We start from the raw sequence: 122385 nt of genomic DNA, 5'->3' as shown, positions 1-122385 counted from the left end.
AAGCCGCTAATAGCGCTAATCCGCTAAGCCGCTAATAGGGATGCTTCGCAAGACGAAAAAACCGCTAGACGAAGAGACTCACGGAACGGATTATTTTCGTCTTGCGAGGCACCACTGTAATTCTCTCCTATCCTGTTGACTCCTTAGTGAACTAGTATGAGCCTAGGTTGCCATTGTGAGGTGGAGATATTGTAACGTCACTGTCAGTAACAAACCAGTACCAGGAAATATTGTCGCACATCAATCATAGGCTTCCTGTTTTGATGACTAAAGCTTTTGCGTATGCTATGCTCTCACTGTCGTTGATCACAAATGGGTCAAAGTGTTGCATCCAATTATAACTGAGGAAACCCATTTACACTGATGGACTTCCCATATCCAAAACTTCTACATTACTGCAAGTCCTAGTCCTCAGATAACTGCATTTTAGTGACATTTGTTAGGAATTTTTCTGTTACTGGTATAGACATGTATTTCCTGGCCACGTCACTAGATGGCAGAATAGCACTTGAATACAGTAGTGTCAAAAAGCCAGCAATTGTGTGCCCTCTGCTAAATCAGGGGTGACTATCCTGGGGCCTTTTAGATTTTGTTGGGCTCAAACTCCCAGCAGCCCCATCCAGCACTGCCAGGGATGATGGGAGCTGGAGCAAAACCATTTCTAGAAGTCCACAGGTTAGCCATCCATGCACTAAAATAGCATGTTGTGCTATTAAAACTGAGAGGAGTTAATGAGGAAGCAAGGCCTCATGCGAAACAACACATTTACAGAATGAGGCTAAGCGTGGTTATTTATTAAACGTTATAGTCACTTGCTTTTTAAAAGGCTTTCAAATGACCTACATGGGAAGATACTGGACCGCCTCTCCTGGTATGCCCCACAGAGGAACTTACGGTCTTCAAATAAAAACATCTTGAAGGTCCCAGGCCACAGAGAGGTTAGGCTGGCCTCAACTAGAGCCAGGGCTTTTTTGGCTGCGGCTCCAACCTGGTGGAACGCTCTGTCACAAGTGACAAGGGCCCTGCAGGACTTGACATCTTTCCGCAGGGCCTGCAAGACAGAGCTGTTCCACCAGGCCTTTGGTCAGGGCGCAGCCTGACTCCCTCCTTGGCAATCTTTACAAAAATTTAGTTTATGGTTGCCATCAATTTTGATTTTAATTAATATTTATAATGTTGCACTGTTTTAGTGTTGTTAGCCGCCCTCAGTCCGGCTTCGGCCGGGGAGGGCAGGATATAAATAAAATTTATTATTATTATTATTATTATTATTATTATTATTATTATTTACACATAAATACATTATATCATAGGGGAGAATTGATACTAAACAGACATCTCATATGGCATGTTAAAAACCACACAACCCCCTATAATTGTGATAGAAAACTTTGGCAATGTACTAAAAGTGAAACAAAAATCATACTTCCACCCCTAACCAGCAGATGAAACAAAACAAAACCTCAAATACCAACACACCCTAACCCAGAAGTCAGCTATGTCAACCCTGTGATTTGTTTGGTTTTATATTTGATCTCCCCACCCCAGCTAGAAGCCTGGTGTCCAGGCCAGCTATTGCAAATCAGTGGGGTGGGAACCTGTCCTCCATGATCCAGTGGCTGCCCACTTCCTTGCAGAGAGAGCAGCACCAAACACAAATCAGGGAGAGATGGCAAAAGTTTACCTACTCTGCTGCGGCTCCCCTGCAGCTGCTGCTGCTGCTCCTGCTGATACCAGTAAGCTTCGTGGGGATTTCTAGGTACAGAACATGTACATGGGGGTGTTACCATTCCCTGCCACCCAACCTTGCCCTTAACTCTGGCCTGTAGCAAAGCAGGAATTTGAGTGAGAGAATGAGGGTGGGTGGTTTGCAGAACTTTTATCAGCCTTCTCTCAATTAAGAAAATCACTGGTACCAGTGTGTTTCCTGAATCAATTTAAGGGGTTGGTACTAATCTTTCTCAAGCCCTAATTCAGGGTTGGGTAACCTGCATCCCTCTCTAAAGTCTTGTGTCCCCTCAATCCCAGCAGCCCAATGACAGCTGAAAATTCACAGATCACTTAAACGATTTGGGGTCTCGTTTTCCCAAGGACTGCGTTTGTTAAAACTTGGATGGTTTTGAATACTGGAAGCAGCCCAGCCCACCCTTTGGCAGTGGCATCAAGACTCTCTCCCAGGCGAAATTTGTCCAGCGCCCTCTCCACCCCACCTCCTTTTAAGCGTGCTTTGAAAATGTCCCATAATGCTTGTTCTCTTTTAAGCCAATCTTATGTTCAAACACTAAATCACTTATTGCTTTCTTTCTTTCTACATACTTCTACACCCTCCCCCAGAAGAACCCAGGTAGCAAACTCTTTCCCCATCCAATTCCTATTTTAGCCACGGCGAGAGGGAGAGCGAGTGTCCCCAAGCACCATCCCGTGGGCTTCAAACGAGTAGGCATTTGAACCTGGGTCTCAGCTCTGAAATCACGCTGTTTTCTCCCCCTTGAGAGAACAGCTTATGCCACCGACGCCTCTATTTGAGCTGCTGGGCCGTCCAGCATTACGCATTTTCCTTCTCCATACGCGAAGTTGCAAAACACCCATTCTATGTTTATGCAGAGCCTTCCAAAGCAACGACTCCTAGCCGCCACCCCACTTTTCCCCCACCCCCACATAATGTTTTCCTACAAGAGGGCGGTGTAGGAAATGACACCCGGTCCCTAAACTTAGGAACCCGCCTTCCCTCTCTAACGATTGGCTAAGGACGCGGCTCGCCCTGCGGGGTGAGACTGGGGCGCAGGCGCGCGCGCTCACTGTGACCGGGCTCGGGTGCCAGCTTGTGGGTACCTCCCAGGGAAGGCTTTGATCTCCCTCCCTCCCTGCAAGATGGTGAGTGAAGGGCGGTGGGCGGTCTGCTTCTGCCGAATTCTCCCCGTCGCAGAAAAGAGGAGACTTCCTGGGTGGGTTTCGGGTGACCAGTGGAGACTTCCTGGGCAGCTCTTTGGAAAAGTCAGAGCAGACTCCGCTGCCGCCTTGTGATGTGCCACACCCGGCCAGCTCCTGCGCGCCCCGGGGTCCGGGATCAAAGGATGTGGCTGAAGGGCCCATTACATTCACCAGCTCTTTTCTTTTGCTGTTCAGCTTCTCTCTGATCGCGTGCATCTCCATGGCCTTCGGGGTTTCGGGGCCTCTCACAGCATCATCCCCATCTCCGTGATGTGACCATCTTTCTGGTCCCATATAAGAACCGGCGCACTGCTCATGATGCGCAACGCTCTCACCTGCATGCATTCCTGCTTGATACATTTTGTACTCCCAGGAGCTCATTTTCCCCCAACATCACAGTGGGGCAGGGTCTGCTGACAGAGTGGCTTTCTGTTGCATTGTATTTGTTGGCAGAGTGGGGTCTGCGTTTGTGGCTCCTAGTGTCCAAACCCACGACTTTTGCCCCTGCACAACATTTGGCCCTTCAGTGTACTTTGTATAGAATTTTGCAAAATGTCTAGATTCGGGACTGCTGCATGTATATATTATTTTATTAAAATCACTTTAGCTCTCCTTTGCGTCAAAAGGTCTCTCCAAAGCATGCTGTTGGCACCCAAAACTATTTGTAAGATGATGCATGTGAGTTGCTTCCTAAGTCCTGTGTACAGTACAACTAAACTTAAAAGACCCTATCTATGGCCCACTAGCAACAGCAGGTATGTTCTTCCTGTACTGTCAGAGGCAGTGTGCCTCTGAATTCCAGTTCCTGGGAATCACAAGTGTGGAGAGTGGTGAGTGCTCAGGTTTATTTGCAGGCTTCCTGTTGAGACATCTCATTGACCACTGTGAGAACAGGATGCTGAACTAAATAGGTCATTGGTTCCTGATCCAGTAGAGCTCGTCATATATTCTTGAATTGATTGATTGATTGATTGATTGATTATATTTCTGTGCCACTTTTCATTCAGATGAATCCCAAAGCGGCTTACAAACGACAATAATGTGACAGAACATAATAGAGCATCATAAATACAGCATAAATCATATGCAGTGCATGGGTGTTCCATGGTGCATATATATTTGCATTTATAGTCCACCTTTTCTCCATCATGGAACCCAAGACTGTCAACATGTTCTTCCCAAGCAGTCAGCCATCCAGGCAGCCACTGGTCAAACCTTTACAGTTCCAGCATGGTGGTGGCCTCATGTACCATATTTACTCGAGTCTAATGCACCATCAAATCTAATGCACACTCAATATTCAGAACTTTGAAACAGAAATAAAAAATTGCTGGCAAATGTAACTATGCCATCAAATCTAATGCACACCTTAATTTCCACAACATAATTTCGCCAAAAAAGGTGAGCATTAGATTCGAGTAAATACGGCATTTCAAGTGTGGGCACACCATACATTTTAAGTATGATATTGAACCTTGTGTTCCCCTATAAGAGCGGTAGTCTCGTAATCTGGGGAACCGGGTTGGCGTCTCCGCTCCTCCACATGCAGCTGCTGGGTGACCTTGGGCCAGTCACACTTCTCTGAAGTCTCTCAGCCCCACTCACCTCACAGAGTGTTTGTTGTGGGGGAGGAAGGGAAAGGAGAATGTTAGCCACTTTGAGACTCCTTAAAGGGAGTGAAAGGCGGGATATCAAATCCAAACTCTTCTTCTTCTTCTTCTTCTTCTATCACTTCCACTATAATAGCAAACTCATGAGCTGAATGCTGCTAGCATTGTAGCCAAAACTGACAATGAAGAGGGGAAGCATCAGCCTCTGCAGGGAACCCTTTCCCCCTTCCCTGCCAGGTTTGTAGAAGTTTGAAAAATATATAACCTAATTTTATGGTTGAGCAAAGGGCCTGTTAGCACATATTCAGATTGCATATAGAACTAAACATTTTTTACTTGATCATGGTCAGGACTTGTCTAGTTTGGATTTTCTGCTGTGGATTTTGATTGCTCCAGGCCACTTTACTTGTTTCCTTAATCACTGGTGCCTCTCCATGTGGTTGTGGTCATGGCCCTCCTGGCTGCAGAGATAAAGTAGTCTCCCTAATAACAGGTCTGGCCTTGTCTAGGCAAAATTATCTGCAGGCAGAAACCTCTGGTGGGTACCTTTGACATAGTTTTGTCAAAATAACAAAAGTGTATCATGGCACCTGAAAGACCTAACTAATTTATTATAGTATAAGTCCACATTATCAGATGCATTGCATTATTCTGAGTTGCAGGTGTGTGTGTGTGTGTGTGTGTGTGTGTGTGTGTATATATATATATATATATATATATATATATATATATATATATGTGGTGTGTGTGTGTGTGTGTGTGTGTGTGTGTGTTTAACATGATTACTATAACTAAGTAATTCAGACAATACAATAAAACATGCATATTTTAAAAAAGCAAAATCAAATGTTAAAATCAAGAAGACAGAAGACTTATTAAAATTTGGGCAAATTCAGCACTTTTATGTATAATAAAAATCCTTATCTAGGTAGACATGCCTAAACAAAACAAAAAAATAACATTTAAATATATATGTGGGGGATGTGTGTTTGTATGACCAGGGCCTGGGAAATCAGAGTTCAGTTCCCCACTTAGTTACGAAGTTCACTGGGTGACCTTGAGCCAGTCTGTTTCTGACCCTAACCTACCTCTTAGAATTGTCTACATGCCATTGCTGCTGAACCATGAAAACTTTTAAATGACACATCTTGGCTTGCCATAGCAGCATTTAAATATTTTCACTGTGCTTCCCAGGTTGCATTCTGCAAGATATTTTCCAGCATAAAGATGATTTCCATATAGGAAGTGATGTGTGAAGAGGCCTTTGTCGTAACATGAGAGGGGGAGACTTCTGTGCAAGATGCGGCAGGATTTCACCCCTATCATCGCACTGCCTTGTGTAATGTCTGAGCCTGATAAGCAAAGCCACTGAAACGGATAAGCGGAACCAGTTTCTGGCTTCCCAGGACTTCTTGCCAGATGATGGGAGGCAAATTGTGGCCTTAAGAAAAGCTTAAGCAGACTTTGATGATATGGTGGTGCGGGAGAGAGCTGTGCTTTTGTGCTTGGAGCACAAGACGTATCTCTCCGAATCCTCTTACCCCTCCAGTCTTTCCAGATGTCTTATTACACAGCATTATTGGAAAACAAATTGCATCTTTCAAGATACACTTGCGTATTTTCTTTTTCTTCCAGGCTGAGGTAGAAGAAACCCTTAAGCGAATTCAGAGTCAAAAGGGGGTCCAAGGAATCATCATTGTTAATTCAGAAGGTATTGTGTAATTATGGTTGTTGTTGGCGAAAGCCACTCTTTTAGGCCCTGATGCTCTATTGCCATACTAAATTTATCCTGATTGTGCAATAAATTTAATAATAAATGTTCTTGTGTGGGAGGGGGTTATTAGTTTGTTTTTGTATTATTAAGTATATGTGAACCGTCACATGCTGTGATGAATGGGGCCAGAGGGAAAAGTGGGTGGAGCAATGAATGTAGATTTTACCTTTGCACAGTATACTGGTTTCTTTAGCCTTCATCCAGGCAAGGAAGATGCATTATCAGAACTCAGGGATACATCCTCGCCAGGCAGAAATATTCCAGGTGTGGAATGGAGCCAGTGAGGGGTGTGGCTTGGAAAAGGGTTGTACAATCTGGGGAGAATTCCAGGAGCCAGACAGAGTTTTCCATGGGCTACATAACACACTTGGGTTAGAGAAACCCACTTGCATGTTAAAGATGTCTGCTGTGATGCTAAGGCTACTATCCTATGCATGTTTATATGGGAGTAAGACCCAGTGAAATCAAAAGGAATGGTATATATCTTTAAGAATGTGCTGTACCTTTGATGAATTTAGCAGTGCTTGTGGCCAATTAATTTTGCGTCTTCCTCTACAAATTGGGATGGTGTAATACTGTTGAATGTCCGCCTGTGTGCCTGTTTCTAAAATGTTACTTGTGATCCACAAGACCCTATTAACAGTGGTGGAGAACTTCACCATAATTACCTGCCCTTTACTGTAAGATCCCAGAACAGGTTACAACGATGAAAACACAACATTAAAAACAACTTACAATCTCAAAAAAATAAGGTGGGTCCTGAAAATATACATCTCAGGTGTCAAAAGGCCAGGGTAAATAGGTGTGTAGTCAGATTTCTGAAGCACAGTTCCCCCAACCCTTACTTCCATGAAAAACTCCAAAAGGATACTGTGATCAACAGTATTGAAAGTGGCCAAGAGATGGAGGAGACTGCCCTCTTCTTTCTCCCACCAAACATCAGCAACTGGGGCGACCAAGGCAGTTTCAGTGCCATGACCAGGCCTGAAGCCTGACTGGAATGGTTCCAAGTAATCAGCTTCCTCCAAGCATTCCTGAAGCTGGACCACTGCCACCTTCTCAAGAACTTTGTCCCAAAAGGGGATATCTGCCACTGGGTGATAGTTGTTTAACACTTATTGGCCAAGGGGAGGACTTCTCAAGGAGGTGACACACCACACCACCACCTTCTTCAAGGCAGATGGTACTTGCCCTTTCTCCAGTGAAACATCAATCGCTTCCTGTATCCACCAAGTCAACTCCCTGTGGCTAGCTCTAAGAAACCAGTATGGGCAAGCATCAAGCAGGCAGGTGATCAGCTGCACTTCTTCAAGCAGCTTCAGGCTGCAATAATCTAAACTGATTCAGTTTAGATGGAAGATGCAGTGTTCTAGGCACTTGCATTGGACTTGGGGGTAAGTGTGCTATCCAATTTTGTTTGAGTATGAGTGATTCCCCCCCCCCCACAAGTGAATTGCAAAGGAGGGTGTCAGAGCAATTCTGTCTTGGCCAGATGACAAAAGCCCATTCGCCACTCAGAAAAGCTTTGCCATACGGCTACTTGCGGGTGCAGTGGTGGCAAAGAAGTAAGCTTTCTTTACTGCTGTCACATGGTAGGCACAAGCGGAAGTCCTTGTACAGGCCTTCTGCAGACAGGGCTGGTTAGGCCCTTAAGTTTCTCATATCAAACCGTGTCTTAGCCTAATGTAACCACAGAATCATTTTGCACCCCGCAGGCATTCCCATCAAAAGCACCATGGATAACCCCACCACAGTGCAGTATGCAGGCTTAATGCATAACTTAATAATGAAGGCAAGGGGGACCGTGCGAGATATTGATCCCCAGAATGACCTCACGTTCTTGCGGATTCGCTCCAAGAAAAATGAAATCATGGTTGCACCAGGTAAAATAAACAGGGAAAGCTCTTCTTGGTACATTCGGATGCCAAAGTGGAATTTCATTATCTCTAAATCTAAACTTTTATATGGGATACACTCTTTTATCTTGTACACCTGTATAGGAAATACAGAAAAGTGTGGGTTCTAAATAGTGGTGAAGGAGTTTTAGATGGGGTTCCTATCCAGATTCAAATAACATTGAAGAACTTTATCACTGATGGGGGTTTTACATATCCTTCACAATCTTGCAACTTGGTCCTATTTATATTTTACTTCAAAGTCTTCTGAACAGCTCTTGAACTTCTTCTACTTCTTGTGCTTTGTATATAAGATAGTCTAGGTACTAGGTACTACTGGCCAGTTGTGAAAGGCATGGTCTAGAAGTGAGACTTCCACTCTGTAACTGAGCCTAGAATGCATGTGATTACTGTAAATTAGCACTAACAATAATTTTTTTTTTAAAAAAAATAAATCCTCTATTATTTCCTTGCAGATAAGGATTATTTCCTGATTGTCGTTCAGAATCCAACGGAGTGAAATCCTCTCAAAATGACCTTCAGTTCCTTATACTTAAATGTATTTTTATTTAACGTCCCAAAAAGCTGTTAGAAATTGTTTGTGCCACATTAATAATGTCTGTGATTCTGTTTTTAACTGTTAAATGTAGATTCAAGGAGTATCTTCATATAACTAAAATGTAACTAGATGAAGAAGAAAAGCAATGAAATCAGGCTAACTTAAGTGTCAAAGATTTTTTCCAGAAAATGTAATTGTACAGGACTGTTGTCTGAAACCTTTCTAATCATATATTAGTTTTTCTTTTGCATCCTTTTTATTTTGACACTTATTCAAATTTGGAAGTTGCTGTTCCTTCTGAAACTGATTAAAAGAATGGAAGAATTCTGGACTGTGATCTTTCATTTTAAAAGATTTCAGTAGCCTTGAGTTTTTAATACAGAAATTGGAAGTCTTGCGTATCTTGAAATCACCCACGCTGTCACGGTATTCCCGGGGGACTGAATTTGGAAAATTATGTACGGTTCTGGTTGCCTCACCTCAGAAAGGATATTGGGAGAGTTGGAGAAGATTCAGAAAAGGGCAACCAAAATGATAAGTGGATGGAGCGACTCTCAGAAGGGTTGCAGCATTTGGGGCTTTTTAGTTTAGAGACCTCATTGAGGTCTGCATATCAGACCTCAGATATGCAGATGACACAACCTTGATGGCAGAAAGTGAGGAGGAATTAAAGAACCTTTTATTGAGGGTGAAAGAGGAGAGCGCAAAATATGGTCTGAAGCTCAACATCAAAAAAACGAAGATCATGGCCACTGGTCCCATCACCTCCTGGCAAATAGAAGGAGAAGAAATGGAGGCAGTGAGAGATTTTACTTTCTTGGGCTCCATGATCACTGCAGATGGTGAAAGCAGCCACGAAATTAAGAGACGCCTGCTTCTTGGGAGGAAAGCAATGACAAACCTAGACAGCATCTTAAAAAGTAGAGACATCACCTTGCCAACAAAGGTCCGTATAGTAAAAGCTATGGTTTCCCCAGTAGTGATGTATGGAAGTGAGAGCTGGACCATAAAGAAGGCTGATCGCCGAAGAATTGATGCTTTTGAATTATGGTGCTGGAGGAGACTCTTGAGAGTCCCATGGACTGCAAGAAAATCAAACCTATCCATTCTTAAGGAAATCAGCCCCGGGTGCTCACTGGAAGGACAGATTGTGATGCTGAGGCTCCAATACTTTGGCCACCTCATGAGAAGAGAAGACTCCCTGGAAAAGACCCTGATGTTGGGAAAGATGGAGGGCACAAGGAGAAGGGGACGACAGAGGACGAAATGGTTGGATAGTGTCTTCGAAGCTACAAACATGAGTCTGACCAAACTGCGGGAGGCAGTGGAAGACAGGAGTGCCTGGCGTGCTCTGGCCCATGGGGTCACGAAGAGTCAGACACGACTAAATGACTAAACAACAACAACAAAGTTTAGAGAAAAGGCAAGGAAGACATGATAGAAGTTTGTAAAATTACGCATGACCTGGAGAAAGCAGATAGAAAGAAAAGTTTCCTCCCTTTCTCATAATGCTAAATACATACAGTAATACTATAACTTATGAAGCTTAATGTTGGAAGATTCAGGACAGATAAAAGAAATTACTTCTTTACACAGCACATAAACCACGGAACTCACTTCCACAGGAGGCACGGATGGCCACTGGGTGCAATGCATGTAAATTTTATAATTGCACAGTAGGCTGGCTTCTTCATGCACTCGGCTCTTTTCTATATCCCGGCATTATCAGAGTTCAAGGATGCATTTCAACCAGGTAAAAACCACTCAAAGAGGGTGTGAAGCAGGTTGTGGCCTAGGGAGACTCCTGAGGTCCAAATAGATTTGGTGCTAGGGACTTAAGGTCCCAACCCCTGCTGCAGTAGAACTGGCCCTTATAATTAAAAGAGAGAGAGAGAAGCAGGAGACTAGTTGCGTTTAGAGACGTGAAGAGGCCTATAGGTTTTTGCAATGGGAGCTGGTGCTGCTGGAAATTCCACAAGGAGCCATGCTGGATTTCTTAGCCATGAAGCTCATTGAGTGACCTTGGCCAAGTAGTCATGATCTCTCCGGACTGTCTAACCTACATCACAGAGTTGTAGGGAGGATAAAATGGTGGGATGAGGGTAGAACACCACCTTTGGGTAAAGGTAAAGGTACCCCTGACCATTAGGTCCAGTCGTAGACGCCTCTGGGGTTGCGTGCTCATCTCACTCTATAGGCCGAGGGGGCTGGCGTTTGTCCACAGACAGCTTCCGGGTCATGTGGCTAGCATGACTAAGCCGCTTCTGGCGAACCAGAGCAGCGCACGGAAACGCTGTTTACCTTCCCGCCAGAGTGGTACCTATTTATCTACTTGCACTTTGACGTGCTTTCAAACTGCTAGGTGGGCAGGAGCTGGGACTGAACAACAGGAGCTCACCCCGTTGTGGGGATTTGAACCGCCAACCTCCCAATCGGCAAGTCCTAGGCTCTGTGGTTTAAACCATAGTGCCACCCTCGTCCCTCACCTTTGGATACCTGCTCATAAAAATATAAATAAGCATATGAGACCCTGCTCAACCTCAAAGCTCCTTCTGACCCAGAATTCCTGTTCACATAATTAGGTTATTCTCCTTGGACTATTCAGTAGGAAGAGGGCACTCTGTACATGTTCAGAGGCATTTTACTGGGTTCATGGCATCACTATGGCTATATCATCAAGAGAAGGGGAAAGGCTTTATGGATTGCTCTGAAGGCGATTTGAGGCTTTCTGCTTTGATTTATTCTTGTGGTTTATCAGAGCCTGTAAGGAAGGATTGGCGGGGAGGGGGAATCCGAGGTTAAGTCTTCGATGAACGGGCCTCTTCTTAGTTTAAAAGAGAGACCCGAGGCTCCCTCCGTAGCGAGGCCTGCGCCACCTAAAAACATGAGCCCGAGGAAGGAGCACTCTGTGCATGCTCCTCGCCCTTCCCCGAGCCTGCATTGTTCCCTTCCCCGCGAAGCCCAGCCTCCACGCTAGGGCGTCTGGAGCGGAAAGAGCGCCGAGGGCTGCCGGCTCCGGCCGCTGTGCGTCCCTGGCAAGGAGGCCGCACTGCAGAAGGGGCGGGGCCGCGCACCTCCCCTTTAAGGAGGCTGCTGGTGAAGTCACCGCTGCTTTGCCAGCTCCGGGAACCGCCGAGGATCGCCCAGCCGGCGGCAGCGACGACGAAGCAGCAGCAGCAGCAGCGGCGACAGTCGGCTGGTTCTTGCCGCCCGCGAGGCACCTGCTGCCCTTCGAGGACTTAAATAGGCGGCGTCCTCCGGCAGCCACAGGCGGCTGTGGGGAGCTCGGCCGCGTCCCTCTCCAGCCGCGGGGTCTTTGGAGCCCGGGCAAGATCCCGCTGTCCCTGCTGAGTCGCGGCGCTCTTGGCTCACACCCCTTCCATCCCCGGCCGAGATGCCTTCGGACCGGCCTTTCAAGCAGCGGCGGAGCTTCTGTAAGTTCCTACGTCGGTAAAACGCTCGGCTCCCAGGCCCAGCAGGTTGGGACAACGGGGGTTTTTGGGTGGGGGGACAGGGAGATTATCGACGCCGTCCCTCCTACCCTGACGTTTTGGGGAGCACAGGCGGGGGGGGGCGGAGGTTTGGAGGGCGCAAATGTTGGGGGGGGGCTGGCCACCAAAGGAGCCCTTTTTGCTGCTCTGCATTAACGCTGCCGCGGAATTAAGCGGAGGAGCTTAATGTCCTTGTTTTCTTCGCTCTTGTTTTTTCCACCCAGGGTGCTTCCCTTTTCTCCGCCTCCAGGGTTCCTTATGCTGTTGGAGAGGGCGCAGTGGGCTCAGAGCTGGCCGTGCTCACACCCCCTTGGGGTGCCTCCTCCCCAAGATTATTTAGATTTCGGCTCCCTCCAGCTCACCGGCGTCTCTCAATCTAGGGCAAGACTTTTAACTCGTACCTGTTTGGGGTGTGCGAATGAGAAGTGCCTGAAAACCCAAGGGCAGGTGATCACCTCCTCTCCATCCAAACCTAAGGCATTTTCATAAAGATTCCCCCCTCCCACGTTAAGGAAACTTTGGTGGGCTGTGCTGGGTGACTCAACACCCTTTACTGGGACAGACTGCTTTGCTTCTGGCATCTTCCCACTTTCCCCACCCGTTTTGTGGGGCTCTTTTTCATGGTTTGGGGTGGGTGAGTGAAAGAACTGAGCAGTCCTCCTAATGACAGGGGCAGCTCCTCCTGCCTTGTCCCCCCCCCAACCCCACCTTGTAAAAGAAACTTGAAACTCGGTGCCCAAATTGCTGCAGGTTCCGCCCCTTGGAAAAAAAATAATCCCTCCTTGTCTTGGTGTGTGTTCAACCCAGACCTGGAGATAAATGCGCTTTGGGCGACTCTGGGAGCTGTAGGCAGCCAGGTGACTCTCTTTGTTTTGCTTGATCGTTCAAGTTTCCTGCTGCTGAGCCAGGCAGGGCAAGGAGGCAGGAAGGAAGCCCGAGGTAATTAGCAGCTGCTGCAGCCCAGCCGAACCCTAGCGGTGATGTAATGCCTACAAATAAGAAAACGGGGGTGGGGGGGACGTTGATGTGGTCCAGCCTCTGCAATGATGGGGGCTTGGAACGCGGAGCTGGAAAGCCAAGTCCCTGTGCCAGAGAAACCCCCAGCCCTCGAAAGAGCCAAATGTGCGCTTGAAAGAAGAGCTCCGCTGGAAGAGAGCCATTTCACTCCCACTCGGGTGGAAATATTTGCTGCCTCCAATGGGATCCAAGGCATTCAGCGGGGTCCTGCCCCCGAGATTCGAAGCGCTTGTTATGCCCACAGTATTCCCACTTGTCATTCTTCTGTTTTGATTAATAGAGCAGAGAGTGTGGCTTTGGGTAATCTGCTGTGTCGGTAGATTTCTAGGGTCTCCAGATTGTTATCCCCTTTTGCTGAAAATATCTAAGAATACACACACAAACATAAAAAACCCACTGTAGAAGCTGAAAGGAGGGACAAAAGTCTATGACTCCCTCCCCCCCCCATGGTTAGAAATTGGCAGCTGCCTTTGGTGAGCGATGGTTTGGAATAGGCACAATGTATATTTCGTTGGTCTTCCATTTGAAACCAGCATCTTGTTCTGATCAAGGGCAGCTAAAGGGCTCCTGAGAAATATTAAGCTCTCCTGTTTTTCACACATCCACTGCCCTAAAAGTACCGTAGTTCCAGAAAATGTAAAATACATTCCAGAATCTGTGTTCAAATAACTACCTTCTCACTTGTTAAATTGTCTTCAGACTGATAGTCATTAATCCTTAATTAAGGATTAGATTTAGATCTGTATGTTGTTGATGTTTATACTTCTCCAACAGTTGGACTTTGTTGTTAGTTGTTGCATTCTGCCACTGTCTTTCATAGAGGATAAATAAGTACAGCGCTGGACACTTATTCCTCTCTTGGGCATAATAGTTCATTAAAAAAATAAGGAAAGTTTCTAGTCCTTATCAATTGTGCAAGATAAAGCAATTCAGAAACATGGAAGGATGAGCTGGATCTGTAGTCATCAGGGGATGAGTGTGATGCACAGGATCTCATTTCTCCTCAAAATTCCCATCCCTAATCTCTGTGATTCATCTATTTTCATTCTGTTTCTCTGCCTCTTCCAGTACATTCCAATTTGGCCACTGGGTGGTAGGAAAACAAAATATTTTATGTAAAACAAGAACACATGCATAACTTACAAAACTAGTTCAGAGCACTGAAGTGAGTCCACAGGGAAGTTCTCTAGCACATCCCTATTGTGATGAATTGCAGTTGTGCAAGAGCACTGCTCTTCATCTATGGCAGCCTGGACATTAAAATGACAGCTTGCTGAATGAAGATCAGTTGAATGCTTTTGGAGTTTTTCACCATAAGCAGGTTCTGCTGCTTCAGAATGATCCTTTTTAAGAATGTTTACCAGACAGGTTTGTGTTTCCTCCAAGAAAATGCCAGTGACTCATCAATAGTTTTCTCCTATCATAAATATTGACCCTGTTCATTTTCCATTATTCATTTTTGACTCAAAGCAGCTGTCAAGGCTCTTGTGACCCCTTAATGGCTATGTCTGCAAGTGAATAGATGCTTATCAGATTATCAAGTATTTTCTAGTCATCCACCTCCTCCCTATTTTGGCATTCAGTTAGACTTATATGTATCTAGGATTGCTTTGTTAAGTTTGCTGAAATACTATTGCATTATTTTCTTTTATTTTAAAGGATTACACCTTAGTTAAAAACATTTTTGTCATATAAACAAGATCTCTTATTTCAGATGCCAGCTTGGAGAGTGTTGTTAGCTAGAAAGAATGACTGTTTTCAAATGTAGATTTATTCTTTTTAGAAGAAGCATTGTTATGTATCAATTCAACTCCTAAAATAATGTGTTCCCTTAAACTGTTTTGTTATATATATAGAGAGAGAGAGAGCGCGCGCGCGCTGGGAAAGACTATTGATGGCAACAGTGGTTAATCATTATTCTCTTGGTGATCCAGAATGCCTTTTTAGTGCACACCCACAAAATAACATGGGAAGAGTCCAGATGGATCAGAGCAAAGTTATATCTAGTCCAGAATCTTATTTTCTGCAGTGGCTAGCTTGAAGAAAACAGTCTTTCCCTTTGTCTCAAGCATCCAGAGAGAGATACAACCTTTTTTGTACATGGAGGTTTCAATTAGCTGTCATAATTAGCACACACTGAAGCTCCTCCATGAATTTACCGTATCTAATCCTTAAAAGACATTCAAAACGGCAGGGAATTCCATAAGTTAAATTTGCATTGTGTGAAGTACTCCTTTTTATCTGTCCTGAATCTCTACCACTTTTCAGTGTTGTTGGGTGAATTCTAATGATGTTAAGGGGGATATCTGTAATAACAATAACAATAATAATTGTAATAAGCATAACAATAATTGTACAACACCCAATGCACTAGGTTGTCCTGGCCACTCTGGGCAGCTATCTATTTGTTTCACGTTGTGCACAATCTTATAAACTACTGCTCTGACCTTTGGTCCATCTCTGGACCCAGCATGAAGTGCTGGTTTTATATTTCAAGCCCGTTAATGGCTTGCAACCAGGATATCTGAAATATCACACACATATATACCTGAACTTTGATCCTATTTGTAAGCCCTGCCCTGAGTCACTGTGCCCAGTGCAGTGAGGAAAGTGACTACAAGCAAGATGGCCTGCTCATTGGTGGCACCCCAATGCCCTTCTCAGAGAGACTTGCCTGGTGCCTTCTTTAAGGTTGTGCAGGCACTAGGTGAAGACCTTTTATTTTCAGAAGAACATAAGAAGAGCCGACTGGATTAGGCCATTACTCCATCTAGTCCAGCATCTTCTTCTCACAGCGGCCAACCAGAGGAATGTGGGTTGTCCAAACATAGAACCAGGGTGCAACATCTCTCTACCCACTTGTGATTCCCCAAAACTAGGCCATGTTTCCCAGACTTTTCAGGGGAGGGGTAGTTTCCTCTGGTTTTATTCCTATCTGTGCTGGTAATGTTTAGACTGTGTATTTAATGACCCTTGTACCATACTTGTCTTTAACTTTAATTTATGTTTGAGCCACCTAGAGAACAATATTATTGGTTAATCCTATTTAAAAACAGTTGATGACAATGATGATGATGATCAATAATAAAGCTCTATTGTGCACCTCACTTTTTATTTTCCCACCTCAGTACTTCGCTATGTTAACCATTTTCCTAAATTTAGAAAAACTTCCCTGTCTGATTCCCTTGGGGGTAGTTCTTATCAGAAAGAACCAGGCAATTGACCTTGTACAAGCCTACTTTACCATTTTTTTCAGCTCCACATCCATTATGTGTGTGAGTTCTCTGTCACCCCTATTTTATTGGTGAAGAATTTGAGGGTGAGAGGAATGACTTGACTAAGGGCATCCAGGGAGCTGATGACTGGGGTTGGATAGGTTTTCTAAGCACCTCATGCAATGTAACCAGAAACTGAGTAAAGAAAAAGCACCTAGGAATGCAAGTACCTTAGTATTCTGTTATCTGAGTACTGTTTATCCAAAGACTGAAACAGATGTGATACTGCAGATCTGTGATCGGATCCCCTGAATATTTTGTTTTGGGTTTTTGTTTTTTGTTTAAAACAGCTGGGGTGGTGTTTCAGTTTTGTGCAGAGCAGCAACTCTGGTGGAGGCTGTAGAAATAACAAACCTGTCCTTGGCCATACTGTCCCTCCCCAAAGCTGCTATTTAACTTTGGGCTTTTTTGGAAGGTGGGGGGAAGCCACAGCATGGGTATCTGTACTTTCCCCTAGTGAGGCAAACAGGGATTTTGTATAGCTAAAGGCAAGCCCCCAGACGAAACATTTGCAGTGGAGAATGGGGTGCTGGAATGAATATTACATTGGGCATGTCATTGTAAAGATGTGGCTTCTTTTTCTTTTTAAATTAATTGGGAAATCTGATCACAGATTCTTCTACATGGCACTCTGCATTGCAGATCCTGTCCTGAGCAAGGGGTTGGACTGGATGACCTCTAGAGGTACCTTCTAACTCTTATGGTTATGTGATCTTCTGTGCCGCATCTGTTTTGGTCCGATAGATGTGTCTTGTGTAGGCTCCCTTCTTCTGTCATTGAAGCCTTGCTGAACTGGCATTCCTGAAGGTTTTGTATGCCCTTCTGGAAGCAAATGTTTTCTCCAAAATGTTCTCTTTTGTTGTGTGTGTATTATTTTGCACCAAATTCAGATTCCACCCAACAGGCCACACCACAGATCAGCCTTCGATATCTTGTTTATCTCCAGATGTATTGGAGTGTAACTCCCATCTGCCCTAGCCATTACACGTTACGTTTGTTGGGCTGATGGGAGTTGTAGTCTGAAACATCTGGAAGGCGAAACAGGTTAGCGAAGGAAGCCATAGAGAATGTCTCTTGCTTGATGCTTGAAATCTACCACATTCTGGGGTTATTATGTGGTATGTTGGTGAGAGCTGTGGAAAGTTTGAATTACTCTTGGAACCCTTGTCCAGTAATTTCTAAGAAAGCTCACGGAATGGTTTTCAAGTGTTGTCATGCTGTGACAACGCTGCCTTGTCAGTGAGCAACTCTTAAGTATTGTGCAAGCACATTTGAGGTCACACCCCTGCTTTGAACCTGTGCAGCAGCTTGGCCTGGGCTAAAATATTAACTTAGCAACAAATTGAAGAGTCCTTAAGCAAGTAGGGACTGCGGGGACACTACTTGTCCTGGGATGCAACCTTTTCCCCTGAACAGGTTCTTGTGTTTTTAACAGATTATAATGGGCAGGCAACACACTGTTTTGTTGAGGAAAGCTTTATCCCATCAAATTTCTGCTTGCTGCAGCTCTTAAAGGTACAGGAGCCCTGTCAGGAAAAGGTGGAGGGTTTAACCCTGGACCAAAGTTGCAAAGGCACATAATTATAATGAAGAGAAATGAGAGGAATTACAAAGAGCACTTGACGCCTTAAAAGCCACTATGGAAATGACACCATCACGTGTTGCACTGCTGTGTTTTTCATAACACTGTAGCTGACTCTCCCACATGCCGGAGACTTGAATACCTCTTGAGCTGCTTGTTGTCCTCACAAACCGCTTACTCACCCGCCCTTTGCCCAACCTCCCGCCCCAGTCGAGAAGGGAGTAACAAAAACAAAAATATCACGAGGCTTTTCTGACTACCAGGTATTTGACTGCTGCAATGTATATGCCATCACCTATCTAGAGCTGCTGACATCTTGGCTGGTGAAGGGCAATGGCTGAAGTTTGCTTTCTCCCTCCCAACCGCCTGCTGTGAGCTTGGGGGGGGGGGGGAGAACAGCTGCTTTAGATGCCAGGTGGTGGGCCAAGTAGGAGGAGAGCAGCGAGCTTGGCTTCTTTCCAGATGCCCTCTTCTCTCCTTCCTTCCCACCCCCCTCTCCCAATCCCAGCCATCCCATTTGAAAGCAAACAGGATTAAAATAGCCTAGGAGGCACAGGGGGCTGGAATGGCGAGGTCAGGCAAGGCAGCTGCGACTGACTGTTACGTGTTCCTTTCAGCTTATTTTCCACATGCCCTTTTGGCTCTCTCAGCTGACTGGTTTGCTAAATACTTTCTGGGAAGAAAGGGTAGAGGGGGGATGTTGTCGGCCAGCCAGCCATCTGCATTGAGCCAAAGATGTTGTTGCTTCTATGGAGAAAGTAAAAAAAAAAAAAAAGTAGTCATGTTTTCCTTCTCTACCTCCTCCAGGATGGGATTAAGAAGCACAGCAGAGAGTGTGTTAAGGAAAATGCCTCAGGGTCAAGTGCTCTTCTGGCTTCTCTGCCCTTTCAGGCCCTGCAAAGTTTACAGTCGTGGGCTGGGCCTGCAAGGCAAACAGTCGTCACAAGAACATCTGTTTACAAAGTGTTTGAAGCTGCTGCCCTTTTCCTGTCCCACGGAGGAGTTCCTAGGGAGAATCTCCAGAAATTTTACAAGACCTCCTTGTATCCTGTACACTGTTTTCGTAGGCCCCACCTGTACTATTTAAAGCAGCCATGGCTTCCCTCTAAGAATCCTGGGAAATGTAGTTTGTTAAGGGTGCTGAGAGTTGTTAGGAGACACCCAGTCCCCTCACCAAGCTAAAACTTCCAGAGTAGTTTAACAATGACTCTTCTTTTCCCTGGGAATTATGGAAGTTGTAGCTCTGTGAGGGGCCAGAGTCTTTCCCTTTTGAAAAACTTCAGGTGCTCCTGTTTAGATGTATTTTTCCACTTTTTTCCCCTTTTCTTTTACGGCTGATTTTTGGATGTAGTTCTAGGTTTTCTTTGTTTTCATGCTTTGAAAAGCCTTGATCGTGTTTATTTGTCTTTGCCTTCTGGGATAAGAGTCTCCAAGGTTGTTGAGCGAGTTGTTCCCTTGTAGTGACAACCTGATGGGGAAAAGCTGAACCAAACTTGATGGAAACTTAAAAGGATGAGTAGTTACATGTAGATGAGGCAGAAGCAAGCAGTAAAACATGTCATCATCATCATCATCATCAGTTAATTTATTCATCTCCTTGTAAAATACTGTCTCAAGGCAAAAGTTAATTAAAAACAGTTAAAAATGCAAAAACAATACTAAAACTCTGGGTGCATCACGTCCAAAATGAAAACAAATTGCTGTGTTCGCCCCACAACTATTTTAAGAAAGGCATCTGTTTTCAGTCCAAACACTTTTGTAGAGGGAAGTAGGAAGCCATTGTTTAGCCCCACTCCCCCAATTAAAATATCCATCTCTCATTGCACTATAATGAAAGGCTGCAAACCTGTATACACTGGGAGTGTCATTGAATTTGATGGGGATTTACTTATGAGTAGACACATACAAGATTGTTCTGTAAGTTTGTATAAATGGGTTTACTCACATTCAGGCCATGCTACTCTTTTCAACTGTCCACTGCTTGTTCACGGCAAACCTGCTCTTTGATCCCAGGAGCATTCCTGCAAATTTTAGTTCAGCCGTTTTTAAGAGGTCCAAATGCATAGTGGAAGAACAAAGAACTTTCCCAAATATATAGAAGAAGCATGTTGTCATATAATGTATAAATAACAATTCAATTCAAGGCATGAGCCAACTCTTAAAATACAACCCACATGTTGCAAGTTGAAATTGGGCTATTGTTACAGGAATATGAGGCCTGAGTTGGAATGTTGACCATGCCAGTCCTAGATTTGCCTCCTTTAATTGTCCACTCCTGCCTTGCTGCATTCTAACTTTATTTCTTAGGTGTGGCCATGGCACAATGACGCCTTTCATATAGCTATATACAGTATATTTCTGACAACAATTCCTCCCCAGGATACACAATTCCATGATGCTGTATGTGCTTATCAAAGTAATACTAAACAAGGTTTATTATTTATGTAGTGCATTTCCCAAACAAAATACTTTATTTTACATGTTGTAAGCCACCTTTTTATATTTTAAGAAAGGGCAAATTATAAATTTGCAGATAAATCTCACTGGGCAGTGCAGGCTTACACGTTTCTCCTCATAATTAAGTTCCATTGAGTCAAATGGCGCTTACTCCCTGATAAATGGGTATAGAATTACAGGCCGAGGTGGCTAGATTATGACTTGCTTAAGACCATCCAGTGAATTCATAGCTAGGTTAAAGTTCTGAACTGGGACCTTTAAATAGTAATGTTTGTAGCCTGTTGTTGAATAAGAGTTTCAGTAGGTTTAACGATAATTTTTAACGACCAAAATAAATTATCCTCATAATCCTTGTAGAAGCTTGACTGTATATTTTTCTTTCTCTTGAGTTCCTTTCTTTCAGTATAAGATTGTGATCTGGCACATAACCACTGGCATGCAATCTGGTTGCAATAGGACTTCTGCACACACAGCTGTGCTGAGCATTGTAGGTTAAGTAAATATTTTTCTAAAAGAAAACATTCAGTGAAATTTGTGGCGCTCTGAAACACTTTCAAAACTTAAGTTCTAGCAGAGTTGCTGGATAATGGAGGGCAGTTGTTGCTTTATACGAAAGTGGCACTCGTCTACAAAATATTTGGCCAGAAATCTAGGTCTCTCTGTCTCTCTCTCTTGTTAAAAACAATTTCTTCTTAAACTCATTTGATCCTAACATACAGTAAAAGTTCTTGGCCAGGGTGGACAGCCTTTTTTTTCTGTCTAGGCCTGCATTTCCTCAGAGGTGATAGATCTATCAGGAATTGCAGATCTACAATGGTAGTGGTGAAACCAAAGGTGCATGGGATCTCATTCCTGTTCCATTACTTTCTTTTCCCTCACTCTTCCACCCCATTTTCTCAATTTCACCTTCCTTGCTACCCACCTGATATTAACTTTAAGGGCCACCTGAAAGGGGTGTGAAGGCCACTGTTTGCTCACTTGTCTTCTAGAATTTCTGGTTACCTGAAGAGGAACTTGACTGGAGCAGACCCAGGGTCCGTCCAGTCCAGCACCTTATTTCTCACTCACAATGGCCAACCAGATGACTTTGGGGAAAACAATAGCAGGGTGTGGCAGCGATATCCCTTCTGAGTTGTTTATCTACTACTCTTTGCTATTCAGAGCTATAGCTATTCTAAATGTATTTAATGTACTTTGTTAATACTGTGAGATGCTTTGAGTTGAAAACAGGGATGAGAATCCAATAATTAAGTCCAAGTATTATATAATACACCACAACACAACACTCTTTTTGTCCAACCTGCCTGGGCCCATACTTTACTAGCTATCCCTAAGATTCCAAAGAAGCAAGTATAAACGGGGTTTTCTGCTTCCTGACCCTCAGGCTGCCAACTTACACAGTATGTTGTTTTAAACTGTTTTTAACATTGAGTTTTAATGTGACTGTCCCTAAGGGTGAAAGGCCGTTTAAAATGATGATAAAAGAAAGTAAACAAGAAGTTAGGAACTGGATTCAGTTCCCCAGAGAGACAGAACGCCAGATTTAAATGATGTAGATTTCGTTTTAAAAACTAAAAGAAAAGAGAGCAGCATTAACAAGTAGCATTTGAGATAATCAAAAGGCCCATAAAAGTTATAGTTCCAGACTCCGATTGGAAAGAGTGGTTGGGAATTACGAACCAGAATATAATGACAAAAGTTAACTGATCCCAACTCTATGCATCCCATTGAGCGTTGATCTTAAAGGCTGTAACAGGTGACAGAAAACAGAAGGCAGAGGAAAATGCAAAGGTATAAAAACCTCAGGGGAACCCCGTGAGCCAACCAGAAGTCTTAAAAGCTAGAATCTTCTAGCACTTTGGTGTACGTGTTTTCTCATAGCTGAAACTAGTTCCCAGATAGCATACCCTCTGGCCTTAAAACATAATATGTCCAGATAACACAGGTGTCTCAACTTGCTGAGATCATTCCAGTTGTTAGGAAGTAGCTTCTCTTCCAGAGACCAGTTTTTACCCCAAGGCGCAAGTGATGGCACCATTTTCTTGACAGGGTTCAACAGCCCAGTGCATGGAATTAACCTACCAAAGCATTCCTGGCCGCCACCCCATCCCCACCGTGAGGACCCTTCACCCTGCCCCTTCCTTTGCTGAAATTAGGGTTGACAAAAGCCATCTGTTGTAGCCAATAGGCTAGTTGCTGTGTGTTGGAAATTTTGGAGTCACCACTGGGGAAGGGTTAATGCTTTCTTTCTTGCAGCAATCCCACCCATCCCACCAAAAAGAGCCACCCCCACCCCCCGTGGCAAATGCAGTTAGGCTCAAAAGAAGTCTTTTGGCTCCAAGAGAAGGCTTTTTTCTAACCCTGTTGCTCTTTTGGAGACTTCAGTAAGCAAGGGTTGGTTGCCCCCTCCCTGTAGGCTGTGCTGTCCAAGAATATCACCAACTCCCCTCTTTAGGTTTGGGAAAAGCTAAAACTCTTCCTTGCATTGAGGGGTGCGTGCGGTGGGTGAGGGCCCACAATTGTTTCTTTGGTTTCTGAATGTGCCCACGGGCCCTGTTCTAACTGCATACTTAATAATGCTTCGAATAACTCTAATAGGGTGAGTCATGCCAAACTTCCCTTTGCAAAAGCCAAGCTTATTCTTCCTTTGCAGGACCTATTCTTCCATACATTAAAGAGCTTTAACAATGCTACGGCCCCGATCAGAAGGTCCTCATTCAACAAAACTGTTGTTCTCCCTTAAACAGATTGCATGTATGTATGAAAGCGGATCGAGACACCTCCCCCCTCTTAATGCCGCATTCAAAAGTGTGTGTTAAACTTTAGGACTGGAGCAAGAGAGGTTATTTTTGAAAAATGACAACCTAAAGGCTCTGATCTGGCATAAGTATCCTCTTCATTCTTCTCTAACATTGGGACACTTGATCTTCAAGAAGAGAACTTTTTAAAAACAGCAGTAACAACGGATAATAATTTTATGCTGCAGAGAGATTTTGTTTGAAGACTTTTATGAGTGGGCAGGTGATAAACCCTTCTCTAAAACTATCTACCTGTAATATTTCCACTCTGAAAAGGAGGGAAATAAACATGTAGTGGTAAGAGAGGATTCAGCTGGTTACTAGATAGTTTTAGAGTTACAGTCATTCAGTGGTGTCACTGGAACATTGCTTGCTTATTCTCTCGCCAAGCTTCGTATTGCCATGGCTATAAGCTGTTGATACCCCTCCCCCCATTTCTTGAGTTGCATCCATGCCATATATTTAAAGCACATAGCTTCTCCCAAAGAATCCTGGGAAGCGTAGTATGCTAAGAATGCTGAGAATTATAGTTCTGCAATGGGTAAATTATTGCTCCTATTATTATTTGGGGGAAGTCATGGGCTCTAAACATGGTGTGGAAGTGACCCCAAGTCACAAGCTGCAAGGGAAATACAGTGGTACCTCGGGTTACAAAAACCTTGGGTTACAAACACTTCGGGTTACAGACTCCGTTAACCCGGAAGTAGTACCTCAGGTTAAGAACTTTGCCTCAGGATGAGACAGAAATCGTGCAGCGGGGCAGCGGGAGGCCTCATTAGCTAAAGTGTTACCTCAGGTTAAGAACGGTTTCAGGTTAAGAATGGACCTCTGGAATGAATTAAGTTTGTAACCAGAGGTACCACTGTATGTCATTGGTGGCTTTGCCAGAATTACTTGGTCTTCTCTTTCCTATAGCAGTAAGGTACTCAAAGCGCAAATGCCTTTCATTAACATCCAAGAAAACAGCTACTTTATTTGTTTCTTTGGCAAAAAAAATTATATCCTACTTACTGTTCTCAAAATGTGTTAACAAGCAAAGAAGAATATAGTTGTGTGCTTAGCCCAGTCCTCCAAGCTATGAGGTTTCAGGGGAGCAGCACTAGGAATGAGGTCTTAGGAGTTTTGTAGTATTTGTATTTATTTAACAAGCTGAGTACAGGTGGATCACAGCTTAGCACTCCCAACAGATCCCCTCCCCCCCAAAAAATCTCAGACCTCTAGATTTGCTTTCTGATTCTCTGTTCCAAAGTACAAGCTGTGTGCCTTGTCCTTTCTATTCGCAGACAACTGCATGAACACATTCCATAGTTTTGAGGAGGGAAGGGGAATCCCGATGTGTCATCTTTCCAGATCCCTCCAGACCAATAATAGTTTTGTTAAACCTGCATCATGACCAGGCAAAGGCCCAAACATGGCCCAACTGGTTTCCTATATACTCTCTGCACTTTTTAATCCTGAGTCGTTTCCAAAATCTTCTCACTGGGACCCCTGGGATGTCACTTTAGCTCCAAACCCCATCCCATAAAATGTCTTCATAAAAATTAGCAGCCATCACAATAAAACATTGTTAATACAAATTAAATCAGAGGGGTGGCATTAAAGCAACATCTTCCTTTTAAGAGCTTTGCCTAAAGAGAGTGGTCTTGGCGGTTCATGTAAAAGGACCGGTTTCCCCAGATCTGCCACTGAATTTGGTAACTGGTTCTAGCCAACCACCCCTGAAAGAACGTTATGGAGTGGCCACCAGCCTGTTGGATGGTGGGAAAGCCAAGAGGTTTCTCCCCACCAGATGTCACAGAGTGTGAGGTAAACACTCATTACAGTTATCCTTCCTCAAAATCAACCCCCACTCCCCCAGTTTTGTTTATCATTTTCCCAGGATGATGAGGAACCGTTAATGAGCAGGTGTCTCCCAAGGCACTCTTCACAAGTTCAGTTGTTTACACTATCGAATATCTGCACAGGACTCCTTGTGGATTTTGTTTTCTTGTAGATTGCCACTCTCCCTCTTCTTCATCTCTTGGCTTTAGGACTTAAGCAATCAGGTTTCAGAGATTATCGATGGGAACTTGTGCTTCTAAGATGTCCTAGACGCATCCCCTTATTATCTTGGGTTTATTCACAGGTCACTGTGTTCTCACTGGAACTGTTAACATCTGATATAAACAGCCTCCTGCTATTTCCATTATTATTTATCTTGGAAAGAAAGAAAGACTCTGAGTTTGACTGTGTTGTTGACACTCCAGCTTCTCTTCTCCCCTGAACATGTGACCAGGGGTTGGTTGTCCCTCCATCAGTGACCATGAAATCAAGGTCTTTAAACTGTCCTTGATCAGGGCTACTTCCCAGAAAGCGCGTAGGACAGAACTGCAAGTACTTAATCAGCTAGGCCTGATTGGCTTTTGTTTGTAGCTTCTGGTACAATTATAATACAGTACATGACTCTCCAGGATTGTGACATAAATCTCTTTGTAGCATGTGTAACTAACAGCCTCTGTGCAAAAATATTCATCTGTCAGGCTTGTGTTTTAATATTTATCCGTTTCCCCTTTTGGAAACCTTATTGGGACCAAACCTCTCTCTGTCATCTACCGTTACTTGGGGCTACAATGAAGCTGAAGCTGCCTAACTTATGGCTGACCTGTTTTGAGAAAACGCCAGCCACTTATGAAATGTCCTGACTTGCTTGATTGCAATGTGACGTGCAATGTATTAACAGAAGCAGGGAGGTGCTGGCTGGCGATGGAACTGGCAGGTTTGGTGTCCTCTAACTCAGAGGTAATTTGGCTTGGTGCATTGGCACCCATTTAAAAGATTAGCATGTAGTGGGTGTAACTATCCAACAATAACAACTCAGACTTGCGGCACCTCTATCAAGACTAACAAATTTATTATGGCATAAGCTTTCATGGGCTAAGCCCTGTCTACTTAATCAGGTGTGTATGCCATCTGCTACCACAATAAACGTGTTAACCCTGACTGTGCCACAAGAGTCGTCTTTGTCTTTTGTTGCAACGATAAAGCACAGGGCAAACGAAATGATAGCCCCAAGGAGCAGATTTCTTGCCAGTGTTTGCAGTCAATGATTCGCAAATCCCTTTCCGAGCAAATCCCTTTCCGAGCTCTACAAACTTAGCAAGTTGCAATAATGAATTTATGTGGACCAACTTACAATTGAAAGTTTGGGTGGCAGTTTTCAAGCCACAAAAGACTCTTAGATTGGGTGCTGGTGGGTGGGTGGGAGGATGAATAGATGTTGCTGGGCCTGGTGTTTTCCATTTGTGTTATGTCTCCAAATATTTTGTCCCAGTTCTGCCTCTTGGGCCGACAAGATGCTTCAGTTTAGAAGTATTTTTCTGTTCCCCTTTTTTGTGCATATGTGCCTGCATATGAAAACCAAAACTGGATCCACAGGGACAAATTCTGATGGTTAGCCAAGCAGTGCTTGGTGCTTTTGTCTGCAGCAAAGCAGTGCTCCATGGGTTTCACTTAGTGGAAGGGTCTGTTTTGCTTCACATTCTAAAGTCTTGCTTACCATTTTCTCTTGGTGTTCGGATAGCATTTTTCTTCCAGGATGCATCAACCACTCCAGGAGGGTGTTTTGATCTTGCGTGACTTGGTTTTCTTGTAGCTCTCTAGGTTCATCATTACTCTCTGATTGCGGCATGCTGGACCTCTATTCATTCACATAAGGAGACTGGGGTGTAGAATTTTACTCTGTAGCAGCAGCATAGAACTAATGACCCTATGCAGCTTACCAACCCACTCATTTCTGTGACACTGCCTTGCTGTGATAATTTAGCAGTGAGCCATTGCTAAAAGTGAGAGTTGGGTGGGGAAAGACCAGCAGCTGCTCCCTGCTTCTCTGCTATCCAAAATGGGGTTGGAAAGGGAGAGGTTCAGGCATACCACTGGATTGCACTCACAAGAATACAGCAAGGGACACCAACAAAGAATACTTCCTGTTTCTGGTATGTTGTGGAAGAAGGGAGCCAAGTGGGAAAGGAAAAATTGTTTGTGATAGTTAGGGGAGAATCCTCCTTATATAGGTTTCTGGGAGGTTGGTGGCTAGAGAGTAATCCTTACAGTAACCTTGCAAACAAGTGTTTGTGGCCCTCCATATGTTGCTGGATTATATAACTATTGGTTATATAGGAAATTGAAGTTCAACAATATCTGGATGGTCCTACTCTTGTAAACCCACAGAAGTGACGAGCCTGCAGAAACATAAATAAACCTAGCCTACTAAAAGGCTTTGTGTGCCCCCTTTGTGTGCCCCCTTGTTAAGGTTACCCATTTGAGGACATTGTTGATTAATTAGATTCTTTGCGAGTTTAGAAAACATTTGCAAGACCCCCTCAATAACATTGCATTGGTTTGTTGATTGCAGTGAGGCAACCTTGTGCCCTGTTTCCCCAAGAACTTGCTGTTCCTGCTTGACAGCAAGTGGAATGATAACAGATATTGCATAGAGTTAGTGTTCTTATCTACCTTGCTGCTAATAATGAAATCCCCTTGCAAACAAAGCTCCGACCTCTCTGCTTACTGTCAGCTTTGCTGGGGCTGGAGGTTACCTGAGATAGTTTACATGTGATCATTTGATTTTAGTATTGTTCTTTCTTTTGGATTTATCTTTGTGCAACCATCAAGTCCAGCATCCCATTTTCAACAGTGACTGATGGGGTATTATACTAGTGGCAGGCTTCGTTTACTCCTGACGGATTCCTGTTTACCAATACAAAATCACCTCCAGCTACTTTTGTAACTAAGTGGAAGTATTTTTTTTATTTTATTTCTACTGTTTTGTCAGGTGTAACATCCCTCACTTCCCAGTTGAGGCAGATGTTACTGTAAGGCAGTGCAGCTTATAAACATAATGTTGCTGGTGTAGCATTTTTCATTCTGGGGAGGTCACCTTCTTCCACCAAGTGCACAGCTTCTGTAGGGATGTGCATGGAGCAAAGAGAGAGGAGGAGGAGACCCTGCTTATCCAGCCATAACAGCCCTGCTGATCATGCACTGGAGCCAGGAGTGCCACCCACATTCACTTCCTCCTCTTGATTGTTCTTTCCACTGAAATTAATTGCAAGCGTTCAACATAACTAAAACTAGGACCATACATGCCTCACACACATCTTCTCATTTGACCTAAACTCCCTTCTGCTGCTACCAATAAATAGAGTAGCTGTCTTTTGATAGAGCATCTATTGGTACCACTTGAATCCCAGTCTTCCTCCAAGGAGCTGAGAGGAGTATTTTAGCTTTGGAATGTTCCTTAAGAGAGAGGCTATACAGTATTAGTTATCCATGTTGACTCCTGGTCCATTCCAAGCAGAGATGTAGAATGTTGGTCTCAAATGTTCAAGAAAGGACTCCTACTCCTTTTCTCCCAGTCCTTCTGTCCTGGCTATCACTTCCTTTCTTATTTAATGAAGCTGCTCTGGATGTTTGAAGACTATGGCTTCTAACACTTTGGTAAAGAGGGAGTATCCATATTGCTGTGCAAGCATGAATACTTGCACTGATGGGATTCTTACTTAGTGCCGCATTAGATACAAGCCATACTCAACTTCCCATAGTACCCTTGATGGCTCCAGGGCATTGTGGGAAACATAAATAGCCACCTGCAGCTTCCACAGCCAGGAAAACCCACCAATATAGGAAATGGACCAATCTACCAAGGATCCCCTCAAATCTGGAGCCAGCCCTGGATGCAGCTCCCTTGGGTGGGAGAATGAGGCTATTCATGTATTGTGCTTTCTCTTAGTGGTATAGTGGTTAAGAGCGGTAGTCTCGTAATCTGGTGAACCGGGTTCGCATCTCCACTCCTCCACATGCAGCTGCTGGGTGACCTTGGGCCAGTCACACTTCTCGGAAGTCTCTTAGCCCCACTCACCTCACAGAGTGGTTTTTGTTGGGGGAGGAAGGGAAAGGAGAATGTTAGCCGCTTTGAGACTCCTTCGGGTAGTGATAAAGCGGGATATCAAATCCAAACGACTACGACTACGACTCTTCTTCTTCTTCTTCTTCTTCTTCTTCTTCTTCTTCTTCTTCTTCTTCTTCTTCTTAGTTTCCCATAGTCCTTTGCCTTTCAGTTTCTTCCTACATAAAAAAATATGTGTTCTGAAGATGGCAATAGATTTAATGCCTCTCTGTACTAAATTCCTCCCTTTTATTCCTCATTCCAGTTTAAACTTGCTTGATCTGTAGGATAATGGCTTGCAGATTGCTTTCCTCCCCCTCCTCCCAGTGATCTGGGTGCTTGTTGGCAATTTCAGCTTGGCTGACTTTTCCACAGTGGATCTGACACAGAACAGTCAACTCTCATCTTCACTTCTATCAGATGCTGGGTAGCCATTAGCTGTGATGGAACCATGAGGGTGAATGCAGAAAAATGGTCTGCTTATTTTGGGGGGGGGGGATATGGTGAAACTAGAAATATTTGCACATTTCTACAATCCCTGTAATCTCAGTGGATCCAAAAGTGCTTTTGGGCTTTACTGGCTCTATTCTTTCTATCCTCACTTCAATGCTTTTATATAAAAAAGATTCATGCATATAAATTACTGGTGTGTGCGTGTGGTTCACCCGTGACATACTGTGAGCAGCTGACAGCATATGCATTTGTAGTGCACAAATGGGTGACATATAAATTATACTAAATTTGAATGGTCTTTGATGGTGCAGTAGTGCTGAGCTGTACACTTGGGCTGGCTCATTACTCACAAATACATTGGACGGACCCTTCCAGTTCTATCGCATTTAAATTCTTGTGTCACCGCAGAATAACATGTCATGCTGAGTTTGCATGAAAAAGGCTGGCTTAACTATATCCTAAGTCCCAAGCCTGAAGGAGACAACTTCTCTTAGATACTGGAAATTCACCATGAGCAAGAGGGTTGCAGCTAATGTGCAGAACTATAGGTGTATGTGAGCTACTGTGGTAGTTAAGGGTACCAGTTGGATGCCGGAAGTCCCTAGTTTAGGTTATGTTGGGTCATCTTGGACTTGTCTCTGTTCTCTGCCTCCCATCTGTTATACAAGGATGATGATGATAATAATAATACTGGCCTTAATTTTATATACTTGTTTCATGAACCATTGGAAGCACTTCAAACACTTGTTAAAATAATTATTATTTCCTTTTTAAAATATAGTTTTTATTAAATCTTCTGTTTTACAATTTAAAATACTCACTTTACATCTTTAAGATATCAGTGACTTCCCTTTTCCATGGTTCATTTTACATATCATAAATCACTGCATATTTTACAAAAACTATACCAATCAGTATTTCATTATTTACACTGTTGAATTTATCTTAATGTTGCTAGCATTTTCAGCTGTACACAATTAACGTTTTCCAATCTTCTTTAAACATACGTTCTTCTTGTTCTCTTATTCTATATGTTAAGTTTGCAAGTTGTGCATATTCTATCTACTTAAGTCGCCATTCTTCTTTGGTTGGGCCCTCACTCATTTTTCATTTTGGGGCTAACAAAATATGGGCCGCAGTAGTAGCATACATAAATAACCTTTTTTGACACCTGGGAATTTCAGTCCCCAACAGAAAGGACTTTGGTTTTTTGGGGAAAGTACTTTTAAACATTTCCCCCCAATTCATTATGGATCATTTCCCAATACTCTTTTACCCTTTTACAAGTCCACCACATATGAAAGAACGTTTCCACCACCTCTTTGCATCTCCAGCACTTATATGATTCAGTCTTATACGTCTTAGCAAGCCAACTTGGAGTTAAATACCATTTGTGGATCTTTTTCAGGTAGTTCTCCTTCAAAGAATAATGTGTTGTAAACTTCAAGTCACTTTCCCCAGACTTTTCCCCAGAGGTTCAAATTTATATTTTGTCCTATATCTATTGCTCATTGTGAATAATAATAATTTTTTCAACCCTCTGAAATACACATTGTGCCCTTTCAGGCTAGGTTTAAACTAGTGTACTCCTTTCTTTTTGTACTCAACTTTCCACCCTTTCTCTAATCTGCAGACCACTGAGATTCAAGGATGGGGAACCTGTGCCGTCCCCCCAAGTTATGTTGGACTACACCTCCCATAATCTCTTGGACAATATGACTGTGGCTGATGGTCATTCTCATCCCAACAGCATCTGTAGGGCCACAGGTTTTCCACCCCTATTCTATTGGGGTGAAGCAGCAGCTGGGCTTGAGGCAGGGTGGGAGTGGAATTTATTCCCTCTTATGTCTCCTCCTATGTCTCCAATCACTACCATTTCAGTTTATCAGAAATATATCTGGCATCAGGAGACACGAGCAGTGAAATCTCTGTAACAATGTGGAAACCATGCCTGAACAGAACTAAGAAGACTTTTCTTTCCCTCCTAATGAGTGTGCATAGAGCAGGCATCCCCAAACTCGACCCTCCAGCTGTTTTGGGACTACAACTCCCATCATCCCTAGCTAACAGGACCAGTGGCCAGGGATGATGGGAATTGTAGTCCCAAAAAAGCTGGAGGGCCGAGTTTGGGGATGCCTGACATAGTGTTTCATTCTGCATTTTTTTTTTTTTTTTGTCTACTAATTTATGTGGGCTGTTTCACGTGTTCTGTAGGGACAAACTTGGATTTGCCGCAGTGTGTACTCAGCAGAGAGCTATAGCTATTCGTGATGCCCTGGTGAGGGCAGGTGTATGACCTGCTTGTTTTCAAATGCATGTCCCATCCACATGTTTTTAGATGTATATCTGAGACTTCATGGATATACCTTAAAAAAGAATGTATAAAGTAGTCTTCCTGATTCTCCTAGTTATAAGGAGATGGAACATGTGTTTTGTAAGCTGCTTTGAGGGCGCTGAGTGACGAAGAAGTAGCATAGACATCCTGTAAATAATACAGTGGTACCTCGTGTTACAGACGCTTCAGGTTACAGACGCTTCAGGTTACAGACTCCACCAACCCAGAAATAGTACCTCGGGTTAAGAACTTTGCTTCAGGATGAGAACAGAAATTGGTCGGCGGCAGCAGCAGGAGGCCCCATTAGCTAAAGTGGTACCTCAGGTTAAGAACGGTTTCAGGTTAAGAACGGACCTCCTTAACCCAAGGTACCACTGTAATCTGCATAGGCTAAGGCATCCTTTTACTTCAGAAGTTTGGCTTCCTTCCTGAGTGCTTTCCTGATGAGCTGGCATAAGCCTTTCACAATGTGGATAATGTCCAGCTTAGTTACATGTAGGTCAGTGTAAATTACCATCTCATTGCTGTAGCAGCTCTGTACTTTGGTGTTTCCAGACAAGGACTTAATGTTGCAAGCCAGTCATTGGCAGCAGGTTTTCTGATTTTCCATGGGAAGGGGGAAATTGGGATTAAATGGGGCAGGGATGGAAGATTCAGGGTGACATTTTGATGCCAGTGGCCTCATGTGGATGTGGCAAATAAACAACAGCATTGTGTGCATAAACAGCACCGATTTCATAATAAGCACTTGTCTGGAAGCATCCTTTGTGTTATCTAGCTAGCTAATCTGCATGGTACCCGACTTTGGGTGTGGGTGGACATCAGGTGATATACAAGACTTCCCATAGATGGGGGGGGGTTGCTATATAAATAGCAAATATTCTTATTTATTGCTGTAACTGCTACATTCTGACCACTGTCCCAGTTTGGTATGAGTTGTATAATCCTGCTTGCAAACATTTGCAAGGTCCCCCCCCCCCAATTTTTAATTGAAAAAAATAGCCAGGAAAAGTCTTCCAAATTGCTAAATCTGCTATTTTTCCCCTTTTGCAGCGGATCGTTGTAAAGAAGTACAGCAGATCCGAGAACAGCATCCAAACAAAATTCCAGTGAGTATAGAACGGATGGTTGTGTGGTGTGTGTGCGCTTTTGTTTGAACTTCTGTGTTCCTGTGTTCCATGCTTCGGTTTTGGCTCTCAGTGCCAGCCTGTTAAAGTTGCTCATTTTCCTCTTACATGGGCCGAGATGAAATCGCTGTATTGTTAAGACTCAACACCTTGAAAGCAGAAAATAATAAAATGGGGCCTGGCCCCTTATAATAATTATAGCCAATATTTGAGGGCAAGGATATGCACTCTGCAGGTTGAAGGTGGAGATGGAGGTTGAGGGAGAAAGCCGTTTACAAGGCATGCCAATAAGTACAAAGAAGGCAAAAACCAACAATTTAGCAAACATGCAATAAATTCAGTGTTGCAAAAGAAGCAATCTTAAATGAAATACGTAAGTACAAAGCAAAAAGAAATTTGACAATAAACTTCAAACTGCTGGTACAAGGTCTTATTTACTCCAGGGAGCCTCAGCTGCCTGGTTTAGGCTTTATCTGCACAATACATTTAAAGCAGTATTATACCACATCAATCTGTCCTGTTCAGGGAAGTTTTTAATCTGTGATATTTCAGTGTATTTTTTGTTTCTATGGAAGCCGCCCAGAGTGGCTGGGGAAACCCAGCCAGATGGGCAGGGTACAAATAATAAATTATTATTATTATTATTTATCTGTCATGGCTTTCCTCCAAAGAATCACACAAATTGCAGTTTAAGGGTGCTGAGAGTTCTTAGAAAATCCTTCTTCCCCTCACAGAGCTACAATTGCCAGAGTGGTTTAATAGTCAGTCCCTCTTCCCAGGGATCTCTGGGAAATATAACTAGGCCCTTGTAAGTGACCAGCTCTGCCAGCTGCTGGCAACATTTATTATTTCCTAACCAAAGGGAGCAGCAAAAAGAAACAGCAGTCCTTTTAATTACAAGGGCCGAGCACGCTCTGTTTACTTCCTACATAGTTTGTGGCTCTCTTTTGCTCACCACCCCATCCTATTTCAAACTTTCCTTCCCAAACACTTCTTTGGGCTTGGGATTACAACATTATCAAACATTTATCTTCTCGATTGATTCTATCCATGATTCTATCCTCCTGGCTTTAACCTTGAAGTAATCAAGTGAATGCCAAAGAGAAATTCAAGTTTCTCTGGGGAGGTAGTTGCCTCATGGCACTAACATTACTGCAATCTCTTTCACTTGTGCCAAAGCAAAAGCGTACCTGGTACTCCAGCCTTATCAAAGGACGAACTGGAACTAGAAAGCAGTAATTTTTGCATGGCAGAGACTTTCCAGGAAATTATCCTCTGAACTTTTTTTTTTTTGTCCCCAACTGAAAGAATAATGTAAATTTAATAATAATAATAATAATAATAATAATAATAATAATAATAATTTATTATTTATACCCGCCCATCTGGCTGGGTTTCCCCAGCCAACTGGGAGGCTTCCAACAAAATATTAAAAATACAATAAAACAACAGAAAACTTCCCTAAGCAGGGCTGCCTTCAGATGTCTTCTAAAAGTCAGATAGTTGTTTATTTCCTTGATATCTGATGGGAGGGCGTTCCACAGGGCAGGTGCCACTACTGAGAAGGTCCTCTGCCTGGTTCCCTATAACCTCACTTCTTGCAGTGAGGGAACCGCCAGAAGGCCCTCAGAGCTGGACCTCAGTGTCCAGGCTGAACTGTCATCTGGATATCTATGAGTGCTTCTGGATGGGTGCGCAAGCTTCCTTTTCTTTTTTTGCATCTGCACAAAGATGTTGCCATCAAGATGTTAGCCTATGTTTCCTCTACCTCCCCACCCCACATTTACTCCCCACCCCACATTAATCTGAAGTTCATCTTTGAATTTGAGAAATCAAAGAAACCTGTTGCAATTAACTCATTTGTAGTGTTGGCCCGTGGAAGAGCAGGGTCTCTGGGAAGGGGTACTTGACCTCCTTAGAATCTCCCTATTCCCTGGATTGCAGCCCTTTCTTCCTTGCTCCATTCACTTGCATGGAGCAGAGGAGAAGAGGAGGGGGCTGGAGCTGAGCATCCCCTTAAAGGTTGAATGCAGCACTTCTCTTGCTCTTGGATGAACATGAGGAGAGAGGGAGAGTGCCCAAATCGTATTTTTTTGCCTGAAGTGGCAGAAGAATTTAAGAGATCTTGCCTGTGTGGAGCTATTCTCATTGTTAAATCAGATTTCCGTGAATGTTTCTAATAATTGTGGGCTACTAATGTCCTTTGCCACTGCTCATAGATTTCCATCATGTTGGACATGGGTTTGTTTGAGGCAACAACTCGAGGAAGAATGTGCCAAGAGCAACAGAATAAATTCTGATAGAAGTTCTAAAATTTAGTCAACAGGGATACCCAAATTGTCTACTGAAACTTGCCAAACCTTGGGTTGGAACAGGGCAACAGTTCAGATGGGCAATAGGCATGCCTAGCAGGTAGGGAAAGAACAGAGGGAGTCTGCCAGAATGGCTGGTTGGTGAATTACTAGATTGTGAGTTACGGTATATACTGGCATGAGAGTCACTGCTCTCAAAAGAACTATATATCCTTTTTATGAGCATTCAGGGCCTCCGCTTTGCTGCTTGGTTCTGTTGACAGCTCCAGTAATGTCAGATTCCTTCTGCCGTGGCTCAGAGAAATGTATACTAGCTCTTTTGTTATGAGCATATTGTTCCATTGAAATATGAGTTCTTGAAAAATAACACTGTTGGCTCTAGACTTGCGCTGTTCTCTCATCCAGTCTCCAAATACTGCGAAACTTAACTTCCTTCATAAATACTTAGCCATTGTCGCTGGGTAGCAATTGCACAAAGGTCAATGGAACCATTGCTGCCTGTCTATGAAAATGGCGCAAGAGCTGGCAAAACTAATCTATGCATTATGGGGAGAAAGGAGACAGCCGATCACAATTTTGCCATTTTTAGCAGCTGCCCCAGCACAATTTTGTATGTCTAAGTTACATTCTCTTAAGTGCCAGGTGTCATGCTTGAGGAAATGTGGCCAAAATCAGAAGCTGAATCCAATCAACTTGTCGCTTAATCTGGGCAAGATGTGAATGGTGGATGACTAGACAAAAGAAAGGGGTGGGAAATATTTTCTGCTTATAGTTTAGGGATCATGCAGACAAACTGTGCTGCGAGTGAAAATAAAAATAAAACCATAGCATTCTAGAATCCAAAGGGGTTGTGACACATCAGGGGGGTATTACTAGCAGACCCCATTTTTATATGTCCTTCTCCCCATCCAGAAAATTAGGCTACCACCAGGCAGAATGAAACTCTTGCCAATCCCTAGTCTGACTAGCTGCTTGTGGAGTTTCTGAGCCCCAGTCCCTTCAGTCCACCTCTGGAAAGGAAATGAACAAGAGGAACTTTACTTTGCCAGAGTCCACAGGACACTGAACTTAATGAAACGTTGTGAAATATCATTATAGTACAATGGATAGTGTTATAACACAAGGGGCAGTCATGGGGAAAAATTTTGTGAGAATTTCACGTTTAAGCCGAAGAAGCCAAATGCCCAGCTGTAAAAGGAAATTTATTTGGAGAAGGGTGGGTGGGAATAGGGAAATCGTTAACGCTTCTCCAGACTTCACCAGACATACTTCCAGGATCATTCCTGCAGTAAATTATGAGGACTAGGAATTCAGTGAGGAGAACAGTGTTGTGTTGCACTCAAGTGTATTTTTCAGGCTTCCCATAGGCTGGCTACTGTGAGAACAGGATGCTGGGCTACTAGACTGACCTTTGACCTGACCCTATGTCCTTATGGATTCCATGATGGAAGAAAAGTGAGATATATATGTAAGAATTTAAAATATAATAAAAACAAAGGGTGATTTTGTCTCAAGCACCTAGCTTCAGATGGATGCTCTGCCCCAGTGCAAAGCTGGAAAATGTTTATTCAGGAGCAATCCTTTAAATCCCTAGCTATAGAAGAAACACTGTCCCTGGACGCTGTCATTGTTACTTCTTCTGGGCACTAGGCCAAGTCTGTCTTGTTTGCCTGAGGTTTTTAAATGGTATTTCAGATCTTTGTTGTAATACCTTTATTTTCTTTTTTCATATTGTAAGATGGCCTTGAAGTCTTCTTCCTTCTTTCCTTTTTAAATGGAGAGATGAGATATGACAATCCTGTCTTGTTTTGCTCCTGCAATGACTGGGTAGAATCGTTCTGCTCTCCCCAGCTGTCTCCTTGTCCATCTTTCTTCTCCACCTGTCCCTCACTAGCCTCTCCTGCTTGAGAGTCCATGCTGGGTCAGCGCTAATCTTGTGACCACACAGTGGTTGCCTGTTTATAATCTCTGCTGTCAGCTGCTTGATTTGAGAAGGAACGGGGACAGGTTCTCCTGGCTAGAGGGAGCCAAGCTCTTTTTAAAGTAAGAAGAACCCTGCTGGATCAAGTCAAAGGCAAATCGAGAAAATTGTTTTCTGCTGCTCCAGAGAAACGGACTCGGAGCAATGGTTCCAAACTACAAGAAAAAAGATTCCACCTAAACATTAGGAGGAACTTCCTGACAGTGAGAGCTGTTCGACAGTGGAATTTGCTGCCAAGGAGTGTGGTGGAGTCTCCTTCTTTGGAGGTCTTTAAGCAGAGGCTTGACAACCCTATGTCAGGAGTGCTCTGATGGCGTTTCCTGCTTGGCAGGGGGTTGGACTCAATGGCCCTTGTGGTCTCTTCCAACTCTATGATTCTATGATTCTATGAGTCCAGCAGCATCCTGTTCTCACTGTGGCCAACCAGATGCCTGTGGAAAGTCTGCAAGCAGTACATGAGCAAAAACAGCACTCTTCCCTCCTGCAGTTTCTGGCAACCGGTGTTCAGAGGCCAACTGCTACTGACAGTGGAGGTGGAATATAGGCATCATGGCGAGTAGCCGCTAATAGACTTGTCCTTCATGAACTTGTCGAAACCTCTTTTAAAGCCAACCAACTTGGTGGCCATCACTGCGTCCTGCAGGAATGAGTTCCATAGCCTATTTGCTGCTACTGAGTTGCATTCTGCTATCTAAGCAAATAACCCAGTCTGCATTGTATTTTCTTACAAGGGAGACCAGCAGCAAAACATTGCAGCATGTGGATTGCTCCTTTTGGGTTCAAGGTAGCCAACCATGCGCTCTCTCAGGATACTCTATTCCCTTCGTCTCTAGTTTTGTAAAAAATACATATGTTCTACATCTTCTCAACTATCAGCATGTTCACTCCTCATTGGGGTATTTTGGACTCCTTTAGATTTTCTCCCCTTAACATTTTATATTTGTAGCTCTATAAATCTTGATCATCCAGGGATCCTGGTAATGCTTCCTTCTGCATGTGTGGTGCTGTTTAGGCTACATAAGGATCGCCACTTGGAAAATGAGTTGGTTCGTGATATTTTGCATAATTCCATTGCTGCTGGTCAGTGAGGAAACTGAAGGGAGGCTATGCAGGATTTTGAAATCCAATCAGCAGTGCTGACAAGTAGGCTTCTTATTCAGCATCCCCTCTAGTTCCTTGGATTTCACTAGGTATTGACTACATATCTGCAAAATAGAAAGGCATTCCTACAACGCTAAGATTCTGAACTTTGTGGTTGGTACCAAATCCTGTAACTTGCATAGTGTTCATGCAGTATTGCAAAGTACACAGCTCCCTAGCCAACAGCTCTTTAGCTATTGGACTCTAAAATGCCACAAGCATGATATCTGGTGTGCTTGTATGTACACCCATCTGTTCTCTGCTACTGATACTTGAATAACTGTTTGGTTTGGTTTACATAGCTACATGGGAAGCTGTTTAGCTCAGTCCGTTGGTACATCTAGCTGAGTATTGTCAGTGCCTGACTGGCAGTAGCTCTCTAGAGATTCAGAACCCGATGCTTCAAAGGCCTGCCTGGAGATGCTGGAAACATAAGAGGAGCCTGCTGAATCAGGCCAGTGGCTCATCCAGTCCAGCACCCTGTTCTCATCGTGGCCAACCAGGTGCTTGTGCGAAACTCACAAGCAGGACTTGAGCATAAGTACACTCTTCCAACAGTTGGTATTCAGAAGCATTGCTGCCTCCAAGCATGGAGGGAGAGCATAGCCATCAGGGCTAGTAGCCTTTGATAGGCTCATCCTCCATGAAATTGTCGAATCCTCTTTGAAAGCCATCCAAGTTGGTGGCCATTACAGCCTCTTGAGGAAGCAAGTTCCATAGTTTAACTATGCGCATCATGAGGATGCTCTGCCACTGAGCTGTGGCTCTTTCCCAGCAGCACCACACAAGAGCAGCTCATGATGTTACTAGCTGTGGTTAGAGTGATGGTTCTATCTCCAGTGCCAGCAGTGCTATCGTCTCTGCATTCCTCCTCATGGTCCTGGATGCCATCAGTGTCGTGGCTGCTATCTGCCACATTCTCTCCAAATGCCCTATGGGAAGTTACAACACAAGGCAGCCTTTGACAACAGATTGCAATGACCGCAGCAGCACCAACCAACAAATAACTGTGGCTCAAAGTCATTGTGTACAGTATTTTTGGAGCTTTGTAGGTGTACAGCCTTCAGTCCCTCCCCCTTTAGATGGAATATGGGCAAGTGGAAATAATTTAGAAAAATGATGTTGCAAGATGTGAAGAATGCCTATTACTGCAGAATGTGTTGTTTGTTAATATGGATTAAAAAAAAAAGGAAAAGAGCGCCCTTTGCAAATCAGTGTTTTAGCTGAGCGGTTTTGCAGACTTTCGATCTTGAGGGATCTATTTCTAGAGTTTTTCAAGGATCTCATGCACACTGCAAAGGATTTGGGTATGTGTTCTAGGGCGCACACTCATCTGATGCATGGTGCTAGCAAGGCATGTTGGGTCTTTCCATCGCCCTTGCCAGAACTACAAATGCAGCCAAGAACATGTGCAGCATTCTTCTGTAGCTGCACATTGCAGAAGAAAAATCAGTGGTGGGCAAGCTGCCTTTCAAGAAGATGTATCTGCCATTACTGATATTTTCCTTGAGGAACCCCCTGTTACTTTCCAGGGAACCCCAGGGATCCAAGCAACATAGTTTGAAGAAAAAACACCAACACTGTTCTGGTCACTGTCAAGATCTCCATCTACTTTGCAAACACGGGGAAGCACAAAAAGAAAGAGATTTAAGTGCCGCTTGAGAAAAAAACATTAATTTCCTTCAACCACAAATTTTTATGCAGATGACTCCCAGACTTACCTTTCTGCTCCTGACATTTCCCCCACCTCAATACAGTATCTCTAGCTGGCTCTGAAATTTCATCCTAGCCATCTCAGTCATGCCATACTCTTAACCTGAATGTGTTTGAAAGCAGAACGCATAATCCTTATCTATTGCCCATTGCCTGCCACTCCACACTTCTGTGTCATTGTTCAGTTCTGCCTGCCCCCCCCCTCTCTCTCTCACCTTCAGCTTCTTTGTTTCTGCACTTATTCCTAAAGTTGCTTTCAACTGACAACTTGCCATAGGTGCACACTCAGTCTGTGTGTGCATGTCATCAGTGCTGCTCTGTTGCTGCACTGTGATGTTATCACATTTCAAGTGCTCATGCGTGCAGAGACTCTAAACTATTTTTTCCTGAAGCTTTTGCATAAGGTTCACATTTTTTCTTGTCCGACTCTGTACCTCATTTACTGTCTCCCTTTCCCCCACTCCCGTCTTAATCCATGCTCTTCCTTAAGAATGCAGACAACTGCCTTCTCTATATACAGTGGTACCTCGGGTTAAGAACTTAATTGGTTCTGGAGGTCCGTTCTTAACCTGAAACTGTTCTTAACCTGAGGTACCACTTTAGCTAATGGGGCCTCCCGCTGCTGCTGTGACGCCGCCATGCGATTTCTGTACTCACCCTGAAGCAAAGTTCTTAACCCAAGGTACTATTTCTGGGATAGCGGAGTCTGTAACCTGAAGCGTCTGTAACCCGAGGTACCACTGTATATAAAAAACTCCCTTTCCTACCTTAATATCATGCTGCCCTCAGCATAATAGTCTGTCTTGATTCTCCCTCTACTCAGTTTCATTGGATGACCCTGGGCTCTAGAATTTTGAGATAGAAAGCAACACCTCCTTCTTCTCTGTTCCCCCACCAAAGTCCTCTCCATCCTTCATTTTTTGTCCTGCCTGCACTGCTTAGATTGTAGATAAATAAGCCTGGAGTTGTGTCACCTCTGTATCCCTTAGGGCACCCAGGATGCTGTTAGAGCTAAGCGAGTAGCAAATTTGCTGTAGTAAGCAGTCTCCCATTCACTTCTCCTGGGTGCCTCTCAGCCCACGGGTGCAGAAACAGAGTATTGTCATAAATCTCTGAATGTCATCAGCTGTCACTGTAATCTCCAAGCTGTAGACAGCAGCAGCAGAAACAGCAAGGGCTCCTACTCTGCCTACTCTCATTGCAGCAGGAATGATTTCCTCCTATGAGGGTGGTGGGTGGGATTGGTAATTAAAAGGATGCCTCTTATCTCCTACTGTTGCCATTAGACACCGGTAAGGACTTTAACAGAGAGAAAGATGAATGGTGAGGATCCAGAGAGGAAGCTATTGAAGCCAGCAACGCTTATGCTGTGCTCTTGTCATCTTCCATTTGTCTAATAGTAGAACATAAGGATTTCCTAAACTCAGAAGGTTGACAGTAGCTAGGCACTTGAACATCATCTGTGCAGGCAGATGTGTGCCACCCCTTCAGTCACTCTCACTCTATCCTTCACTACCCTTTTTAAGTCTGGGGACACACATGCAGGTGTTTCTGTATCTCTCTGTGTACATGCACACCTTTAAAATGAAAAATCCTAAGTAGTGCACCCAAGTGCAAAAGCAAATGTTACTAGCCTTAGTTATCACGTTTCACAAAACAGTGGCATCTTGGTTCCCGAACGGCTTACAAATTGACTCCCAAATGCCGCAAACCCGGAAGTAAGCGTTCCAGTTTGCAAACTTTTTTTGGAAGCCAAATGTTCGACATGGGGTCCACTTGAGTTCAGAAAGCTTTTGCAGCCAATTGGAAGCTGTGCCTTGGTTTCCGAACCATTTTGGGAGTCGAACGGACTCCCAGAATGGATTAAGTTTGAGAACCGATAGTTTCCCGGTTGAGGTTTGTGCAAGAGTGATGAAGAGACCTTGTGCAAAGGCACTATTATCTACCTACCTACCTACCTATCATCTATCTATCTATCTATCTATCTATCTATCTATCTATCTATCTATCTATCTATCTAAAAGCCTGGTTTATATACCACAATTACAGTCCCCAAAATTATCCACCACATGTTGAGATCTTGAGAGAATGGGTCATTGAAATTCAAACATGCTCTCATTATGCAACAGTTGATGGAATTAGGCATTCTAGTATCTTTTGGGCTGCTGGAAATAAAATGGCTGGGTTGTACTGACTCAGGAAGCAAATGTAAGTAGGGCTGTGGCAGTAGAGGCCACCTATCAACACTGGCAACACATACACACACCCCAAATTAGCTACATATATATAGGGGGGAGAGAGAGAGACACACACACACAGAAGGAAACAATGAGCTTCCGTACTGCAGATATATAATGGGTAGTTTTTACTTAATAGATTTTCTGCAGTGAAGGAAAATCTGGATTAAATACTTTAAAAGTATGGGTTGGCATTTTGACAGTGGTATCATTGTGTGGATGCTGAGGAAATTTTTTTTTTTTGCAGGCATGAGCCACACCAAATCTACAATAAGCTCCCATCTGGAAGGACCCTTGGCAAGGGGCAACATCCATTATATCCTAAAAGGCTCTGATTGAAGGCAATTCACTATGCTTTTTAATAACTGCATGGCAAGGAGACATTGAACAGACGTGATTCAATGCCCTGAACATGTATTTGAATGCCTTGCTTCTTGGCTCTTCCCAAAGGCAGCTGGTTGGCAGTGGTTCAGATGGACGTCTGGGCCAGATGGACCTTGGCCTGATCTTTTAAGGCCAATTCTTACACTAGGGCACCCCCCCCCTTTTTTGCAAACAATCATGCATTTGCACAATAACTGCATTTATTATCTGTAAAAAAGGCTTCAGACATTTTTCTGTTGAAGTAGCACTTCTGTTCCTAGAAGGAGAGATAAAAATAAAATCTGGACTGAAAGTGGGTGGTGAATGAGGGTCGATCAGCATTCAGCTGGAACTCAGCCCCAGAACCTGTTTTCAGTTTTGGGGCCCAGCCCTTGAGCATATATAGAATCGTAGAGTTGGAAGGCACCCTGAGGATCATCTAGTGAAGCAGCAGAACTACTGAGGATGTGCAGAGTTCCTTTTCCTAACTAGAGAGCAAACCAAACCATTCCCACACTCCAGTAATTGGGGATCAGGGCCTTCCCCATTACGTACCTATATAGCTTCTCAGGTCTGTAAATGAAATGATGTTAAGAAGCTGGAGCAGACCAGAGGCCCATCCAATCTAGCATTCTTCTCTAATATTAACCAGCCAGATTTTTATTTATTTATATGAGAATTTGTAAGCTGCCAACGCCTGAGAAAAATACCGTGGAAGTGTACTATACAAGCATCAAAACATCATAAAATACAGAACATATGGCCAACACTGAATCAAATTAATTCCCCAAAAGGGGTTGATGAAACAAAAACCAGATGCCTCTGGGAAGCCCACGTGAATGCAGCAACACCCGCCCTGTGTCATTTCTGTCCCCCAGTAACTGGTATTCATTCAGATGCATTCTGCGTTGTATTTAGCACAAGGACTGCTGCCTGCACAGTGGTACTTTCTCTCCACATGAACCCCTTCCAAATCTGCTCCAGAGGATTGTCAGAAACCTCAGAAGACATTTCTTTTTTTGGGGGGGGGGCATACTCATGGTTAAACAGCAGGTTCTGCTCAGCTCAGTTTGTAAATAGATAAATGCAGGGTTGGCACATTAGATTTCAGTGATCACAAGAATATGCAAGTAAGGACTGTGAGAATAACAAGATTAGCAAGAAGCTTACTTGGTTATGAGAGGCAGGAGGATACACACATATGTATCTCACATACATACAAATGCACATATATGTATGATGGATGCATAATCTTCTTCTTTGGCGATCACTCGTAGCCGAGTAAGATTGTCTTCCATGAACACGATCTTAACAGTTGAGTCTGTAAGTGACTGTGGAGGCCAATTCTGGATCCACACGTCCTTCCACAATGGGGACATAGGTTTCCGGGCAGGAGTTGATCACAGTGAGGGTTTGCCAAACATGCCTTCCTCTTAGCACATTTCTCCCTTTCATCCTGAGTCCGAGCGTCTTCAAAGTCCATGACACCTTTGGTAAAGGCTGTTCTGCGACTGGAGTGCTCCAGTTTTAAGATTTGCCTTGAGAGAGTCTCTAAACCTCTTTTGTTGACCACCAGCATTATGCTTTCCATTTTTAAGTTCGGAATAGAGTAGATGTTTTGGAAGACGATAATCAGGGATCTGCACAACATGACCAGTCAATTGAAGTTGATGTTGAAGAATCGTTGCTTTGACACTTGTGATCTTTGCTTCTTCCAGTACACTGGCATATACCATACATGTAGGTGAAAAACAAAATCCACTTACTGCTTAGAGTTGAACTATGCCTTCAGTTTGGATAAAAGCTTTTTAGGTGTGTGTGTGTGTATGTGTGTATATATATATATATATAGGGTATATAATGATTGGGTACTCTTCTGCATGGGAAAAGCTAGTATATCCAAGGAACAGTTAGGCTTAACCCCTTTCCTCTGATACTCTAGCTGTCAATTGGAGGCCCGAGCTTTTTCTTAGAACATGTTGACTCCACAACCCCACCATCATTCTGACATGGTTATCATCCTTTGTTTCACATTCTACTCCTTTTCACGTGTTATTCACATGGAGGACTCTCACACATACACAGGAGTAGGAGCAGGGCGATGCCACAGGGCCTGCCCAGACACCACTCTTGCCCTGATGTCCACGAGTTGAGTGCAGATGCCACACTTTTCTACTTCTGGGGCAAGTCTGCAGCCATGTGCCTTCTTAGATAAGCAGACTGAAACTGGTACCTTCAGTGAGTAGATGCCTCTGGGTCAGAAGCTGCTTCATATAGAGTCAGACCACTGACCCATTTAGCATTGTCACTGTTGCCCACTCTGACTGCCAGTGGGTTTCGTCTTTCCCTGTCTTGCCTGGAAATTGCCATGGAACCTGGCACGATCTGCATGCAGTGCATATGCTCTACAACTGATTCAGTAGGAAGCCAATATTACAACCACTACTGCATGTCTGCTAAAGCCTCTGTTGGTGACTACCACTCTGTGCTGGGTACAGTGCACACTGCCTGCTTGCATTTACTCTTTGGCCTATTCTCTGGCTGCTTCCTATCTAATAAGAGACACACTTTATGTACGGGCACAGTGGTTGAATAATTCATATCCCAAGATACGCAGAGCAGATGTGATTCCCACATTGCCTGGCAGTTGTTCCCTTTCTCTGGCCCACAATTGCTTTTGTCTAGAGCTGACTAGACGAAAATGTCACTCCGGACACTAAAACCGGTCTCCTGGTCTAGAATTATCCAGCAAAACTGATTGGCAGCAGGTTCAGGGCAGATAAAAGAAAACTTTTCTTTTCAAAATTGCATGCAATTAACAAGGTTGCGCAGCTCCAAGGTGTTGTGGTGGCTGTTCTTACAGATGGCTTTACCCTGCAAAGGAGCAAATTAGATTGATTCACAGAGAGAAGTCTTTCAGGCAGTCTACCGCTATTGCCAGTAGCTAGAAATGGCCCTTGAAAGATGGGTACTCAGGCCTGCCTTTGTTATGAGCATGCCAAGGTTACCTAAGTGTCCACTGTTAACTTCATCTTGCCCAGCTATCTGGTTTTTCCCTCCAAGGGGAATCCAAACCCCATTGCGCTGGGGTGGTGATGGAGTGAGTGGCATCCGTCCCTCACCTGCAGAGTGAGCAGAAGGGCAGCTGGTGGGATCCATGCCAGTGGCAGCCAGCAAAACCCTCCAAATCAGGGCTTTCCAGAGAAAGGGCAGGATCTGTTAGTTCTGAAGCCAGCCCCACTGCTGCTGTTTAATGGTATTGAGCCCAATCTTTGTCCAGTTGCTGTGCCAGCTCCAGGCCGGCATTGTGGTCTGCTTGCCCCTCCACCTTTTGCTTTGGCTTTCATGCATGGCAGATCTGTGGATGAAGCAGCCCTGCCCCTCTGGAAAGCCCCATCAGGGATACCTTTTATTTCATAGTACTGTAAACAAAAATGGCAGCTGTGTGTCTTTGAGTTTGTGACACTAGTGAATATGGATGCTTAAAAGGATTGCTTCTGTCCAGGGGTTGAACCAGTGGTCGCATTTCAAAATTTGAGATAGTGGGAGGGGAAAAGATGGAGACTCATCAGATCTGAGGTGGCTGCTTACTGCCAGCGCCTTCACATTTGCCTTTTAAATATCAACTTGGTGGTCTTTCCGAGTCATCATCAAAAGCTTTAGGGAAGCTTTTAATATCTGAAGGACTATTGTATTTTAATATTTTGTTGGAAGCCGCCCAGAGTGGCTTGGGAAACCCAGACAGATGGGTGGGGGAATGAATGAATGAATACATACATACATACATACATACATACATACATACATACATACCACCACCATCATCATCATCATGCCACAGAGCTGTGCCATCTCTGTGTTTCACTACCGAGTGGCTGTTGCACCATCATGTTGCCTTTATTGATTCAGAAGATTCTCCTTTTTGTGAGCAGTGCCATACATTTTGTGTTGTACACAACACCAAAGGGGACGTGGGCCTACTGAATTCTCACTGATGCTAAGGCTGTGGACAGGCACATATAATTTGATCAGTGAATGAGCCAATTAAACACTTTAAAAAATAAATGCTGGCTTTCGTCCAGGATCATGGAAATCATTTTCTTTTTAACTTTTCATTTGTCTGCTTTTACAAATAAGATGGAACAAACATGCTAATGACTGGATGTACAGGCTATCATTTAAAATAAGTTTTAGGAAGCTGGGCGCAAGCAATCTGAGGGAGAGAGGAGCAAGACCGAATGTGGAGTCAGCATTCAATTTGTTGATTGCAGTACAGCTTTCAAAAGGGGTTCTTGTAAAACCAGACAGAAGCCACTCCTGACTTCAAGGTGCCAATTGGGAAAAGCTTTGATGTGGTTTGGTTCTTGATTTTTAATTATCTTCACATCCTTGGGTTTGTTTGCTGTTTGAAAGGCTGTCTCCTTAAGGGATGCCATGATAGATCTGGATAAGAAGAAACCTGACTGCGCCCATTTCTCTCTCATCAGGTCATTATTGAAAGATACAAGGGGGAGAAGCAGCTGCCTGTGCTGGATAAGACCAAATTCCTAGTCCCTGACCATGTCAACATGAGTGAATTGGTAAAAATAATCCGGTAAGTCAAAGGCCTCAAAGCAGCCAGCTGTGATCTGCAATCAAGGGTTATTTTTTTGGCATGGGAACAGCTTGCCCTTCCTTGTCCTTCTAACTAGCTTCCTAAAGTAGGACATGGGGATAGGGCAGTCCTCTTCTATGAATTAGAAGGGTGATGAGGCTGCTGCAAAGGGTGCAGCATGGCTTCTCATCATTCACTGACTTAATGAGCTGAAGGAACAGCAGGTAGTGCTGCTGCTTGGGGGAAGCAGAAAGGATATTTCCCTGAATCTATACCATCATCAGATCTGTAGGCACTCCAGATGCCGACCAGGTTTGCCACCAAAAGATGCCATCTCTCTCTTTTGAGCTATTTGTGGCATCTTTGGGTCTGAACAAATAAGTGAATTGGATTCCACTGTGCAGGTCCGCCTGCTAGCTCTGCAGAAGTAACTGCTTCTAGGTTAGATTACTGCAGCGTATTATAAGTGGGGCTGCCACTGAAGATGGTTCGGAAAGTTTAGCCAGTACAGAATTCAGAAGCTGAGTTGCTCACTGGGGGAAGAGAGTTTGAGCATTTAATGCCAATCCTGGCCCAATTGCACTGGCATCCAATTTAGTTTCCGGGCCCAATTCAAATTGCTAGTTTTGACCTATAAAGCTTAAATGGCTCAGGACTGCAATACCTCAAGGACCTCTCACATGAACTGACCTGGACCCTGCGATCATCATCGGAGGCCCTTTTTCATGTGCCCTCTTTACGTGGGGCACAGAGGGCAGCAACACAAGAGCAGGCCTTTTCTGCAGTGGCCCCGCACTTGTGGAATGCTCTCCCCAGGGAGGCCCACCAGATGCCTTCATTACATATCCTTGGGTACCAGGCCAAAACATTCCTTTTCTCCCAAGCCTTGGGCTAATTAAACAACCTATGGCCCTTTAAACTGTGTTTGTTGTGCTCAGGTATGTTATTATTTTGGTTTGTGTGTTTTTATGTTGTTCCACTGTAAACTGCCCTGTGATCCTCGGGCGAAGGGCGGCACAGAAATGGAATAAATTGATTAATACTGAACTTCCTTCTCCCCCTCTCCACCAGTCGCCGGCTGCAGCTGAATCCCACCCAGGCCTTCTTCCTGTTGGTGAACCAGCACAGCATGGTGAGTGTTTCCACCCCTATCTCTGAGATCTATGAGCAAGAGAAGGACGAAGACGGCTTCCTCTACATGGTCTACGCCTCGCAGGAGACCTTTGGCTACTGAGCGCCTGTCTGCACCAGAGGACTGACTCCACAAACTGTTGCGTTGACATCCCTGCCTCCCCAACACTCCCCCCGCCCCCGCCCCCTTGGCACACCAGTGCAGACAAGAGGCCTGTGGCTCGGGAGCAGCACAAAAAGCAACTGGTGTGCCTTCACCTTTGCAGTGCAACAGACCAAGCTAGTTCTGTGTGTGTATGATTGCGTGACCCACAAGTCTCTACTTCCTTGCCCTTGACCCCCTGTGTGGAACACTTGTTGCGTCCCCCTTCCTTCCCCGCTGCGTGCGCTTTCTCTGTCTCCTTTTCTGTCTCTGTTGTCATCATGTCCTTTTTTCTTAGTCCAATGCCAAATTGATGGAGCTTGTGGCAGGCGGAGGAAGAAAAAACGCCACCGCTACAGCAAGGGGAGGGGCTTATCCGCTGAACTTTTATTAAAGGGCCAGAAATCTGAAGGCAAACAAACAAAAACAAATAACTACCACTGCTCTTGCGTTTTTAATTACTTGCATATCAATTCTTGGTGCTACAGAGTAGATGTAGGCGTCTTCTACAGGACTGTGTATAATGTATATCTCTTAGATTTATTTTATTTTGTAAGCACGACGGGGGAATATAATTTGCTATTATGTATTATGTAGATTTTGAAAAACAAACAAACCAAGCCCAAGCTTCTTTGCACTTTAAAACGTAGTAGAGGTGAGCGTGGAATTAGCTTAATTTTCACAGATCTGCCGTACCCTGTGCTGTGTCTCTGTCGATATTTATACTTGCCTTTTTAGGATTGTTTTTGTTTCGTTTTTTTAAAGCCAGCCCCTCTCCTTTCTTGCATGCACGAGTTTCTTTTCCTTTTTTTTTCTAATTTTCTTTGTCCCATTGTGGCAAGCAGACCATTCACTCAAGGAATGTACTGATTTATATTGCTTTTTTCCTCTTTTTTAAAATTTATGATACCAAAAACGTGTGTGTATGACAGGAAAAACTCCCCACCCAGTTGAATCTATACAAATAACTATATAAATAAAGATAAGTTAAAATTGTGTCTTGTTGTCAGAGCAATAGATTTCACTTGCCCCAATCTCAGACGTCCCATACAGTCAGACTGAAAGGGGTGACGAGGACTCGTGACAGCATGCCTGTTCTCTGCTTGTGTCCTTGTGCCACAAACTTCCACGGAAACGCTGAACCTAGTTCTGCAGTGTAAATGGAGCTGTAAATGGAACATGTGCACAAACCTCTGTGCATTGGTGGAGCCCTGGAGCAGAGCTTTCCAAACTTTTCATGTCAGTGACACAATGTTTAGATGTGCATCATATCGTGACACAGTAATTCAGTTTTACTAGCAAGTGGCATGTTAAACTAACCCCTTTCCAGCCCCGGAAAGAGAATTACACATCTTCACACTGCAGCCCTAGAGAATGTATTTGGCTAACGGAGCCACTGGTGGTTTGTTTTTTTTAGTAAACCAGAAGATGGCTTCTGGGCCTATTAGGCCTGGTTCCCTTGTTACTGTCTAGGGGATTGGGAACCTCTGTGACTATAACTCCCAACGTCCCTTGCCCTTAGACCTGCTGGTTGAGATTCATAGGTGCCTGAAGGACTTCCTCACTACCCCAAGGAACCAAGCTGTAATGTAGTTCTTGTTCATGAGCTCTACCGCAGTGATGGGGAGGCATGAGGCTCACTGGCTACTGTAAGCCTCTTCGACTATTAGCCCTTTCAGGTGCACACAAAAAATGAAATCGAGCCATTTGGTGCCACTAGTAATTTCATTCCCTTTGCCACATGAGCAAAGCAGAAAGTGGGAAGAACCGTGCCATTCTGCACAGGTACCAGTAAGACCACACAGAAGAGGCAAAGAGGAAAAGCTGAACTTTAGGTCTCTTAAAGGAAGAGAAATGCAGCAACAGGCTTGGTCATGCTAAGTTAGGCATTGCTCCTGTAAATATAGAAAGCTCCCAAAGGAGATCTTCTCATGAGAGCAGTGTGATACATGAAACCTATGAGGTCTTGTGTCACATGTGCTTCCTGTATCTTTGAAACTTGCCTTCAAGTTCACAGTTGCTGCTACTGGGAGATCTATTAGAAGCCAGGCTACATGCTCTTAACTCATGTTGACAGCGTAACTGTACATTCTCCATAGGCTTAAAGGTCTCAACACCATGAGGGCCTTCTCAGTAGTGGCGCCCACCTTGTGGAACACCCTCCCATCAGATGTCAAGGAAATAAACAACTACCTGACTTTTAGAAAACATCTGAAGGCAGCCCTGTTTAGGGAAGTTTTAAATGCCTGTTGTTTTATTGTATATTTAATATTTTGTTGGAAGCCACCCAGATGGGCGGGGTATAAATAATAAATTATTAGTATAAGTGATGCAAATTGTCAATTTGCACCATTTTTTCTACTTTTGCTTCTCATAGGACCAGTGAGTAATGCAGAGAGCCCCCCCCCCCACCCCGGGACTCCTGGCTTTTTAGAATTCACCCGCAATTGCAAATACCCTTTAAAGCCTATGTTGGCAGCAATAAGGGTTAGAAATATGCTTACAAAAGTTAAGACTGAATTCGCTGCCAAATGCCAACTTCTTTCCTTGAGCAGATTCACAAAATATCATCACGCCCACAAGAAAAACTGCTGAGAGCAGCATGTCGACCAGCAACAGGCTTACAATTAAAATCTTGGAACAGAATTGGATAGTACCAGTCGTACAGGGAAGCAATGTAGTTCCTATCTGGATGGGAGCCTCTGAACACACCAGCTCTCTCCCCCCCCCCCCCCCCGCTTTGTGCAACCATGCCTTCTGTTCTGTGAGAAAATAGCTCAGCAACACTTTCATCCTCCTCGGTGCAGGCAGAAGCCACTTCCCCATGGCTGCTGGCACCAATTTATTCATGCCGTATAGCGTTTATTGCCTGCCAGCTTGACAGCCTGCTGTACAGATCCTTCCATGTGTAGGAAAGCAATCTCATTATTAGAACAAACCCTTCCCTGTTAAAAGTCATCCCAATTCAGTACATTGCTACTCCTCATAGCCCTTGCCCCGCTTTGGAAGCCTGAGTTTGACCTGTCCTGAGCTTATGGACCCAAACTAATTTGGGATGGCGTGCTAGTACAGTCATTAGGAATCCAGGTCCAGATTCAACTCCTGCCATTCACAAACTGCGCTGTGAGAAACCCTAGGGTTTTTTGGAAGCTCATCAAAGATCCCTCCATGAGATCAGCAATAGTAAGATGCTCTAAAAGGAAGATTGTCAGCTGCTTGCCATCCATCTTTCATTGCATGTGAGCGTTGGCTATGATCCACGCTGGTAAGCAACAGGTCCAACGATGTAGGTTGGGTCTAAACTAAAACTTGCTCTATAATTCTGTACCAAATCCATACCAAACGTTCTCCTGTTTCTTGACTTGCCTCTTCCTCTCGTTCTAACACACCCATTTCTCTTTCTCTTTTCCTCTCCCCCTAAACAACCTCTTTTTTCACTTCTTGTGGGGTACATGTGCAGCCTTTGCTTTTTTATTTCCCTGTCACAGCCTAGCAAGTTATTGACCCTCTGCAAAAATGGCCCCCTGCATTGGAGAAGGACAAGTGCAAGCCTCAAATTATTCTACGCGGTTCACATGGGAAACAAAATGGCTGATGCCATGGCAACCGCTCAGTGCCAAGATGCTGCAGCTCCAGGGCTTCTGCATGCCATCCCAGATTAGGATTTAAGAGGATGAAAATGAGGGGGATGGGGAGAGAAACTCTAGAATCAGGACACCGCCAAGCTAAAGCAGGGGGAAATATTATGTTACATTAATTACATTTAGCTAAAAGGTTTTAATAGCCCTTGGGTAAGGACGGACTAGAGACGCTCTCGACTAACCATTACACGTGCACACTTCCAATGTCAGCTTCCAATTATCTCTTAATGTCCTGCAAATAATATAAATACCATTAGACCATCATTCCACTCTCAGTCTTAAATAGAATAATGCACCTGAGGCAGTGGTCATTCTCCAGTTTACAAAGAGCATGAATCCTTGAAACGACCATAAGTGAAAGTGGCAGACCAGCTGAGAGGGAAATGAACTGTATTGCTGACCACGGTAATCTTTCTGTCAATTGATCAGTTTTCCCGTTTGCAACCAAGGGCTCAAGTCTTCTGACAAGGTAGCCATTTTGAAAGCCAAAAGCTATCAGGTAATGCTGACACATGGCTCAGACTGCTCTGCCAGCTTATGCTTTCCCCTAAATATGTGATACATTTGGACCATGTCTCAAATGAAGGACATCCATTTTGTTCGGTGGACTGCGACATTCTGAAGCATGAGTGACAATCGGGGATGTTCAACAGCTGGGCAGAACCAGATGTTTTAAACAAACGACAGTTTTTAACCACAGCTCTATAATAGTATTTATGCTTCGCTTTTACGTTGGTTAAAGCATGTCACATATCCTAGCAACCTTTATGCCAAACCCTGTAAGATGGGCCATCTTTATCCCTATCCCTATATTTTATTATTTTTTACCTTTGGTTCAAAAAGTAGACTAGGCACACAGTGTCATTGGTTCTTGCAATTCCCATATTACTCCCAAAAGGGTGACGGTAACGCTGAGGCAGAATGGCTTACACAGGCATGGCCAAACTTGGCCCTCCAGCTGTTTTGGGACTACAACTCCCATCATCCCTAGCTAACAGGAAGAGTGGTTAGGGATGATGGGAATTGTAGTCCCAAAACAGCTGGAGGGTCAAGTTTAGTCATGCTTGGCTTACGACAACCCTGTAATGTAGTCCACTGTTCTTGCAGACACGTGATCATGCCTTGAGAAGAGCACTACGGCGAGCCAAGCCTGAGACTACAAAACCAGAGACTATGATAAATGCATGGTTTGAATGTGGCCTCTCAGCCTCTCTGTTATACACACACACACACGCACGCACGCACATCAAACAGATGCAGCAGTATTTCATAAACACATGCAACACTCATAGAGACTCCCTCCCCCTGTCTATTGTCTTCTACTGCTGTTGAGCGCTGAAAACTGATATATTTCTTTTGGGAAACAGGCTCAACCAGGGAGGCATCAATCCACCCAAGAGTGTTGTGTTGCAAAACATGCCCTCAGTAAATGGCTGATTAAAATAGGAATCTGAAATCCCCCAATTTTATCCAAACCAGAAAAAGCTACATCCTTGCAATACCCTTGAATTTTTTCACACGAGCAGCCAATAGCATACATTTATAAAATGCTTTGGTAAGACACAAAAACGGTTGCAAATATAAGATGCCTGCCTCACAATGCATGGTGCTTAAAGCGCTATGACTGCCGTTTTTCGTCAGAATTTTCTGAACCTTGGTCAGGTTGCATACCCCTGGCAGGTTCTTCAATGGCGACAAGAGTGTTGGGGAAAGCTAGACATCCTACCTGCAACAGAACTGAACCAAATGCTCATGGAGTGGAGATGCATGCAAGAAAGTGGTGGACGAGCTTGATCCCAGTACAGGATCCAGCCCCCCAACCTGGGTGCGTGCACGGAGTCTATACACATGCAGTTAGCACGAACATAAGGATGGTGGTGGTGGTGGGGCCCTGAAACAGCCCACCTTCAATTCATCACCTTGTTTACTGGTAGCATATTGGGAGGTGGTCATTTAGGAGGCGCAAGGACAGTGGTGGGGTGAGGGAGCTTCTGACCGCTTTCAACTTTTAGAAGTGCTCATCATACACGCTTGCATCAAATGCGGATCTTGGGGGCTCAAATTTCAGCGGCAGCCTGTGCGATGCCAAAATTTGGCGCCCCTTCACCTCTCACACTCCGTTGTCAATCATAGTTGCGGTGCCCCTGGTGGCAATCTGCACCCAGTGTGACTGCACCAGTCATGGTCCCCTAAATCCACCTCTGCTTGTATTTTTTCAAGAAGGAAGGTCAGAGCTCTCTTGTCATCCTGTCCAAGCTGCTAAGAGGTGGTGGCTTTTTAATTTTATTTTAAGATGTGTAGGGGGAGACAAAAAGGGGGAAATAAAGGTAACAAGCCTTCCCTGCTGCCACTGTAAGGCTCTCCTTGAAAGCATCAGGAATCACTTTGTGCTCACACCCCCTGCCAACTGGCGGACAAACCCAAAATATTATCTGCCCTAAATTCAGGTGAACTCTGAAGGAGGGAGAGAACGAGACAGGCGGTACAGGGAGCACACACAACAGGAGTGGAAATGTCATCGGAATATTGCTTTAGTTACACTGTGCCCCCAACCTACCTGTACAGTTGAGCTGAAAGGAAGTCTTCCTTGGAAAGCCCATCAAAACTCAGACTCAAGTACCGTAGTCTCCATATATAGTACTTCCCTGAGACAAGGTTATGTCCTGGAAGCCCTGCCTAGGTAAAAGTCACTCTGTTATGGAGGTCTTCTAGATTAGGGGTGGAGGACCCTTTTCAGCCAGAGGTCACATTCCTTTCTTGGCAACCTTTGGGGGCCACATTTTATGGTGGGTGGGGCCACAGGCAAAAAGTAGACAGAGCAAAGAATATAAATTTTGCCTTTGTAAGGTAGGCTAGTTTCACACACCTCTCTCTTCCATCCAGACAATACCTCTTGCTCATCAGAATTCAAAGGCGCATTCCAAGAAAGCCCCTGGGTCTGAACTTCCCCACCGCTGTTCTAGAAAATCACTAAAAGTGCAATTTAATAAGGCAAGCTTTTTTATTTTTATTTTTAAAAAATCCCTTCTGAAAGATTGCTTTAATACACTGTAAGAGAAAGGAAGCTATAGCCTGCAGAGCAACTTTGCAAAAAAAGAGAGAGGGAAAAAAAGACAGAGGGCACATTAAATTGCAGATTCAGTGGGTCTGAAATTAATCTCTTCTGCTTATAGTTATAAAGGTGGAGTGGTTTTGTCACTGTGCCTCTTCTGGCCTTTAGGAGTTTGGCTGCGTCTTGTTTGGCTACCCGGTGAAGGAATCACACCATTGGTAAAATTAAAATGTCAGAAAAAGAAACTAGCCATAGCTGTGCTGGGTTAGAAGAGTTAAAAATAGCAGCCATCTCCAAACAAAAATACCTGTCTCTTGGTTACTGAAGGGAAGTGAACCAACTGAACACACAAGCATTAAAAGCGGGTGGGATGGGGTAGCCATTTTTGCATAGCTGCTTTTCTAATACAGTCACAATTTACTGCTTCTCCTACTAAAACAGTAACACTTTGGGTAGAATATGTAATGGTTATAACTACTGTTGGGCCCAAACATTCCATTAACGGTGCTCCCACTTTTGTGCTTTCTGGCCTCAAATCTTAGGTTGGGAAGAGATTGGAAGAATAATTTCCTATGAATCTTAAAAGCTGAATGGATTATGTAGCCCAGCCATGACCTCTCTGGTCAATATGCATTCACTTTGGGTTTTCTGTAACTCTTAATTTTCATTTTCCTAAGACTGGACGTGAATGATTCATTTGCATGTCCATAGTGTTTCCCCGTTAAAGAAAAGTGAACAAATTTGATCCACCTGGTGATTCCTTCAAACGTCCTCCAAATTCTTGGGTTACATGCAGCAGAATGCAAATCTCCATGTCTCCCAGGCTGGTTCCACTGGCAGCTCCACTCTGATGCACATCAAACTGACCATTTGTCCAGAGCACAAAACTGCCCACAGAATACTTGGGGCCTCCCAGTTTCCAGTATCAGTGCAAGGAGAATAAGTGTCCAAGAGTAGCTGCCCATTCTCTCCCGAGGGCACAAGGATCCCTGTACATCAGGCAGACGAGCTGCCAATTCAAGCAATGGAAGCAGAGCAGCAAGAGGAACCCAATGAACGCTTGCTGAAGTTATTCCTTTCCTCAAGGAGAAAATTCCAAGGAGTTTCCCCAAGAAATAATAATAATAATAAAAAAAATCACCACCCATGGCCTTGTCACTTGCCTGGATGCAAGACCCCTCCTTGGTGTCAGTTCAAATGCATTTCACCAAGTCCCGAGGAATTATCCAGAAGTGATGAGTGGCATTCGCAGCGGTGACAAGAAGATTCTGATGCGGCTGTGGGCCACCTAGGTGGGCTGTTCAACCCGTTCTCATGCTCTCTGCATCACGCTTTGTACCAGCACTGAATTGGTTATTCACCAAACAGGAGCCCGTTCACCATACGCAAAAAAAGGTATCTCCCCACCCCTCCCCAAGTATCGTCTGTTGTCTGTTCCCGCAGTCGCATCAGATGCCAACTTTATTTGAGAACCAGCATGGGGTCTGTCCTGTCTTTTCGAATTAAGTAGATTCCATGAGTGAGGTAGTACTCCCTCTGCAGGAAGGCGTAGAAATAGTCTGAGATGAGCAAGATCTGCAGGGGAAGAGAAGAAAACACATGCAGGAGTGACACCTGATTCATTCGGAACAAAATGGCTGCACTTTCAGACCAAGACATGCTGTACTTTACACTATCAATGTTTATTTGGTTTATATTTACTGAACTATTATAGACACAAACCAACCTGCATAGCAGTAAGGCTTTTAAACCATAAAAACATTACGAGTAACAAAAGGGTGTTAAAGCTACTCAAGAATAGCCAGATTGTGTGTTGAAGCAGTAAGGAAAAACCCAACAATGCTGCATTATCTTAACAATTTTATTCTGGAATGCTCAATCTGTTTTGAGAAGAGCTGCCATAGATGCTGTGGCTAACAACCAATGCAACCCCCAGGCTGAAAGAGACCAGCAACTCCTGACCTGTAGGCTACCCAATGTCCTGATTTCCTAGGAAGATTAATTTCTTCAGAAGAAGCACTATAAACAATCCTCCTTAAATGCCTTTTCTTTTTAGAATTCAGTGACGTATCAAAGTGTAGCTGGGGGAATTCAAAATGACCTTAACAGACTGGAGAACTGGGTGCAAGCTAACAAAATGAATTTCAATAGGGAGAAATGTAAGGTTCTGCACTTAGGCAGGAAGAACCAGATGCACAAATATAGGATGGGGGATACCTGGCTTACTGGTAGTACATGTGAAAAGGATTTATGGGTCTTTCCCCCCCCCCATATAATTTTTTATTGGTTTTCCATCAATTATACATATATACAGTCTAGATTACATAAGTTGCATATAACATAGCTGTTACAAGAATCATATATATAGTACACAGTTATTTTAGGCTCCGCCGAGCCTCGGACTTCCCTTCACTTCATTGGTAAGTATCAGATAATTTCTAAAGTTACGTGTTTTATATCCTTTAGGATTTAGGGGTCTTGGTGGACCACAAGCTTAACAAGAGTCAACAGTGTGATGCAGCAGCAAAAAAAGCTAAGGCTATTCTAGGCTGCATCAACAGAAGTATAGCGTCCAGATCAAGGGAAGTAATAGTACCAGTCTATTCTGCCTTGGTCAGACTACACCTGGAATACTGTATCTAATTCTGGGCACCACAGATTAAGAAGGATGGTGACAAGCTGGAACATGTGTGGAAGAGGGCAACCAAGATGATCAAGGGTCTGGAAACTAATCCTTACCAGGAGCACGTGAAAGAGTTGGGCATGTTTAGCCTGGAAAAGAGGAGACTGAGAGGAGATATGATAGACATCTTCAAATATCTAAAGGGCTGTGACATGCTTGTTTTCGCCTGTTCTGGAGGGTAGGACTCGAACCGATGGCTTCAAGTTGCAATAAAAGAGATTCCGACTAAACATTCGGAAAAACTTTCTGACAGTAAGAGCTGTGTGACAGTGAAACAGACTCCCACAAGAGGCTGTGGACTCTCTTTCCTTGGAGGTTTTGAAGCAGAGATTGGATGGTCATCTGTCATGGATGCTTTAGCTGAGACTCCTACACTGCAGGGAGTTGGACTAGATGACTTTGGGTCCCTTCCATCTCTATGATTCTATGAATAAATATATTGTCGCATCATAGTTTGTGAGAGAGCAAGGTCTAATAGAAACCACATATGCATTCAGCCAACATATCCCAGCAATTTTTTTAAAAATATAAAAATTTATCAGCACCCTTTTCACTAACCCTTTCTGCTACAGTTGGCTGCTACTGTCCACCCCCAGCAAAAGAAGCATGAAGGCTGAGAGCTTGGGGAGTGGACAGAACAGAACTGTGTCCCCCGCACTTATTTGCGTTCAGAACATAGGCACCTTATGTTTCTCCAACACAGACTTCCGGTCGGCGCCAGCGTTCAATGGCGGTCCTAGCCTCGAGCTCCGAGGCAGGACTGCTCTGTGAGTTCGGGTCTTACCCGCTACGGCAAGCGGGGGACCCCTAAAATCACAGGCGCTGAAGCCTGTGAGCAAGGAGATTCGGTGGGCACCTTTGCGCCCCCCGGTATCGTAAAAGAGCCTTTTTAAAGGCTCCGGAGCGGCATCGGGGTGAGCGCGATGCTGAGGATCGCTACCCAGCTTACGGAGTGAAGCCGCGTCGCCATTGACGGAGAGCGCCGATTCCTTTCTGAAACTAACGATTGGCAACAACAATACCCGTGAGTAAGAACGGAAATTAAAGAAACGGGACTTTTAAAATTTAGAAGATTTGGCTGAAAACGGGAGATAAAATTAAGGAAGTCAACCTCCCGGATCTGCATGAGTAACGAAGCAATAAAAAGACTGAGCTGTACTTAAAAGGGAAATTATTTTGAACTTTACCAGACCAGACATCGAAAGGATCCCCCCCCTATAGAGCAGGGGAAGGGGGGGGGAAATAGAATTAATTTAACCTGTAAAAGAAAGAAAGAGTAACGAACGGGGAAGCTTCTGCTGCCGACACTTCTGGCCAGGCTGCCGGAGCAGCGATTGCCTAGAAAAGCAGCAAATGTTTTAATGGCTTCCAGTGTGCTGTGCACCTGACCCCTGGAGCATTTCATTTTGACCCAATTCTTCCTCTTGCAATTAATATTCAAAAAGACAGCACACCTGTCACTCTGCATGAAGGAGACTGAAAGTAACCATCTGTGCGGAAAACCATCTACTCAAGCAAAAGAAACCAAGGGAACCTAAAAAGCTTGCAATTTCCAAGGTACACTTTTAAACATACCATGTTTTTCGCTTTATAGGACGCACAGGACCATAGGAGGGGGAGAACAGGGGAAAAAAATTCTCCCCCTCTCTGCTCAGTGCCCCTTCAGCGAAGCGGTAGAACAGAGCCCCTCCCATTTCTCCTCCCGCTTCGCTGAAGGGGCGCTGCACAGCTCTCCCTCTGCTGAAGCCAGGAGAGTCTTGCTCTCCCGGCTTCAGCAAAAGGAACCAAAAGCCTTTGGAGCACAGCGCGAGTTCCCGCTGCGCTCCGCAGGCTTCAGACAGCTCTCCAGGCTTCAGCGAAAGCAACGCGAAGCCTCCGGAGCACGGAGGGAGCGCTCCCTCTGCGCTTCGGAGGCTTCGCGTTGCTATCGCTGAAGCCAAGGAGCCTGCATTCGCTCCATAGGACACACACACATTTCCCCTTAATTTTTGGAGGGGGAAAAGTGTGTCCTATAGAGCGAAAAATATGCTAAACAGAGGTCATGCTGCTGGGGCTGATGGGAGCCATAGGTTCCCATCCCTGACCTAACTATATCCAGCTGTAAGTCACTCCATATTTATATACTGCAGGTCTTCCAGGGTTAAACTCAAAAGATGAAGAGGAGATGTGGATTCCCAGAAACTTAGGGACAAGCGGTGAAGGGCTAAAGTAGTCATCGGTCAAACAGTGTCACATACAGTATGGAGTGACTCTGAATGGGGATTTGAACTTTGAAACCTAACACTCTGAACTAGTTTACACAAACAGCAGATGAGATGATAAACCAGAGTGGACAGCACAACTCCAGACTGCAGCTGAAGGCTCACAAAAATCTTCATAGGAAGCTACCTTATCCCGAATCAGAGCATCTACGTTAGTGCTGTTTCCACAGACTGATGGCAGTATTTTAGGGTTTTGTGCTGGGAACTCTCCCAGCGCTACCTAGAGAACCTGGACCTTCTGCATGGAAACCTGGAGCCTTCTGTGTACATCAAGGTTTCCCAAAGTGGCCAGTACTGATCCCCAGAGGTTGATGGGAGGTTGATAGTTAGCAGTACAAGTGGTCAGGGATGATGGGAATTGTAGTCCAAAAACAGCTGGAAACCCAAGTTTGGGAAACCCTGCCTTAGACAAAGTGAAGGACTGCAGCTTAGGCTGAAATCCAAGGTATACTCTCCTTGGAAAATATCCCCACTGAACTGCGGAAGGATATCTAGGCTCAGGCTGCTAGAGGAGATGCAGAATAGTGGCAGAAACAAACTATGACTCTTGCAATTGGATTAGGAATGCACAGCTTCCCAAATACTTCTGTCCAACCTGCAGGCTCATACTGGTCCTCAGAGCACTTCTGTTTTACTTTGTTAAGAAACCCACTAGCTATATTTGCAATGACCATGGGACGCCGTCTTATAGCTTAGTAGCATAGGCAATGACTGGCAACAGTTCTCCAGGGTTTAAAGTAGGAGCCTTTCCCAACACAAATGAAGATTCTGTGGATCCTTTAGTGTGCAATGTATGTGCTCTATGGCCCCTCCCCAAATTCTAGAAGTTTAGACCCTCTTTAATCCAATTCAAGGTCCCATATGGGATTCAAACCCAGAACCTCTTGCATCTAAAGCAAGAACCACTGGAGACCAAGTTGGTTACAGAGAGAATAAATGCTTTAAAAAAGACATCACAAAGCTAGTAAAAAGTGGACAAGTATACACTGAATTCACTCTGTGTTGCAATCTTTCTATTTCTAAGCCTATGTCATAGGCAGTTTAGGGATGGAGGAACACAGTCATTTTTGTCTTTTCAAGTTAGAAATTCTAGTGTAAAAGTTAAGTCCCACACATTCACTAAATACTGGTATTGACAAGATTCATGCACACAATATGCAGTTCAATTAAATTTAATTAATCAGATAACTAGGTTGATCAGCGTATGTATGTATGAATGTATAACAATCTGTGTGATATGTATATAACATATCAGTTAGGGACTGCAGAAAAACTGTTGTTTCACTAATTAACCCATATCTTTAAATCTGCAGTTTGGATAAACATCTCAGGGCCTATTGCTCTCCAGTGAGGTTCCTGAAAGTAATGTATTTCCAATGATCTCCTCTGCCTTTGTACCAAACACTCACAACAGTTTTTATTCTAATTTCTTTAATATATCAGCTTTTTTCCCCCAAGCAAGCCCAAGTTAGAAGAATGCTCAGCGCAAATGACCAATTTGCCAACCCCAGAGACTGGCAAAGCAACTATATGTCCCTTTTCATATTAAAATGAGCATTTAATACCTTTCAGGAGAAAAATCAAACCAAACTGTTTTGCAAGAAATTATCCTGAAGCTAACAGGAGATCAGCAACAGGGAGAAATTTAATTGTTTTTGTTGGAACAGAAATAGATGCAACGATGAAATTTGGAGAGGGACGTTGCCTCAAATGATGAAATATACAATTAAAGTAGACAGATGGAGTAACAGTAGACCTAGTCTAGAAGCCAAAATCTCCACTGCAGTGGATTATTACCTTGACGTACTGAGCACAAGGAGAACAAAAGGCGACTATGTGACACCCCTTTGGCATTAGCTTACATACCATGCAAGGATGCACAAATCATGGGAGGCCCACAGTCACATCTGTAATTCCCCGTTCCCTACTAGTTCACAGCAAAATCTGCTTAATGCAAAGGAAATTCAGAACCTCTGATACAGAACACTCCAGCACTGTGAGCAATACAGCTAAGAAGGAGATCTAAAGCAATTGCAAGATTGCTGCGGTGCCCCCTCCCATTTCTGGTGACCCAACATTTAGTAATAGAGGAGCACTCCTGGCTGCACAGTGAAATGTGGTGAGCCAGATAAGAGCAGCTGGGTCCAGGAGCTAGCAAGCCAAATCAAAAAATCCACCTATAACAAGGGAAAGCAACTGCTTTTCTAAGCTGCCATGCCCCAAATCAGAATGTACAAGAATAGCATTCAGATAACAATATCTTGCAGTTACATTTCCCCGTTTTTGTTCTCCTAGCAAACCTTATGCCGTATAGATCTGGGACCAAGAGAGAGACAGGAGATGCAGGACAAAACACACAACCTGAACACATTTTGACAAATCGCTTTTCAAAGGTAAGATGCTAGCTAGGCAGCCCTGTCTTCGCTAAACATAAAATATGCGCCAAGAAAACATGAATAAATTATGAAAACTGAGCATACCTGACTATATTATTATTAAATTTATTCCAGGCATTATATAGGAATTTAGGAAGTAGCTTCTGCTGAGACAGACCATCGGTCCACTTAGTATTGTCAAAACTGGCACAGGCAGCAACTCTTGAGGATTTAAGACAAGTGTCCCTCCAGACTTTACCTGGAGATGCTGAGGTTTGAATCTGGGACCTTCTGTATACAAAGGAGATATTCTCCAACTAAGCTCCGGCCCATGAGACAGGCATGGAACTGTGTGAGGCAACTTAACAATGAAATCTTACACATCCCCCTCCGACTCTGGATATTTCACTAGATATTACACATGCGTGCACACACATGCACACGCACAAACACTTTCTAGCCTATTGCTGTAATGCCAAGATTCCTATGATATTTGATTTCTGTGTCCAGTACAAAATCTGTTACAAGGAACTTAAAAGAGGGCTACTTAAACCTCACCCACCACCTTGTTTTACTAACCTGTCCTACGTTGAACGTCAAAGTGATGGCGTAATAAAAATTTGAGTTGGCACTTCCTGCGTAAATCCAGAGATGCCATAAAACCGGGAAGAGCAGGGAGCAAACAATGAGCACACAGGAAAGGATGAAGACATTCCGGAGGACTGCAACAAAAAGCAGAGGCGTCATTAAAAGTGGTTAGCTGGTATACTAATGAGTCCTTGGCATTGTACCATACCAACTACAATGGGGTGGCAGATACTAATTTAGAGGGTTGTTCCAGAGACAGCTGCTATAGAAATCCCTCTAGTTAGAATAAATAATTACCTGCAATTCCTGTGTCACATGAAAGCTTTGACAGGCTTATTCTGCACTCATTTCCCAATGCCACCACCCCATCGCTTCCACATTTTTTATTTTAGCAGGTGCAACATACAAAAAGTCTAAGCAATAACACTGGAAGATAAATAAAGATGGGGACTGAATGGAAAGCTAAATTTGGACCGAACTTTTCCCGTCTTAAAATACAATGAAACATTTTGTATAGCTTTTGTAGAGCATTTCCTTTTTTACTTTTCAGACACACTAGTCATGCCAGCACAAGACAATTCTCATAACTAATACTGGTTGTTGGTGAAGCATTTCAATTTACTTACTTGCTTCTGACATAGCGCCTTTTAACAAAAAAATATTTCCCAGGGTGATTCACTGACAAAACCAGTTTAAACATTTTTAAAGTAAAACTGGGGAGGTTTTGAAAATTCTTTTTATGCATTCTAATGAAACTAATTAGATTTCATGATGCTTGATCCTACCAAAGTTGCTTGCATATCCAGGCTGAACTCAGAAGTGAAGTAAAAAAGAATCAGGTTAAATTCTTAATCCAAAATACAGTCAGCCACAGCTGAACGATTGAGATTACAAAACCTGCCCCCAAGCAAGTCACTCCAGGAAGAAAAACAAATGCTTCCTGTTGTGAAAGGAGGCCGGATCACTAGAATTTGTCAACGTCATCACAGCAGGCAATTAAAGTCATCTTGAAGAATGATTTATTCTCAGTCTGCACACTTACAGGGAGGGAGAAAGAAGAAGAAGAGCAAGTGTCAATTGCAAGCTGCAGCTGAACAGCCAGAGTGATGAAATGCCAGAACTCTGAGCTGCAACACACATACACACTCCAGCCCAATTTTAGATCAGCACAAACGAATCACTTTTGAATTCCATTGATCTCGCTGGGAAAGATAAGCATGTGCTTGGTTCTCTCCTACTGAAATCAAAAGGTCTTAGAACTTTGGCTGAATCATTCCTCTGTCGTTTTAAATGCTACTTTACACTCGCTTTCCAACAAGGAACGGCAGTCACTAATGGCTTTTCCAAGGTGGGCAAAAAAGACCGGATTAGGGATGGAGGAGGGGAAAGAATAAAAGGCAAAATAACTTACACTGATACAGGTGGCTCCAGAGTGGAAGGAAGGCCATGTAAAGGGCAATGTCTCCCACAGTTGGGTAGGACTTGAAGATGGAAATTATGGCAAGTTGAACAAACATGAAGAAGATGGGGTGCTCCCTAGAGGGGGGAAACAGAAAAGGCTGTAAATAACTGGATGGTGTAGATGCTGCAGGAACGGTAGAGGCTGCTGTACTATCAGTGTAACCAGCTGGCCTTCTAACAGCAAAATTAAAACCTTTAGGCAGGGATAGCACCATTTCACACTGGGGTGGAAATCAAATGTTTGAACACTCCCTGCATCAAAGATCTTTGCCTGGGGAAATCTGCCATGTCAGGATGGAGCCTAGCCTTCTGTGGTTTGTGCTCCCTGCCACCAGGAGTATTTAAAATACAAAATCTGCCCCCCTCCTTCCTCCAGCATTCAAACATAGTTTAGCCTCACCTGTGATATATACACTCTAGCTATGAGTTTTTGTCGTATTGCCACCATATTTCATTAGATGACATCATATGCACTCAACATGCATACAGGTTTGGTAGCATAAGGAAACATGGTGGACAGAACTGGGTGTAGACAACGACAGAGGCAGCAGCGTGCATGTGTGCTGAAAGACCCACACCACAACCTGAGAGTCTAGCAATACAGTCTGAGAGAGGGGCAAACTCTTATGCTGTACCCTTCCAATGCACGAAGCTCTGACTGCTGCACCAGTGTGGTGTCGCAGCTACAGTCTTTGAGTAGGACCTGGGAGATGAGGGTTCAAATCCCTGCTCAGCCATGAAGCTCACTGGGTGACCTTGGGTTAGACATTGAACATTATTCCACATATTTGCACAAGGATTTCTGCTGGTGCAAAGGCAGATCCCCTCCCTTTCCTCCACCAATGAGCGTCGTGTGCCACCCCCAAATCTTCTCCAGAGGGTTGAAGGAACCCCTGGAACGTATTTAAGGGGAACAGAGAGGAAGGATAACATTCTATAGAACAATGAGCAATCCTTGCCCTGACAGAACATTTTCTTATCCCTACTTTGACTGAAAGCCACTCTCACAGTCTTATCTACTTTACAGGGTTGTCGGGAGAATAAAATGGGGAGGACGAGAACCACGTATGTCACCTTGAGCTCTCTGGAGGAAATGGAAAAATAAAATAAATCTCCCACTTCCACCAAGGAACTCAGGAGTGGCGTGAATGTAGCTGTCCCAATTTATCCTTGCAATAAATTGCAAGCTGGGTGACCTGTGAGCTAACTTAGGCCGAGAGACTTGCCCAAGGCCACCCACTAAGATTCATGGCCCGGCTCCATTGCTCTATCTCCCATGCATCACGCTGGGAGTCCTTGTGCAAGAAGCAGGCAGAAGCATGGCTGCCTTCTGACTTCGACAGGGCAAAGATGATGCCTACAAACTGAATGGCAATCACATCCTTTTTCAGAATAACTTCACATGAGACTGGGCCTATAGTATGCATTGTGGCTATAGTTGATGAGGAAAGGAGATATTAAACTAGATTGAAATATCTTGGCAAAGTCAGACTGATCACAGTTGCTGGGAAGTGAAAACATGGTGTGAAAGGGACAGACGACGGTGCCTTCAAACTGAGAAAGACTACTGTGCCATCACACTGCAGTCACAACATGGGGTCACATGAATCCCTTCCATGCTATTCTTAGCTCTACAAGCACATGGGACAGGCAGAGTGTGGCATGACTCCAACCAAGAAGGACAAAATGGATCTCCCAAGACTGCAACTTAATAATGGAGGCTTCTAGGCCTCTATGCATTTCCTAGGCATCCTTGCATTTTATCTTCACAACCACCCTGTGAGATAACAAGGCTACCAAGCTAATTTCACAGCTGAGGCCAGGGTATTTTAACCCAGGTCTTCCAAGGACAAGTAAAAAAACGCCACAGTGACTTTAAGTTCTGATTTGCACAACCATGTATAGTGATTTCTCAAGTTTGATCTCATAACTTTCATTTTCAGAGCTTATACAGCTAAAATATAGCTGCAGAGGGAAGCATTCACCTGAGTCCCATCAGCGGAAGCCCTGCATAAGGACTTCCACCTGCAACAGTGGGGTTTCTGCCTTCTGTCCCTACATGCACCCTCTGTCCCACCAAATTGGCTCTGGGGGTTGAGAGAACCCCTGGAAAAGTGCGTGGGAAGAGGAGAGGGGGATTGTGCATTCTGGTTTGCAAATACAAGACTTTCGTCACCCACAGTCAACAAATCAATACACAACATGGCAATGCTTTGATAGCACCTCAGAGACAGCTTACTTATTTTGCGAGCAAGATGCTTTCATAAGATGCATGAAACAGATTGACAAAGTGGCACATTCATGAGCTGAACAACTCTGAACAGTCTAGGCAAAATATAACTACTCTGATTTTTAGATTGAACTGTTATTATGAAAGTCTTATTTTAATATCTTAATTTTTTTTATTGCAAACCACCCACTTGAGAGCGGCTGTGTAGCCCTGAAAGGCATACAGAGACCTAAATAATAACAATAAATGAAGTTAAATGATGAAACAGTCTGTGTATAGTGTTGTAGCAACAGGTTGCAACACATGAAACCTCATCCATAGTTTCGTATCTTTTCCGTCCTTTGTAGCTCCAAATTATTTGAAAGACACAACATTTCTAATAAATAAATAATGCATACAAAGCAACGTTTATGTCGCTTTATTTAATTTGCATTCACCAGGGGAAGGAGATCATATTTTGAGCTACACAGCACTGTCAACCCTAACTACACCATTATTCCTTAGGAGGTATAAAAGAGTTAAATTAAAACCTCAAACTCAACACTGAATAATTCTGCTGTTATATGCAGAGTCTCTTTTATACAATGAATAAGGCTCAATTGTAAACATGGCATCAGACATGTAAGAAAAACCTACGTGTGTTTGCTCCATCTCATTTGAATTGGATTGCATGTGCTGTGTAAGCATGCTATGGCTTCATGGTCCAGGTGAGCACTATGGATAGCAGTTGAAGGTTCTGGCTGAAACATGAAGCCAGCTATGCGGAATGCAGCACATTTTTCTCTTACATGCGCAGCATTATGTTAAACTAAGCTTCAGTCAAAAGAATAATAGTGATGTTCAACAAGGATTAGCCAAGCTAAAATGAGCAATAAGACCCCCTCCAGAAGGGAACACTGATCATTCCTGGTGATGGTTTTACACTACCTTGAGCAGCAAAAGCTTTTGTCAGCAGCATTAAAAATTAACACTCCTGGCCAACAGAAACTGAAGAAGCAGCAGCAGCAAAGAGAGAGGCAAGACTAAGAGAGTCTACTTACTTTAGTTTCACTGACAAGGGAATGGTATAAAAGAAGACGTTGATCTGAAAGACGCACACGAAAAAGAGGCTGAAGTGCTCAAACATTTCAGCAAAGAAGTACCAGAAGAGGCCAACGTTGGGTGTCAGGTCTGGAACGGAAAGGCTGGAATGGATGGCAAAATGTCACAATCAGGGAGTATAAAGACAGCTTAGTAGAACAGTAGATCAAGAGTACAAACAGCATGTTAATGACAAAGACTTTACAAAGACCTGGGACTGCCTTTAAAAATGGCTCAGAAACTTCAATTGGTGCAAAATATAACTGCCCACCCACAGGTTGTGGCTGGCAAGCTGGATCGTATTACACCCATATTATACCAGTGTCTGAGCTTGATTGAAAGTGCTCGTGATGACATTTAAGGCCCTAAATAGTTTGAGACCCAGCTTATATTTAAAGGACCTCGTTCCCCGCCTTAAAATCTGCTTCAGATGCCCCACTTAGGTGCCCACCTATAAAGGCAGGCTGTTGTGCACATGGAACAGGGACTTCTTGGCTGTGGCCTCACAATTTACAACTCAATTCTATATGAAGTTAGGAAGCCTCCATCCTTTTGCTCCATCCTTTTTAAACAGGCCTTAAAGATCAATCTTTTTACTGCTGCTTTCAGTCTGTATTTCTCTCTCTCTCTCTTTTTGCCACACTCATGTCAGTTTCTGCTGGGTTTAGAAGTACTTTGGACTATTTAAAAGGTCTGGTTTTTCATCTAGTTATAACACTGCACTGTGGTTTAGCTTTCTGTATATATATTTGTAAACTGTTTTGGGAACAATTTGGTTTGAAAAGCAATCTATACTTTAAAAATAAAATAAACCAAGCATTGCCTCCCCCACCCACCCAAAGCTAGGCTTTCCCCCATTATTTTCACTATGGCATTTGCAGTTCCATTTCAACCGTAAATTTATTTCTGTGGGAAAACAGTGACACCTATTGGTCATAACAGCTTATTCAAGGAACACCATTGTCCTGTGTTAGGTAAACAATAATGACTCTGAGGAACAACAACAACAACAACACAACGCACTGGGGACAAACATTTAGTTCCACATCTTTCCATTTCTAACGTTTCAGGTTGGAATATCTGGAGGCTGTGGGGCTTCTCATCTTCCCCCTGTGTGCAAGCACATTCTGTATAACCTGTCCAAAGAACTGGTGCCTTTGAGGCAGTGCTCCTTATAGAATCATAGTTTTGCAGAGTTGGAAGGGATCACGAGGGTCATGTAGTCCAACCCCCTGCAATGCAGGAACCTTTTGCTCATGTTGGGTTCAAACCCACATGATATTAAGTGTCTCATGCCCTACTGACTGCGCTGGAGTCTCCTTCTGACTGCGCTGGAGTCTCCTTCTTTGGAGGTCTTTAAGCAGAGGCTTGACAACCATATGTCAGGAGTGCTCTGATGGTGTTTCCTGCTTGGCAGGGGGTTGAACTCGATGGCCCTTGTGGTCTCTTCCAACTCTAGGATTCTATGATTCTATGTATCAGAAGCTATGCTTACCTAAAGGATGCAACAAGCAGAGCAACATCAGATATTGTTTATTGCTTTTCCTTTCTTGTTAGCATTTAATACATTGAGCCATGTTTAACCCACACATAATCTAAACTCCTCTTAGACATTGGCTTTATCCAGGAATTGTGACTACTTGAATTAAGAATATAGGATGATCCTTCTGGATCTAGTCCACTATTCTGTTCTCTCTGTGGCCAATCAGATGTCTATGGGAAGCACACAACTGCTCTTAAAGAGCCTATGAACACAGCTTCTCTTAATTTACAGGATCTCCATTATAACAAATCTCAGCCTTATGAATGCTTATTATCCAAACATCATTGCATGCTCCTTAGTTAAAATGCCAGTACAGCGCTACATAATTAGTACTGTACACTAATTTACTTGAGCTCCTGTTTATCAAGTATCTTCCAAACCATCTTCCAAACTGTTTATCTTCCAAACAATTCAGATAAATGAAGTTGCGCTATTCACCCAGCAATGAATCACCCCTAATTAGCATGACATTGAACAAACATACGTATATTTTAGCAAGAGGAGGCTTAATTCAATATTTTAACTGTTCTACTGTTTTGTGTTCTGAACTCACAAGTACAATAAGAAGCTCTTAAGGGGGACAGTGGTTTTACAGATGGACAGATCCAGTGCAAGTTCTACTTACATGAAACCATACACAGATGGAATAAAATCCCAAGAGTTGAGGAGGAAGAATGAGAGACAAATAATCACCACCAGGCTTCCCAAATACAGAGCTGCATACTGCAAGGTGTAAAGCCAGAAGCCTTTGCTTTTCATTTTCACTGGTATGAACTGACGCTATTGGGGGAGAAACAACATCACAAAGTAAGTTTTTTGAAATGGAAACATATAATATGAAAAAAACCCCACCTTTTCCAGATCAGGGTTTGCATATTTATGGAAGAGCGTCTGTAATACAGAAGGCACTTGTATTTTAATAATAGTGCAAAATCCTAAATATCTTGGAATGGTAGGATAACAATGGGCTAAAAACCACTAAAAAATGGTTTGCAAAATTTTATTATCAATCCCCAAATCTTGGGAAAATATCCTGTGCCCTCTGACTGAGAACCTCATTTAATCTGTTTTACAGGGCTGTATATATACATGAACAATTAAAGATTCCAACCGCATCTGACTCCCTCAAGGACTCAGATCAACATTCAGAAAAAGAGAAGCCAGATGCTTGTCATCTTCTACAGAAGGGCAAGAAAGAGAATTGTTGCCAACTGTAGGGCCTTCCTAGACTTAGTTGATTCAGAAGAAAAGACAGTCATCAAAATTCTCCCCACTTTAGCTAGATCACCACAGGCAAATGACTGGCATTTCACAATTTGCTCAGTAACATTGGCCACGAGAGAATGGAAGAGTGCTTTGTCCCAGCCAAGGCGAGCTGAAAACAACTTGCTGGTTGCTTTCCAGTTTGAGCCGTCTGCCCCCAAGGAAGTCTTGCAAACTGTTGGCAACCGGTGCCATTGTGGTACCTATCAGTTTGTGCTTGCTGCATCAGCTTCTGTTTGCTGATGGTTGATAGGAGAAGCAGTATTAAAAACATAGCTTTTGCCCCTGTAGAATGTTTACCTGCAATAAATACAGAACGGCTGGTGCAAACAAGGTGAGAGGGTACAGGGACTGGTATGTTGCTAAGGCCAGAAATACAGCACTGAGCAAGGCACTACCTGCAAAACAGGAAAACAAAATAATTGCGACAGCTAATAATCACTAGACTTTCCATACTCAAACGGGCTTCTAAAATGGAAGCATTTGGTCAAAAAAGGAGATTGAAGGGTGCTAAGACAAACATTCCCTCCACGTAAGCATTGCAATCGCCAGATGGAACGGTCTTCTCTCTCCTCCCTCTGTGTGCTGTTCACTTGACAATACTACACCCCCCAAGCCAATTTCAGGGGGCACATAGGGCGTGGGGGGGGGTGAAGACGCATTGCGCAAGTGGAAGTCCATTTTTGCCTCTGGCCCCGCCCACAACTGGCAATGTGGCTCTCAGAAAGCTGCCCAGAAGCAAATGTGGCCTTCAGACTGAAAAAGTTTTCAGTTGTGACATCAAAGACTGCAGAACCACAAACCTATCTGCGATCTGGTTTGCCTGACAGCTCAGACACAACCACACAGTTATTTTCCGCATTTAAAGTGGCACATTTTTCAACTGTTATAAAAAGAAAAGCTGAGAGGTATGCCCATTTCCCCCAGATCAATTACCTTTAATCGTTGCCAAAATGAAGAATGCAATTACGGTATTGTTGATGGCACAAGTGGACTTTGCAACGCAAGACATCACAGTATATGGATTTAAGAGATAACTGGAAAAGAGCAAAAACGCAAAGTCAAGGTCCCAGAATGCCTACTCTATCTTCCATTTCCTCCTCTGACCTAGCTCTTCTGTGAAACCTTTGGCGTAACCCCGTAATTCACATCCCCAGCCGATACAAACCTTAAGTATGCATAATTGTATTTGCACATTCACCCTTTGCTTATCTAGCTTCTCCTTTCCTTCTCCTTCATCAAAAGGAGGTTATAAGCTGCTTAGGGTACAAACTTGTACTTCTTCTTTTTGCTTATGCTACTCTGTACATTAAGGGCACTGTATAAAATACGCAGCTGCAGATAAGGAGTTAAAACAAACCCCAAGCAATCAGGATTCTGCCATCTCTTTTTTATTTCTGGGTTGCGCATGCTTTGTCATCCAAGACCCTGAACTGAAATGGTACCTTTGGGACCCTGCCAAGTTAGGTACTGCCCTTGCAGACAAACCTATTTTCCAGCACAGTACAAGACAATTACAAGAGTCTAAGGAGGAAAGGAGAATGTTAGAGAAGAGTACCTTTAAAATGCAATCTCATTCGGAAGCATGATGATGTAATAGGGGAAACTGCCCTTTTGTATGCAAAGTGAGTTTGGCAGAGGGTGAGATTAGGATGGGTAGAGGAATGGAAACTTTATATGTAGCAGAACTAAGAAATGTGAGTTTGAAAGGGCTGGATTGATATATTTAAACTGGTTCATTTTGCACACAACACTAAGCCAAACCATGGTTTAGTAGTGTGAATGAGCAAATGTGTGGGTTCCTAGAGAGAAGATCATGGCTGCTTTGCTCGTCCACCGGTCTTGCTGCTGAAGCTGTGCTATTGTGAGCTATGCTATGCTTTGGCCTAGTATTACATTTGAACCAGAGTTTGTGACTCAGGACAAACCATGAGCTGTAGCCAAGTTTGTTTCCTATGATTCAGCAATCATGGTTTGTCTGGGGGAGATAAACCATCAGCCCACTGTCAAATGTAACCCTAACCCAAAGCATGGCTTAGCTCACAGTATGGTAGTGCTAGGACCAGAGCAGGACCAGAGTAGCCACCATGTTCTCTTTGGGAACCAAGGTTTGCTTATGTAAGATACATCATGGTTTGGCTTAGCGTTACATGGGAACCAGGCTGATGAAGTATTAGAAAGATTATGTTTTCCCTTTCCCCCTATGCATTTCTTCTTTCATTTATGCATATTCTTTTTGACTAAGACTACAATTTTGTACACGCTTATCTGGGAATGAAGCCAGTGGGATGTACTTCTGAGCAGACGTGTATGTGATTGCACTGTCAGGCTGCGAGCCTTTCAGACTTTGAGACTTCACCTACCTATCATTCCCTCTAATTGTAAATTCAGGTGGTGAATGCAATTATTATTATTATTATTATTATTATTATTATTATTATTTATACCCCGCCCATCTGGCTGGGTTTCCCCAGCCATTCTGGGCGGCTCCCAACAGAATATGAAAACATTGTTGTAGCCAACAATGGTCACTGAGAAACAAAAGGGGGGTATCAAAATGCGCAGGGAAACCCTGAGTCTTGCCAGAGTATAGGAAGACCCCAAAGGGGCAGCTCCCTCCCAGAAAAGCTCAGTATGGACTGAGCATGTTCAGTAACCAGAGAATAATTATTGTCTGCAAGAAAAGAAAAATAGAAAACTGGGGAAAGACTGAGTGGAATGGCCTGGGGGAAGAGAACATGGCTGGCTGGCTGGCTGGCACACTGAACAGAAGCAGTCTCACTGAGAGATGAGTATACACGGCAACACCTTGATGGAGGCCCCACTTCTTAATGTACAATTGCTAATACTTGTCCTTCCACATTTGGTAATGGATAAACAGTAAAAACAGGGGGGAAATAGCATGCAACACCTTTAAGAAAAAATACGGTCTGCCACTGAATAGGTTTTATTAAAGAAATCAAGGGAACACACAGAAGATGATTCAAGGACTATTTTGTGCTAACAGGAGAACACTTACAATGGGCTGGATTGCAACTGTGTGGGTGGCAGGCTCTGTGGGAAGTGTTGCAAGCCCTGAACACAGCTGAGTTAGAGTGGTTGAGAGATTACAAGATTAAAAACTACACACACATCACTGTATATCTTCCAGAGGATGGTTCATTTTAATTATTTTAAGATACAGTTCCTTAATTTAAAAAAAATAAGCAATTCAGTTATTTCTTTTCACTAGGCTCAAAAGGGAAACACAGATAGAATATTGCTCAGTAGGTGAGATTCTGGGTGAATCATTACTATTATAATAAAACTATTAGAAATAAAGACACAGCAAGATAAGGTGTGTGAGTTAAAAGCCCTGTCCTTAGGTGCTGTCATGGGATAGGCCCCAGGCAGCTGATTCAAGAAATTGGATCAGGGCAGGAGGAAGGGGAGATTCTCTGTTTCTGAAAGTCAAGCTTGTGAAGGTAGTTTTGGGAAAGGAGCCTGCAATTTTAGCAGAAGGTAGTACACTATTCATTGGGTTCATCCTCTTTCCCTCTTGTTGGAGGGACAAGAAGGAAAGGGCAGAAATGTTTACTGGGGGGAAAGAGAGGGGGAAACCACAAACCATAACAGTCTTGTGCACCTTTGGAATGGACAGGATGATTGTGTGCAGACAATGCTCCAAAACATAGTTTTGAGAACTGTGAATGAGCAGCGGGCTTTTATGCCATTTCCTTCCCAAGCCTCTCCTCCCCTCGTGGACAGGGCATAGTTCATTATTTCCTGTCTTAATCAGACCATAGTTTGCTGGTTAGGAGATGGAATGCAGAATGAGGAGACAGGAAAGCCCAGCTGTGTGAACAGGATTCCACTAGTACTTCTCTGGATCCAAGCCAATATACAGTGGTACCTCGGGTTAAGTACTTAATTTGTTCCGGAGGTCTGTTCTTAACCTGAAACTGTTCTTAACCTGAAGCACCACTTTAGCTAATAGGGCCTCCTGCTGCCACCACGCCGCCGGAGCACAATTTCTGTTCTCATCCTTGTCAGGGAAGAGTTATCAGAGGGAGAAAGCATTCCCCAAGGGGGGAAGGAGAGCAGTGAATCTAATAGAAGAGAGCAAGAGGAACAACAGGGAGGGACCGGCTGTTCCCAGGAAAGGCAAGGGTTAAGTTCTAGCTCAGATTCGGAGGAGGGGAGATACAGGCCAGCTCTAGCCAGGAGGTTAGAAAAAAGAGCGGAAAACGAAGGGAAAGGCGCCTTCGCCATTTTGAGGGTGGCTGGTCACGGAGAAGCAGAGCTCAGAAGGTATCTGAAAGAAGTGACTCTGAGGAATAATAGTTAATAACTGTTTATAAGATTATTTTGTTAAAAAACAATAAAAAGTTATAAAAGAACAAGAAGCGTTTGTGTGGTGATCTGAAGAGGACAACGACCAGGCCTGACAATCCTGAAGCAAAGTTCTTAACCCGAGGTACTATTTCTGGGTTAGCAGAGTCTGTAACCTGAAGCGTATGTAACCCTAGGTACCACTGTAATTAGTACAGTGATACCTCAGGTTAAGTACTTAATTCATTCCGGAGGTCCGTACTTAACCTGAAACTGTTCTTAACCTGAAGCACCACTTTAGCTAATGGGGCCTCCTGCTGCCGCCGCGCCGCCGGAGCACAATTTCTGTTCTCATCCTGAAACAAAGTTCTTAACCTGAAGCACTATTTCTTGGTTAGCGGAGTCTGTAACCTGAAGCGTATGTAACCTGAAGCATATGTAACCCAAGGTACCAGTGTAATAACAAACGTTCTGTGTATTAGAAGATTTTTACCCACTGAAGGCAATACTTACAACAGTGCAACCTTGAGAGGGATATAGTACATTTCCATGGGGGTCCGAATAAGCTCAGCTGCATCAGGTGCATATTTATCCAGTTCTATTAGTAGCTTTTGCTTCTTAAACTGGATAGGAAAGAAAAACGAGATGTCACAAATCACTGTATACTTGTATAAGTAACTGAGCCTCATTATTGTGCTGCCTGAAGAAAATTTCTTTTTACCATAGCCCAAAGCTTATAAACTTAGTACTTAGATTTTTTTGTTACTACCTTTTCACAGGCAGAACTACCGTGCATTGCGTGACATGAACATCTACAAACCACAGCAGTTTCCCCCCTCAACATTGCATCAGATTCATTTGAGGACAATTTCAGAAATATATCGATGTAATTATATATTTAAAATGTCACTCGCTAGATAAATCAATACTGACCTTTCAGAAGAGAGCATTCAAAACTGTTTGAATTGCAAGCAATTACAGCTTCAGTAGTTTCCTTTCAGTTTTCATGAGTTAATAAGGAAAAGGTCAAGTCATAATCTAGATTGAGATTTATTGGGTGGATACTGTGTGTCTCTGCCTCCTATTTGTACTGGAAAATGATTCACCAAGATAATGGGCATATCAATCTATATTAAGGATCTCTTCTACTGACCATAAGGAAAGTATTATCCTCTCCTTTCCAGAGAGGGTTTTTAGTTGCATATTCCATTCAATGGTATTTCAAAGGGATTGGTATGGATTAATCAGTCCTGCTGGAATACTAGACTAGACAGGCTGAGTTGGGACAATAATACCTTGAAGCCAAAATATTTACAATATTTCCCCCCTGCACCCACAGTCCCTTTCTGCTTTCTGTTGTGAGCAAACAAACCATAACATCTCTAATTAACCATAGTTTCCCATTTTTCGTTCAAACTGGGAAACTATGGTCACCAGCTTCCAAGCAAGCTAGAATACTAACCCAACTTCAAACCAGGACTTAATGTCCTGGATTGTTATGGCGCTGGCAACTATAGTCTCCCAGTTTGGATGAAATGGGAAGCTATAGTCAATTAAACGCTTCTTGGTTTAAGCACAGCTCATGCAAAGGGAAGGCAAAGGGGAACAGCAAGAAAAGCAGTGAGTGCTGTATGACCTTGTCTGCACCGCCTACTTACTGCACATGAGGCATGCACTGCAGTCAGCATTGAAAAAACTGAAAGAGTGGGTGCAGGTATTGCCATGTGCCCAAGAAAGGCTAATTTCCCACTCCAACATCATGCTGCAAAAATTCATTTGGATGCAAATCCAGCAGCAACGTAACAAAAGTGGAGCTCATGAGCAGAGTCAAATGCAGCGTTTTGCCCTCTCTCGCCCAATTATTGTCCTGCTTCCCTCTCATTCTCTCTTTCTCTTTGTGTGTGAGAGGGATACTGTGTGGTTTCAGTACTCAATGACTGCGAAATAATGTAACTATTGTGAAGATCTGTGACAGTAAATTTCAATATGTGGGAGTAGATATTCATACACAACAGATGTGCAAATTACACCACATAGCAGGTGGGTAACCCAACAAGTAAAGAAAATGCTTATTAGAAAGAAAAATGAGGAAAGCGAAGACAACACCCAGCAAGTGCCCTATCAATGTGGACAGTAACCAAATAAACAAATGACACATGTTTACTTACCGTAACTTTGTTGTAATCCTGAACGGCCAAATAGAGAGCGACAGCAGTCAACATATCTGTAATCTGAAAAAAATATCACCAATATTAATGAAAAACACTTGAGAATGTAAAGGATCACAATGAAACATATTACTTTACAAAATGTTTTTTTAAAAGTAACATCAGCTTTGCAATTTGCAATGTTCAGGAATGCAAACATCAAGGGCCAAAAACATTAAAATTGTATTTTTCTACCTGTAAGTTTAAATTATAATGAGTTGATTTATATATTTTTAATTCATTTCTACAGCACCCTATTTTTTAAATTATTATTATTATTATTATTACAACAACTACAACCACAATTTTACTACCCACCCTTAACCCCAAGATTCCAGGGCAGGTTACAACAATTAAGACACATTATTAAGAACAGTTTAAAGCAACATAAAATTCAGAAATAAGGTGGGTTCTAAAAATATACATCTCAAGTGTAAAATTCCCAGTATGCCCTCAGGTGGGTTACAGTAAAAAGACAAAATTTAAAAAACCACAATACTGCATAAGCATAAAATCCAAAACAGTATAAAGCCAGCAGAAGAATAAATACTGATTAAAAACTGGCAATGAGAAACAACAGCAGTTCCAAAGATCTTAAAAGTCCTGAAAATTTTAAGATTGAAAAAAAATGAGAAAAAACAAAGGTATCTGCCTGGCACCAAAGAGCCCACAATTCAGGCACCAGGTGGCAGTACGGCGGATAGTCCAGAAATGAGGTTCCATAGCTGTTCCTCTCTCTGGAAGTCACCCACCAAACCTCAGTTGGTGGGAGTACCTGCAGAAAAGCCAGAGAAAGGCCTCTAGGGAGCAGGCAATCCTTCAAATTATCTGCGCAAAGCCATTTAAGATTTTAAAGGTCACTATCAGCATTTTGAATTGGGCTAGAAACAGACTGGAAGTCAGCACGGATGGTAAAATACTGGTGTAATATGATCATATCAGCCAGTCCCAGAGTTTACAATCTTGTAGCCCTATGTTGAACCAATGAAAGTTTCTAGATCACATTAAAAGGCAGTCCCAGGTATAACACAATATCATTGGCTCATCAATCTCCCTGGAAGGATCTAGGAAACGGAGCATTTTGAGAACCTAGTCGACAGTGGAGCTCATTCATCAAGTCCCACACAAGTTCAAACAGCTTGACAAACTCTGTTTCAGAGCTCATCCACGCCATCATGTTAAATGTGTGATAATTGCAGCTGTGACCTGATACTTTGAACGAAGAAGAAAAATTTATCACAGGTGGGTCTTTTTAAATTCAGGTAAGACTAGAACCAGATAGCAGAAGTATTTGTTTGTGAAGCAGCAAACCCCTATCACACGGTAAATTAAGATTAGCATCTTACAGCAATTTCACAACTGAGAAAACAAGTATGGTGCACACCTGTAAAATGCAATGCATATAGGCCCAACTTACAGAGTCTATGTCATTTTGGTCTGTATGCAATGAATGTTATACATATATACCACATTCAGACATGACACCCACAAATGGACACCCCAGAGGTATCAGATGTAGGAACGTAAGGTGTGATCTCACTCGGCCACTATGCATAGGAAACAGGTAAGGGCAAGTATAATCCAAACTTGGCCGTGACAGGAATGCCACGAAGTCAAGCAAAATTAGACACATATCTGATCATTTTTTTATTTGGCGCACAAACACTATTGTAACTCCAATATTATAACATGGGTGAAGTCCTACTGAAGTCACCAGACCTTTGCATTTGCTTTTGGTAGGAAATTATTAATAACAGGAAAAGCAATGGAAAATTACTAATTTTTGGATTCTTCACTATCTCTAAGGCAGTATAAAAAAGCAATAAAGCTGGGATTTATAAACTCTCCACTTCTATCTTTCTTGGCAAGCAAACATCCCATGCTAACTTTTTTTAAAGGAAAAAATATGTATAGAATTAATGCATTCTAGGATATGCCACATGTCAACAGAGTATCATATAATCAAAGGCTTTCTGGAGGAAAAATTACAACTACCACTTTGTTTAGGAAAGTGTACTGTAGAATTTGAATGTTTCAATAGTTAGGTAAAAAATAGCACATGCAGCAGGAATGGGAAACTTTCGGGAGCCATGGAAGGATGGATGGGAAGTCGATGGAACAGAATTATTTATTTATTGAATTTATATACCACCCGATACCTGGAGGTCTCAGGGCGGTTCACAAAAATTATGGGTTGATGTCTAATTATGGGCTGATATCTATTTTTTTTCCTTTCCCCCTTCTTTTTCTTTCACTTTTTTCTTTTTTATTCTTCAGTTCTGTATTTTGTACTCTTAGAAATTCACGTGTGTGTGTGTGTGTGTATGTGTGTATGAATTTATAAGAGTACTATATATAGAGAGAGAGAGGAAAGTGTACATGCTCAATAAAACAAGGAATAAGCTCTGAAAGAGAGGCAATTGAGCTGTGGATGAAAATGAAAGCAATACTTACCATAAATACTAGCTCAGCGTAATCAATCAGGAAATGAAAGAGGTATATTATTAGTGGAGTCTAAGGGGGGAAACAAAGAGAGAAATACAATTAACCTGAGCAAACTGCTTTCAAATCAAAGCAACACACACACACACACACACACACACACACACTCCTGGAAATGACACAAAGTCTACACTTTAGCTTCATATAATCGTGTTACTTAGGGATGCATTAAGTTAACATTTACTCAGAGCAGACCTATTGAAATTAATAGACCTACATGAGTGATGAGTATGAATTTCAATGGGTCTACTCAGAGTAAAGCTTAGTTGAATGCAACCTGTGGTATCTTCAGAGTATGGCATGACATGTAATGCAGAGCCACTAATCCACCTATCATTCATATCTGTGCTAGGAACCTATTGCAACTCGACCAATGCTGCAGCCATGGCTGATGTTGGAGCTGTGGCATTTATGATTGCTCCTGACTTCCTGCGTACTTCGTTAAGTGCTCCACAAGGGTATAGACCATGGGCAGGCAAACTAAGGCCCGGGGGCTGGATCCAGCCCAATCGCCTTCTAAATCCTGCCCACGGACGGTCCGGGAATCAGCGTGTTTTTACATGAGTAGAATGTGTCTTTTTATTTAAAATGTATCTCTGGGTTATTTGTGGGGCCTGCCTGGTGTTTTTACATGAGTAGAATGTGTGCTTTTATTGAAAATGCATCTCTGGGTTATTTGTGGGGCATAGGAATTCGTTCATCCCCCCCCCCCAATATAGTCCGGCCCCCCACAAGGTCCGAGGGACAGTGGACCAGCCCTCCGCTGAAAAAGTCTGCTGACCCCTGGTATAAACGCTGTACTGACATGTGCAAAGAAGGGCAAGGAAGAGGACTGTTATTCCCAAAGGCAACTCTAACAGCCCCACAGCCTCCTCTTTGGAGAAGCTGTGCCTTTGCCTTTAATATTACAAGTAGGGACTCACAAGCATTGAGGAAAGGGGAGGATAACTCTTTTGTGCCCCTCTTCTTGCCCCCCACGCCAAAACAAATAACCAATTGCCCCTCAATATCATTTTGGGGAAGAGGCAAGCAAGCATCCGTCACACTCTGAAAGTGTTGGGGATGGGAATAGGTGGAGAACATCTCCTGCCTCCCCTCCCAAGTTATAGAGCCTTTCTGCATAAAGAGTAATTTGGTGGCATATAGGGCCAAACTAGAAAGCTCTGCCCCTTCCCCCATCAAGCATAAGATTGCACTTTAGATACCACCCTAATTTCAATTTTATCTTACAGTAAAAGGTAAAGGTAAAGGGACCCTTGACCATTATGTCCAGTCATGGCCGACTCTGGGATTGTGGCGCTCATCTTGCTTTATTGGCTGCAGGAGCCGGCGTACAGCTTCCGGGTCATGTGGCCAGCTTGACTAAGCCACTTCTGGCGAACCAGAGTAGTTCACGGAAACGCCGTTTACCTTCCTGCCAGATATTTATCTACTTGCAGATATTTATCTACTTATCTATGTGCTTTTGAACTGCTAGGTTGGCAGGAGCAGGGACCAAGTAACAGGAGCTCACCCCGTTGCAGGGATTTGAACCACCGACCTTCTGATTGGCAAGTCCTAGGCTCTGTGATTTAATGCACAGTGCCACCCGCATCCCTTTTATCTTACGGAGCAAACACCAATTGCTTTTACATTTTCAGTCATGCTCCAATGATAATGCATTTGTTAGCCTTCTTCAGGCTAACAAATAACAACAAATCCTCTGAGTTTACACTGGACAAATACGATTTCCCATCCAAAAGAAGTTTATATAGCCATTATAATTATGGAAAACTCTTCCTGGGGAAAACCCCCGCCCTGGGCATTTCCTTCCTTGTATCAAGTTGATCAGAGGAACAGGAGTAGGGCCAACCCTAGTATTAGGTAGAGTAATAATAATAATAATAATAATAATAATAATAATAATAATAATTTATTTGTACCTTGCCCATCTGGCTGGGTTTCCCCAGCCACTCTGGGTGGCTTCCAACAAAGATTAAAAATACATTAAAATGTCACACATAAAAAACTTCCCTAAACAGGGCTGCCTTCAGATGTCCTCTAAATGTAAGGCAGAGTAAGAGTAAGTCAGCCACTTCAGGTGGCAAGTTCTGAGGAGCAGACAGAAGCAGCAGGATATAGGAAGACAGAGCTGTGTGTGTCACATGGCCTGGCCTGCACTCCTAAGCCAGCCTGCTGCCCTAAAATTGCTACTGCTGGCATTGTACCATCACCAGTGTTGAAATAAAATTCAGCTGTCAGACTGGGCAACTCATGTACTGTACATGGAAAGGTTGCCATCTTGACCTTTGCCTCAGGAAGTCTTGGACCAGTCCTGAGCAGATCTTTGTGAGCTCCCTGTATGCAATTCTCACTCACAATGTGGAATTGTATTGGCTCATTTATTTTAATTAATATTTTATAGCAGTCTTTTCATTTGAAAATAAACTTCCAGAGTGAATAACAACGGAATAAAAGAATAAATTACTTGAGAACCAGAGCAAAAGTATCAGTTACTTGAGATTCAGATATTCAGTAACTTTCACAGTACATTGAGGAAAAGCTGGTTGAGGATATAAAAGATGCAGACAACCCTTCCAACCCCCAGATTGCCCTGTTACACCAACTATATGTGCACATATAACTTCAGTAAATTTATTAGATACCCTTTTCTAAATTTTTTTTTTGCAGCAATTAAAATATACAAAAACAATGCAACCTCTGCTCTGCCCAAGGATGACAAATCACCAGAAATAACCAATTAGCATGATGCCAAAATGTTAAAACTAGCCAATCCCATCTCATCCTATCAGAAGTGAGAAGGGAGTAACAGGATTCTGTGCAGTGTCTCAAAGACCCTCTACATCAGTTACCATGCCCTCTCGACTTCAGAATTTCCAAGATAAATAGCATTTCAATATATTTTATAAAAATGAATCACTGCATACTTACTTCATGAAATACATCACCAGAGTATGGAGACACGCCCAAATCAAGTAAGGCTAGCCCCTCAACCACTGAAAAAAACATGCAAAATCGCTGTTATTGGTTTAAATGTTTAAATGCCCAAGATTGAAAATAGTGAGGGTTCATTCATATAGATCCAAACACAAATTCACCACTTAAACATATCCTATGTATTGTTATTTTATTAGTTATTCTGTTTCACGAGTTGCTTTTTACATTAAAGAGTCTTAAAGTGACATTGACAACAATAAATCACAGCATATAAAAACAATTTAAAATCAGAGTAAATTTGAAAGACTAACTACACAAGACATAGAAATTCTCATCCAAGAATAAATTCATATGGGCAAAGTCTTACCCATCCCACTAATTGATGAGCACCACCACAGGAGACAACTTTAATTAACCAAAGCCCTGGATAAAGTCTTAGCCTGGCACCTAAAAACTGACAGAAATGGCACCAGGAGCACCTTCCTGAAAATAGCATTCTACAGATGGCGAGACAACACTGAAAAGGTCCCTTCTTGTTTTGCCACCCTCCACTCTTCTCTCAGGTGGGCCACACAGAGAACACACTCTGATGATGATTGCAGGACATGGGCTGGTGGTCCTCATGGGGAGAGGTGATCCTTCAGGTATTGCTGTCGCATGCGCTTGAAAGGTCAGAAACAGCATTTTGAATTGAATTGTTTTTGGTTTTGAAAATTTTGCTGACCATTTTGTGTGTGTGTGTGTGTGTGTGTGTGTGTGTGCATACATACATATGCATTTCATATAACTCAGGCATAGGCAAACTCAGCCCTCCAGATGTTTGGGACTACAATTCCCATCATCCCTGACCACTGGTCCTGTTAGCTAGGGATGATGGGAATTGTAGTCTCAAACATCTGGAGGGCTGAAGTTTGCCTATGCCTGATATAACTGGTACATACCACCGTACTGGTTGTCAGATGACATACTTCCAGTTGCCAGAGTTTTCCATTATTAACTAACACAGAGAAAGCAAATTATTATTTCTTTTATAACAGAAGTTTTACAAAGAGAAGTCATATTTTTAGCTACCAGTTCTTTTGATGGTAGAAGCTGGGTAAACACCCCCTGAATTTTATATGCGCCTTATGTGGTATTTGATCACAGGGAAACAGGGGGACAGAAATAAAGTAAAAAGAAATTTGAATGGCTTTAATTGTAACCCTTTAACAACAGCAAACAGTTGACTAGAGCTCAGCAGGTTGTTTTCTGTTGCTCAGAAGAGCCCTCTTCCTATTACACCACGTGGCCCTTTTCTGCAGACATTAATTGTACAGAGAGAAAACAGCATTATTTCTTTTTGTTTCGTTTACTTTGCAGGCTCCTGTGCCCTTGGGACATGAAGAACAGGTAAAAAGAAATTCAACAAATTAATTGGAAAAGCTTGCAAATACCAGATAGGCTTAGGATTTAAATATGTAATGTGATGAATTAATATGTTTAATGCTGAATTGGAAAGAAAGAAAGATGTTAAGTGATTAAGTTAATTTTATAAGAATATTGGTTTTGGAAAACCGTTAAAATGATATACACTGAAATTCAACCAGGGGGATACGAGGAAGTCAGTTAACAATGTTACTAAGTTTGGTTTAAATACGTTTGAGATTTATGTTTGTTTGTTTAATTTTTTTTTGGAAAATCAATAAAAAAAATTGAGGGGGGGAAATTCAACAGGTGAAGTTTCCCCCCATTAATTACAGTACTGTTTCTCCATGCGAAGAAAGGCTTCTGCCATGCAATGGGAAGAGGAGCCCTTTTGGCAACCTCTCCCGCGGGTGCACTTTTTGAAACCCTTTCCGCGCCCAAGGAGCGCTTAGCACCAGGGCACAGGTCGAAGGGCGGCGGCAGATCGCCCACCCCCCTTCCCACGAGAGGTCCTGGGTCCGGCCGTCAGAAGGCAGCCCACGAGGAGGGCTTGGGGTCCCGTCCTTCCAGGGAGCCACTCCAGGAGCGGGCGAAGATGCCCACCTCCCGCCGCCTACCCCTCCTGCCGCCCCCTCCTAACTTCAGGCCTCTCACCTCGCTTCCAGGCATTTAAAGGGGACGCGACCTCCACCCTCTCCGAGATGAGCCCGGCCAGGCTGGAGCGAAACAGCACGGCCCGAACTGTCACGGCCACCAAGAGCACCAGCACCAAGGGAGCCGCCATCTTAGCGGCAGGACACACCGGCCTATGCCAGCGGTAGTTCCCAGGCTCGCCCCTACAGCTGGGCGTCTACAGAGCGGGCTGGGGTGAAAAGACTACAACTCCCAGAATCCCATCGGCTGAGGAAACCTTTACTTCCCGAGGACCGACGGCAAGGGAAGCGGGACAAAATAAAGCCGGCCTAACAAAGAGCGGAGAGTTGCTCTTCTTAGGGGAGGGCTGTGCGCGCGCGTTGTTTTAGACTTGAGCTTCTTTAGTTACAGAATCAGGATGCTTATTTCAGCAGCTCAGTGCATTTCAATGTCGCTTTCCTGATGCAGATGTCCCCTTGCAATTTCCAATTCATTCAAAAACTCCTACAGTCAGGGGCATATGCGTTTACCTGGGAGTAAGCTCCCTTGAACTCAATGGGACTTATGTATAGAATTTTTTTCCTGTTAGGCTGCAGTCCTTTTACCTGCCTAAATGGAAGTAAGTCCCACAACTAAATGAGGCTTGCACAGGGTTGCAGTGTAAGGCTTTGTGACATTTAATTACTTAAAATTAAGACGAACCTAGTGAGTCCACTTCATTAGATGCATGAAGTGAAGTGCACTGGAGTCCATGAAAACTGATGCTATAAACAAAATGTGTAAGGTGGCATAAGACTTTGTTGATTTTGCTACCCCTCTGGAAATAAGTATATACAATCAGTGCTTTTTTTTCTTCAAAAAAATGTTTAGGGATACTCTCATTTTCCTACTCATATTGAAATACTGCCCCTCAATGAGGCCAAACTTAGGCTCACAAAATGTTTAGGGGTATGTGTACCCCCACATCCCCCTGAAAAAGCACTGTATACAATCATACAACAATCAGTTTATTTTTCACTAATGTTCCTTATTTTGGGATAAACTACATGCGTCTCAAAGGGAGTGAATGTTTAAATGCACAATAACTTGTTTGGAGACTGTGTGCACTCTGTAAGAAAGGGGACTACACAGTGGCGTAGCGTGGGTTGTCAGAACCCTGGGCAAGGCAAGTAATTTGCGCCCCCTAACCCTGGATTTGCGCCCCCTAACCCTATCCCTAACCCTAACCCCCAGATGTTGCGCCTGGTGCGGCCGGCCCCCCCTGCACCCCCCACGCTACGCCACTGGGACTACAAATTATAGGCTTCTTCAACTGTTACAGAAATAATAATTAAAGGCTAATGTAGTGCTTCTGCTTTTACTGCAGGTGGCATCATGGTATATACTCATTCTGCAGGGAGTCAGAAGCTGAATACCTCTGGGAAGATTATACTTTCTTTGATCTTACTGGAAAAGTTACTTACAGTATTTAGAATTTCACTAATTCATTTCTTATAAATTTCCTTTGGTGAATCTTCCAGTTGTTTCATTCATTTTGTTCATTTTGCCACGAGTGAAAGATGCGAATATCTGGAATACATACTGTAATTTAATTTAGGAACATCTCCTTTTTATATATAAAAAGCCATACAAGTTCTTTAACTTGAATGTTAGTAAACAAAATTTTCTACAAAGTATTACTGATCCAAAGAAATGCTTCCTGTGCAATTCAATAGTCTAAAACTGCCTCTGGATTTTATTAACAGACTAAATTTAACAATCTGAGCATCCGCCGGTAGGTGGAGTACTATGAAACAAGGCTTCCCAAAGTGTGCGAACTTACACTACAACATGACAAAAAAGGTGAATTTCCTCAAGTATAACTAAGTCAAAACAAAGACATAGGCATGTTTAGACAATGTTCAACCTAACACGAGCCTTGCGTAAAGCAGAGCAGGGTTGCAGAAAAGGTATTGCAGTGATACCTCGGGTTACATACGCTTCAGGTTACATACACTTCAAATTACAGACTTCGCTAACCTAGAAATAATACCTCGGGGTTAAGAACTTTGCTTCAGGATGAGAACAGAAATCGTGTGGCGGCGGCACAGCAGCAGTGGGAGGCCCCATTAGCTAAAGTGGTGCTTCAGGTTAAGAACAGTTTCAAGTTAAGAATGGACCTCCGGAACGAATTAAGTACGTAACCAGAGGTACCTCTGTATACAACATGTATTAAAGTTCTAGGGAAAAAAGAAAGCATATAAAAATAGATATTATCTCTGTTAATCACACCCATCAGCATAACCCACCCAATACACATGCTTATTTATTATTCACGTTTGTAGTGTATCTTTTCTCCAAAGTGCTCAGCAGAGCACACTTGAGCTCTGGCCATTTTTAATTTCACAACAGCTACTTGAGGTGTGACATACAGTAATGATCGACTCAATGAGTTTCATGGCTGAGCAAACATTTAAACCCAGATCTCCCAAGTCCATTAATTATAACACACTTGATCTCATGTTCTGCTAAGCTGGAGGAGGAGAGGTTTCTATTCCAAACCAAAGCAGTATATACCCATTTGTTATGTGCACAAACTACTGTGGGGGAGGGGAAGTCAAGGATAGACTTGATAAGATTTCCCCTAGCAATGTCTTGTGTTTTCTCATGCCTAATCCATAGGATTGTGCATGTCAAATTTATCAGTCTTTGCTGCGCCATGCATGTGATCACAAAAGGACAATTGCCTTGAGGCAAGAGCACCTAGGAAATCCTAATACCCTAACAAGACAAGCACCAACCATATGTCACTTCCATTTTGCCATTAAGACCTTGTTTAGTTGGATCTTAACAGCTTGCATGCATGCAGGCATACACACACACACACACACACACACACACACACATACAAATGAGTAATATTTGGGACGTGTAACAGTGAATCACCTGATATGACATTTGCTCAAATTCTTTTCTTGTGACTGTGATGTACCAGGATTAACAACAAAGTACACTTTACAAGCTAAATTCTACTTTAGGAGCCTCTGAATCACCACCAGCAATGTAGAGGGGCTAAGATTCCCTGCACATCTCTCTGGAGTGTCATTCTAAAGCAAATATTTATGTAGTGCATTGCATCTAACCAGAGGTTGGAAGCTTCTGAACAGTTTTGGAGCAGCTTCTGAACAGCCTCCCAGTAGTCATAATACAGTACTGACTGCTGGACTCTGCTGCCCAGGAGGACTCTCCTGCTGGGTGTCTGAGGGCCCTGCTCCTTCCTGCCACTCACCATCTGGCCCGGGGCGGGGCCTGACAGGCCCATAAGGACTGCTGGACTCTGCTGCCCAGGAGGACTCTCCTGCTGGGTGTCTGAGGGCCCTGCTCCTTCCTGCCACTCACCATCTGGCCCGGGGCGGGGCCTGACAGGCCCATAAGGACTGCTGGACTCTGCTGCCCAGGAGGACTCTCCTGCTGGGTGTCTGAGGGCCCTGCTCCTCCTGCCACTCACCATCTGGCCCGGGGCGGGGCCTGAAGGCCCATAAGGACTGCTGGACTCTGCTGCCCAGGAGGACTCTCCTGCTGGGTGTCTGAGGGCCCTGCTCCTCCTGCCACTCACCATCTGGCCCGGGGCGGGGCCTGACAGGCCCATAAGGACTGCTGGACTCTGCTGCCCAGGAGGACTCTCCTGCTGGGTGTCTGAGGGCCCTGCTCCTTCCTGCTACTCACCATCTGGCCCGGGGCGGGGCCTGAAGGCCCATAAGGACTGCTGGACTCTGCTGCCCAGGAGGACTCTCCTGCTGGGTGTCTGAGGGCCCTGCTCCTTCCTGCCACTCACCATCTGGCCCGGGGCGGGGCCTGACAGGCCCATAAGGACTGCTGGACTCTGCTGCCCAGGAGGACTCTCCTGCTGGGTGTCTGAGGGCCCTGCTCCTTCCTGCCACTCACCATCTGGCCCGGGGCGGGGCCTGACAGGCCCATAAGGACTGCTGGACTCTGCTGCCCAGGAGGACTCTCCTGCTGGGTGTCTGAGGGCCCTGCTCCTTCCTGCTACTCACCATCTGGCCCGGGGCGGGGCCTGAAGGCCCATAAGGACTGCTGGACTCTGCTGCCCAGGAGGACTCTCCTGCTGGGTGTCTGAGGGCCCTGCTCCTTCCTGCCACTCACCATCTGGCCCGGGGCGGGGCCTGACAGGCCCATAAGGACTGCTGGACTCTGCTGCCCAGGAGGACTCTCCTGCTGGGTGTCTGAGGGCCCTGCTCCTCCTGCCACTCACCATCTGGCCCGGGGCGGGGCCTGACAGGCCCATAAGGACTGCTGGACTCTGCTGCCCAGGAGGACTCTCCTGCTGGGTGTCTGAGGGCCCTGCTCCTCCTGCCACTCACCATCTGGCCCGGGGCGGGGCCTGAAGGCCCATAAGGACTGCTGGACTCTGCTGCCCAGGAGGACTCTCCTGCTGGGTGTCTGAGGGCCCTGCTCCTTCCTGCCACTCACCATCTGGCCCGGGGCGGGGCCTGACAGGCCCATAAGGACTGCTGGACTCTGCTGCCCAGGAGGACTCTCCTGCTGGGTGTCTGAGGGCCCTGCTCCTTCCTGCTACTCACCATCTGGCCCGGGGCGGGGCCTGAAGGCCCATAAGGACTGCTGGACTCTGCTGCCCAGGAGGACTCTCCTGCTGGGTGTCTGAGGGCCCTGCTCCTTCCTGCCACTCACCATCTGGCCCGGGGCGGGGCCTGACAGGCCCATAAGGACTGCTGGACTCTGCTGCCCAGGAGGACTCTCCTGCTGGGTGTCTGAGGGCCCTGCTCCTCCTGCCACTCACCATCTGGCCCGGGGCGGGGCCTGACAGGCCCATAAGGACTGCTGGACTCTGCTGCCCAGGAGGACTCTCCTGCTGGGTGTCTGAGGGCCCTGCTCCTCCTGCCACTCACCATCTGGCCCGGGGCGGGGCCTGAAGGCCCATAAGGACTGCTGGACTCTGCTGCCCAGGAGGACTCTCCTGCTGGGTGTCTGAGGGCCCTGCTCCTTCCTGCCACTCACCATCTGGCCCGGGGCGGGGCCTGACAGGCCCATAAGGACTGCTGGACTCTGCTGCCCAGGAGGACTCTCCTGCTGGGTGTCTGAGGGCCCTGCTCCTCCTGCCACTCACCATCTGGCCCGGGGCGGGGCCTGACAGGCCCATAAGGACTGCTGGACTCTGCTGCCCAGGAGGACTCTCCTGCTGGGTGTCTGAGGGCCCTGCTCCTCCTGCCACTCACCATCTGGCCCGGGGCGGGGCCTGACAGGCCCATAAGGACTGCTGTGCTCTGCTGCCCAGGAGGACTCTCCTGTTGGGTGTCTGAGGGCCCTGCTCCTCCTGCCACTCACCATCTGGCCCGGGGCGGGGCCTGACAGGCCTCACAGGGACGATTGCTGTCACTGCTGCTGCGGCCCAGGGGGATCCGGAGGGGTGCAGAGTTCCTTTTAAAATGTTTTAAAATTTTCCTTTTCCTTTTTATTTCTTTGTTATTATTATTATTGTGATTACTATTATTGTATATGCAGGGGTGGGGTGGGGCTGGGATGGATGTTTAGTTGGGAATTTGTTTGATTTTGATGGATTGTAATTTTTACAGTTTTTTATTTGTATTGTTTTTTGGGGTTTCTTTTTTGTTTTGTTTTCATTGTTTTAATGCCTTACTTTGTTTTTAAGGGGAGGGGTCAGGGCTGCCGGGGAGTGGGTCCCAGCCAACAAAATGGCTGCGGCATGTTCCACAGGGGGGGATGCGTTGGGACAACCGATCTCAGTGATCTCGGGTAGGAGGAGGAGTTACGCTAAGACCAGACCATGTCATTACAGAGAAGGCAGGTTTAGTCGTTGTCTGAGGACTATCCCTGCCTCCAGGTCTGGTCCTGACCAGATGGATACTTGAATCAGCAAGGGATACCCACATGACCTGAAGGTGCTGCTGTGCAATGCCAGGTCAATGATTCATAAGACCACTGCCATCCATGACCTGATCATGGATGGAGGATTTGACCTGGCATGTGTAACAGAGACTTGGTTGAATGAAGCAGATGGGCCTGTTCTTGCCGCTGCTTGTCCACCAGGTTTCTCTTACGCACAGCAACCCAGGCCTTGTGGGCGGGGAGGGGGGGTTGCAGTGATTTTTAGGAAGTCATTAGTTTGCACCAGGCGTCCTATTGGGAAGACCCAGTTTTCTGAGTGCATGTTCTGGAAGTTGGGCAATAGGGGCAGTACAGGATTCCTTTTGGTGTACCGACCTCCCCGCTGCACCAAGGATTCCCTGCCCGAGCTGCTTCAGGTCGTGGCGGATGTTCTCCTGGAGACGCCTAGTTTGGTTGTCCTAGGGGATTTTAATATCCATGCCGACACGACCTTACAAGGGGCCGCTCGGGACTTCGTGGAAAGCATGGCCTCCATGGGGCTGTCCCTGAATAAGTTTGGCCCAACCCATAGCCGCGGACATGCCTTGGACCTGGTGTTTACCTCTACGGATGTTGGTGATCTGACACTAACTAAAAGTGAAACAAAAGAAGTGCCATGGTCAGATCACTTCCTGGTGCAACTGGACTTCTCCGCGACCCTTCCCCTCTGCAGGGAGGTGGGACCGATTCGGATGGTCCGCCCCCGCCACTTAATGGATCCAAATGGTTTCCAGAGAGTGGTAGGGGATGCTTTATCCCATGTTGATGGCCTTTCAGTTGATTCCCTGGTGGCCCGCTGGAATGTGGAGTTAACCAGGGCTATTGACTGTTTGGCTCCGAAGCGCCCTCTCCGATTGCATGGAGCCCGGAGAGCCCCGTGGTTTTCCACGGATCTGAGGGCAATGAAACAATCGTTGAGACGGCTAGAGCGCCGGTGGCGGATAACTCATTCTGAAGCTGACCGGACACAGGTTAGAGCTCAATGTCGAGCCTACCAAGTGGCGGTAGCGACGGCGAAGAAAACTTTCTTCGCCGCCTCTATTGCATCTGCAGAAAACAGCAGCAGGAGACTTTTTCAGGTGGTCCGCAATTTAGCGGAACCACCTGCTACATCGGGGCCCAGTACGGGCCACATGATCTCCTGCAATGATTTTGCAAAGTTTTTTGCAGATAAAGTCGCTCAGATTCGGGAAGAGGTAGACGCCACCGTGGGAGCAGGGCCGGGGCGGGAGAGTGCTAGAGTCCTGTCTAGTCAAATTGCATGGGATCAATTCCAATCTGTTACCACCGAGGATGTGGACAGGCTGCTTGGACGAGTGAAACCAACCACCTGTCTCCTTGATCCTTGCCCATCCTGGCTTATAAAAGCTAGCCGGGAAGGACTGGGTGATGGGCTTCGTGAGGTGGTGAATGCTTCCCTCCGTGAGGGAGCCTTCCCAGACCCACTGAAAGAGGCGGTTATCAAACCACTTCTTAAAAAACCATCTTTAGATGCGGCCACGATGGCCAACTATCGCCCAGTCTCAAATCTTCCATTCTTGGGCAAGGTGATTGAGCGAGTGGTTGCTGAACAACTCCAGGCACGCCTGGAAGAAGCGGACCATTTGGATCCCTTCCAGTCGGGATTCAGGCCTCATCATGGGACTGAAACTGCCTTGGTCGCACTGGTTGATGATCTCCGGCGGGCCAGGGACAAAGGTGAGAGCTGTTTCCTGGTTCTGCTGGATCTCTCAGCGGCGTTTGATACCATCGACCATAACATCCTCCTGGACCGTCTTGAGGGGCTGGGAGCTGGGGGCACTGTCATACAGTGGTTCCGCTCCTTCCTCCTGGGCCGTGTTCAGAAAGTGGTGGTGGGGAATGAGTGTTCAGACCCCTGGGCTCTCACTTGTGGGGTGCCTCAGGGTTCTGTCCTCTCCCCCATGCTTTTCAACATCTACATGCAGCCGCTGGGAGAGATCATCAGGGGGTTTGGGCTGGGTGTTCATCAGTATGCGGATGATACCCAGCTCTACCTCTCTTTCAAATCAGAACCAGTGAAGGCGGTGACAGTCCTGTGTGAGTGTCTGGAGGCGGTTGGAGGATGGATGGCGGCTAACAGATTGAGATTGAATCCTGACAAGACAGAAGTACTGTTTCTGGGGGACAGGAGGCGGGCAGGTGTGGAGGACTCCCTGGTCCTGAATGCGGTACCTGTGCCCCTGAAGGACCAGGTGTGCAGCCTGGGAGTCATTTTGGACTCACAGCTGTCCATGGAGGCACAAGTTAAATCCGTGTCCAGGGCAGCTGTGTACCAGCTCCATCTGGTACGCAGGCTGAGACCCTATCTGCCTGTGGACTGCCTCGCCAGAGTGGTGCATGCTCTGGTTATCTCCCGCTTGGACTACTGCAATGCACTCTACGTGGGGCTACCTTTGAAGGTGACCCGGAAACTACAACTAATCCAGAACGCAGCAGCCAGACTGGTGACAGGGAGCGGCCGCCGAGACCATATAACACCGGTCTTGAAAGACCTACATTGGCTCCCAGTACGTTTCCGAGCACAATTCAAAGTGTTGGTGCTGACCTTTAAAGCCCTAAACGGCCTCGGTCCAGTATACCTGAAGGAGCGTCTCCACCCCCATCGTTCTACCCGGACACTGAGGTCCAGCACCGAGGGCCTTCTGGCGGTTCCCTCACTGCGAGAAGTCAAGTTACAGGGAACCAGGCAGAGGGCCTTCTCGGTAGTGGCGCCCTCCCTGTGGAATGCCCTCCCACCAGATGTCAAAGAGAACAACAACTACCAGACTTTTAGAAGACATCTGAAGGCAGCCCTGTTTAGGGATGCTTTTAATGTTTGATGTATCATAGTATTTTAATATTCTTTTGGAAGCCGCCCAGAGTGGCTGGGGAGGCCCAGCCAGATGGGCGGGGTATAAATAATAAATTATTATTATTATTATTATTATTATTTGTTGTCATGATAACGTCACATCCTATTGTTGTGCTGAAAACATGAGCAAATCTGGGCAATGATAGCAGAAATGATACCAACAGACACAAGTATAAATTTTCATTGGCACTTTTGAGAATGCATCCAAGGATTATTATGTAAGATTACGTACACTAAGCTGTTGAATAGGACTTGTCTGGGAATAAGAGTATTTAATGAGGGATAAGGAGATGCCACAAATGGCTGGGGAGCTAAGGAGGAAGAGGCAGGGGCTACTGCTACTACACCCTATGCCACCTGAGGCAGTCACCTCACTTTGCCTAATGGTGGGGCTGGCCATGGTGCTTGTGTCTTGCAGCAGAAACATTAACAGATTAGGAAGAGCTAAAGTTTACACTGTGGTAAGAATTTATTCATTTATTTGTTTCATTAAATTTCTATACCATGCTTCATCTGAAGACCACGGGGCAGTTTACTATATAAAAACACAAAAACACATGCCCTAATAAGAAACAAAACCAATCCACACATCCCACAAACACATTTCAAAAGGCCATAGACTGCTCAATTAGCCAAAGGCCTGAGAGAAGAGGAATGCCTGGCATCTAAAGATATGTAACGAAGGAGCCAGGTGAGCCTCCTTGGAGAAGAACGGAATATAATTCCCCACAAAAGACAGCCCTTCAAAGGTTTTAATGGGGCAAAAGGGGGAAATACTCGGTTGTAAAAGCAAGTCTCTTTACAGAGCTAGATAAATCAATTGCAGAACTACAGTATTTAGAGGTAAGCCTCCTTTAAGACGTAAGCAGAGTTATACGGCAATTTGCAAGGCTAACTTAGGGGTAGGGTTCTATCTTATGGGTTACTGTGCTGGCTGTCAAAATAAAATACAGGCTCACCTATTTCCATGTCCATATACCTGTCTTTTTTTCTTGCATAGTGAATAGCAGGTATAAGGGGTAGGCTTGATTCCAACTGGGACTCAGGCAAGCAGGGTGTTGAGTTGTAGGTGAACATATCAGACGACACAGCGATTCTTCAAACTGCTCTTGTTTATTCACAGAACAGAACTGAACTGAAGAGTTCAGCCAGCCTGCTTATATAGAGCTCCAGTACAACGCAACTGTAACAACTTTCTGTAACTATCCAATCACTGAACGTCACTTTCAATCCCTTATTTGCATATGTGGACCTGAGTGAAAACTATCTACAGTATCCCCCTGCTGGGGGAACTTCAGTACATAACACCGGAGGTTAAAGCTTCCTTCACGGTGCCAATTTCCCAGTCCTGCTCCCCAGTCCACCCCATTTACAGCTATGCAGCACCAAACTACGTGATAAAAGTCACATCCAGTTTCACCCTTAGTCACTGTGTTACATTAGTCTTGCTAACATGTTGCATAATTTTAAATCTGTTTACTCAGAAGTAGTATCCACTGTTTTCATGGGGACTTACACGCAACATCCTCAGCGTATTTTGGCCACCATGTAGTCCTCTATGTTGACACAAGTCTAATCACTTGATAGGTTTATTACTGGCAGAGAGTGCAGCAGGATAAACATGGACCGAATCTGTTCATCCAGAATGCTAACACATTAGCCCCAAACCACTTTAAGATCAAGGATGTGCCATACTTTCCTTTGCAGCAGAAACTACTAAACAATTCCAGGGCATTTTAATGGCCTAAACACAGATGCAGGTATTTACTGAATATCTTCTCTTAATGACTCATTATCTTCTGCTTAAAGTGCTGTATCGTGGCTGCTGTTTTATACTAAAAGGAAAATGCAATAGTAAATAAAAAGGTTCACAGAGTGTAATATGTTTGGAGGACACTGAAATATATTGTCCAAATTGTTTGACATGTTTAGCAACATGAGAGGTACATCTCCAAAGCTAACAACCTTCCCTTCCCTTACTCAGTGGGATAAGGAGAAAAACTATCTTGGTTTTGTAGTCATCCCCTCCTTTAACTACACCAATTTAGAACCACCCCTTACATCTGAGGTCATGACCCCTCAACCACTATGTGTTTTATTTAGAATTTCTGATCATGTATATACAGTGGTACCCGAGGTTACATATGCTTCAGGTTACAGACTCAGCTAACCCAGAAATAGTACCTCGGGTTAAGAACTTTGCTTCAGGATGAGAACAGAAATCGTGCTCCAGCGGCGTGGCAGCAGCAGAAGGCCCCATTAGCTAAAGTGGTGCTTCAGGTTAAGAACAGTTTCAGAACAAATTAAGTACTTAACCCGAAGTACCACTGTAATGCCTTTGCTTCAAAAGGAAGCAGTTGTAATCTTTCAACAAAAACAATTAAGGAGCAAGTTCTATCCCCATTTATTTGAATACAGTACAGTAAATACATATTCTGAAAACAGAGCCCAGTGTGTATGTATGTGTGGTTTCTTTACATACGTGGCATCCACAGCAAGCATCGCTCTGTCCTCCCAACATCTCACTGCTGCTCCTTGCCCCGGATAATCTGTCGCCTGAGGCAGCTGCTTCGCCCTGCCACATAGTAGGGTCAGTCCTGCCATGTATTAGGGTAGCAACGGTGCAGGAGATCTATTCCCTTAGTGTCTGTTTTGTGTACTTCCACCAAGTGGCTGCATACCCACCATGCATTAAAAGCAAATCTAAAGCACATTTCTCCACCAAAAAAGAATCCTGCACACTATAGTTTACCCATCAGAGAGCTACAGTCCCTGACACCTTTAGCAAACTACAGCTCGGTGATTAGTAGCGCTTTAAATGTGCTTTGAATATTTGGCGTGTGCATAGCCAGTACCTGCCAGATCACTTTGGGCTAACAGTATGCTAGAGTAAATGGATGTTTCATCTCAGTCCAAAGGGCTGCTATTATATTATTTTGAATAGCAAGCTGGGGATGTGATTGCTAATAGATATGTGTAAATTGTCTTTATTTATTTATTTATTTATTTATTTATTTATTTATTTATTTAGATGCCTCTTAGTGGAGCTTTGAAATATATTTCATAATGCTATGAGAAGCCAGAGGATATGACTCTTCTTTCCACCAAATGCTAAATTACAGAGTTTACGAAAATGGGGGAAATGTGGCTTTGCTGCTGAGCTTCTGTAAATACTATGAGCCAGCATTTGTTGAAACCATTTAAGCCATAATTGACTCCTGCTAATGACATCTCTTCCACTTACGCATGTAGATCAGATGTTTAGAGTCAATTAATCTCCAAGCTTGGGTGTTTTGTGTATCTTATATCCCTGTACAGCTTGTATTAGGTTCTTTAAAATCTTCTCTTTCCTGGTTTACACTCCGAAAGCTGGAAAGTGCAGGTGGGGCCACAACACTCATTGTCACAGTGGTGTCAACAACCAAGCCAAGCCCACTCTGCTGCAATGTAGAGCAATAGAATGTTTAAAGGAGTTACAACTGGGGGTGGGGGGAATCAAAATTGGACAATGTACAGTAGGGAGATTTTGAAAAAAATATTAGTCATTTTGCATTTTTTCTGCTCAACATATTTTTTTGGTTCAGAACATACTGGCTTCTTTTAGTCAACACTTTTCTACATCACTGATGAAGAAGCACAGGCCCTGTTTACGTAGTCTGCTCAGATGTAGGTCGTCCACATGAACTTGGCAAGTGGGGTGGTGGGTCCACATTAAGCTTCAACCATTGTCTTGCCACCCCTGGCACCCTCCAGTTCATGGAGGGCATTGTGTGAAGCAGGGAGCCTTCTCCACTCTACAGTTTAGAACTGTTATGCAGGGAAATGCCATGGGTAGATTAGGCTCCCGACTTCAGACTGTCACCTCCCACAAGCTGGAGTGGGATGGGGTTTCAGGGAGGTGAGCAAATTACACACAAACACACACACACACACACAACTCACATGGAGGGTTTACACACAAGCAGAAAGCTGGACTAAGGCTGCAATCACTCTCCTTCACATACTTACAGTACACACCCTGATTTCTCAAATTGGTACATCACTTTTCAGTGTAAACCGAATTTCCTAAGGCTCTCTAACAATAAAACAGCAAAAGCAGAAACAATTTAAAATAACGCAATCTGCCAAAGACAACAAAATCAAAGCAGCAGCAGATTAGAAGACTAAAAAGTATAACTGCTTCTGAGTTTCACATGAATGTCCTTTATTTTCACAGGCAAACATATTTGTGGCAAGTCACATCAACAGAGGCTGCGAAATATGGGACCCTTGAAATTTCTTTGCATTCCTATTTATCCAACTTTAGTGAGGCATCTATATATCATATATGCACAAGTAAGCTTTTGCATATCCCTTAAGCATCTTACTAACTGGGTGTTGTTGTTGTTTTTTTTAAAAAAACAAACATCTTCCAAGCAAATCAAATGAATTTGACCTCTAGCTTAAGAATGCATCCCTAAGGGATTATTTTTTTCTAAGCAAGGAAAACTTGAGGCTTGTAGAGTAGGAAGGAGTGTAGGCAAACATTGAAGGCAATGAAATAGTTGGAGAATAGCAATGATGCAATTTCCTTGATTCTAAAGAGTCCTGCAACAAAATGTTGCAGTGTGGAGTATTCCTGTTCAGGGTACCAGCCAGCCATTCTATTCCCTCTCCCTGTGAGTTTTTATTCCTCCTCCCCAAGCAGTTAGGCTCAATGACCTGATCTGCACTAAGAGACAGCCAAGATAGTACTTTCTTTAGGTTTCCACAAAATATTTTGGGGGCTCTGCAAGTCTTAGGGTACCCCTATGCCTGTGTTTACCCCTCTCTTTTGCATGGATGGTGCCACAGATTTTGGCAACTTCAGGATCCCCTATTCTGCTGTTCATAGATACTGGATGGTGTTGGTTTCAAGTTAGTTTGTTCTAACCCAAGAACTGTTGTGCTTTATTTTCTATAAATCTCCTTTTCCATTATTCTTGGGAATGTTATTTTGCCACCAGTGACCTATCTAGTTATGATTTATGTGACCTTCTAAAGAGCTCCAAAGTGCTAGTAATTAACTTGATGAAATGTTAAATACAACTGTTACTCTGCAGCAACACTTTGAACATGTTCAGTCCTAGATTTTTCCAATTACGAATGTTCTACAGGCAGACAATTCAAACACCTGGATGTATTGAGCATATCAGCTAATGAAAAAGCAATGAACCATATTGCTATCAATCCCCTTCTGCTTTCCACAAGGAAGAGAGCCATGTTACTAGGCCAGTGATAGGATACAACATATGTGCCATCCTACATCTCTCTTCAGCTATTAAAATGCTAGTGTGATTAATAATATTCTTATATGTTTGTACATCTGCTGCCATGTAATGCATCTGTCTGAATATGTTTATTTGACTTTTAAAAATTATCTTACCCATAGGTGGATTTATCTGTCTAGGCCCTTGAACACGAAGCCCATATTGATTTCGTCACTGTCAAATAGTTAGGTATCCATATTCACATGGCTGATAACATTTAGCAGACAGAATAATATTCAACTCTATATGTGATTCATTTAGGCTGGAGATGTTAATTCAAAGAACCCTCTTGCTGCCAGCTGAATGGGACATCTTTCTTGCCATCTTTGCTTGGCACCCCCCCCCAAAAAAAGGTAGGTGCTAGGGCAGGTCTTCCTGGGGAGGGTATTCCATTAACCTTAAAGGATGCATTGAGTTTTCCATCCTTTTCCTTTTGTTCATCCTGGCAGACAGAAATATACAACCAAAATGTTGCTGAATAAGGCAAAGTCTCATTTGCAGTTTGCCTGTCCCATGCTAAGGTTAGCTCTGTATAACTATGCCAGAGAAGAAGAAGAAGAGGAGGAGGAGGAGGAGGAGGAGGAGTTTGGATTTGATATCCCACTTTATCACTTAGCCGAAGGAGTCTCAAAGCGGCTAACATTCTCCTTTCCCTTCCTCCCCCACAACAAACACTCTGTGAGGTGAGTGGGGCTGAGAGACTTCAAAGAAGTGTGACTGGCCCAAGGTCACTCAGCAGCTGCATGTGGAGGAGCAGAGATGCGAACCCCCCCCCCCTTTTACCATGACAGGCTTTTACCATGACAGGTTTTCAGCAGGACTTGTATAGTTTTATAATTATAACTGTAGAATTAAAAATACAATGTTTTAGTGAAACACTTTTATTCAGGGTGGTTAACAGGAAAGAGATTGCGAAAAGCTTCAAAAGGATTTCTCCAAACTGAGTGAATGAGCAGTAAAATCACAAATGCAATTCAGTGTAAACAAGTGTTATGTGACGCACACTGGGGCATAAAAATCTTAATCTCACATATACACCAAACATGTTTATTCAGAAGTAAATTTTGTTGTGTCCAATGCTGCTCACTTGGTCAAGAAAGTGTGTCTGTAGAAAGAGTAGTGCCACAAGACAAAATTGTCACTGCAATAGATTTTCTTCTTCTTCTTCTTACATCCCCACCACCACCACTTTTCAGGTGAAATGAAGGTGGCAAAGTTTCCAGGCCTACATTTTATTCCCTCAAAAATAAAAAGATAAATCAGGCTTTGGACAGCAATTATGTACACAATCTGATCTCCGCTCCGTTTCTAGCCTTGACCTCAGAAGAGCAAACACAACCTCGTTCCATGTTATTCCTTTGATTTTAGGAGATGAAAAGAATGAAACAGCTATTTTTAGATATTTATGGGATAACTGTAAGAATTAATCACCACCCGGCTCCATGGCATTTATAATCTCTGGTCCCACATTTGTACATGATGAACATACCATCTAAGCATAGCATTTCTTAGAATACCCTTTGTTGGTCTCATTCAGACTGTTTCTCTCACATGTATTTGCAGCATATACAAAAAAACGATACTGAAAAGGTTACAAAAATGGTATCTGTTTTCTAAAACACTGGCCAAAAATAATACAGTGGGGAAAACTGGTTAACAGACGTGAATCTGCATTATGATTCTGTAACTTTCAAGAGAATGCCTATTTCTACTGCACTTCTTACATTCCCTGAACTCTTAGCAACCTTTCAGCTACAACTTCACAGCTTGTTTATTCAAGCTATCACCATTACCATTGCTACAGAGCCAGCAGTGGCCTGCTGATTCCTATGATAAATGTTTTTATAACCAATGTACCTTATTTGTACTCATTTATAAGAAGATTGCTCATGAAAGCCTTGCACTGATGCACTCAGCACGTTTTATTGTCTTTCATGGCAGAAAGAAACAGTGCAGGGCAGCAAGATTTCTTGGACATTTAGGATAAAAGATTTCCTTCTCCTCCTTTTCAGTAGCCCTCAAAACATAATGCCCTCTTGGACATGAGGTGGTGAGGATGCTTAGCTTTTTCTCTGTTGAAAAGTAGATAGAGCTGGCAGATGAAGTAGATAGAGTGGTGCTCCTTCTCATGTCCTCTTTCAGTTCCACACACTGAATAAGGCTCATATTAATTCTGCTTGATCTGACTTTTACCCAGAACCCTTGCAAAAGCAAAGTATTTGTGCATGTACACTTTTTTTATTTTCTGTCTCTTGGGAACAGGGCAGAGAGTTTGATCTGGGAGGAGGAAGAGAGAAGCAACCAGAGGGGGTTGTGTCCACAGCAGAAGCTCAAAATTCGAAATATGCCCACAGGCCTCAAAAGATTGGTGGTCGTTGGCTTAAACCATCTCAGCTTTCTGCTCTCCAAATCTGCCTCTGTGTGAAAAGCAGTAATCCAGTGGATCATGGTGCTGGATCTAAGCACAGTGGAAGGGTACCTCACTGCTTCTTTCACCCCCACACCAATACCCTCAGTCACAAAATGTGACATTGCTCGTGTTCAAGAATTTAATAATATTACAAGTGTCTTCATTATTTATTTACAATTTCCCCTACATATAAGTTTGCCCTATGGACATGTAAACCTAGGGAGGTTGGTTGTACAAAGAATCACTTCAAATAGCATGGATTTTTTTCCCCACTTGGGCCTACGTATTTTGTGGGCTCCCTGCTTGCTGAATAACCAGGTCAGGGGAAAAAATCAGGAAAGGGTGTGATACCATGAACCTTAGAATACACTATTTATACTCTTTTGGGTTGCTTTGAAACATACAGTCGTCATTGCAAAAGTGTTTCCGTGGCAGCCCGTTGATTGCCCCCGCAACAGCAGAAACGCTTTCCTTTAACAACAATAAAAATATGAAATATTTTTTTCCTCCTTCTCATTTCCCCTGATTGTTCAAACCCCTCAAACCATTTCATAAATCAGATTAAGTTGTCACAATGAATAGCAGTTATGAATATTTCTAGTTGAGCAAACATATCTGAACTATTTACAGATGTATTATTCAAGGCTCTCCTTCTCCCCCACTCTCTCATGGAGATAGGGTTATATATATATAACCAAGGCACAAACATCAACTATAAAAGAGCATTGGCTTGCTACTAATTGCATGAGAATGTACACGTGTGTGTGAATCAACACAACTTAGTTTGCATCAGTGGAGTTATACACTTGCTGTTAATTTCATCCGTTGGGTTACTTCATTGCATCTAGGTAGCTTCATAGTAGTCAAAGATAAGCACTGGACAACAATTCCCACACAAGGCCACACTCAGAGGAGAACGCTCTTAACTCAGCAGCAGAGCACATGCCTTGTTTGAGATTCAGTCCCTAGCACCTAAGCTACATAATCTCATGTAACAGGGCTAGGGAAGACCTCCAACCTGAACCCCTGAAGAGTCTCCACAAACCAGTGTCAATGATACCAGAAAATGGTACAAAGCATGACTCTCCAGATGTTGTTGGACTTCAACTCCCATCATCCCCAGCCAACATGGTCAGTGGTTGGGGTGATGGGAGTTGTAGTCCAACAACATCTTGGATGGCTACAGGTTAATCACCTCTGGTATTTTATATATAACATTTTAAAACATATGAATTGATGGTTATGGTGGGTTCATGTAAAGGTTTGATACAGGCTGCATGTGCACCATACATTCAAAGCACATGGCTTCTCCCAAAGAATTCTGGGAACTTTCAGTTACCCCTCACAGAGTTACAATTCCCAGCACCTTTAACAAACCAACAGGATTCCCAGGATTCTCTGGGGTGATGCTTTAATGATGAACCTTAAATTTGTGGCATGTATGCAGCCACAGTGCAGTCGAATAGATGTTAATCAAAAGATCTGTGCAATACTGTTAAGATAACAGTGGCATATAAAACCATTATGGAAGCACAGCACCATAAAATCAACCAAGTGCAATGTGGAAAGAAGTATTTAGGGTTTTCCTGAAGACCAACACTGAGAGAGTCACTAATATTTACCTGCTTTAAAAACATATACACGTTTCTCCAAAGGTCCAGTGTGATGGAGGTTAGGGTGGTTACGGCATCAGGCTAGGGTTTGGGGACTCAGGCTCAAATCCTCAGTTAGCCATGAATCTCACTCATGAACTTTGGGCCAGCCATTATCTCTTAGCCAACCCTACAGCACAGGGTTGTTGTAAGGATAAAAAAGTGCAGGGAAAACTGTGTGCTTCCCCTGGAACTCCTTGCAGGAAAGGTGGAGATAAAGACTACTCCAAAATTCTGCCTAATATCCTTATTCCTTCCTTGCAGTGTTTATAGTCAACCTCTCTGCTTATGATAATCCTTTTGCATGTGGAATGCAACTTATTCAAACTGTGTCCAAAACATGCCATGAAAGTTAAAACTCACAAATACTTACTTTGATGATTTCATCTCTCCCAACTCTCTTCCTAGCAGAAAACCACTAACCAGCTGGTGTAATTAGCAAGCTCAAGTATGAGAAAGTCCATGTTTGTGAAGAAGGGTTTTTTTTCTATCTCTTTATAGCCTTCTTCTTAATCAGCCCTTAAGTCATTGGGAAGTTAGCCAAATCAGCTGATTAAAGCCTGTTGGAGTGGTTATACCAAGGATAGTCCTCAGGATGACTCCAGACACTGTGGACTACAACTCTCATCAGACCCAGCCAGTATGACCAATGGTCAGGAGTGATGGGAGTTATAGTCCACAACTTCTGGGGAGTTCTGCAATAGTTAGGCACTGGGTTTGTGCCATGGAATAGAGGGCATTGCTTTTTAGTTCCCCAGAACTGGCAAACCAAAATGCACCATGCAGATAACAGGCATGGCAGTGCTCACTATGTATACAGGGATATGCTACATTTTGTCCTAGGCTCATGTGGCACTGATGACTTGGAGTGCTTTATACCAACTCTGGCTAGTTCCACAGCCTTTCCAGAGAAAGTGGGCCTAGTAACAGTGGCACATTCTTTGGCTACATCCAGTCTTGATTGACGCAAGGTGCTGTACAATAGGTTGCCCTTGAACATGATTTGGAAATTGCAATTAGTACAGAATATGGCATTCAGAATGCCTGTTGGAGTTAGGTGTTCAGATCCTATGGTATCAATTCAACTTCCTATTTTTAGAACTAGACTGGGTGCTGGCTTTGGCCTTTAAAGTTGTAAATTGTGTGGAACCAGGGTTATCTGAAGGATACTTATAGCTATATGATCCTGCCTGTTATGGTCAGCATCTGACTGGCTTGACAGTAAGAGCTGTTACATTAGCTGTTACCAGGGGACAGGCCTTTTCAGTGGTTGCCTTTTGGAACTCTGAAGACATTTTTATCTTAATCTATGCTTGGTTAATAAATGGTAGCTAAGATTCTGACATGGTAACTTTGTAGTTGCTGCTAGCTTTAAATTAATGTTAGCAATTGTGATTTGCTGCATTTGAATTGTTGAGTTCAATTTCATTGTTCTGTATGGGACAATGACAATAAAGATATTGTATCGTATCGTAAATTAAAGTGTTTTTCAAAAAGTCATTCTGTAAACTGCCTTGTGAGAGCATAATTCTTTGAATGAATGAATGTCTTGATCATAACAGGAACACACAAACCACAATGGATACCTGAAAGAGATTTAGTCTGTTGTAGCAAGTGACGCGGGTGGCGCTGTGGGTAAAACCTCAGTGCCTAGGACTTGCCGATCGTATGGTCGACGGTTCGAATCCCCGCGGCGGGGTGAGCTCCTGTCTTTCGGTCCCAGCTCCTGCCCACCTAGCAGTTTGAAAGCACCCCTAAGTGCAAGTAGATAAATAGGTACCGTTTTATAGCGGGAAGGTAAACGGCGTTTCTGTGTGTTGCGCTGGTGCTGGCTCGCCAGAGCAGCTTCGTCACGCTGGCCACGTGACCCGGAAGTGTCTCCAGACAGCGCTGGCCCCCGGTCTCTTAAGTGAGATGGGCGCACAACCCTAGAGTTGGACACGACTGGCCTGTACGGGCAGGGGTACCTTTACCTTTACCTAGCAAGTACTGTAGGGTCATGCTGGTGTACAGGACCTTGGATAGTTCCAAGCAGACAACCTACTTTCAACAAGACCAGGAACACCATTGGAGGCCTTTGGGGCCAACTACCATTCCCAGGCTCCGCCTCCACCTTGAAGATTGGAACGTTTTAAAGGGGCAGTCCTCTGGCCTGGAGTCTTGTGATCCATAGCCACCAACTCCTGCCTTGTGCATTGCCATCACTGGCAAGAAGGCACTGGGGAGCATGAGGACCCTGGTATAGAGAGGAGAATCTCCCCTCTGGGAGACTATGGCTCAGGAGGTGTTCCCAGTTTTGGGGCTTGTGATTCAGAGGGCTTCTGGTTGACAGACTGTGGATCAAGCTCTGTGTCATGGCCTGGTTCTGAGTTCAGCACCTCCATAGCTTACATTACTGGTCCCCCAACCTAACTGGCACCTCTACTTACAGGTAGGTAGCCATGTTGGTCTGCCATAGTCGAAACAAACAAACAAAAGAATTCCTTCCAATAGCACCTTAGAGACCAACTAAGTAACAAACTTAGTTAGTCTCTAAGGTGCCACTAGAAGGAATTTTTGTTTTGTTTTGTTTTGACACCTCTACCTTATCCTCTATGTAAGCATTCTGGCTAATGCTCAGGGTCGAGTTCATGAGAGATAGCTAGTGGTTGGTGGCCAAGAACAGCACAGTGTGTGCAGATGATTTAAACCAGGCATGGGACTGTCAGGGGGAAAGAAAGTAACCATGTGATTGTTTAATTTATATCGCCATGATAAAATGTGTGGAATGTGGAATCTACAGCTGGTATTTAACTGAGATGCGTGGGGGGGGGGGAATAGCATGATGAACTGTTTTTCTCAACAAAAAAAAAAAAATCTGAAAAACTGCAGAAAAGAAAACCAGAAACATTAAGAAATGAGCTTCGGACATTGGATTCATATTCACAGCAAAACAGGCTTGCTAGATATGGAGGAGCACTTGTAAAAATGGTTGGGCAATGCAACAAGTTGTCCTCTTGTAGAATCACCTTCTCTGGAATGCTGAAGACAATACAAGGTTAAAATCTATCATTGGAAGTTTAAAGACTGAGAATCTTTTCATTATAATGGGTGACCAACTCTTAAGATAAGTGTGGGGAACCTGTGGACCCCCAAATACTGTTGAACTCCAACTCCCATCAGTCCACCCAACATGCCTATAATCAGGGATGATGGTAGCTGTAGTCCAGCAGCATCACTGCAAACCTGCCTTGCTGGATCCGAGCATGGTTCACCCATGCTCCTGTTCAAGATGGCCACACCCTTTCCAAGCCTACTTTATTCCATTCCCCTCTTGCCTGCTTTTCTGTCCCTCCACATCATCAGCTAGAATTCCATGGCCACTGAGCATGCTCAGTCCTCCATTGCCTGTTCTGGGGTTTCTACCCTGCCACAATTAGGATTTTTTTCGGGGGGGGGGGGACTTCTGCAAACCTCAAGGTTCCTCCATGTTTTCTGATATCTCCATTTTGTGCACAGATTATGCAATTCTGGCTACATGAGGTTCCATGGTGTAGATTGCTATTGATGGACTTGCCCTCCATAGCCTTAATTCCAAGCACAGCAGACCCTTCAATTCCCTTGCTATTTAATGGTTTATGGAGTCCTTCTTGGGTGACATCTGCTTGACCTAATTCCTTGCATCAGGCATGGGTAATAATAATAATAATAATAATAATAATAATAATAATAAATTATTAATTATACCCCACCCATCTGGCTGGGTTTCCCCAGTCACTCTTGGCAGCTCCCAACAAAATATTATTATTAATAATAATAAGCGATCAAACATCAAACATTAAAAAGTTCCCTAAACAGGACTGCCTTCAGGTGTCTTCTAAAAGTCAGATAGTTGTTTATTTCATTGACATCTGATGGGAGGGTGTTCCACAGGGCTGGCGCCACTACCAAGAAGGCCCTCTGCAATAGCAAACCCATTATAAAACAGTAGCTTATCATACATAGTGTGGTTGATTGACCATTGCATTTAGTACTGAAATTCTGTATATCACAGATAAGACCATAAAGGTGTTGCAGTAAGCATGCAATACAAACACAAGGTCTTGGAAATGACTTCATAAACAGAAAAGCACTGGTTCGTTAAATGCTCCCTTGCTGGAAACCCAGAGCCAGTAGTGTTGATGACTCAGATTTATTCTACACAGTGGACTGCATCTTTCTGCTTTTCATTAGCAAGAGATGTCCTCTTGCATTAACAGACCTTCAGAACAACTGGCTTTTTGTTCCTTTTAATGTTATAGAGAAGTGGTTTATGCCTCATACAGAGCATACCATTTATTTTCTCTTTGCTACTGGAAGCACAAAGGAAAAGTCTTCCTGCTAATTGAATAACTGGGGATAGAATAATAGAGAAATCAAAGCTATGGGTCTGAATAATGAAACAGAGAATAGCAAGCTCTTAAAAGCAAGGAAAACTGGAAGGTCTCTTTATATGAGTTTCTGTCAAGGGCAACAAGACCTTAGTAGTGTAAGCTGTAGCTCAGTGGTGGCAATGCTTTACATCCAGGAGGTCCCAGTCTATTTCTGCACATGTGTGGTCATTGTTGAGACAGAACCAAAGGCCAAAGGGAGCAAATATTAAATAGAATGGACTAAAATGACACAAGCAGGATGGAAGTTTCAGGACAGATAAAAAGAAAATATGATGGAATTTGATCTCATAGGAGGCAGTGACAGCCACCAACTTGGATGGCTTCAAAAGAAGATTAGACAAATCCATGTAGGATAAGAGATTCAGGTAGGTAGCCATGTTGGTCTGATGCAGTCAAAATAAATAAATAAATTTATTTATTTGTTTTGACCATGTAGGATAAGTTTGCTACTTGCCACAATGGAGGTTATGTTTTGCCTCCAGTGTCACAGTTGCTCTAGATCAGCCAACACACCTCTGATGTGCTCACCCAGTCACTGCTTACCATGTCCCATGCAATCTTCTCCATTTTCACTCCAAATCAACAATGCAGTTGTTTGTCTTCTTTTCTTTCTGAGTAATAATAAGATTCTCTGTGATGTAGCTGGCAAACTCATCACAGCATGAATTCATTGTCCAACGGGATGACTTTCATAGGTGAAACAACGACCTATGAAATAGCAACAGGCTGAGCCTTAATAGCATCTCACATAATCTTAAACACCATTGATTGTTTTAAACATATACCGGTATATATTATTCAGCTTCATGTGGGCTAGGTCTGTTCATGGGGATATTACATAGGTATGAATCAGCCGTTACCTGCAGGTGGAGTCACTAAAGGTTTACCATGCCATTCATCAGCCCAGGTAATTGAACAACATATAACAAAAGCTATGGCAGAAGTGAAGTTAGCTTTCTTTGTAATGCCACAGCATTTCTTATATTAAAAAATTGTGCTGTAATTGGTTGGCTTCTGAGTTAGTGTTGTGCTTTGGTTCCAAGGCCATGAATAGCAGTGATTCATAAAGTTATTATAGGAAACCATAGACCAGATCTATAATTTCACATATGGGGGTTCAGCTCCATCTGGGAGTTGGGGTTGTGAGTGGAACAATGTTGAACAAGTGTGACTCATGTGGGTTTTAAATGGGTTTTAAAACAGAAAACAATTTACAAGGAATTCAGCAAGAAGATTTTTTAAAGGCACCTGCAACCCATACTGAACTTCACAACTTTTTCCTAGGTGAGATTTGTTTTATTAATAAGGGGACTATGTGTGGCTCAGAACGAGTATTGCTACTCTACCGCTGTGCAATCTCACACAATAATGGCACTTCCCGGTTGTTGTTATTTTCAAGTGGATTCAGTGATATACTGTACTGCCAAACTGAGGCTGCACAATTAAAGTTGATTTGGTGCACTTGCACAAGGCCTCTCCTCCAAACCAGACTTTTTGCAGTAAGGAAAATGACAGGGATATACACCAGAAAGCATGGAAGAACAACTGCTTGATGCAACCTCTCTGGCAGAGTCCCACCTAACAAATCAGAATGAATTCTCAGTAAATAACCACCATAGTTTAACTTCTCTGCAAATAATTGTATGAATGAATCAGGATGAATTCTGAATAATGGAGCAATCTGGAGGCAACCTAAGATTGTATAAACTAATATGTATATGACCTAGTGAACTGAGTGAGCAATCCTATTCTCACACATAGCTGTCAACTTTCAGATTTGAAAATAAGGGATCAGCAGCCTTGAAAATAAGGGATCAGCAGCCTCACCTGTCCCAGGGACAGTCTACCGGATATCTAACAATCTGGGATAGCAGCAGGAAGCAGCGGGAAATGGCACTGGAATAAGGGAATTTCCTGCCAAAAAAGGAAAAGTTGACAGCTATGTTCTCACATTATGCCAGTACCAGAGACACACAGCTGCTAGGCCAATGGAATGTCTTGTTTGCATGTTTTGCTAAGCCAAACTTGGACTTAATCACGAACATGCCTTCTGCTCTGCTGCACAAGTCCTTTGTCTTATTACTGGCTTGCCACATGTGGTTTATTTTAAACAAGTAGAACACAGTTTGGGGGTAGGGGAGGTGAGGCACATCACAATTAAGCTATGCTTTAAAACAAACCATGGCTTCGCATGACATGGAAGCTAAGCTACTGTAATCAAGGAGTACTTGGCATGGAGAGGAAAATCACATGGGTGGAAAATACTTGCTCGATCCATCAGTGTATCTTCAGAAGCAGAATGGGTTTGTCAACAAATCTGAGGTGTTCGGCCACCTTCTCTGTCATGGTGGGAGGCATAGTTGACATTCCACTGATTTCAGTAGCCCCTCAGCTGATGGATCTTCAGTATAGGATTGTGCTATTAATTATTTAATTATGGACAGGTGCATATGCTATCTTTAAATTTCCAGGACAAGGTATAAATGCAAGAGAGAACCATCTACAGGGCAGCCCTTGTTGCAAACAAAAGACCCATCTATCTTAGGGTTGCCGAAGTTCAAAAAAGTTGCTGATCTTTTTTTTTTTTTTAGGCTGGGAGACCCCTAAATTGTTGATCTTTTTTCCTCAGTTTACTTGCTGAAGATACAGGATAAACCACAGCCTTCTGAAAATTTCCTAAGCTACCCATATCATGTGCATCTCTTATAGCACATAAATTCTGTGTAATAACTTAGGGCATCTTAGGGCATGTGGTAATGTTATGCTTCATTAATCCTGGAAAGGCTATGATTCTTTGGAACAAAACCCCACCAGGTCTCTCCATTGCACCATTTTGTTTGATTTCAGATACAGTGGTACCTCAGGTTACAAACACTTCGGGTTACAAACACTTCAGGTTACCAACTCCGCTAACCTGGAAGTAGTACCTCGGGCTGAGAACTTTGCCCCAGGATGAGAATGGAAATTGTGTGCCGGCGGCAGTGGGAGGCCCCATTAGCGAAAGCGCACCTCAGGTTAAGAATGGTTTTGGGTTAAGAATGGACCTCCGGAACGAATTAAGTTCGTAACCTGAGGTACCACTGTACTGTATTTCCAACAGCGTGGCATGAATTCTGGGAGAAGTCCTCAGTGTTGTAGGTGTGGTTTTCAGTTCCACATGTCTTCCAATCTTTTCTTCCTCCCATTTGTGCTACAATGCTACCAGTTTCTCCTTAAAATATCAAACACCATTAAAAGCTTTTTTTGTGTGGCTGTGTATTTGGATTCATTAGGACTCTGGAGTGTGAGTGGGTGGGTGTGGGTTTGAACAGCAGGTTGCGCAAGCTGCGCAAGCAGAGGGAGGTAATTGTAATAATAAACTAGGCACTTTTAAAAAGTACTATGGATATGAGCCCTTTCACTACTGACTAAATCTCACTTTCATTAGAATGTATGTTTAGGAAGATGGTTTAATGCAGGACTGCTGAAAGTATAATCCTGTACTAACTTATGGGTTAACCAGCTTCTTTCCTAATGCACACACTACCTTTCAGGATAGTTTACATTAAGATTCCCCTTCCATTTTTTCTCAAAACACACTGAATTCTGGGAAGCTATCCCATGCCCACTAGCTGATATTTTTTCCATTGGGGCCATGGCAATGACATGTCTAACCATTAATTTATGTCTAGGTAGCCAGACGAACTTGCCTTTTCTAGTCTACCCATTCCACCTGTCTTGTAGAGAAGCTCTCCTGGGCACACACTTGTTTCAAAAACAATAGCCAAACATTTCCTGTTTCAAATATAGAACTAAAGGAGAACATAGCTAGAATTATTTGAATAGTCTTTGTGTGAGAGATTTTGAAACCTAAGTAAGGCTGAAAACATCATTATAAAGCAACACATGACAGCAGTCGGAAGAACAATCCAAAATCTTCATTTGCCTTCATTTGTCAAATTTATTATTTTTTTTTTAGAAGAAGAAGGAAGGAAGGAGGGAAGGAGGAGAAAGCAAAACAACAGGAAAGATATATAGGAAGTACTTGGATGTCTGGACATTTACATGTTATGTTGATCAGAGATAGGCCTAGGGGTTGTAACCAGCTATGTTTTGCTCAGATTATATACCCACTGAAATTAAGGGACCCAAGTTAGTCATATTCATTAGTTCCTTGTTCCTCCTCTGAGTAGGACTAGCAGCCTTTGTGACATAAGGAGCTGTGCCCAAGATTAGCATTTCTACCTCCCAAGAAGTACCTCAAAGGAGTCACTTTTGACTCACAAGCGCTTTCCTTGTTTTCTCAGAGGTTGGATTTCCCTCCCCGCATGCCCTTCACTACTATATCAATTTCATTCCATCATGGCTGCTCTAGGATTTAAAGATTCCGATGTTACTTTAGGCCTGGCAGGGCTGGATCAACAATCTTGGGAGAATTTATTTTTTATATATATACCAGCCTTGATAATGGCCTGTTACCGGGAGAAACCACCACCCAAAATTATGTCTGTACATCTTTTAAGACAGCAGCTGAACTATTTTAAGGCATGCACATGTAAACAGCCCATATATTTGACTTCCAGTAAAACAGGAGTGAAATTCTTGTCCTTCAGGTGACATTTTCTCAGTTTGTATGGTATTGTGGAAGTGGGAAGCCATGGTTAAATAAAGGCAAAGGACAGTCTAAGGATCAAATTGGACATGACGTGTCACTCACATAGCAATTAGTTTTTAAAATGGCTGGTATAGGGTCCCCCCAAACCATGGCATGGCATGGGAAGCTTTCACACTTTGCCCCTTCAACAGTGCAGGTAAGAAATGGCTCTTCCCACCAGCTGTGCCTATTTGCACCCCTATGCCCCCCACAGGTTGCTATTTTATTGCCAGTGTACTCTGCAACGTGGCCTTCCCACAATAATAGTGGTGGAGGATTTATTCTGCTTTAGTCTGGTGTCCAGGGCTTCTCCATTGCTATCACAATACTGCTATCTAGAGAGGCTACAGTGCAATGAAACTGGTTCAAAAATAAACCAGAACATTTGAGGCATAAATAGTTATAGGACTTAAGCAGGATATGCACTGATTGGAAATGAAAGAGTGTGACTTCCCTAACACTTTTGCAGGTGCTAACAGTATTGAAAACTGGGTCATGTACAGCTGCAGCATGAGCAAAAGCCATCATGAACGCACAGTGAATAGGATGTCCGGCCAAAGCCAGACAGCTAGATCCCTGATTCAAGACCAACTACACTTCTCTCAGGCTCCAGTGAGGTTTGATAACAGTGCTGGGAATGCAAAGTAGACAAATCTTCTCAGGCTTTTTCATCCTTAGGGCACCCCCAAGGATAGAGTGAAAAAATTAGGCAGGATGAAATGATGCCAAGTACTGTGACTTTATTATTTCATGCTTGTCAGTTACTCTGAAGTTCATGCTGTTCTCTGTCCAAATAGATGGCTTGCACTTCCTGTTTCTGAAGGATTTGGAGAGGACTCACAAACACTTGATAGATGATCACTTAACCAAGTTCTGTTGGAAGTCTAAAGTGAGCAACTTATCTTTTACTGTGAGAGATTATTTATGTCTGGACGGCCAATATTATAAGAGAAGGATTTGTGAAGGATCTGCAGATCATTAACACATTTTAACCATCAGGAGATGAATAGACTTCTTTGAGAGACATAATGAGGACAAGGACTAATCTTTTACTGAAACAGCTTCTGTTGGTTGAGAAATGTGAAAAACAGTGAGAACTTTTAGTTTTAATGTGAAGTGTCTGTTATCATTCTGGGAATTTCTGGCTTGTTTAAACTATTTGACATGATACCAGACCCTGCCTAACTTTGCAAATTGCAAACACGCAAGCAGTTTTCTTGCTACCTCACTAGGAGCAAAACTAGCAACTGGGGAAAAAGTTAAATATACCTCTCCCACCCATTGCTCTTGCCCTGAAAATGCCCACAACCCACCCACCCAAAACACCTATTCAATGTATGGAAGGAAATTCAAACCCAAAGGATGGGAGGACAGTGTTGCACAGTAGAAAGCAATGATTTAGCCCTGTATCTGCTTCCTTGCTGTAAACATCTAGGGATGTTTTCATTTCGTGTTTTACTGGTAGACGGGGAGATGTACGGTAATGTATGTCTTATCAGCTAAATATCTGGCATGTGGCTCCTTTGAGAAGCAGCTATGACTCAGGAGGCTAGCTCCTGGAGAGCTGACTCAGAGAACACTGGAAACCGACGTACATTGGCTCACTAGCTCAGGATTACCTGCCGTGATTATCCAGCAGCTCCCCAGTGCTTTAGGCAGAGGGTTCTCCCATCCCTACCAGGAGATGCTGGCAATTCAACCTGGGACATTCTGTATGTCAAGCAGCTGCTCTACCACTGAGTTATGATCCTTTGCTTAAAGATGTGGCCTGGCAGGAGAGGTTGGATTCTACTCAATGCAGGCACCCAGGCCACATTGGAGATAAAGTCCAGTTAACCACCAACTCACCTTGCAGTGAATTTCTACATGAGAACAGACCAAGACAACACATGCAGGACATCCCTTCAAAGAAAGGACTCCTCCCAAGAGAAGGCTGGTGCCACCACATCATCAATTTTCCTTAGAAATCTGATGGAACAAACAGGCACTCACCTGTGCACCTTGGCCCATCTGCCATGGATCCTTCAGCTAGATGGATCCTTGGACTAGATGACCCTTGAGGTCCCTTCCAACTCTACGATTCTATGATTCTGCCCCTCTATTCCACCCCCCCAGGTGACCACTGTGTATGGAGAAGCGTCTCTTAAGTTCTCAACTGAAGGGCAATTTGGGAAGGGAGGGAGAGACGTAGCAATGTTTATGACAAAAGGGGTTTAGCATTAGCAATAAATTTCGAGAATGTATGGAACTGGTTGTGTATTAAAAAGCGGTGCAGGGAAAATGCCCATTCAACTGGTCTTCGAGAGGTTTCTTTTGTCCAGCGAATTGTTACGGGGAAAGGAAGGAAGGAAGGAAACAGGTGATTGATCATAGGATGAGAGCGACAACCCTCCATAACGCCTCTGTGGTCTCCGAGGACGCAGCTCTGCATAACGCAACACACGCACGCGCTCCCAGAGGAAACTGACCCTGATGTCTGAAGAAGAAGAAGAGTAGTTTGGATTTGATATCACGCCTTTCACTCCCTTTTAAGGAGTCTCAAAGTGGCTAACATTCTCCTTTCCCTTCCTCCCCCACAACAAACACTCTGTGAGGTGAGTGGGGCTGAGAGACTTCAAAGAAGTGTGACTGGCCCAAGGTCACCCAGCAGCTGCATGTGGAGGAGCGGAGGCGCGAACCCAGTTCCCCAGATTGCGAGACTACCGCTCTTAACCACTAGACCACACTGGCTGTCTGGAGCAACACCCATTCCCCTCGCACACCCACTCTGCCCAAACTGGAGCCGCGAGTGCGGGGAAAATCTGAGCAACGCCCCCAGCACTGCAAATAATCTCGCCCAGAATCTCGGCAGCCTTGTTTCGTGCGTCTCCAGTCTGCAGTCTCCCTCGCCTTTTGCTCGCTTAGGTGAGAGAAACAGGGAGCGCCTGATGGGGCAAGAGCCGTTCGGAACCCAGTCCCCGGAGGCGGGAGGCGTCGCCAAAAGCAGCTGCGCAAGAAGACCTGGAAACTCAGGCGCGTGGGTTAGCTTTGGTTGAGCAGCCAAAGGACTGGAGAGCAGAGAGGGCTGGACATATTCAATCTGGAGGCGCATGGCGAATGTTTCCAGCAGCATCCTCTTTTTGGAAACTCCAGGAACCTGTTGCATGGATTTTCGGGTAACCACATTTTCGGGTTGCAGAAGAGAGGCTATTTATCGCGGGAAGGGTGTCGCCGGTCTCAAGAGCAACCCCCGGAGCGCCGCTTCTTTGCCGCAGGACGGGAGCGCAGCGGAGTTGGCGCAGGGACTCTCGCCAAGGGTGCCTTGAAGTTTGAGGCGGCCGTCGGGCTAGCGATGCTGGGAGAGGCGGAGGATGAAAACAGCCCGGAGCTGCGCGCAGCGCCGCAGTGCTTGAGAGAGCGAACAGGGAGCCTTACAGGCTGATGGGTCTCCCAGTTTGTGCTGGTTTTTTCGCTTGCGTGCGCTTGAGCGCACGTTCCTTTCAGAAGAGCGGAGCCACTTCGGAGCGCATCTGAATGGCAACTCCAAGAAAGGGCCCGAGGATTGCTTTGTTCCTTTGCTTTGTTTTGAGGAGGAGACTGTGCAGATAATCCGCGTAAAGACTTCTCACCGATGCGAGAAATTGCCAGCATGTGAATCTATGGCGGAACGTTAAGACTCGCCCTTTTCTTGCTTTTACTACGCTGGAGGCTGCTGTAACCCTAGTAGGTCTAGGCACGGAAAGTTCTCCTCTTCAAGAGAGGGAGAAGCGAGCAATAGTCTGTCGGATAGCTGCAACCTACCTCTCATAGTATTATCCCAGGGCAAATACCACCTGAATACTTCAAGGGCTCTCATATAAGATTGGTGACTGGTCTGTTATTATATTTGTGTGCGCTCAAGTGCAAGGTGTGCCTGAGAGATGCTTCTGCAAAAATCTGAGGGTTTGTGTGACATTGCAGTATCAACGCGTGTGTTTTGAACAAAGTGATGCAAGATCACAGTATTTGCAGATGATCTTTGAATAATTCTTTGCTTGTGTGAACTATGCACTACTATAGTTAGACTCGTGTGAGAGAGAGAGAGAGAGGGAGAGAGGGAGAGAAGGAACTCCTTACAGTAGATTGAGTGGGACCCTGATTGGCACTTCAAGCTTGTTCCTGTGTGGATCTGCACTTCACATCTTTGCGGGCACAGCAGTCGATCCTACATTTGTGAATAGGCTGCAGTTTGACCCGGACTTCCACTCAAATTGTTTGTGCTGCTATTTCTTGCAAACTCTGCTTCTGGAAATTCATTATGGAGAAAGCACCCTGTGAAGCACCTCTCATGGAATTTCAGAGGTGAAGAAACCTTAGCCTGTAACTTTTGTAGCTCCCTGCTTGTCTTAGGAAGGAAATACAACCTGGTCAATGTTGGGAAACAGCAGTGGCAGGAGCCCCAATTGCACGGACTGGAGCCAGGCCTCTGCTGGGGACGTCTGCAAGCTGTTCCTCATGGTCCTCCTGGTGGTGGTCATCAGCCTGGGCAATCTGGTGAGCCTCCTGGTTTTCTTCCGTGTCAGGCAATTCAGAACCTCCCAAGGCTACCTGAAGGCCTCCTTGGCCCTAGCTGACTTGGCGGTGGGGCTCATCGTCGTGCCTTACTCTGTTTACAGGGAGGTGAATAGGTTGACCTGGGGGATGGAACCAGAGATGGATAAATATGAGAAGCCTGCCTGCTTCATCACTGGGCCCATCTTTGCAGGCTGCACCTTTGTCTCGATCAGCACCATCTTTCTGCTCTCGGTCGAGAGGAGTGTAGCTGTGCTGAAGCCTCTGCACCGGAAAGCAGTGATCACCAAGCGCAGGACTATTTGGCTCATTGTGGCCTCTTGGGCCATGAGCTGCTGCTTGGCAGTGGTGCCCTTGCTCTCCAGCCCTGATATCACCTTCCAGTACAATGCCTGCAGCAAGATGTGCAACTATGCTTTTCCAACAGACAAGCCACCCGAGTCCCACTGGAATATCATGCTGCTATACCCGGTCTTTGATTTCTCAGTTTTGAGCGGGACCTTTGCGATCAATGCCGTCACCTTTGCAGCCGTCCACCAATACTGCAAGAAACGGAAGCAACTGGGAGAAGAGGCACAGGGCGGTAGCAACCAGGTCTCCTTCTCAGACATTACCGCTGCCAAGACCATTGGCATTCTGACTTTTGCTTTCTCTGTTTCCTTCCTCCCCATTGCGGTATTTGTTGTGGGGTCAGTAGTGGGATACCAGTGGTGCAAGTTCTCCTTTTACGCCTTCTGGATCCTCACTTCCAACAGCTGTTGGAACGTGGCCATCTACAGTGTTTGGGATCCCAAGTTCCGTCAGGGGGTTCAGGAGCTGTTCAACAAGCCGGTGCTGATATCGACCTCTCAGGATGCCGCCTGCTCACAGGAGGAGCACAGCTCTGCCCCTGCCTGTGTGGCAGTCCTCAAGAAGATGTTCCGCCCAGAGAGCAACCGATAGCACAGTTGGTGTCTGCCATTTTGTTTAGGGTGGCTGTTGTGTTGGGATGTGCAGTCCTTATCCTATTCCACTGCAGGCTCCTTTGTGGACAGGGCTGGCCAGAGATATTTTGCTGCCTGAGGTAAAAGACGAGATGGCCCCCTTATTTCCATGTATGGAATTGACAATTGGACATTGGCTTGTTTAAGGAGTGTAGGACGGATCACGCAGCCTACACATCTCTGCCTCCAACGTGTCACTGTCACCCCCTGTCCCACAGAATCTGCTGCCTGAAGTGGCCACCTCACTCTCCCTAATGATGGAGCTGGTCCTGTTATCTTTTAGAAATGTGCACTTCTCTTGAAGCGCCAAATGTTTGCTTGGATGCGTTGGACTGTAACCTCCTGGATTTCATAGAGTAAATGCAGCATGGATTTATGGGCATGAATTATAATACAGAGTGCAAAAGCATGCTGCTCTCTCAAAAATTGTTCTAACCAGGTTCCTGTTTACATAAATAAGCAGAGGAAAAGGGGTGGAACAGAGCCTTTAAAAAACCCAACAGAACGCAGAAATCTACAGAGCAGAATATTTCTTCTCTGTACAAACTTGGAAAATGGCCCTTTGTAGATCCAAGTCCAAGGAAAACAACAACGCAATTACCTAAAATGGCCCTTGGGTGCAGTTATTGCTTGTTGTATTATCACAAATATGGTTATGGTATTTCAGCATGCAACATATAAAATTCACTCAAACTCTAAATGTGCACATTCTACAAAAACCAGGGACACTGTACTCTTAAATATGGAGCACTGCTGGCACAGACTTAAGATAACATCCTTTATTCTGGGTTAATTAAATCAAAACAACTATCTTTATGGTTTTGTACTCAGAATCACTATTGAAAATTAACATGGTCATATTTAATTAGGCATTGAAAGAATGGGAAGCTGGCACTTCTTGATAAAGCAGAGTTACCAGACTAACAACTTGGAAGGTTTTGCAAGCAATGTGCCACTTGTGCTCAGCAGTATAGAAGAATAAGGTTTCAATTACCCTGATCATATGTTGAAGTATTTATTAAAGTGGGTTGGGGGCAGCTTATCTGTTTTACATGGTTCCTGTTACAAAAACAACAACATGTTGATGTTGAAAAGATGGGAAGTTGTAATACGTGACAGTGATGTAATATTAAAGAGACGATTAAGTGATAGATAGAACAACTGTTTTGTTGATAGACCTTTCATCCGGCATTCACAAGGCTTGGTGGATGTTTACAAAGGCTCTCACTCTGTGTAATCCTCTGTTATGACTTCTTTTCCTATTTGGCTGCTTTAAAAGAACTGCAGTATTTGTTGTATGAGGCTATCTTGATAACATACACCGTTCTGAATGTACTCATTAATGATGAATTTCCCTTGGTTAAATAGAATGCTACAAAAAGAATAAATATTGTTTGCACAATCATTTTAAAAGCATTGCCTCAATGAAAAGATGCACAGAGTTCATTTACGGCAGGGGTGGAGAACCTGTAGTCACCCAGATGTTGTTGGGCTCAACTCCTATTAGCCCCAGCCAGCATGTCCAATGGTCAAGGAGGGCCACAGGTTCCCAGTCCAGTCTCTGATTTTCAACAGCACTTGAATAGTCATCAGCCCTGAAAGGGATAGCTTCAGGAAAAGCAGCTTTGTTCCAGCTAAGTTGAAAACACACTGGGCAAAAGCAATATCTTGTTATCTGAGCTACCTGGATTCTGTAAGTTTTGAAGTAGCATTGGTTTGTGCTGGTTATTGACTTAGGTGTCATTCTTTCTCAATATGTACCGGTATATTCTCAATATGTACCGGGATATTATTAATAATATTAATAATAATTCTAAAATCATAGATTTCCAGTGATCTGACAAGCAACAGAAATGGATCCTGCAACTATTACCTTAAACTTTCCTTAAACTTGGTTTGCAGCGGTCCAGAAAGAGAATTAGATGCATACAGATGTACCAAAAACAAGTGTCACTATGCATGTTTCTCTGCAAGGTTCAGTCCAATTTCCTCCTGTACAGTGGTACCTCCGGTTGCGAACTTAATTCATTCCGGAGGTCTGTTCTTAAGCTGAAACCATTCTTAACATGAGGCGCACTTTCGCTAATGGGGCCTCCCGCTGCTGCCGTGCCACCGTCGTGCGACTTCCGCTCACATCCCGGGGCAAAGTTCGCAACTAGGGGCATCTACTTCCGAGTTAGCAGAGCTTGTTACCTGAAGCAATCGTAAGGAGGACAGTATGTAACCCGAGGTTCCACTGTATTTGGAAAGCAACTAACAACAATTAGAATACTGGTTCACTTACTTGTCTTTTCCCTCCTACATACTTCAAGATTTTTTTTAGCTCAGCTTGTATGGGGAGGAGTGGTGGCTTTGTGATATCACTGGTTCTAGCCAATCAGGGCTGTGCAAAGACGGCTTTTGTTGCAAACTTGCAGAACTGGTTGCTGTCCCATATAATTTTCTCATTTAAATCAGAGCTACCATTTCTGCAGAAAATGGTAAGTTTTTGTTTTTAAAAAACAAGCAAACCTGAAAATAGTAAACCTGTATTGAATGGGGTGGGGTGGGGATATAGGATGCCATTGTTGTTGTTGTTGTTGCTGCTGCTGCTGCTGCTGCTGCTAATTCATTACCTTCTCATTAACTTTGCTGCAAAAAGCTTGCGTGAATGAGCAGTGCTGAGCCCACTATAAATTGCCCTGTGTCAAGTGGTCAGATCGATATATTCAGTCTGCTGTCCAGGTGCAACTACTGGTGAGCAGCTTCTAAAGACTTCAACTGCTCTATTTAAACTGGCCTGGAAGCCTCCCAAATAGGAAACTCTTTCAACTAGAAGACTGTCCTCTGTTAGTCCTTCAAATAGAGGCCTGTCCTCCTGTAAAGTAGGAGGCCAACCTAGTTTTGGGTCTGGTGTATGCTGGAAGCCTTTTGAGTTTGTTAAATGAGCCTTGCAAATCTCTGGTTAGAAGTGACATTATTTTGGATGGTCTTCATCTAATGTAATGCAGATGAAATAGTGACATGATGCCATTTTTATTTATGCATCTTTCCATGTTGTTCCATTTTGGATTCATAGGCGTATTCTGCATAATACCCTGCAGTGTATTGTGGTTTGGCAAGTAGCCAGACGAGATTACCTCCATTCCCTTCTAATTCTACGAATCCATGGAAAAAGAGATCTAGAAAGAGCTTTTTATTCATTTGTTGAAAACATCATCATCATCATCATCATCATCATCATCATCATCATCATTATCATCATATCCCACACATCTGGCTGGGTTTCCCACTCTGGGTGGCTTATAGCATATATAAAAATACAACAAAACATCAAACATTAAAAAACCAGAATATCCTATACAGGCAACAAACCAACCAATAAATCAATAGAAACCAATAATAACAATAATAACAGTTTACAGTTATACCCAATTTAAAATAACTGCCAACCCCAACTAAACATTTAACCGACCCCAACCCGACAAAAACAAGAGGAACCAAAGTTAGAACTGTTTAAAACATTGTAAAACATTTTAGCCAGTTGCCCCACCCCAAGACTTGTTCCAGCAATTGGATTGCCTTACTGCATTTCGTTTCAGTATCTGCTAAAAAAATCTAGGAACAGAAAACAATTGAGGAGAGAGCATACAAGCCATGAGTGACAGATTGCAGTGGGTGAAATAGAAGCTTTCAGCCTAACAGAATAAATTGATTAGTTATAGGAGAGGGAGGTTCTTGCTTAACAATAAATACTTGAAGTATTCTTCTTGATTTGCTTGTACAAAGCTTATGCGGTGATTAGACTATGTCCGGCCTTTATTGAGCAATTGTTCTGATTTGTTTAGAGGGCAGTTTATACTATAATCAGCATTCTTCTCAATTTGCTTGTGGGATATTTACACGTCTTCCCATTAATCATTTGTTCGTTCCATACTTTCCAATGCATTTCCTTGTTGCTTTACAAACCACCAAAAAAAAGGGATTTGTTGTGCTAAGGTGACACTGCACTTTATCCACTTTAATCGCACAAAGCTAAAGTTCCGGTATGCACTGAAATCCTTCCCACAAAATACTGGCAGTCTGGAAACAGCCTTGATACCAATGGAGAAATAGAGAGCAATGTCTAAGAGAGCAATACCTCACCTTCCCAGTCCAGATTCAGGGAGCGGAGCAGGTGGCAATACCTGGGCCAGGAGGACAGGATCACTCCTGCCTACAGTTATTTCTGCAGACAGCTGGCTCGATAGCTGTAGGAATCCACATCTGTGGGAAGGGTGCCTCAAAGGAGGAGTTGTGCTTTGCCAGGACATCTAGAGTTCCTTATATATTGAACTGATAAAACAAAGGTGTAGTAATTTGTACAGAACAGACAGTATTTACTAAAATCTCAATAATACCCTTTAGACTAATAATAATATCAATACTAAAAACAAAAATGTGGCAAGCTTCTGGGTTCTCCATAATTCTCAGCTGGGCAAGTTGCTACACAAAGCAGAGGGTGGGTGGGACACAGAAAAATGGGGGGGGGGGGGTACAAAAATGGGCAGCTGTAGCCTTGAGGTCGGCTTGTAAGTCTCAGACTTGTATGCTGACTAAGTCTTTCCTAGGTGCTGCAGACTCTGGGATAAACAATTTTCTAGAGGAGCCATTGAAAACAACATGGAACATTGCCAAATTGCAATACGAAAACCAAACTCCACAAAAATGA

At 43.9% G+C, this 122385-nt stretch overlaps 4 protein-coding genes and 1 long non-coding RNA gene across 5 annotated transcripts; 4 read left to right on the top strand and 1 right to left on the bottom strand.

Moving 5' to 3' along the window:
* The first annotated feature begins 2735 nt into the window (after positions 1–2735).
* DYNLRB1 (dynein light chain roadblock-type 1) lies at positions 2736–9093 on the top strand. Its single transcript, XM_081866817.1, has 4 exons — positions 2736–2874; positions 6177–6252; positions 8031–8198; positions 8687–9093. The coding sequence occupies exons 1-4, from the start codon at positions 2872–2874 to the stop codon at positions 8728–8730; spliced, it is 291 nt and encodes a 96-aa protein (XP_081722943.1). The 5' UTR covers positions 2736–2871; the 3' UTR covers positions 8731–9093.
* A 2772-nt stretch (positions 9094–11865) lies between these two features.
* On the top strand, positions 11866–49836 carry MAP1LC3A (microtubule associated protein 1 light chain 3 alpha). The gene is made up of 4 exons (XM_081866816.1): positions 11866–12203; positions 33154–33209; positions 47461–47567; positions 48639–49836. The coding sequence occupies exons 1-4, from the start codon at positions 12164–12166 to the stop codon at positions 48799–48801; spliced, it is 366 nt and encodes a 121-aa protein (XP_081722942.1). The 5' UTR covers positions 11866–12163; the 3' UTR covers positions 48802–49836.
* A 5627-nt stretch (positions 49837–55463) lies between these two features.
* PIGU (phosphatidylinositol glycan anchor biosynthesis class U) lies at positions 55464–85309 on the bottom strand. The gene is made up of 12 exons (XM_081866800.1): positions 85033–85309; positions 82969–83033; positions 79990–80049; positions 77497–77559; positions 75842–75951; positions 71954–72054; positions 71318–71415; positions 70380–70534; positions 68172–68315; positions 64852–64976; positions 63432–63574; positions 55464–57108 (listed from the first exon to the last, which is right to left on the bottom strand). The coding sequence occupies exons 1-12, from the start codon at positions 85160–85162 to the stop codon at positions 56995–56997; spliced, it is 1308 nt and encodes a 435-aa protein (XP_081722926.1). The 5' UTR covers positions 85163–85309; the 3' UTR covers positions 55464–56994.
* Positions 85310–85439: 130 nt separating this feature from the next.
* LOC309344449 lies at positions 85440–86523 on the top strand. The gene is made up of 2 exons (XR_014157743.1): positions 85440–85630; positions 86378–86523. It is a non-coding gene; the product is annotated as an uncharacterized lncRNA (long non-coding RNA).
* A 28395-nt stretch (positions 86524–114918) lies between these two features.
* Positions 114919–119446, top strand: LOC309343359 (beta-2 adrenergic receptor-like). Its single transcript, XM_081864703.1, has one exon. The coding sequence runs from the start codon at positions 116572–116574 to the stop codon at positions 117652–117654; it is 1083 nt and encodes a 360-aa protein (XP_081720829.1). The 5' UTR covers positions 114919–116571; the 3' UTR covers positions 117655–119446.
* Positions 119447–122385: the final 2939 nt, after the last annotated feature.

Source organism: Podarcis erhardii, assembly GCF_964252035.2.
Source record: "Podarcis erhardii genome assembly, chromosome: 6".
NCBI classification, from domain to species: Eukaryota; Metazoa; Chordata; class Lepidosauria; order Squamata; family Lacertidae; genus Podarcis; species Podarcis erhardii.
Note: the sequence above shows the minus strand (reverse complement) of the source record. Positions and strands in the feature narration are given on the sequence as shown.

What these genes read in the sequence shown, in the direction of transcription:
- LOC309343359 (XM_081864703.1), top strand. Translation starts at nt 116,572, where the DNA reads ATGTTGGGAAACAGCAGTGGCAGGAGCCCCAATTGCACGGACTGGAGC.
- MAP1LC3A (XM_081866816.1), top strand. Translation starts at nt 12,164, where the DNA reads ATGCCTTCGGACCGGCCTTTCAAGCAGCGGCGGAGCTTCT. An exon ending in CAAGCAGCGGCGGAGCTTCT is followed by an intron (nt 12,204 to 33,153) that starts GTAAGTTCCTAC and finishes CCCCTTTTGCAG; the next exon opens with CGGATCGTTGTAAAGAAGTA. An exon ending in GAATTGGTAAAAATAATCCG is followed by an intron (nt 47,568 to 48,638) that starts GTAAGTCAAAGG and finishes CCTCTCCACCAG; the next exon opens with TCGCCGGCTGCAGCTGAATC.
- PIGU (XM_081866800.1), bottom strand. Translation starts at nt 85,162, where the DNA reads ATGGCGGCTCCCTTGGTGCTGGTGCTCTTGGTGGCCGTGACAGTTCGG. An exon ending in TTTAAATGCCTGGAAGCGAG is followed by an intron (nt 83,034 to 85,032) that starts GTGAGAGGCCTG and finishes TGTTTTTTTCAG; the next exon opens with TGGTTGAGGGGCTAGCCTTA. An exon ending in CTGGAGCCACCTGTATCAGT is followed by an intron (nt 63,575 to 64,851) that starts GTAAGTTATTTT and finishes TTTTTGTTGCAG; the next exon opens with TCCTCCGGAATGTCTTCATC.
- DYNLRB1 (XM_081866817.1), top strand. An exon ending in CATCATTGTTAATTCAGAAG is followed by an intron (nt 6,253 to 8,030) that starts GTATTGTGTAAT and finishes TGCACCCCGCAG; the next exon opens with GCATTCCCATCAAAAGCACC. An exon ending in TGAAATCATGGTTGCACCAG is followed by an intron (nt 8,199 to 8,686) that starts GTAAAATAAACA and finishes ATTTCCTTGCAG; the next exon opens with ATAAGGATTATTTCCTGATT.